At 34.7% G+C, this 144,179-nt stretch overlaps 3 protein-coding genes across 3 annotated transcripts; all 3 read left to right on the top strand.

Annotated features, from left to right (window-relative positions):
* Positions 1 to 16,441: 16,441 nt before the first annotated feature.
* LOC124364650 (ras-like protein family member 11B) lies at positions 16,442 to 34,360 on the top strand. The gene is made up of 6 exons (XM_046820279.1): positions 16,442 to 16,545; positions 21,689 to 21,772; positions 24,054 to 24,110; positions 29,808 to 29,884; positions 30,723 to 30,911; positions 32,338 to 34,360. Exons 2-6 carry the CDS (start codon positions 21,691 to 21,693, stop codon positions 32,662 to 32,664), a joined length of 732 nt encoding a protein of 243 aa, XP_046676235.1. The 5' UTR covers positions 16,442 to 16,545; positions 21,689 to 21,690; the 3' UTR covers positions 32,665 to 34,360.
* A 7,532-nt stretch (positions 34,361 to 41,892) lies between these two features.
* On the top strand, positions 41,893 to 64,642 carry LOC124364649. Its single transcript, XM_046820278.1, has 5 exons — positions 41,893 to 42,062; positions 51,291 to 51,450; positions 55,350 to 55,562; positions 57,286 to 57,489; positions 62,985 to 64,642. Exons 1-5 carry the CDS (start codon positions 42,051 to 42,053, stop codon positions 63,107 to 63,109), a joined length of 714 nt encoding a protein of 237 aa, XP_046676234.1. The 5' UTR covers positions 41,893 to 42,050; the 3' UTR covers positions 63,110 to 64,642.
* Positions 64,643 to 80,981: 16,339 nt separating this feature from the next.
* Positions 80,982 to 140,967, top strand: LOC124364648 (tyrosine-protein phosphatase non-receptor type 23). Its single transcript, XM_046820277.1, has 19 exons — positions 80,982 to 81,231; positions 97,280 to 97,482; positions 97,764 to 97,941; positions 101,065 to 101,209; positions 103,924 to 104,036; positions 105,836 to 106,012; positions 111,993 to 112,234; positions 115,500 to 115,632; positions 118,164 to 118,298; positions 125,134 to 125,368; positions 127,003 to 127,199; positions 127,858 to 130,230; positions 130,378 to 130,560; positions 131,039 to 131,182; positions 132,093 to 132,221; positions 133,695 to 133,873; positions 135,169 to 135,470; positions 138,495 to 138,632; positions 140,677 to 140,967. The coding sequence occupies exons 1-19, from the start codon at positions 81,142 to 81,144 to the stop codon at positions 140,763 to 140,765; spliced, it is 5,385 nt and encodes a 1,794-aa protein (XP_046676233.1). The 5' UTR covers positions 80,982 to 81,141; the 3' UTR covers positions 140,766 to 140,967.
* The last annotated feature ends 3,212 nt before the right edge of the window (positions 140,968 to 144,179 follow it).

Below are 144,179 nucleotides of genomic sequence, written 5' to 3'. Positions count from 1 at the left end.
ATTGTGGTGAAATTAGGACCGTATAGTCCTTTCTTTGAAACCAACACAGAGTCCGTCTGCTTTCATTGTCTGCAATAGGTGGCGAGTAGAACAGAACATTGCTCCATCCTATCTAAGGCCATGACCATCCAACCAGTTTTGTATATTGAGCACGTCTTCACTAAAACCATGCAGCTTTATTGACGTCTGGAGGAGAGCACATCCAAAGAAATTGAGTATCGTCTGCATCCGGGTACAGGGAACCCCATGACAATTCATTTTTAACATGAGCAGTATATAAAGTTGATATAATTGGACCCAAACATGAACCTTGTAGACACCCGTAACTTTTGGAAACACATTAGTGTAACTTTCTTTAGTGTATCTGTTATCTCAAATAAAAAAAACCGTTTGATCGATAAACTTTTCACTGAGCTTATAGAGTTGTTATTTAGCCAGCAACAATCTGAAATTTACTGCATCATAAGAGTCTAGTCCCGTCAGAAAACGCGTATCGCTCTTAACCCAGATCAATCGTAATGTTTAATAAGGCAGATGTAGTGCTGATGTAGTGCACTTTTAAAACCAAACTGATTTTGAGGAACAGTAATCTAAGCTTTAGTAAATGCCCTTTACTGTAAATGCCGTTAGTTGATTAAGCATCACCTTGGAAATTTCCGATAGGGTGGTAAAATCGATTTACCCCCAAATTGGAATACCGATTGAGAGGGTTTTAATTCAAATATGAGTGTAATGATAGTTTGCTTCTTGGGTAAATTGTTTTCACTATCTCAATGGAGATTCCATCAGTATCTGGTATTTACTATTCGTATCTGGTACTTATATTTCTCCAAACTAATCTGACCAACGTCCATACCGGCAAAATACATTTTCTGATATTTTTAATGTATTAAACTCAAAGTGTAATTTCGATAAAATATCATTTAAGATTCAGACTATTCTGAGGAAATAGTGGAGGCTCCATGATGCAATAATGATAAGATTCTACACCCTCACTATGTAAAATATTATCTAGTATTGGTTTACACATGCATGGAAATATAAAAAGGTTCCATTTATAATTGAATTCTAAGGCACGTTATAAGACTTTATAGACGAAATAAAATTCAGACAAGCTCAATCAAATTTAGGTCCTGGTGGCTCTTAGTCGATATTAGGAAATTTGCACTCTTCTCTTTTTGTGTGTGGGTTCACAGTTGCGACAGAACCCATGGGGACTGCCGTGTTACCAAATGGCTAGTATAAAAAGAGCTGTTCCGCGCGAACCTGTGTGCATTCGAACACCATTACCTCTCAGAACTGAGTTCCTGTGTTGGGTGAAAAAAGGACAACCAGTTATTAAGATTTATATCGAACTAGGTTTGGCGTTGACGGTACATCTGGCACTTATCGTCTTAGAACAGAATTTGGTTTCCCTTATCGGATGTTAGAGTTCTGCGTTACAGCCGAATTAAGTAGAAGGAAGAATATGGTCACCAGAGCTGCGGGTGCTGCGTGGTGTCAGGTAACCCCTCCATCCATTTGACGTATGCAAGGCTTTTGTAGATACTTGCGCACATACCATCATACTTTTTATCTCCTATTTCCATTCTCTCCGTCTGTGATCCTGGAACTGACAAAGGTTGCTAAAGGTCCTTTATAAAGTTCTACAAAAAATATTTCACTTTGCAAATAACTCTTGCTGTGAGATACGGTTTACATAAAAACTAAACCCACTTTTACACCTATTAGGCGTACCTGGCAATGGCTTGGAAGTTCATAAACAAGGACAAGCCGTGGTTACATTGCGAGGCTATTTAGTGTTTAATGTAATGTGTAAAGACAGGAATCCACAGGTCAGTTTCGCTGGTGTAAAGTAACTGGGACAAGTCGAGTTTAATCGATGTGGTTCCGGGAACGTCTAGATGAACAATATATATGTCAGGGTAGAGTGGTTGTCTCTCTCTCACACACACACTGTGGGTGTGGTCCCACGCTTCCATGAACTGGTGCTGTCGGAGACAGTTCCCTGAATGGAAGGTTTTCATTTTAGATTTGTCAAAAAATACACTTGTCATTCTTTAACACATTAGTGAAAATTATATAATATAGTCATTCACGTGTTTTACGACACTGTATTTTTTTACATTCAGTCATAGATAAATTAAAAATGAAATTCTAAATGAAGAAAATGTTTAATTTTTTACTGTAAATCATAACTTGCCATACAGATATTGTGTCACCAAAGATAGTATTGAAATAAAATTTCTCTTTAAGCTTTTTTGAGTCTTTGCGAACGAAAGAATTTTTTTAAAATTAGAAATAACTAGATAAAACGAGGACAAAATAAAATATTAAGAGGACAATTTTGAGATAGGCATATAAAACGTAGTTCAACTGGAAAATAGAGTAACTGCAGATTAATCAAATGAGAACAAATATTTTAACAACTTTATTAAATGTTAATGATTTTATTTCCAGAAAAATAGTAAATTAATTAAAGAGTAATGTTATTATTTAAATATTATCGATTGTTGATAAAAGAAATAGTAGTTTTCATCTCTAAGAGCAAAATTGTTTTCTGTGCCCAATCGTGATTTACAAGCCGAGGTCGGAAAAGCGATTAGTGCAAAAGACACTTTTATTATTCCGTGTGACGAACAACGGTTTTTATTATACGGGGAGCAAAATTAAGGCGCGTTTTATTTATGTTTTATTACATATTAACACGCCATAGTAATATTGTCAAATTTACATATCAACACAGCTGCGTTTTTTTTTTTTTGCATTTAGTTGTACTGAAACACCAAAGTTTGAGGTTAGTGCTGATGTTTCATATCTCAGTTATAAGGTAACAAAAAACGGTCATTGTATGGACCCACTCAAGAATCATTAACAGCTGTTATTTGTGCAGTACGGTAATCACGTAATTTTGTATTTCATTCTGTACTGTTATATTGAATACACTTGATCTTGATACTGTACCTGGTAAAACACATAATGCGGTTTGGTTATACTTCCAGGAATTAAGGTTTTTGAAGACAACAATAATATAACCAATGGAGGGGAACTCCTAAATATTAAACACTACCAGTTACCCGCGTCTTCGCACGCAATTTCGTAGGTTTTGCACCTGTATGGGCACTTCTAGTTCGAGTGAATATTTCCGACGCCTATGTTGAGTTCGCTTTCTGGCCACAATCAAGAATATCTGTTTAAAAATGCGTATATATATATATATATATATATATATATACATTCATTAAATTTGTATAAATAGCAATAGCCGAATTTAATTTATTTCAATAAACATTGAATCGCAAAAAGTACTTGCTCCGCCGGGACTCGAACCCGGATCACTATATGTTTATTGAAATATATATATATATATATATATATATATATATATATATATATATATATATAGGTCTGAGAAGCCTACTCTTGTCAAAAGACAATTAAGATAGGTTTAATAACAGTGTTTAAATTTATGGTAAAAGTTAGATCATAACTTTGTCTTTTATACCTAATACTTTAAATTAATATTGCTAAAAATTTATAATTAAAAGTACATTAACAATTACACTATTTATGTGTTTGTTTCTTTATAAACTGTTAAAAACTTTTTATATTTTAGAATTTTAGAGCTGAAATTTGTATATTAGTTCAAAATCACAGCCCAGAAAACGTTCAAGTTCCTGTCTACTGCTTCAAAGGGGTCTTCGTAGTTAAATTTTGACCATCTTAGGATATTGTCTAAGATAGATGAGTACTTGCCTAATCGCCGAAATCTAAAAGCGGCATGACAATTTATAATAGTTACTTCTTACAGAATTTACTCACTGTAAAAATAAACAAATTGAAAATAATAAAACAATGTTTACAAAGAACAGTTGATTACATTTGACAGGCTCCTTCAATTAATATTTCTCAATTATAGAGACCGATATTTGATTTTTGCAATTTTTAAAACCAATAAGGTGTAGCCCGGAGAAATTTAAAAACAAGAATATGCCTATATTCATTCCAGAACCCATAACATTTTAGTACAATCGGTTGAATAGTTTACGCGTCAAATAAAAACAAACCAAGGCACTTTCGTATTTAAAATGTCATTAGGATTAGTGTTATGACTGTTATAAAAACGTTTATGGATTGGTAACTAATGTTGAAATAACTCCGCTCGTGGCAGAGCTTCTGAGATATGTGGCGATTTCTTTTTTAACTTTTTAATGTTAAGAACTACAACTGAATTGATGACGATTGTCTGTTTCGCCAAGTCCACCCTGTAACGCCAAAATAACCAAGACACAATTTTTATTGTAATTACAAAATTAAGAACACAATAACAAGCAGATCAGTCGGTAGCCCTCACCCAGTTTCCAACACAAGAAGGTTGTACAATCTTTAAACTGACTTTGTTTCTTATTACAAGAATAACTTTGAATGGAAGAGTTACGCGGGGAGCAGTTACGATGGCACATCAATCAGTTCAGCGCCCTCTGATGAACTTCCAGCGCACTTTGAAGGGTCTCCATTTCAAGTCACATAACGACTTCCGAGTTTACACTAACAATAATTATGGAAGCTGATTCTGTAACAGATCAGAAGTGGTAGGATAAAAATAAATAATTCCTTTGGTGTTATTTTATATAGACAACATTTATTGCTTTCTTAAATTTGTAACATTCATATCGATTTAATTTGAAGGAAATAAGAAAGTTTAACAGCGATGAAGTTTAGTAAAGGAAACAAACCATTAGTTGCATTGTCAGAACATTTATTTGCTTGGACCAGTTCCTCTGTAAAGTCAATAATACTCCATAATAGAGGATGTATATTTGTCCAAATTACTTGGTAAACACACTGATCGAGGGTTGAAGTGGAATGGTAACGTCGAGTCGGTTTGCACAGAATTGGTCTCGGACATTTATGTTTTGAGGTTTTTAGCAAGTATTGCCCAAGTCAGGTATTGATGGCGGCATATGGTGGACTAATTTACCCACACTTCTCTTATGGATTGGTGTTATGGGGGGGGGGGGGCTTGTGCATATAATTGATTTCTGAGAGCTTTCAATCTTCAAAAATAGCAAACATGAATTTTAGAGAGTATTGCCGACCAGCTTTCAAAAAATGCAAGTATTTGACTCTTTAAAGTACATGCATTTTGGAAGCAATATTATTCTGTATGTCGAGATGTGCCCGATATGAAAGAAGAAGCAGAGACAACTACCGCACTGGGAGACACAGAACGGTAGTTTTTGAACACGTGCCCTCGCAGGCTGCTGTCCACTTTATCGATAGACTGTCAGATTTCATAAAAATTCTCTAACGCCCAAAGTGTTAAAAATTCGTCTAAAACGTTTTTGTCGTCAAGAGAATTTTATAATTTCGACGGAATTTCGCTGATAATTGGGAGACCGCCATTATAGAAAACTAACTCAGGTATACGAGGTGGAAATACTTGGCGAATGCACGGGTTGTACGAATGCAAAATTATGTTTCAATGTGTTATTGTGGCATGAGAGGCCAAATTTTTACCCTACAGGATGACTTTTGCTACATAATGTAAAATTATAGCGGTAATAAAAAGTTTGATTTTGACTTTGACGATGTGGAGTCGGAAGACCTGGTGATAATTCACAGCACAGCGCGTGCACCCCATCTCAGTTTAACCTCGCTAAGGTTGATAGATTTGGGAAATGAATCAATTAAATTAAACTCTCTAGGAGCATTAATTCTGAGTATTTAATTCAAACATTTGTTGACAAAGTGGGGGAAAAGATTTGATTTAACTACAGTTTGCAGTTAAATCAAATCAGTTTGTCTCTAGTTAACTTAGTAGTTACAAATTCAGTTTGTATTTAAGCGATAAATTTAATAATAAATTAATATTCATCCAACAGGTTTTCATTAGTTTAAGCCAACACGAATAAAATAAAAAGTCAATGATTTGTCCTAGCCCTTATTTAATACGTTTAAAAAAATAAAATATGTCGTTGTAAAATTAATAATTTAGCATACAAAATAATTTATTAGGATGCAAACAACAATGCGGTAATGTGCATTTGAACTTTCGTTTTGTTCTCAAATTTTATACGTACTATTTTCCAAATCGTACTTGTAAAAATAGTTACATTTTTATATATTATACGTACTATATTTTTTGACTGTCAGTTGTTACATTACTTGTCTCGAAGATTTGTAATGTAAAGTTTTGTGTTTTACACCTTTATACACTTTTATACTATGTTAATGGTTGTATATATAGGTTTATTATATTCTCAGAACTAAAATACATACCCAAAATGTATGTATTAATCTAAATTACTTAAGAAAAAGATATTTATTGGTTAGTGTGTTTATGAACAAGTTAAGTAGTTTTAGTTCGATATTTTTCGTTCTTCATCTTATTATCCGTGTGGATGCATTAGACTTGTTCCCACAGGCATTTATTTGGCCGTGTGGTAAACTAATAGTATGTTTAAATATGTATTTATTTTTATTTAAATAAATTGGTTTGAATTTGAAGTATTTTTATTACTTCGAAAGGTTAACTTGGCATAATGTAGCTATTGTGGGAAGGGTTGACTCAATGTAAATGTTGGGTTTATCTCCCTTCTACCTTCCGCTTAGTGAAGAGTCTGAAATCTGATTGTCACAGACTTGACTCCTGGAATCTGGAGCCCATATCTACCTGAAGAAATCCTTAAGAAGCCGACGACGGAGAAGTTCATAACGAACTCCTTGTATCATTTGGCATCAGAGACACAGAGAAAGCAAAAGAAGTATTTCTGGTTTCAGTCAGTCAACTCATTTATTGTTGGAAACGTAAGATGCATGGACAATCGTCAAGATAAATGTATATACAATGTGATAAGTAAATGTAATATGTCAAAACAGAATTAGCCATGGAACCCTTAATTGTGGAGGTCTACATTATCTTCTAAGTATTGTCGAGATTACTTAGATACTCTAGAAGAAGTATTCTCTTCTTCGAACACTAGAGATTCTTTTAAAATAAGAAGTTTATTCAGGAATTCCTTGATATCAGAAATACTTTTAAAGTAAAGAGGCAAGGACTTAAAAAGACGAAATCAGGCATAAGATCTCTGATTGTCAAATAATGTTGTTTTGTGGTGAGATAAGGTAAGCTCATTTCTATTTTAAGAAATAGAAATGAGCTTACCTTACGAGTAATTATGAATAGAATTGTTGGTAACAGTGAAATTTTGTGGATACTTCGTGTAAAATTAAATAAAAAAATGTAAATAGACGGGAAAGACAGAATATTGTTTTGGCGAAAGACGTGTTTACAGGACTGCGCTCGACTTGATTTTAAAATGATCCTTGTAGCTTTTTTGTTGTTGAAGGAATATGTATTGAGTTTTCGTATTCTCAGACCCCATATAGGCAATCCATAGTTAAGATATGTATAAAAGTATCCATAATAGGTGAGTAAATGAATTTTCTCGCTAGCAAAACGAGACAGTCTATACTCGGTACATTAAAAACAATCATCTGCTAAATTTTTGTAATTGTCATGTGATCGAAGAAGTTTAATTTTGGATCAAATAAAATTCCGAGATAATTCACGTTTTGCGAAGGAAAGATTTGCAGTTTTAAGAGACTTTTTTAACCAAACTCAAGAAGATTTGTTTCCTAGCAGCCATTCAGTGTAATACAGAAGGAGAGGTTTTCTCGTATACTTTAGATTGTGTTGCCAGGTATTTCACAACGAGGAAACATTTTAAGAATGAAATTCTATTGAATAGATCAGCAAGATGAGATAGGGACATCAGATACAATGTGAGATAACCAACACCGATTGATCGTATTCATAAAAGTCGGCCGAGGCCTTACGTCAGCGGCATGTGCTGCATTGTCTGATGTCTGGTCGTTGACCGTATTCGCGCTGGAACCTAAACTTCTTGGAGCCTAAACTTACAAGCCACGAGCCGACAGGGACATCAGATACAATGTGAGATAACCAACGCCGACCGATCGTATTCATAGAAGTCGGCCGTGGCCTTACGTCAGCGGCATGTGCTGCATTGTCTGACGTCTGGTCGTTGACCGTATTCGCGCTGGAACCTAAACTTCTTGGAGCCTAAACTTACAAGCCACGAGCCGACAGGGACATCAGATACAATGTGAGATAACGGACACCAACTGATCGTATTCATAGACGTCGGCCGAGACCTTACGTCAGCGGCATGTGCTGCATTGTCTGACGGTATTCGCGCTTGAACCTAAAATCTTGATGCCTAAACTCACGAGCAATTATATTTATTGGGTTTTAATAAAATAAAAGATTTAAAGTTTTTTTGAAGCATAGATTTTAGAAAAAAATATACTTGCGTGCACGATTTTGTAAAACCTTTTCATTAGATTATGTAGAAACTTTGCATTACATAACGTATAGAGACAATACTGAACTGTGTACGGTGTATGTTGTCTATTAAAATGTCGGTAGTTTCCATGATTTTTCAGGATAAAATTTTAGGGGAATGCTTTTGAAACCCGCAACTAAGAAGTTTTCCATCTTACAGTAACCACTTACCCAAGGTTTTTCAACCTTTTTCGAGTGCTGAACTTAGTAAAACACATATTCCATAGTTGATCGCAACTATTGAAGCTCTCAATGTTTTTACAATGTGCATATTTATATTTAAAAAAGAATTAACTCATCTTCAAACAAAAATATACAGCTTTTGAAGGGTTAGGCCTATTATTTATGTTATAAAGGTATTAATTTCAACTTAAAGAACGGAAACTGACCTTGGTTAGTTAACTGAATAAATTCAACGCTGTAATCACAATAAAAAATCTTGAACTATATTTTCTCTGAACTGATACGTCTTTCTAAGTATTAAGGTCCCGATAAAAACGTCTTTAAAACAGAAATCTAAGAAGGTGGTGTATCAGTTTTCTAAAATACTAGAATAGTTTTCTAAAATACTAAAAGTAAGAAATGGCACATGAATACGTGAAGGAACATGTTTTTGGTAGGTATAGGGCATTAATTGAAGTTTGAATTAAAGTGATGGATAACCAATGGGCCTACACGAGAAGTTAGAACGCTCATTAAAGTTACAATGATGAATCTGGAGACCTGCTGTCGATAAATCAAGGACTCAATGGTACAGTTTCTACCTGTAGTTGGCATTACATGTTGGATAACCAATACACGAAATGTTAGAACGCTTATTAAAGTTACAATGATGAATCATGAGACCTACTGTCGATAGATCAAGGGCTACGGTAGAGTCTCTATCTATAATTGGCATTACAATGTTGGATAACCAATACACGAAATGTTAGAACGCTTATTAAAGTTACAATGATGAATCATGAGACCTACTGTCGATAGATCAAGGGCTACGGTACAGTCTCTATCTATAATTGGCATTACAATGTTGGATAACCAATACACGAAATGTTAGAACGCTTATTAAAGTTACAATGATGAATCATGAGACCTACTGTCGATAGGTCAAGGGCTACGGTAGAGTCCTCTATCTATAATTGGGCTACGAAATGTTAGAACGCTTTATAAAGTACAATAATGAATCTCTGTCGAATATATCAATTGGAATCAATGTTGGATAACCAAGAACGCTTATTAAAGTTACAATGATGAATCATGAGACCTACTGTCGAATGGACTACGGTAGAGTACTTGTAATTGGCATTATTAAACCAATGTTTTAGAACGCAATACATGATGATCATGAGACCTACTGTCGATATCTAGAGTCCTACCTGTAGTTGCATTACATGTTGGATAACCAATACACGAGGTAGAACGCTTATTAAAGTTACAATGATCTGATACTGTCGATAGATCATGGCTCTATCTACATTACAATGTTGGATAACCAATACACGAAATGTAGAACGCTTATTAAAGTTACAATGATGAATCATGAGACCTACTGTCGATGGATCAAGGCTACGGTACAGTCTCTATCTATAATTGGCATTCAATGTTGGATAACCAATACACGAATGTTAGAACGCTTATTAAAGTTACAATGATGAATCATGAGACCTACTGTCGATAGATCAAGGGCTACGGTAGAGTCAAGGCATTACAATGTTGATAACCAATACACGAAATTTTAGAACGCTTATTAAGTCGATGAATCATGAGACTACTGTCTATAGATCAAGGGCTACGGTACAGTCTCTATCTATAATTGGCATTACAATGTTGGATAACCAATACACGAAATGTTAGAACGCTTATTAAAGTTACAATGATGAATCATGAGACCTACTGTCGATATATCAAGGACTACGGTAGAGTCTCTATCTATAGTTGGCATTACATGTTGGATAACCAATACACGAAATGTTAGAACGCTTATTAAAGTTACAATGATGAATCATGAGACCTACTGTCGATAGATCAAGGGCTACGGTAGAGTCTCTATCTATAATTGGCATTACAATGTTGGATAACCAATACACGAAATGTTAGAACGCTTATTAAAGTTACAATGATGAATCATGAGACCTACTGTCGATAGATCAAGGGCTACGGTACAGTCTCTTACCTGTAATTGGCATTACAATGTTGGATAACCAATACACGAAATGTTACAACGCTTATTAAAGTTACAATGATGAATCATGAGACCTACTGTCGATATATCAAGGACTACGGTAGAGTCTCTACCTGTAGTTGGCATTACATGTTGGATAACCAATACACGAAATTTTAGAACGCTTATTAAAGTTACAATGATGAATCATGAGACCTACTGTCGATAGATCCAAGTGCTACGGTACAGTCTCTATCTATAATTGGCATTACAATGTTGGATAACCAATACACGAAAATGTTAGAACGCTTATTAAAGTTACAATGATGAATCATGAGACCTACTGTCGATATATCAAGGACTACGGTAGAGTCTCTACCTGTAGTTGGGCATTACATGTTGGATAACCAATACACGAAATTTTAGAACGCTTATTAAAGTTACAATGATGAATCATGAGACCTACTGTCGATATATCAAGGACTACGGTAGAGTCTCTACCTGTAGTTGGCATTACATGTTGGATAACCAATACACGAAATGTTAGAACGCTTATTAAAGTTACAATGATGAATCATGAGACCTACTGTCGATAGATCAAGGACTACAGTAGAGTCTCTACTGTAGTTGGCATTACATGTTGGATAACCAATACACGAAATGTTAGAACGCTTATTAAAGTTACAATGATGAATCATGAGACCTACTGTCGATATATCAAGGACTACGGTAGAGTCTCTACTGTAGTTGGCATTACATGTTGGATAACCAATACACGAAATGTTAGAACGCTTATTAAAGTTACAATGATGAATCATGAGACCTACTGTCGATATATCAAGGACTACGGTAGAGTCTCTACCTGTATTTGGCATTACATGTTGGATAACCAATACACGGGAGGTTAGAACGCTTATTAATGTTACAATGATGAATATGGACTTCTGCCGTCGGTAGATCAAGGGCCTATAGTTGGCATTCAATGTTGAAAAACCACTTTTTCATTATGATTAATACGTTATTTAAATTTAGATTACAAAGTTTGAAAACAGATTTTGAAGCATCAGAATACTTGTATTGTAAATAACATGTAGAAAACAGGATTTCTAAACATCTAGACTCTTATCTAAAGTTTGAATGATTGAATGCCTCAAATGTATAAAGTTGGAAAGTATATAGTACCTAAGTGTAAATGAAAAGTCGGTTCCGCGATTGATATTGTTGTAGGCACACATGTAAAAAGCACCTGGCGCATTACACTAATTTCCTTGACAGATCTTCACTCACACTTTTAAGTGAGTTTTCCTCGCTCTGATTTCTATGGTCTGATCTGAAGGGATGGCCACTTGCTATATAACACAGCCTCTATCGATAGTCTGCATCCTCGGCCTCGTTATTGTTCCGAACGTTAGCTTCCGGTTGTAAAGCCACTTCTTCAACCTGTCTTCTGGCAAAACAGACCGTTATTTAACTTGTTAACTTGTCTGAAATGAACAAAACGCAAAAAATAGGCATGAGTTAAGACAGTTACACATGTTATAATTTAAATAATACTGTATAATAACTATTTTAATACGACTATTCGATTTTTTCAAGTATTAACAGTATGTTCAGAGGAGAGAAAATGAACTGCAGTGATTTTATAGTTGTATCTTGTACGTAATGTATAAAACGTAGTCATGTTGCAAGATTGTAACCTTTTTTGTAGTGCACCTGGAGTCGTAGTGAGGCGGGAGAAATTAAGGTTGGAGGCAGCGCGAAACAAGCGCTAAAGTTAAATTTAGCTCAAGTTTACCAACAATTCACTTCACAGGTGGTTGTAGAAGATACTACACAGGTGGTAATTTTCCGCTCCCCTACTGACTGGCTCACTGTAGACATCATAAGGTTCTGACGTCTTTATCTTAATGGACGAGCTGATTGCTAATCTCACAATGCCTTCAGTGCAATCTCGTGTCAGTTTCATTCGTCGATTTCTGGGAATTACGATTACGTTATTAATAGAACGATTCTATCACTTCCCGAGAGACTTATCGTGGTTCGTCGAATCTTAATAAATACGCAACTAAAGGTGTTTCTTTGCGTCGTTCCAATTCCCAGCAGCAATCATCCAGGTTACAGAAGTAATACTTGAGAGGAAGATGCATTACAAGATATAAGTTCGAGTATAAATAGTTTCACAACAATGGTAGACTTTGTGACAGAAGATGGGGCCTTACAATGAGCAAACGTCCTACTCACATCCTACTCCAAATAGTTTCAATGAAAAGATACGATTGAGATTATGTTATAACAGGTATAAATATAACGTAATATGTCGCCAATAACTTGTCTGTAGACACCTTCACAATATCTGTTTAAATTCCATGAAAGCTACAAATATATAAAACTGACAATTGCAATACAATTCTGTTCATTGTTAACGCAATAAAAGGTGTGTTTATTTTTATTTATTTGAATTGCTGTTAACTGTGTTTGCCAACACACCAGATTGTCTCATTTGTTTCCATGAATAATTCTTTTAGATTCGTAAATGGACTTTAATGTGACGATCTATATGTGTGTATTCTGTTTGGTTTCTATAACGACTTGGATTGTAGATATTAATATTCCAGAATATATTCAGTACAATTTTTTACTAAATTGTTAACTGTTAAATATTATCTGGTTTGTCTAAAATAAAAATCACAGTCCTAAATAAAAATAATGGATTTATTTTACACTGGCAAATTAATAAGTTCAAAGTTTCAGAATTTTCATCACTCTTTTTTCCACAAAGAATTGATAAACCGTTTTGTAATTTTAAAAGGTCCTTTGGCAAGAAATCAAAATATTAATCAAATATATCAAACTAAAAATCAGAGCTCCCTTCTGAAATAAAATAATAATAAAGTTTTCAAGTAAAAATCAAATACCACTTGGAAATAACTAAAATAAAAATGTTCACTTCTAAGTTCACTCAAAATTCAAAATAAAAATTTAAACTTCTCTTTCCACTAGTTGAACCTTAACTTTCAAGTCTTTGCAATTCAGATTACAACCTCTCAAACAATTATTAAAGTTCAATGAATTACCAATTAATAATTCACAATAAAACAGTTCCAATTAAATATTAATAAATTACTAAATTTCCAAATTTTAATTAAAGTTACTAACAAAGTTCAATTTTAATTCAATTTTCTTGCAAGTTTGAACTTGTGTGATTCTATTATGCTCTATTGTTAATCTAGAATTAATTATGCAGATTGCTCTGTCTGTAGTTTCTATGAATTTAATTTTTCCTCATAATCCCTCGCGGAAAAATTTAGAAACACGGCGCACTGTAATCAACTTAATTAACAAAAATTACCAAAAGAAGGGCGAAAATTATGAGCTGGCGCTTATATACTTCCCCTTCCCTCTAATTCTGATGGACATCCTCGGTGTTCTCTCATTGGCCCAGCCGTATCCAACTAGGAGTGTTCTCCTAGTTAAAAAAAGTTCTGCAGTTATGTTAGATCAGACAAGGCTATTGTTATACATAGCTGCAGAACAAGACAAGTTCTGATAAATTCAGAGAACCGCCTTCCTGATAATTTAAAACTACCAGTAGTAACTTGTCAAAGGATTACATATTCGTTTTTATCATAACTTCTCACAATCTAATTTAAAATTAAATCCCAATATTTCTTTCCAAAAATTTTCATTTAATTTAAGTTTTAATTTAAAAAAAATAGCCAATGTAGCTTTAAAAACGCTACAGTTTCATATCTCATACCTCACAACTACATTCCAGTCCATAAACAATATAGGAGTACGCCACACCAAGTGTTGTGTAACAGACTTCGCTGAAGTAGTTCGCAAAATTTCCTATCAAACAGACATGCACACATGAACGAACACTTTTACATCAACTCGGCAGACGAAGAAGAAATTGTTTCGCCTTCCTGAGTGATAGGCTTTAACCACGCTAAGCCAAATTCCACGGTTAAACATACACCGTCATAGAACCCATTCAGAAATCAAAGTTTTATAAAAAATTAAAAGTTTACAGATGAAATATTTCTCGAGATATCTTGCAATACGTTACATTCTGATTCTTGCTGTAGATGGAGCTTATATTGGTTACTGTTAACTTACATTAAAACATAAAACCAATATTTAATACTTTTATTTTTTTGTGTGGCCTTTCGATAGCGAGGCTATCTTCTTCAGACACATCACAAAAGTGTGTGTGTTTGTGATGTGTCTGAAGAAGATAGCCTCGCTATCGAAAGGCCTCACAAAAAAATATAAAGTATTAAATATTCGTTTTATGTTTTAATGTAGGCCTAAGTATTCTGATTCTTGTTCATTAAGTTAGGTTTAGTCATACCAGTGTCCATAAAAAAAGTTTCGGTGAGCTAGAGAGTGTACTACAACACCTGTTACCAACTTTTAACCTGGATTTCTCCTCTATTATATCTTTTTTTTACTGTATGAATAATCTACTCGTGATAATAGGTCACATATTAAAATCTCACATACTTGTACTCAGTTTATTTGTCAATTAATTTAGTCTGATATTTTCGTTGCCATCATGATTACCCTAATCTATGTGCAAATATTCGCTAACGCTCAGCCAAATCTCATTCCCATCATCGAACTCGGTATTGCTCATATAAAAATTAAGCTTAATACAAAGTTTAAAATCTGAAGGCGAGTTTGTTGAGATATCTTGCGGACAGACAGACAGAAATGAGTTTTCCAGCCTCTTGAGTGGTACTCTTCGGTTGGTCCCTCAGCCAATAAACTTACACAACAAATGTTTGACTCAGGGGAATCTAATGGCCGTGCTTATACATACGTTTACTAATTAAGCCATCCTTTAAATACATAGACATATTTGATATCAGAGTGAACATTAGATTGTCCATGGGAAGTCCTGAATTGAAGATCGACCTAAGGTTGTGAATGAAGTGAAATTGAACCATTAACAAGGAATCACATGAACATTAAAACGGCTTGGACAATATAATAAATAAATACAAGAGTATTTAGGAACCCGAGGAGAACACCTGCACAGGGGCTCTTTCAAAATAAATTAAACTAACTGTTCATCGACCACAGAAAAATAAAACAAAATAATCTAAATCAGATTGTAATGAAGGGCTCATCATAATGTGCAATACATAATACAATCAACAATTAAAAGAAATAGATTTGGATCGTAAATTAAACAATAGACCTGTACCAAAAGAGTCTGCAATTGCATAATATTAAAATTAAACATTCTCCTCTTGAATCGGCAGTAAAAGGTTTATGTCGTCTACACTCAATAACCAGCCTTGGCTACTTAAATACCAGCCTGTATTTTCGAAATAATAGGCCTAGGTATATTAATCCCAGGGACCCTAAGAATGTCCATGTAAAATTTCAGTACAATCGGTTGAATAATATATACGCGTGAACGCAAAGCAAACAAAGAGAGGCACTTTTGCTTGTGTGATATTATTAAGATTAGAACTTATTGATTTTCATGATTCCTAGTTACTATTAGGCTCAATTTTATTGTTAATTAGTTTTTATTTCTAAAAATCAAAACATTTAGTCACTGAAAACCTATACATTTTTATAGTGTATTAAATTCTGCTTTTGAGTTTTATAACTCTTTGTTATAGGATTGCAATACAGTTCTAAAATTGTTTCATGCAAAAAAAAAACGGACAAAATCTTCCACTGTACTTGATAAAACTTAAAGACGCCAGAAGTGAGGCGGTGGTTATTCAATGGGCAATAGAGAATAAAGCATTCTTTCATAACTAGCTGTTAGTCGTGGAGCATCGCGACGCTGTTGCCAGCCGGGCACGGGCGTCTCGACGCGGCGTATGTTTACATTCCAGAGGGTGGTAGCGGTGGGGTGGATCCGCGCAGACTCCGCGGCACAATCGAATGATAAAACTGTGCGGAGCCGCGAGCGTCACGTCAGTTCTGTAGTGAGTCAAGTGCAGTGTACTTAGTGCTCGGTTACTGGTTACGGTCCTCACACGAGTATACAGTGAGTCAACTTCTTTACTTATTAACATCATTTAGTTTAATTTTTTAATGTCTCGTCCTTGACAAATCTAATAAGTGCAGTACGGAAATGAACTTTTGAAACCAATAAATAAAAATATAACTTATTTACTTATTAACATCATTTAGTTTAATTTATAAAATATCTCGTCCTTGATAAATTTAATGAGTGCAGTACGGAAATGAACTTTTTAAACCAATAAATAAATATAACTTATTTACTTATATGATCATTTAGTTTAATCTATAAAATATCTCGTCCTTGATAAATCAAATGAGTACAGTACGGAAATGAACTTTTTAAACCAATAAATAAATATAACTTATTTACTTATTAACATCATTTGTTTAATTTATAAAATATCTCGTCCTTGACAAATCTAATGAGTGCAGTGCGGAAATGAACTTTTGAAACCGATAAATAAATATAACTTATTTACTTATTAAGATCATTTAGTTTAATCTATAAAATATGTCGTACTTGACAAACCTAATGAGTGCAGTATGGAAATGAACTTTTGAAACCAATAAATAAAATATGTAGCCTGAAAATATTTAATGCACAGTAATAATTTGTAGAATTCGTCTACTGTAGAACAATAATCATACTGAATTAAATATTTTGTATTCTATCAAACGCGAGGTTTAGCAGTACAAACAATCACTCGGAAAACTAACTCTGAATTATTTTATCTCTGTTAAAATCGTTTGGATTAAACGTTATTTCGAAAACCACTTTGACTAGTGTGTTGATAATGCCAGATCTAAAACAAAGAATATATTTTTACTTACAATAATTACTATAGACGTTTTTGTAATGATCAATCAGGGTTAAGACTTGGTTTTTTATTTAAATAACACATAATTAACGTCATAAAGATATAAATAATATGTACTTAATAAAATATTGGACCAATCCTATTTAAGCCCTTACGGAAAACTAATTTTCACCGTGATTAAGTTTAGTCTTGTTTAAAGATGATTTTTAATTTAATTCATTAACTCATAAGTACGCTCAGTAGAGATATATAAATACACCCGTCTTTTCTCCTAGGCGGCTGCACAGCGAGGGTTATAAATTTTGGGTAATAGATTTGCTAAACACAGCTGTTGTTAGGTCTTTACAATTTACTAACACTGTCCTTTACAATACTATATTCTTTCCTGGAAACTTTGTTCTTGGAACTGCCTCGTAACAATTTGTTTCAGTTGTTTAGCTTGAAAACGGGTAGTTTACGTTTAGAACTGAAGTTACGCTGCAGAATAGTAAAAAGTTATTATAAAATACAGATTTGGTAATTTCAAATGTATAATATAATGTAAATTGACAAAGTGATAATGATTGATAATGTGATTGCCTAAACGTTTTGAAGCTTTAGACAATCGATTCTGTTAATACTCGGTTTCGGGTATTTTCTAGAAACATACGTTGTACTTGCTTGATTAGTATTTAATTTACTCTCAATTGTAAATATATGTAAATCTCAGGAGAAGTAAATTTAGCTAATTATTATGATTTTTAGCAAAAATATTGGTTGTAAGATTTAAAATATTTGTTTAGTGCAAAAATAGGACCCGCCCCCTCCCCCACGAATAAGGCCTGTCGTGAATTAACATGTTTTGGTATTGAGAATACAGTAGAAATAAAACACTTAGCCTGTAGCCTGTAACATTTCCTGCATTTTTAGTACTGATATGAATGTATAGTGAATGTAAACTTTTATATAGGGTTCACCAAGGCAGTTGAGGACTAGTTAAGGTGAAAAAGTACACAACCATTAAAACATCTAGGACATTGTTACTTTAGTTTTAATATTAGAAATGTAATATACAAAATTATTGTAGCCGAATCATATATAGATTATTGATTATAGATAATCTTTTATACACTGTGTAAAAACACATTACACAAGTTTATCATAATATCACATGCAAACAATCATAGCTACATTAGTGATTCAAACCATTTGTGAGAATTGATAAAGTTGTAAAAATCTTTATTTTCCACAACTTGACAATAACGTAACTAACCTCAATTTGCATTCTATTATTACCCGATATACTAATTCGTTTGTGGTGTCTTACAACTTTAAATAAATACTGCCATAAAACTAGCTAAATGTAGCCTTGAATCTTCAAGTTAATTCAATATAAAAATGTGTGTCTTTAATTTCATATAAGGATGATTTCCTAAGGTTTTGATACGTAGTCTTCTATGATTGCATTAAACATGACATGTTTTAAGATTGTATTACTCGAAAAGAAAACATTGCAAATCACGTATAACATAGGGTACCTGAAAACTTAATAAAATTAAGCCTCTGTTCTATTTAATTTTCTATAAATTAAATTTTGAAATGTAAAACAACTTTCTTTTATAAAACTTAAAATGTAAAGATTTTATAAACTGTTATCAGAGTAATCGCATGTTCAAAATAATTGAATTATTGAACTGTGGTTATGACCTTAAATCGCTTGATATACATATATAACTTAATTACGCAAGTTTCAATTCTTACATCATAACAAATGTTATTAAGTTATGGGAGTGAGGTGATCATATTATTACCTTGTCTGAACCAGAGAGTTTTGCACATTTAACTATTTTTATTTAAAGTACTATTACTAAAAGGATTATAGGATTTCGGACATTTTCCATTACTATACGTAACAAGTAGAACACCTCCCTACTATATGTGTTCTACATTTGCAACATATAAGGATGGAAAATGTCCTAAATTCTATTTCAATTTCTAATTCAATACTTACTGTCTAAACCAAAAATACGATTATCAGTAGACTATTGCGATGCATGATAAAGATAATGAATAAACACATAGACAACATATTGTTTTCGTGCTCATAAAAAAAAAAACTGAACACACTCGCAGGTTTTTACATCTATTTCACGATAAGCAATTCAAAAGGTTCAACCTTCGTTTCACAATTGTAACAAACAGGAATAACACAATTTCCATTAAAGAGAGTTTTATGTATTTTCATCAAATCGATGGAGCGTAATTGGAACTGTAATTAACTTCTATGGCGTACACCATCTCATTGGGGTTGAGGAGAGCTTCGAAGCGCACGGCTCGAAGTGCACAATGAAGTCAAATCGAGTACTCTCAATGAACGGTAAATCGAGCATCTCATTATGAAGCACGGGAGGGAAGGTGTACTTGGATCGTTGCCCGCTTATTTGGCAAAGCAAAACGTGGGGTTTTCGTTTTCAGCGAAGGACGCCACCGCGCGAGTCGAGTCCACCTGTAGTGACGGCTCTCGGATATTTCTGACCAAGGATTCCCGGCTGCACGTCACGGGTAACCTGGTCGCGCAGACCGCTGGCGAAAACATTGGCCATTCTACCGTGCGCGAGAATCGGTCAGGCAACGAGTTTTCAGAAAACGGGTGTGTATTACTTATGTAAGAGATCGATAGTAAAGAGTCAAAGGCAATCAGGTTTGAGGCTATTTAAAATTTCTGAGAGTAAAATACCCTTTAGTGAAGGTTCACTATTGTGCAAGGATTAACAACAACATTTCTAGGAACACCTTGGTAATGTGATTTTTCAATTACAAATATAACTGACCTTAAGCATTTCCTGATGAAACCTCTTGAATCAGTAGCCACTCTGTACTACTGCAGTCTGTGAGTGAATATAATTGTAAACTCGAGGAAGCCACGGTTTGCTAATGGACTTATCTGACAGACAAATGCCTGATCTATGATATCGCAGTAATATGACGGTTTTTGAACGGTTTCAAGTTGTATAACAGGAATTGTGACGCCAAATTGGCTGCGATGATGCCGTAGTAGTGTTATAATAGTTACCTAGCTCAACAGTGTACTGGTTAGCCAGGCGCAAGGTGTCGTATTGGGTTACCGAAGCCACACGATGTTAGGCGCCTTACTTCCAGTTAAACGGCTATTATCCATTAAATCCTACATTGACGCTTGCCCTTGACATGTCGAAGTTGATGTCCGCAAGGCCGGCGCTGTCCACTGTCAAGTCAAGTTCAATGCCTTCCCTTCCCACCCCCCACCACCACCACCCCTCGATGTCCATCCCTCCGCCTCAGTCGAAATCGTAAACAAGAGCTGTGATTAACTAACGAACTGCGCCGTTATCAATGAGTTCACTGATCTCATCCTGACGTCACGGGAGAATCAAGTAGAACATTCTCTTATTTATTTGTCTTAAAAAAATTGTAGATTTGTAAATGCATTTGATACTTAACCTAAATTTGTCCCGTAATAAAGGTTTGTTGCTATTTATAAATAATAACTTAATACTTGCTTTTGAATCGTGAAGTACTATCAAAGAGAAATCTGTTATAATGTAACAGTACATTTCTTGTTTATCAAATACTATTGCTGGTAGGGTGATAACATATTTAGTCGCGTTAAATTCTGTATTATTTAAACTATATAATAAATTAGGAATAATTATTAACGATTGATTACAGTTTGCAGACATTAAGCGGAATTTAACAAATACATTACATTTCTTGTTGGATTTTCAAAGTTTTCATCACACTAATTTCGGAATGAGCTGTTATTGAACAAATTCACAACTTAAAAAAATGTTGTTTATAAATATATATATATATATATATATATATATATATATATATATATATATACTCTTTCTGCCTGTCAGGAGAATCAAAAACACTAAATTTCTTTATGATAATGGAGACCTAATTTCAGAACCGATTGCAGCCATTTATTGCAATGATTGCATCTGCAAGGCAAATCTAATGAGGCAGACCCACGTTTGCCTTTTATGCCGCGCGCGTGTTACGACCCACATTAACAGTGTAAGCAACATAAACTGCTGCTGTGTGTTAGTGGATACACTGGCGTGTAGCATGTCACACAATTGTAGAGTGATTGAAATCCAAACTAATATTTCTATTTCGAACATACCGAGGAACACCATGTATGTAGTCCAAATAGTTTGAGACCCTTTCTTCAGTGACGATTGAAAACCTATGAGAAACGTGGAAATACATGCCTAGTAGGTTATTTTAAGACTTGGAAATAAAGAAATCCTTTAGATGATTAATGTGTAATATTTGCCTGTAGGTACTGTATTAACAGGAAGTGTTGTGTACCTGTTGCAGGCATGAAGACTGAGGAGCGAAACTCCGCTAACCTCCCCAGAGTCCGTATCGCTGTACTCGGCATGATCAACGTCGGTAAATCAGGTCAGTATCAATGTCGTGAGGGATCGCTGTTAAACATAAGGATGTTACATGTTAACAATATGTACAGGAAATAATGACGTTTGTTGTACGTACAAAATATATTCTCTTTAAGTCATTTCTTTTAAAAACTTTCAGAAATCTTGTTACATAAAAAATAATTAATTTTATTAAACAATAATTAATTAATTAAACACCCTTACCATAATTCATATACATACTGTAAATATAATACATATACATATCTTCACCCGGTTTTAGTTGGACCTGGTTACAAAATTCTCCAAAATTACTCGTTTGAATGCATATTTTAATTTCTCAGGTAATTATTACAAATAATTCTATTCTTTGTGTCCTGAGGAAAATTATCATAAAGAGTTGTGAATATAATTGAGAACATAACTACCAAAAATAAATCGCACGTTAAAACCTTTATATTCCTAGTGCAGTGAATAAACTGATAATAAAGCCTCTCTGTAAATTTCCTGTAATAAACGGTTTGGTTCGGACAACCGACTCTAGTGATGGAAGCTCCAAGTAATGAGATTGGCATCGCTTCATCTGATATGCACAAGAAGCATGAACACGCCGAGTGTACTTCAGTTCCCGGACTTCCTGTCCTACCGTGAAAGTCCAGCTCAGCTGATGACCCTGCTGCATCCGCTCTCTTGCTCAGAGCCTTCCTAGAACTGTAATGCTGAATCGACAACTCAGCATGCTGGCGCCCCGGTCTTATTTTCTGCAACTCACGTTCACTCCCATTCAAGCTTCTCCTAGTACTACCCGGTCATACTACACGTTCTATAATCATTTCAAATTCAACTATTTTTATCGATAGAACATTTTAAATGTAACTTGGAGGTGCGAAAACGAGCATAAGCTCTCTTATGTGTTTGCCACAGTTTGTAACCATGACTGTACCCACTACTCAGGCGGGTCCTTATTTAGGAGACGGTAGATATTTTTAGAAATATATGGAAATCTAGACAGATGTATGGACAAATCTGCCACTATCGATGGATTGAAGCCGGTTATTACAAGCAAGGAATCGGTTATCTGTGCGTGTGCGTGTGTAAGTGTGTGAGGTTATGTGCGCTACACTGACACTGATTGCTGGATTTCATACTTTCCCATACCAGCAGGAATAAGGCAGAAATGAATTCTTAGAATGGTAAGGTAACGCCTACGAATAGTCTGAATGGAAATCTTGCTCCAGATTCACATTGAGGGCGGGAGTGTAGTACCATTACCAGGATTACGGGCAGACTGCAACTGGTTGAAAGGTTCGTCACCTCGGTCCTGAGGGGGGTTGTGTCCCGTGACCCCCCTCACCATCCTCACCCCCCACACCGCCCACTCGAGCAGTCTGGAGTGGTAAGCCGCACCTTTTAAAAGATTATGCTCCAGACGGCTATTTGTATCTTAACCTTACTGTTCGGATTTTTAAGGACGGTTTACTTGATTCATCTCTTTGACAATAAATGTCCTTCCCGACCAGCTAGATATTTTAAAATGAGTGTGGACGTCCTGCGTAGTGTTGTTCCTTGTTCACGTCATCGTTACTCAGTGCGAAGAAATCTACTGGTCCATATACAGAAGCAATAGTGATTATGTTGACTATTCAATAGTTCATCATTTGTCCTTCTCCAATTGCCTGGAGATTATAGTAAGAACAATTCACTGCAAGTCAGGTGACGGACCTTGTACGGTTATTGTAGGCTTGAATTACTCAACACTTACAGAGTTAGTACGTATCCATACAAAAATAAAACGCGTAATTACTTAAAATGCATATTGTGCTCTTAAAGCGAATTTTGAGTTCAGCTCCATTTCATATCCCGCTTAGTGCAGTAGCACCGTGCAATCTGGAGTCCACATCCGTCTGAAGAAACCCTTAAAAAGTCGGCGAACTCTGCATAGTTTCTTCTTCAGAGACACCTAGACTACAACTAAGCACAATCTGGTTTCCCATGTGTTCCCATTGTCTCGTCAGGTGCACAATTGAGAGCTCTGTTTTAAATACGATCTCTAAACACGGTGGAGCAACCGAATTTTCTACACTTAACGTAAAGTAGCACTGACTCAATCCTACCCACCATAATTACATTATTCTATTAAAGATTTAAAAAGGTTACTATTGTTTAATCCTCTTTATATTAAATATTTCACACTGTAAAGTAGTTATTTTCCAATTGTATGAATGGTTTGTGGAACGATATAAGGTGTTAATGAAAGTATTAGGTATTTGTGTGACAGCAATACATGAGTTCTTGTTCTGTTTCAGCCTTGACTGTGAGATATCTGACCAGACGCTACATCGGGGAATACCGATCCAACACAGGTAACACCCGTTCCTTACTACCTAGGTGTAAGCATAAACCGACACGTAGAGCCTAATAACGTTTGTGTCTTATTGCGTTGTTTACTGCCTCCGACCTTTCACACAAATAGCGTACTGTAAACCCACTAAAATAAGTGCCGAAATTAGTGGTTGATTAATTATAACTCAGGGTGTATACGCGACCGTGCCTAGGCCAATGTAAACCGTTCAAGTCGTATCCTGATATCACGTTGTCCTGTGTGGATAGGGCTCTCACCATCTGACCTCATTTAAATGCGACTTCGTGGAGAAGTTTTGGCTAAGACAAGTTAAAATTTGCACATACAGTAATTACGATAAAGAAAAAATATATATTTATTATTTCAGGTAAAAGAACAAAAGTGTGGTAAACATATTAGGCCATATACTGTATATTGCTAACGTCTGTTTGGTTCTATATATTGTGTGTATTGTTGAGTTGGTGGCTCGCACGATTTTTACGGTTAAAATATTTCTCCACTTTTAAGTATGTCACAAAAATTAAATAGTAGTTAAATAGTACCAAGGTTTAAAGAAAATCACAATAAACGATTAATTTGCCTAAGAGTATCATTTTATGTAATAATCGCTTCGGTTTTCATTCATATCTTCGTTAATGTTCATTTGTTAGCACTCTTTCTGAACGGAAACAAGTGGAAGCACCGCCCGATCTGGACTCACAGTCCACGCCTTGTATAGTCCAACGCGTTAATGAATGAATACCCGGGCTGTTGACGTCACACCTTACCGCGGCTGCCGCGTCGAGTAAACAACTCCTACCCCAACCGCATTCCCGATATCTAAACTCGCTCCGGTCGACACATGGCCGATAAAAATTCCACTGCGGTCGGTCAAACACGTTATCGTGTTTATAGAGCAAAGGATACGGAAACACCGCTTTTAAACAATACGAAAAACTAGAACTACCTTATTAGGTCAAATGTTCCAAGCCATTATATTTCGGGAGTTTAGGGAGCTGGCGTGTTAGCGAAATAGTTTTTGAATACATCAATACAAATCTATGGCATAAAGCGAATTTCTGTTTTATAAACGAAATCTTGCAAATCGCTATAGCAAATTAACAGTAGGAGAGTAGGAACACTAACAATGTTGTTGTGTACCGATATAAAACCAGAACTCCGTAAGCTGTTTAGTTCTAGTGTAAACTGTAACGTAACATTCAGCTCAACACGGTCTGCCAAGTGTGGACGTAAAGGTCAAAAGTGAGTTGATCGAAACACAGGGGACAAATCAGACCTTGCCTAATAGTTTTCACTGGAAGTGATGTTGATTCACCGCTGTTTCCAAACAGACAGGAAATATTTGTCAATTAAGTCAAGGAAATGAAAAATGTAGCGTTGGCGTTTCTTCGACGACCTTTACCGTGAGACTTGACCTTCTCGGTCGGTAACTGACTGCGCAGCTGAGTGTTAATTGAGTCAGTAGCCGCCGCGCCACGACGAGCAAGCTACGAGGAGCTGGACCACGGAATGTCGCCGGGCCTGCCAACATGTGTACTCGTTTATTTTCGGCAGACGCCACAGAGCTCGCTTCTTTTATACCGCTATTTCAGTTTGCGACAAATAGTTGGCACCGGATCGCCCATAAGCCGCGGTCGGTCGGTCACGGGGAACTTCGGTTCACTAACGGATCTTGTGGGGAAAACTGCAAAATGATTTGCCAATTACAACGCAGCCTAGGTGCTCATTTGCGCTGTAACACCTAGTGATGGGAGAGTCGAATACACAATCGAATAGTATTCAAATACAATCGGAGTATTCATATATTCGAATACTTTTGAAATTAATACAATTCCTCTTGAAGAATTGAATTAAAACCCGCAGTATTCAATCGTTCGTACTAATAGTAATCAAATAAAATATTCAAGAGCGCGTTATTCGTATCCAAAGTATTCATAGCAGGGTTTTTAATTAATATACATTTGGACTCTAAAAATTAGAATTAAGTGGAGGTACATAATTTGAAATAAAGAATTTAAAATGCTCAAATTTGACAAAAGGTATATAATTTTACAAGTATTCGATGAATAAATACATTTGTACACTATAAAGACAAAGATTAATATTTATTTCATGTTTATGTGCAAAAACAAAATATGATAGAGGTTTTTGGGTTCAGTCTATTCTATGATAATTGGTTACAAGACCTGCAGTACAAGTGTTTTCGAATACACCTTACTCGATTCTCCCATCACTAGTATCGTCTCGATTTCTTATTAGTCATATGTTAGTTAACAAGTTCAATATTTACAAAACAACAGCCGTAAGTTATTTTACTTAATAATTTGGAATGGTGCTTATTTAGTGACTCGCCAGAAGAAATCAATCGTCTTCACCGCGAAAATCTATCATGATCTACGTGTTATTTTGAGAAAGAAAGATAATCACCTCAAAGTCGGAATAGTGCTGACAGACATGGTTAGTTTTCTGCATCCCCAACTTGTTCCAACAAAACCTCTGTGTTCTCCCCAGGTTGTGCTATGAGGGTGTACAGAAGGTGGAACACGTGTTTGCCACCTGATGCAGCGTAGCGCGAGGTAAACAGCTGATCGATAGCAGCGTAACAGCTGAGTTTCTCTTGTCTAGGGGCAGGCACAGTGCACACGGACAGACAAAGACACGTGTTTACCACCTGATGCAGCGTAACGCGAGGTAAACAGCTGATCGATAGCAGCGTAACAGCTGCGTTTCTCTTGTCTAGGGGCAGGTACAGTGCACACAGACAGACAAACACACGTGTTTACCACCTGATGCAGCGTAGCGCGAGGTAAACAGCTGATCGATAGCAGCGTAACAGCTGCGTTTCTCTTTTCTAGGGGCAGGCACAGTGCACTCGGACAGACAAAGACACGTGTTTACCACCTAATGCAACGTAGCGCGAGGTAAACATCTGATCGATAGCAGCGTAACAGCTTCGTTTCTCTTGTCTAGGGGCAGGTACAGTGCACACAGACAGACAAACACACGTGGCACTGTGTGAAAGAAACTGCCTAGATCTGGGTTAAGGACGGCCGTCGATCAATCGCCTTGAGAGGTTTCAGGGATTGATTAAACGTTATAAAAAGAACTGTGTTGAGATTGAAACTACATTACAACGTACGATTTCGTTAACTCAAAGTTGAAAAAACTGTTACTGACTTCGGTTCGTCTTGTATTAAACGCCTATTTTATTCAAAATCTCGATTGATGTGTAAGCAAAAGTTTTGAATTATATTGAATAAAGGAAATAAACATTCCAGATCGTTAGAATACAATTCAATTTTTACACCTTAAATAAAAGATAAACTTTTGTCACTGCACTGTAGTTATGAAATGAGTATTGTACTCTATGTTGCCAAAAGATTCAAACTTGAACCCGCTTTTTTGCCCCTTTCAAACTTCTCCCTCCTTGTCTACTATATTTTATTGTAACTTATCTGCTGCTATATAAGTGATATGTCACACTATGGTAGTGCTAGTTTCGAATCATAATCAGGGCTGGATTTACATATGAGCTGAATGGACTATAGCGCAGGGTGGCAGAATTCAGGGGTCGGCAAATTTTGGTAAAAAAGTAAAAAATGAATTATTTCAAAAGTTAAAAGTATTTTTCAAAAATTAATTGTAATAAATAAAAATGTTCGAATTTCTTTTCATGATTTTTTATAGTTTGCCAGTTGATAAATGGTGTGACTTATCTTATGGTAAAAACAATAATATTGCAATTATAAGAAGCGTAACTTCAATGTTGACCATTCAACCTATTTTATTTGAGTTTTATTACAAGCTTAGCGTGGCCGCCTCGCTGCAACCGAGAGAGGGCGGAAAAGTGTAGATATCCCAGGGGCAGCAAATTGTGGATAGCCCAGGGGCGGCAAATCTTCAAATCCGCCTCTGATCATAATGTATTGTTTCTCCACAAAATATTATTTATCGCCCATACATATCTCAAGTTAACACTTACGGAGATTTGTATTTCTAACGAAATATTATTACGTCACAAGCAGTACAATATCCACCTGTTAAGAGCCGGTAGTCTGGCGGCACTCTTTACTTCCCCACAAAGACAATTTTGGCATTCACACACATGGTGAGCTATAGGAGAGACCTCATTTTAAATATATGATTGATATGCATCAAAACGCGTCTTGTTGTTTTCGATGTTTTCAATTGTTATGCAGAAAACAATATTTGCTTCGTGAGTTCGTATCGTGTTTTTAAAGTAAGAGCTGCTCTAATTCTACGACAAAAATAGGGAGTGTGTGTAGATAATTTTCACTAGTCGACAGAGCCACGTGTGTGGGCGGTGGGGTGGTTCTGCTCCCTGGGATACCACAGACCACGGCAATTAGATTATCAAGGCACACGCGCCTCCCTGTCGGTACAGGATAGCTGACCCTCTTCCACACAATTGCATATATTGCCAGTAAAGTCCATCAGAGACTAAAATATACCTCTATCTCCATACTCAATTTGAATTGTTTATTGTGTCCATCGAGCACGTATTGCATAGTATGTATGGACGCGGCATCTCTAAATATAAAACAATACAATTTGATTTTACCGATATACACATTCGGTTGTTTGGGTTCTATAAACTAATTACGCCGTGTCAGAAAAGCTTAAACAAACTATTGTCTTTTTATTTTGGAAGCTCTGTGAAGTAAAAATAAAAGCTACGGAAATTCATCTAAACTATACTCTAATAATATAACATCAGTACACAATACATGTATAGCATACTGTACATGTACATCAGGTAGTTCGCAAAGTCACTGTAGCCATTATCCAAACTGTGTGTTTATGCCAAAATCAGAACATAAAATATCCCTTTATAAATTTGTAACTCAGAGGATACGTCACACCATACAATATTGTAAAGTAGTTTATACATATAAAAGGTTACGGTTTAAAATGGATAATTACTTGATCTCACTGACACTAAACTAAAAATGCACAAGTGGTGACTTGCTGAGTGAATATTCTGATGTTTCGTGTACCAATAATCACTTTTTACACAACAGTTATTAGAAACCTTTGGAAAAGTAATTGCCAGAAGTTAAATGATTGCATAACATCACCGTAACGGTTATATCAGCGTTCTTCTCAGAATAAATGGTGAACAAGTAAGAAATCGTATTGTCTTTTGTTTTACCTCGAGTACTAGTTACAATAAATTTCATTAATTTTACTTTAACACTATCAACATGACTGATATAGCTACAAATAAGTGCCATGTAGCTTGTCACTGTTACTGAATACTAACGAGATCACGAGATCGCGGAATGTATACCGGATCTCTCCAAGACCCCCATCACTCCACCTAAGGATCAGACCATCTGAACACTAATCATGAGCCCTCTCGATCACGAGATCGTGTCTGTATACCTGAGCTCACGAAAACCCCATCACTCCATGGCTCAACTTATAGTTTATTACAGTCGTTACCCACTGTTCCTGTGCCGACGTCAAGAGTTAGTAAAGATAACTTGTTCATACGTAAGAAAATAAATGAAATAACCTCCCATTCGCGTTTGTAGTCTAAAAGAGGCAGCGCGTAGAGAACAACAACTAGTGATTCATGAGCTGTTTTTGCCTGTACCACTGTACCACGGTTGTCAAGTTGCCATCCGTGGTCGAAGTATGCGATGTTTACGTCATGGATCTGTTTCTGTTGCAGACTTACTATACCGCCAGACTGTCACCATCAACAGCACACCTGTGGAAGTGGAGATCATTGACGTCTCTGGAGATTCGGTAAGTAAAGAAACATTCTGATACGAACCGTCTAGTCTAGAACGTTTAGATGTCATACAGTGAATAGAAAAATTATCAATACATACTTTTATATACAATTGTAATAGATACAACACTTTTCATAATTTTGATTCTAGCACTTTTCAAAATTATGAACTTTTGATAAAATGCTATTTTCTTTATAATTTTAACTTGTGTTTGAATTTTATATTTAAATCTAATCCTTCTTTAGGAAAACAAATCAACTAACTTTACTTACCGTATAAATACGAGTATACTTGTTCTCAAGAACTCCTTACATAACTGCTCCTAATAATCCTCAAGAACTTTAGATAACCTTTCCTAATACTTCATATAATGAGTGAATTTCTGCTTCTCCGATCAACAAGCAAATTTTATTGAACAAAAATATATTTTATTTGCTTTTAATCATATCTAAACATTATGATCGATCTGCGGTTTAAATATTTGTCACAAGTTTTGCGTTAAACAATTGCACAGGCATTGTATTTTACACCAAAGCGTGGCCGAAAGAGAAAAAGTAAACATTACTTAAGTATGCTAATTATTCCCTAACAATTTATTTCATGGTATTCAAACTTTTAGATTTATGCATTTACTTTTACATAAGAAAAATTATTCTGCAGCAAGTAAGAAATATTCTTTGTAAGAAAAGCGAAAATTATCATGATGGACCACTAATATTTTTATCAAAAGTCTTATATACAAATAAAATGTCTTAGGTATCTGTTAACATGTCAATATGTTCTTAAGCAATTTCGAACAAAGAGGTTTTTGCAGGAACGAAATATACTTATAATTATTGTATTTTTCACAGCGAGACGCAAGTTTTCCCACTGAGCAGGTGCAATGGGCTGATGGCTGTCTGATCGTTTACGCCATCACGGACAGGAAGTCCTTTGACTACGCCATGGATACTCTGGACAACTTGCAGAAATTAAGGGCCAACAACAGTTTGCCCACCACCCTTCTGGCCAACAAGGCAGATCTGGAGCATCTCAGAGAGGTAGTTATCCATGACTTTCACCTGAATCCGATAATCTATCTAGAAATCATAATATTTGTCTTGTTACTTTCGCATTAGTTACAGCTGCGATAGAGCGGATTATTTCTAAGACAAGCACTGATGAATCTTATAATTCCTCTAAACTTTTATCCCATGTTGGTATCATAATGGTTACATAACCTTCTGGAGACTGGCGGCGGTAGAGTGAGCTGTAGAATACCAGGTGTCATTTACCACCCTGGTTCTGTAAAGCTTAAAATTTACCTACGAGAGATAACTATGCAAAAAAGTACTTTTCACATCATTAGAAAGTCTCATAACCCCTTAAAACCTTCAGGTGTTGTTTTGAGGTTATGGTCCACAAAAAGATTATGTTGTAGACTACAGTTTAAATGCAGAACTAATTTTGAGATTTTTCTACTTAAACCGAACTTAGGTTGCGGCAGTTAAAATTTATCGGTCCATCTGGGAAACAATGTTAACTTTAGTTGAACCTTGCAAAAGTGATGCAGTGTGTGTAAACCGTTTAAAGGTTTGTTAATTCAAGACGTGTGAGGTTAACGAGCATCTGGCATTCCTGTTAGACAGCTTACCTCCCTTTAAACAGAGGAGTTATTACTTGACCGCCTCCCAAAAGTAACAATGACCAGGCTTCCATCAGTCAGCGGAACGGGGTCAAGTGCTAAGTGCTATCACGGACTGAATTAGTAAATCTCAGAAATAAACACCAGCACCAGCGTCCAGACAATTTTATCTTGGACAGTTTATTAGTTGACTTTTTGTTGAGAAGATTTATTGATCGTTCTATTCTCCTCTGTTCACATTAAATTTGTGTCATGTTCGAGAGACTTCTCGAGCGATCTTCGGTTTCTACCTGTGTTAGTAATGATACACTTTTTGACATTTATTGTCTAAAGAAAAATATGTTATTCATTTTTCTAAGCACTAACGATTTTTCATAACTAAGGTTTTTTAAAGTTACTTTTGTTGTTGAATTAATATTTTTGTTAATAGTGAAGACTAAAAGCTATTAATATATGTATAACTCGTAACGTTAAAATGAGATAAATTCCATTACTCTATAACAAAAATTGATTAAAACTGTTTATAAATCGTTATAGGTTATAAATCGTTTATATGGGATAAAATCAATATGCATAACAGTAATGCCAGATTTATTGATTTATATTTATCAATTTCTTCAAAACTGTTAGTTTAGAATCGATCAGCTGCTATCGTTGGGTAAAGCTACGAAGATAATCTTTTGCGAAATGAATGAAAATCCTTTTTTTAACAATGCACATTTGTAGAAACGACTTATACTAGACTTATCTCTGTACTAATAAATAATACTGTACTAAATATTGTCTTTTATTGTGTTCATAATCAATTCGGTGTATTTTTTCATAATGGAATTTACTTTCAGGTGAAAGAGTGTGAAGGCCGAACTGCTGCCATCCAAAACGGCTGCCAATTCTTCGAGGTGTCGGTTGCCGAGAACAGCTCCGACCTCTACCAAGCATTCGAACTTCTTCTGAACGAGTCCCGGCAACAAGGAGCCAACAAGACGAGGAAGTTCTCCGTGTCGAAGATGATCGGCACTCTGATCGGCAGCGGGAACAGCAAAGAGCAGAAGTTGACGCAGGGAGGGACGGTGGTCGTGTGTCATAAGTCCGACCTGCACAAGTGCGACCTGCACAAGTCTCGTGTCCTCAAGCGACGACAGAACTTCACGGCCACAGCGTCTCTGTGACTGGCCGGATCTCTGGGCGGCGACACCACCGCTACGCCCTGACTGACCAATCGGAGAGCTGTCCGGAAGACACTTTCGTTCCCGTGATCACTGCCGACGCGCGCTAACTCTTCCTTTGGGAATGGAGTTCCGCTGTGAATCGGCCTATGGGAGAATTTCTTTTGGAGGATTGAAGATTCGCTCCATGAACATTCTCGGTGTGTTTGACCTTGAGGACGACTTCCTCAGCAAGAATGAAGATCCACTCCATAAACATTCTCGATGTGTTTATGTGTGAGTTTCATGTTGGAAATGTGCCATCTTCCTCAATGTTACGGAATCCACGGGATGACAATGTTGTTGGGTGCGAGAGAAGCTTCCTCTCTGAGCATCCATTTTTTCTAATAAAATGTAGATCTTATGCTTACCAACACGCTACTTAGGCTACTAATCTGTTTAACCAGTTACCACATTCCCACTTGTTTTCAGTGCTTACTAGTTCACTTATCAAATACGCATTAATAAGTGGAACACAATACCATTTAATGTAATATAAAATTATTGAATTGTCAAATGTCATCCTGTGGATTAAAAAAACCAGATCCTGGACTTAAGCAAGCTGTGAAAATGTGTTAAATAGATACTTAGCATATTGTTGTAGTATAAATGATAAAGCTATATTTTACTGAATAAAGTCATTTTTTATACTCTTGTTTACTATTTTTTAGTTTTTTTAGTAATTAATTAGAGATTTTTACGAAATTTATAATTTGACTGAGATTGTGACAATAGACTGTATTGTACAACTTTCTATTCAAAGACTGTCTTGAAAATTTAATAAAATAGTTTGAACGATTTTAAAAACGCTTTAAAAGTAAAATAACAAATTTAAATGTATTTTTTTAATTGCAAGAAAACGTGTTTTAGTCTGTTGGACAGATTTGGTGAATGATGGGTGGACATTAATGTGTTACCTGATCTCTTATTATTCAGTTTAATATTTAATAATTGTCTGTATTTTCGTTTTGTAAAAATGCATATTAGTTACCAAATAGTTTTATCAATTATAAAGAATATTATTATCTCAAATCCTTTGTTATTGAGTCTTTTATTAGTAGTTTAAGAGTTTTATAAGTGAGAAAGGCAAAAGTAAGGTTTTTACAAATAGAAGTATAAATTAATGCATGGTTTATTTCCCTCACATGAAATGAGACCAAAGCAATCATACTAATGAAAAGATCGATAATTCTTTGTCATCAGCGACAAATGCTGAAATAAATAAATACGATGATAAACTATTCTACTTATTTTACTTTACATCTACAAAACGTTCGTCTTGATTATTTTTATTGAATGCCTTTGGTACGAATTTCACTTGACCTTACTTTTGTCCTCCCTGTACATAACTTATTTTTGTAAATGGAGATAAACTGATGGGTGCTTTCCTTTTTACCAATTTCAAAAGAGACTCACAATAAAATTCAATTTTGAAACGTTTACTTATAAACGATTAGGTGTTCACATCAGCAACCGATAGAATCTCAACAAATAGTATGCACTTTATGCTGGAAAGACCCATAAATGATATCTTAATGGCTGTGATTAGTTTTTATTATGTACACTGTACAGAACCTATTGTTTAAGATTTGTAAATTTTTATAAATGTTTGACAAAGCAATTGTATGTTTTATAACAAAATAAAAGTATTTTATATGAATTGCGATATTAAATCTTTACTTTTTCCTCTCAAATCTGGTAATTTAGTTGTATAACAATATATCAGATAAATTTACATCATCTAGCAATGTTTTGAAAGTAAATAAAATACATTACGTGAATACAACATATTAAAGCGATTAACTTCAAAGGATCCAACGTGTTAAGAATCCCATTACGTGTTGTCCATTTAACAAGACAATTCAGGAGAATATTTTTTTATAGAACTACTAATTAAGATCAACAAAAATACTGTCACTTGATAAGAGACTTTAGCTGGACCATACTGGTTAGTAGGCTGTGGATCAATCTCCTGACCTTAAAAATGCAAAAGTTTAACCTTATGCTAAAATTGAAAAGAATGGATTGAATGTGTTAGTTAGACATAACATTTATCTGCTAACCACATTTAAAATGAAATAATACTGACATTCATAATTTAGTGAATAACACCAATGGATACCCATTAATTTAACGACAAGCCAAGCTTACAACTTAAACATGAAAAACTGAAGTAATTTTCTCTTCTGAGCAAGAAAGTAGCCAGGAAAAGATAATAATTCTTACTTCTGAAAGAACTTTTTATATTTAGAAGTTCCTGTTCTTGTATCCCCTCTGGGCTCGATATAAAGGCACCTAGGTACTTTTCATCGTTGCCCAAAGTTAATTAACAACAGATGGCATCCTCTGTGTTCCACAAACTTTCGTATCTCTCTACAGAGTCTGCTTGAACTATTTTTAATTTGATTTTGTTGAAGAGGGTGTAAACTGGGCCTTACTGAAACACTGCAGATGAATTGGGAGCCGAATTAAAGGCTCGGTATCTTTCGCAAATCAAAAACGCTTTGGGTATTTTCTAGATAGCCATCACGTAGTTCCATAAGCCAAAAACTAAAAGACGACATTTAATGGCAAACTGTGTTCTTTTATAAGGTGACTGCCGTGGATGCTACACCTTGTGGATGTAGCACCTTAACAGTGTATAAAACTAATTGTGTGTATGAAGCACCGACAGTATTAATTATATACAAGTAACCAGTATTTAAACCCCTCGAGTGGAGAATTAAGTTAAAGGAATTTGTTTTCATAACCTCAATATCTGATCATATCTTCTCTCTGAGTCCAAATACGGTACATAAATACTCCATATGTTCCCTTTATTTACAGATCTATGATTAAGCTCTTTCTCATAGATATTGAATTAGGATTTATTGTAATAATAAATAATGCAGTCAAGAAAATATTTTGTTCCGAGGTTATACCAGTAACTAATTTTATCCTTGGTTTAAAGTTTGTTTTTGGTGATGAAAGAACTTTGCCATCATTCACTGATACAAGAAATCTGTAACATTCACCAAGTACAATGTCCTAACAATCTTGTTATCTTCACTGCTATATTTACTCGGTTACCAGTACATTATTTATATAGGTACTGTATATCTTAATTGAAGTAAAATAGAGAATTGAAAGCGCAAGTTATACAACATCATACATTTTGGTGTTCATATAGGTTTCATATAACACATTAAAAAGGTGTTAAATAAATATATTTACAAGAATGCGTCAATTTTAAACTCTTATCTTGGGTACAAGGCGGAATTAGTTCAAGCTATAGATCACCAGATAAAGTGTATGATAGAACATTGACAATAACAATAATAATTTTTATAATATTTAACATAATGTAGAGTTTTGTAAAATATTGTACGTCATTTAACAATGCAAAATCACAACTGTTTCAAAAAGAACAGCCAATAAGAGTGATGAACGGTTATCAAGTTAATATGTAGACCAAACTAAAACTATTTGTTAGATTGCAAATGTGTTATTGTTGTATTCATTACATTATATTATGAGTTAAAGGTATAATTTCAATATTAAGAATTTGTTTTGGCTAAAGACCGTGCAACTTTATCTAAGGTTTGATCTTTTAAAATGTTAATCCCTCGTATTTGTTAACGATAAGCAGATCAGATACGAAGAATACTGGGTTTCATGTGCAAAACAGGGTGGAATATAAACATTCAGCATATCTGTCTAAATTATGAACTTCCTTCACAAATATGCGAGTCACATTTTATCCCTCTACCAGGTTTTAGTGGCCGTTTTAAAAGTATTAAATATTACCATATCAAAAACATTTTATATTGATTTAAACGAGCCCAATTGCAATATTACGATAATTATTTTGAATTTATTCCCAAAAGTGGTGACAGAAATAATTGGCACACATGCATACATACAAAATCGAAGCTAAGTACGCAAATTCGAACCGAAAGTCAAAGTGGGTATCAAGGTACAGTGATGGTCCAAGGAATCTGAGCGCGCGGCCGAGGCTCTACTAACCATCCACGAAACATTAACCTCACCTAGCGCTATCATTCTGTGATTGATTAAGAAGAACTGAACTATAGGGACACCTTTTATTTGAATATAACCACGAGAATAAATAAATCAATAAATATTCCAATTCTTGCCTCTTGGGTCACGAGAATACCAAAGGATGGGTTCTAAGAGAAAGTCTAATGTTCTTAGAAAAGACGCTCGCAGAACCTTAGTCCATCTTTACTTCATCCCAAGGTCTACTATATACGGCATTGAACGTGAAAATTAATATACGCTACTATTCTTATACAAAACATTATAAAACAAGTGAGTGTAGCAAACTAATCAAAGTTCGCGGTTCGGGTAGAGACATTTCTTACTGGTTTATTATGTAGTAGTTTAATCAGTATGTTTTTATAACTAAGATTGCTTTACCAAAAAGACCACATTCACAGGTTCTTATTGTTTTAACATTACGTAATCTATACAAATACTGCAACAAAATCTTAATCACACAATTTGGTAAATTTCGGTAACCATTTACAAACATAGTGTAACGAGGCATAGTGAACCATATATTGTAATTTTCTATAGATTTAATAAGCAATGTTAAATAACCAATATATTATTAAGTAAAACGAATAAATTCATACAAGTTTAGTGACGTTTACGTTATTACAGGATTGCCCCTCAACAGAGAAAGTAGAGCTTATAAAAAATACTATTTATTTTAACGCATTTATCATAAACAGACAAAGTTATGTACATTTTAAACTAATCGAAAGTTAAATCTTTTTGAGAGACCTTACTTTTATATATGTATAACATTTAAAAAAACAAATACACAAAAAAGGTGTAGATATTTTCCTACATAAAACTGATAATGTAAGTTAAAATGAGTCATTTTACTGTCTTAACAAACGTAAAATGCAACAATAGTTATTTCTTGCCACAAAAATGCTTGACGTTCAGACACTTCTTTGATAACACAGATGTCGCTATACACGCAATAAAAATCCTACACATATTATAATTTTCACCGTCTCCATATTAAATACGTTCTGGTACAAAGACACGTTCCCTTTTTCTACATATTAGCCGATTGTATGTTTCGCCCCAGTCTCTAGACAGACTAACACTCCCGTGTCAAGTGAATATGTGAAAGTCGCACGAACAGTCAGTATGTATGGGATAATTCTGTCTCAACTTGAATGCCAGCCAGTCTGGGTGTAATGTACATATTCATGGTCCTCTGACGTAAAACATACTACACAGACTGCATCCGGTCGTGAACAATAATATCCTCGTTTCTTTCTAAATATCTTAGTAAGTGATGCAAAACTCTGTCATTATTTAAATACCCACATAGCACCCAATGTATACAAGGGCAATTATTATTCCGCTGTGTACGTCGGGAGTCTACGAAATCCCATGTGACTTAGTCACAGACAAAATATTGTCCAAATTGCAGACAAACATTTAATATCGACACGATTGGGTGAATACATTAGACATATGAAACTTCTCAGATACGGGAAAAATGGTCATAGCAGAGCACAGTGTCAAAATCGAACATACAATATAATTTGACAAAAAAGTACTTATGAAAATCCCTTACTATCTTCCAATAATAATAAAAGAAACTTTAGAATATAATCAAGAACAAAAATAGCTAATACGAATAAGATAGTGTGAAATTGTCTAAAAGACAGCCAGTTATACAGACGTCATAATGATCGTAACTGGTCTGTGGTTAGTCAAGATTCATCCAATCGCGAGAAAACTCCGCCCATTCTGCTCGTCTATTGGCAGTTTCCCTCCTCTTCCGTAGACTAATGGATGTATAAATGAGAGATCACGGGTTAAAAACCCGAAAGGTCCAGTCATATACACTGGAGACATGGATACGGTGTACTTCGATGCCGGTGTAGCAGAACGCTGAGGCTCAAAAGAGAGTAAACGAAAACTGGCCGTTTCGGTTGACGTTTTGCTGTCTGGATATGGCTCTCAAAACCGAGGCCGAAACATTTTGACACGAGAAGATAATTGTGTAAACAGTGTTCCACGCGGTGTGATACTTCTATGTTAAAATTATTTAACTTTTAGTACAAATAATTACATAATACTCGCGCGTTGCAGTCGCGAAAATCACGTTATACGAAGAAAACAACACAACAAATGTTATGCCTGATTATCTGCATTAAGCAGGCGCCTGTATTGACTAGTAGGCTGGTAACGGAATTGGCCATGGGAGATAAAAGACCGAATAGAATCATCCATTATTCTGACCAGCCAGTGGAGAGAACTATAGTTTGTAGTGAGTGATACTGTCGCATTCTGAGGGCATCACAGCAGTCATTGTGAAATATACAGTTTAATCCTTATAGAGACAGCTGAATAATAGTGTACGTTTTATATTTGTTTGTAACAACTGAACGTGTTTCATCATAGTTGTGTACTTAGGGTCAAAGCTATTTAATTTATTAAATATAGAACTTTTGTTAGTAAAATGTTTTTATTAACTAAGGTTTTTTGAGCACCACCCAATAGGACTAGTAATTGCATTTATTTTAACTTATTAACCCTCAGTCAGACCGGCTAGAATTTTAATGTTAATTAATTTTATATTACAGTAAGAAAATAAAGTATGACGGGTCTCCATATAATCTACAAGTTGTCTAAGACAATAATAAAGTTTGATTTGATTTTAATTGTTTTTCAACACTATAAATCCGTCCTATCATTGATTCGTGCCGGAGAAATCTGTAGTAACTAATCTGCAGAAATTTTAGCTGAGGGCCTTTGGGAGATGGAAATAAATGTATACAGTGTATATATCGAACAAACCAGGGCATTTAACAAAAGCAAACTGCGCCTTGCTTTTAGCAAACTTACGTGGATATATAGTGATGAACACTCTGCTTTCTGGTGTGTAAGTTATCTACTGTGGCCGGTCCTCGTGTGTGAGGTTACCATATGCAATATTATTAGAGTTTAACCAAACATCTAATGTTTCCAAGTCTCTATCTCTGGTCCATAATTCATGAACACATCTATAAATGGCAGATACTAACTTGAAGTCAAATATTGTGTTCTTCGCTGACGATATCAAGATTTACAAAGAGGTATAATTCACTGATAACTGCACAACTTCAATCTGATCTTGAAGTTGTTTAGGATTTGTGCGGCCGGAACTTCATGATGCTCAATATGGAAAAGTGCTATGTCTTCAGGAAGGAACATTATCATGGCCAAATATCAACTTAGAAATTCCACTCTTCAAAAGGTTTCTACCACTAATGGTCCTGGTGTAATATTCAACCAGGATCTCAATTCTGATAGCCATACCAACTTCGTAAGCAGTAAGTCTAACAAGCTTCTGTGTATCACTAAGAGAACAACCAAAGGGTTGCGGAGTCATCTCGTACTTAAAACGCCTTTATGTTAATTGGTCCACGAGGTCCTTGAGTATGCAAGAGTTCGGCCACGGGAGGAGACTGGAAGCCATTCAGACAGATTGTCTGAAATCGTTGGCGTACGTCTGGGCATCCTGTATCAAGATATTCCTATGCAGTTTTTTCAAACTTTTTAGTATATGAGCGAGGCGCTGTACTTTAGAACTCTATCTGGAACGAGACATTGAGAACTTTTCTGCAGGCATCACAGTACAAGTCTGCATTACCTGCATTCTGTGTTCTTACCTCATTTGAAATTGAGTTTGTATATTCCTGCAATAAAGAGAGTTTTCTATTCTATTCTATTCTATTACAATACAAGTACTCAGCAAGATCACTTGCAAGAATGTCCAGCAAGCCGTGTTCTTTACTGGATTTCTTCCACGACAGTCTGCAGACTGTGAGAGTTCTAGCCCTGAACATATTCGAGTCCCGCTAAAAATATATTTTTGTGAGTTTTTAGTCGTTTATTTTATTTCAATAATCTAGTTTTTCTTGCTAGTCATATTGATTACTGTTATTTTTTGTTGTATGGTTACTTGGTACTTTGCATGAAACTTAGCTACGTCTAATTTAACATACTGATTTTGTTCTGCTTATTGATTAATGTTGTATTAACCACCATCTTGTTATGTATCATAAGTACAATACCTTACTCTTGATATGTATAGATAAAATAATGTACGAAAAACTGTTGTTTTCTTTTCTTAATAAAAGATGCGGCCAATCCGGAAATTGTAGTACTGACTGTTGTATCCTTGTAGACCGTAAACCTTTGACTTCATGTAATACTTTGAAGGTTCTTGGCGTCATTCTTGATTGCCAACTTTTCTTACCACGAAAAAGATTCTTCTAGCGAAGCTAAGTACAATTCTCCCAGACTGTTCTAAATTAGAAATAAGTTCAAAAAATTCCATTAATAACCTACGCTATTTCAACCTTTGCTTGTTGTTTAACACGGAAAAACGTGATGGTTCCGCCCGTTTTCAGAATACGGCATTATGATTCGATTACTGTTGGAGAAAGTTTTATTACATTATTGACTACCGATTAAGTGTTGGGTGTTATTGGTGAGGGATGCAGTCATATTCAATCCGTTAAGCTGATTCATAATGTTCTTCTGAATGCTGTAATATCTTATGAAAAAGCTACTTTTTAGGTATGAGGTGAGTCAGCGCTGTACTCGACAGAATGTTTGTTACACCTGCTAAGGACAAGTTTAGAGACAGGGGAAAAGGCATTTAAACACTTTGGACCAAAAGAAAGAATATAATGCTCTGCAATAAAAACCCTCAGCTATTTACAATTTAAGGAAATTGTTGCAGGATGTTTAACTGATTAATGTTACACGTAGCTTTATTTTTGTTTGGTCTATGTTAAATTAATTTTGTATGTTTTGAGAGGAGTTGTTACATAAAGCAGAGTTTGTACTTTTATTTATTTATTTACCACAAACTCAAACACATTTTAATATTATGTGTACAGTGGCAATTTTAAATATAATTATAATATATCTACACTTGTCTTATTTGCGAAATGCATTGGTAATACAAACATAAAATTTAATAAATACGCGATTTTATGAGATTTTTCTTTGTGGTACATAATCAAACATTATGAAAGAACAAATAAAATCATAACTGTTGTGCTTGTAACGTTAAAAGGTTATACGCTATTTGTAAAAGAATATGGGTTTCTCTATGAGAAATTGTTCTTTCTCTATGTTTCTTCTTCATTCGACTTGCCCAGTCGCCCGCCCGCCATAATGCATATTCGTAAATTCATAACAACAACAAACAGCTTAAATTTATTTGTTAGATTTGTCATAGCTAAGTTGTAGCCTAGTTCCGTGAAAGTTAGTTTTATTCTTCAAAAAATTTATCTAGTTTTACAGGAAGTATATTTCCCATCATGTGTGATGAGGTAAGCTTTAAAAGTGCAAACATATTAGTAAACAACACTTAAACAAAAGTTTTTACTTAAGAAAATTTACTGAACTAAAATTAAATGACAGGGAAATCAATGCCAGACCATTTAATTTCTATTCTAATTAGGATTAATAAATACTGTATAATAGCACAACAAGGCCTTTGAAATAATTACACTATTTTATATAGAGATAGCCTACTCAAAAGTTCATATTGGTCATTTAACACCTTAACATCTAGTATATGACAGTACTTAAAAAGAGCCTTTAAGTGTTGTTACAAAACATGATTTGTACACTACAGTAAATTGATGTTAATGGCTGCAGTATAATAAGCGTCCTACACTTGAGTGATCAATAATATCGAATCATTATTTAGAATGATTTAAGTGCTGTCAGACATGTTTGTTTAACCTGTTAAGTAATATTGTAACTGCCTAAACTTAGTATAAAAAAGTTTTATTGGTATCTATGAGGCTAAAGGCTGACCTAGCAAATCACGAGTTTCACGTTCTTAAAGTAGGCCTATTCTGCTAATCCTCCTGGACAAAAACATAGGCCTATATGGTTTTAAGGGGTATCACAAATAATTTTGTTTTTTAATAATTGAAGTGCAAATGTAAATTTGTGGTTATATTTCTGTACTGTGCACCTATGATTTGTGTGTTGTCTATGATTTTCAGAGTTATTTGCACCAATAACTTATCTGAGTGTTCTGTGGTCAGATTAGTTAAGTTATGCATCATTTACCGGTCCATTCAGTCTATTCAACAATGGGGTCTACTTGTATTCTCGCAGCTCGTTCACTCTAATACAGTTAATTAGTTTTGAAAGATCTTTATGTTTTTGATTATTGATTACGTGAGCAGTTAAAATATTAGTCTTTTCTGATTGAGATTATAAGTTCGTTGTATAGTCGTGTATTGTATTTAAATAAAGAAAAGCTATTTATGTAATCGGAAATTGTTTAGTTTTTTTAATAAGTCTATGTTTTAGAGTTAGTGAAGTTGACACACAACATGGTGGTTGTAATTCCTGACTTACGCGTGTCACAACGCTCTGGTATGATTTTTTTATTTAAACCTAGATTGTAATTATATGTTAGGTTAGTTATTTACCTGAAGAAGAGATCAGATTGCAGATTTAAAAATTTAGGGTTAACTGATTTTTTTATATCACTGAACTATAGTAAATGTCCGGGAAAATCCTGAATCCTTCCATCGTCAAAAACAAACTTCAACATTTTGTACTGCTTCTTTTAACCCTTCTTTATCTGAGCACAAGCTCTTGACTCTGTCAATCAAAGAATATGTGACTCCTTATTTGACAGATGTCTTATGATTCGATTGAAAATTTAGATTGTAGCCCTTGTGTATTTTCTTATGATGAACTGTTGTCATAAGGATGTCCCCACACATGCATCCAGGATTTGGACTTTATTTTTGACTTCAACTTGGTTAGGTAAATGGAGGGAGGAATGCAGTTTATGTGGGACAAAAATTCATTAAGTTTAGTATTATGAGGGAAGACGACAAAAGTATCATCCATGTATCTCTACCAGATCCTCGTTTTGAACTGAGTAGAAGTCAGAGCTTTTTGCTCAAATTCTTCCATAAAGATATTGGTGAAAATGTTTGATAGAGTATTTTTCATCGCCATTCCCTCATCTTAACAGAAATTTTTACCCTCTAGTTCAAAATAGTTAAACTTACTTAACTATATTCTTTATATTTATTAAGGGTTTTGGCTATTTTGCACTCAAATGTGTCTGTTGAATATTTATCTAGCATAGTATATTTGCCAGCTTTTAAAATTTCTGTAATTTTCTATTTGTACGTTACTGTGTCTAGTACAATAGTAGCGTTTCCCAAGAATCAATACAACCCAAAGTTTCCCTTTATTTAGGCTGGGTTTTGTAGGAAGAATTTTGTTTGGTAAGAGACTAGTGATATCAGTCACCCTGTTCCTCAGATAGGTAGGAAACAGACGATTCGATTCGGGTCACGAAATCCAGAACTTTCATTACGGGCCACGGAAAAGTTTAACCCCTTGAATAAAACAGTTTCTATCTGAGATAGTGTAAAACGTTGATATAATTACCTACTGTAATATTTTTATTTTGGGTGTATATAAATAATAGCATGTAATTTATAACAGCTTTCATATTTTTTTGGACTGCCAGTGTTAAAGGTTGAGAACGTTACTGAGTGAAGCTTTGTGTCCACCAGATAGTAGGACAGTTAGGCAGTGCAGCATAACTCTGGTTGGATGAGGCTAAGTGGCCAACCGTATAAGCCACGACCTCAACTGTCTTCATTGTTCCACTCTCGTACAGTCATGTACTGACTATAGGACAGAAGGGATAGTATAAGCTGCGTCTTCCACAGTCAATGTGTTAAATTACGGTCAATCTCAAGTTACAGAATATGTTGTACAGCCATTCTTTTCAAACATACACCTAAGGGTATAAAAATTAATTACTGAATTTCCTAATATAACCGTTAATAAAGCCTTTCAAAACATCTAATAAAAGTAGAACTGATAATATTTTGCATTAAAAAAAAATTATTTTGTCATTTTCTTTAGCTTTGAAGTTGTAGCCTTTCTTACTGGCTAGATGTAACCAAACATATGTTTTTTTTGGACAGCTGATACATTGTTAATAGTTTTCCCTCCAAACAAATTGAGGTTTATGTTCAAGAAGATTGAAGTTTTCTCTTCAACTGGGGAAATTTTCATTTTTTGATTTGGTAAGTTTTTGGCTGGTTTTTTTTAACTAATACAAAAAATCAATTCTTGATGTCACGTCCGTAACAAAAAACTACTAAAAGTTTAAATACCAATTGTAATAGTTGGTTAATCAACATGAAATTTTATAAAAGTTAGGAGTGTACCTTTTTTAATTAATTGGTAGTCTTTTTATGTGAATGAATAAAAATATTTTCGACAAAAAATAAGTGTTACAGACGTGACATCTCGTACTGTTAAACACGATACTAATCTTGTCTGATATGGAAAAGGCAGTGTTTAACAGCTTTGTGTGTGCTTTTAAAACCTATAGGCCTACTTGAAGTTTGTTTTTGTACCTTGCAGTGATTTCAGTAGCCTAGGCTTACATGGTGCCTTGTGTTTCCAACCTTAAAAAAATGTGTGCTAAACATTAAACTTCGTTTGAGTAAAATATGCCAATATAATTAAGGTTGTGGGTGAGTGGTGATATCAAACCTTAGATAGCCTACAGTATTTGTAATTTTAATGGATTCTAAACAACAGTAAAGGTTAAACCTTCACTTGTCTTCATTGGGCAATTCCTATTCGCCAGTTACTGAGTTACTGGACATACCCACACCGCAAACTGGATGAAGTGGGCAGATGTGATCACCGCTTAGGCCTACTGATTACAAAGAGGTTACATTTCTAGTTATGTTATAGTCTTAAACTTATAGTTTTTTGGAGTGGTTATTTAAAACTAATATAACCTGTTTTTATTTTTTCCAGAAAATGTCGAGTAGAGATCGTTTTGCCAAATGCAGAGCGAAGAAGAAGGAAAATCCAACTAAGTGGCAAGAGCATCTTGAGAAAGATAAGTTGCGTAAAGAGAGCCGTCAGAGCTAAGGAAAAAGAAGATTTACATGGTGATAATAAACTTTTACTCCTAAAAAAGGGAAAAAGATAGGGAAAGACAGCGTCGTTGCAGGTTGAGAAAGAAAAAATGTTAATGTTGAAGTCTCTGGGTCTGATCTTGGCTCTTACAAAAGTCCAAGAACCCTAGGAAAGGCTGTGAAGAAGGTAAAAGCTTTGTTGCCTAAGAGTCCGTCAAAAAAACGTGCAGTTTTTAAGCGTTTAATGTATGAAAACCTTGGTCCTGAGATAGTTAAAAATATTTTTAAAACAAGAAAATCTGGATCAAGACAACTATCAGAAGAGTGCAAAACAGAGCGTGATTGAATTTTTTAACAATGATGAGATTAGCCGTACAGGCTCCAGGAAAAAGGGATGTCAAATCTGTAAAGGACCCTCTTACTGGGAAACGGGGCCTGATCCAAATTCGCCATATGGTTATGGGAATTAGAGAGGCTTATGAACAGTTTAAAAGTTTCGCATCCAGACTAGAAGATTTCAAAATCTAAGTTTTTATAGCTTGCGGCCTAAACACATCCTGCCCTTAAGTGAGATGCCCCATACAGTATGTGTTTGCATTAAACACACGCCAACTTCTCGTTCTTGATTGAACCAATATCTAAATTTCATCCTGCATTCCCAAAAACTCATAATGAGCTTTTAGGGTCAGTTTGTTGTGATACAGAATCAGTGACCTGTTATGACAAATGAATGCGAGAACTGTATTCAAAAATTAGAGACTCTGCTGAGTTTCTGATGTTGATATGAATAAAAGGCTCAAGTGGAAGGAGTGGAAAACAAGTAAATAATAGACCTAAGTTGGTAGAAAATACTACAACGTTGAAGAGGATGTTTTTTAACCATTAAACAGTCAACTAGCTGCATTTAAGACGCACACATATATTAAAAGAGTACAGGCACAATACTTTGAGAAGTGAAAAAAATCTTTGACCAAGAACCCCAAAAGTGCTGTAATGCAAGTAGACTTTGCAGAAAATTATTCGATCATCCAACAGGATGAAATTCAAAGCGCTCACTGGGCTCATAAACCAAACTACAATATTTACCTGTTGTATTTGGCACAATGACAAAGTATACAGTTTTGCTGTCATAAGTGATGACTTGAAACACAGCAAAAACTCAGTGTTTGCTTTTATGAAGGCAATTATAGTTAAATTTAAGGAAGTAGTTTCCACAAGTAAATAAGTTGATTGTTTTTTCAGACAACTGTGCAGGCCAATTTTAAGAGCCGGTATAATGTCGCAATTGTCTGCTACGCTGAGAAAGATTTGGAGTTACGTTGGAGTGGAATTTTTTTGCTTCGGGCACGGCAAAGGGGCAGTTGATGGAGTGGGAGGTTCTGTCAAGAGAACTGTCTGGAGGGAAGTTCAAGGGAGGCAATGTTTTGTGAGCACGCCTTATGATTTTTATGAGACAGCCAAAGTAAAGTGCAAAGAGACTGTCATTTTATTTGTCCCACAGGCTGAAGTAGATTCATTTGCAACACTCCTCACTAAAAGATGGGACAACCCTGATTGAGATACCTAAAATACAATCTATGCATCACTTTCAGGGGTATGACGATAACTACATGCTCATTGGTAAGACATCGGTTGATTTGATGTTAAAAGTTCCAATTGTAGAAGAATCTTTAAGTGATGAACCTTCAAGTGAAGAAGAAGACAAACCCTTCTAGTTCAATGACTCTAACAAAAGATCATGACCGCTTCTATAGGTTTAAGGGATGTGTATACTGACTCTGAGGACAGCTCTAAAGAAGAAGAAGAAAATACAACGAAACTCTGCTCCATACACATTTGAATGAATTGAAGCTGGATGTGTACCTTGTCGTCTCATTTACCACGGGTAAAAAAGACTTTGAATTTTGTGGCAGTAACTCAAGGAGAAGTACAGCCTGATCGTGAAAAATTGAAGTTATGTTTATGGAACCTTATGGAGGCAAATCTACGTTTAAGCCTAATGAAAAATGACATAAGCTTTATATCTTGTGACCCAGATCGTTGGCATTTTGCCTAAACCTGATATAATTTACCAAGGGAGGTAGAATTCTTTACCAGTTTAAAAATGATGTTGCTCTGTAAAAGTTAGGACTTGGACTTTTTGTCAAGCTCTGTCACTAAGACAATTTAGTCATTATTTTATTTATTATTATTATTTTATTGTTACTGACTAGTCAGTATAATATTCTTCTTGTAATTTTTTTTACATTATTCAGGTTTTAGATCAGGTAAAGTTTTTCCACCACTCACGGTGATTTTTCTCTCGCCCATGGCGATTTTAGCCCTCACACACATATATTACATGATTATATTATTATTAATTATATTATTACATATAATATATGTTAAAGTGTGCATTGTCATTGTGTCAAATAAATGGTTTTAAATGAGAAATTTTACTTTATTGTCACGTCCGTAACAAACCCAGTCACGTCCGTAACAATGTTTACATTTTTTTATTTTTTATTTCCAATGTTTTCTGATTAGACATTAATGTTTCCCAGTAGGAAATTTTTCTAAAGGACTATCACAGATAATTTTAAATTGCATATTTTTCTCAAATAATTAACAGACTTTTTAAACAGTTGTCATACTATGTCAAACCTAGGTGCTTTTCACGTCACGTCCGTAACACCAACTCTATTAAGATATGGCATTAAAACAAATAATGTTATGTATTTTATATTCAGGATGAAAATTGTATACACATTTGTCTATCTGCTTGGTATTAAATATTTATAGAAAAAAAAAAAAAAACTTTAAATTTTTATTCTAATGAGAAGGTGTGTAACTGTCACGTCCGCAACAAAAGAATGGCTGTGTAACACTTTCTTTGTGACTAGATATATACTGGACTTAAAAACTTTTAAGTAAAATATGGGTTGTTGCATTAAGAACATTAACTTGAACCCTACACCACGTATATGCTGGTCTGGAAAAATGTTGCATTATAATATTTTAATACAGTACTAGAAAATATGTTATGCAGATTTCATGTAAAAAGTATTTTACTATAGATACTAATAAGAGAGCTATGACAATTTGAAAATGTTGACCAAATACAGTTTTTTGAGTGCAGCGAGGGAATTTACAACCAATAATTAACTTAATCACATTGATCAGTTAGTCTTATTATTACTAACAACTTTGTCCATTTAATCATTGATGTATCTCTTATACTTTCCAAGATCCAGTGTGCATAAAATTTGGAACATACTGTATACAAGTGAAATGAACATTTAAAAAAATTAAATGAAAAATGCCTTTACTTATGCATAGTTTTTGGGGGGATTGTCAAAGTGTAGGGTCCAGGTTATTTTTTAATCTATTATTATTGTTAGGAATGTGACTTTTGATTCCATTTCCAACAGCAGCTTTTCTCTCAAATACCAATTGGCTGGTTTTTAATAGATTGTTCACAAGGTCATTTCCAGAACAGTATTCATATGCTGTGCTGAGAGCAATGTACGAGCTCACTACAAGGCGATCTCTCATGCAGCAGGAAGGTAGCAGTATCATATGTATTCATGAAAGGAGTACAGAGACCTCTTTGATATTGGGACATATCATTTATAAAAAGAATAAATATAATTGGTCGTGGTACAGTCCCTTGTGGCTCACCTCATTTTATAGGTAAAAACTGTAGTTCATAATATTAGATTCTAATATTCATTGTTGCGGATACAAATTTGTAATAAAATAAAAATTTGATGTGTAAAATAAAGATTAAAAATGGAAAGGCAATTGGGGGACTGACCAACAGGAGTGACTACTTCTTATAACAGAGCTGTGAATATATATATATCTTGAAAAAGTATGTTTGCTAATTTTATTAAATGATTATTTTTATATTTTAAAATAATATCAGAAACTCAATTCTTTTAAGTTTTATTTTTTTTTTTTTGTTACTAATTTTATACATATTTATATATTTTCATTATTACCGTTTATATTAGTTTCTATAATTTGGTCAGTATCATTCTCACTAAAAAATACTAAGAACAATTCTAATTAGAGTTATATGTGTTGTCTAGAAAAATATTCTTGTCCTACAATTTCCAACCTTACTTCAGTAGTTTGACCTAGAGAAATTAAAATTTTAATAAAATTATTATAAATAAATTGTTATACCTTTGTGGTATACAAAGATTACTCAAACCATTAACAATAGTTATTCACACATACCACCATAACCCTTTCATTACTAGGCAATTTAGAATATTTGAGGTTATCCGAAGAATATAGTATTCTGCAACCCTGTATCTCAATAAATATTTATTTTTTCCAAAACACTAAAGAATAATTTTTGTTTAAAACACTAAAGAACAATTTGTGTTTAAAATAGTGAGTTTCATCTTTAAAAAATTGTTAAACATTTGAAGTAAATTTAATTTTAAAATCTACTGAAATAAATAATATGTCATAAATTTAATAATATAATTAATTTTGTTAAACCCAATATGCAAAACAACTTTATTTCAGTTGTATTTTGAGTATAAAATAAGATTAATCACACTTTGCTTTGGTAAATACATGTAGGCTATAGACACTAAAACTATGCATTTAATTTCTGAAGAAATACCTCAGTAATATGCATTTGTGTTGTCTAGAAAAATATTCTCGTCCTACAATTTGCAAACTTTTACTTACCTCAGCAGTTTGACCTAGAGAAATTAAAATTCTAATATTGGAAAAAGTTATTTAAAAGCCGATTTCTATACCTTTATGGTATACAATTAATTTGCCCAATGCATTAGCAATACTACCATAACCTTTTCATTTGGAATATGTAAGGTTATCCACACACTTAGATAGCTAATGAAAAGAGAAACGCAAACATAAAAATGGCCTCGATAATCTTGCCTCTAGCTGCTACAGAGTGAACATGCGTGTTATGATGTTTTGTGACACAAAATAAAAGATTTCCCCCGTGCAAAACATACATCTATTGCCCGCCAAAAGAAGTAGTCACTTCAAAGGTTATGCTTACTGTATATATTATAGTTAGATCTATTTATATTTGTAGATTATTATAATTTTTAATGAATAAAGAATATTTGAATTTGGCCACCTGAAGCCTCACCAACAGTTAGTATCTTTCTTACATAGTTCCATACTACGGAATGTGTGTGAGCTGGTCAAATCAATTCAAGACATGTCTCAAGTTTGTATCCATTTATTACAGTTTGTAAAACAACATTGAGGAAAAATTTCTGCTGCAGTTTTATTTGATCAGAATGTGATGAGCAAGATCATCTCCAGTTATATTGAGGATCTATGGACAGTTGCAATGATTCTGAGTTCTTACTCTGAACATCCATTTTAGATCTAGAATTCTAAAACCATTTATTTAGAGCAATATTGTGTTTTCTTGTGGTAATAGATTGTCATTATGGTAATAGCTTTATTTGTATATCAGTTTCAGAGCTCTCACGTAATCTCAATGATGCCTGAGTTGTTATTACGTTGTCATTATGGTAATAGCTTTATTTGTATATCAGTTTCAGAGCTCTCACGTAATCTCAATGATGCCTGAGTTGTTATTACGTTGTCATTATGGTAATAGCTTTATTTGTATATCAGTTTCAGAGCTCTCACGTAATCTCAATGATGCCTGAGTTGTTATTACGTGATCTTGATGAGAAATCAATGAGATTGTCCAGTGCAGAAAGATGTTCTGCAGTCGTGAACCTGTGCAGCAAGAGTGCCATGGAATTTTGTGAGCTGCATCAACAATGCTCGGGTAAGATACGTGCTAGTACACAAATTATTCAGAATGGGTAAGTTACTCAATGAAAACTCCTCACAAAAACCAGCTGACTTCCCACTACACGACCATCAACTCCCCACTGACCATGCCGCAATAACAGCCCCACCTGGGGCTGGATGCACACCAGACCAGCAGCCATTCTGCTTGTTGCAGAGATGCTGCATTAGCAAGGGACAAGAGTCCCAGCAAGTGTTACAGCATAAGCAAGACATAGGTGACTACTACTGCAAGCAAGACTGTATTGTTGGCTGTGGTGATGTCTCAATGTACACACCAGGATATTTTTGTTATTTTGTAAACTTTCCTACATAACATAGTTATATAATATTATGCTATTAAATTTGATTTTAATTACAATTGATTATATTCTAGTACTAACTGTCTTCTGACCTGATGTAAGGATAGATGTCCATCATCAAAACGCTGTGTTATACATTTTGCAACATATAACGATACCAAATGTCCGAAATCCTATTATGCTTTCAATACTAAAATTGTTAGATTCTGTTAGACCTTACAGCGGGATAAATATTCCAGTGTTTTGTTTAACTTATCCGTTTAACCATAAGATATTATATAGTATAATTAAGTAAGAACTTTTTACTCCAGGAATCATGTTAAGAACTTGTGTTTTTCACAGTTATATTATCTTTGAGCAAGCAGAATATTCCATTTGTCACTAATATCAGAACAAACTTAGAGCCCTAAGTGGAACAAAATGGGGAGCTGATTGGAATTTCATGCTCAGATTCTACATAGCCATTGTTCGTTCGTGTTTGGATTACGAGTGTCATGTATACACAGCTGGACCATAATTCATATTTAATGTTGGATCTGGAGCCTTTTGTTCTACCTCTGTGATCAGTCTTCTTGCAGGAACTGGAGAGCCGTCTCTTATACACAGATAATAGCAATTACTCCTTAACTATATTCACACTTTGTCTACAAAACCAGACAGTCACGCTTTGAACCCGTTCTTCCACAACCCTTTTCTCAATATGTTTAACGCAAAGCCCAATCACCCAGTGCCCTTAGGAGTTAGGACTAAAGCCTAGACAGACAAACTAAGCCCTGAAAAATACGAATGTAGAACTGTACATCAATACGATGTCCCACCCTGGTGTGTCTCGAAACCCATACTAAATCTAAAACCGTCTTAAAAAGTCTACTACCCTAGATATTATATATATAAACAGCAATTCTGTCAGATAATTTCACACCATGTGATATTGTTTATACACAGACGGATCCAAGGATAGTTCTAGGACTGGAAGCACTTTTGTCACTGCTGGCAGTCGTTACAGCTTCCGTTTTCCCAATGACTCATCTATGTATTCAGCTGAATTAACAGCAACAGAAAATGCCCTATTATTGTGTGGTCTAGAACTGGTAAGTTGGTCTGTACAGACTCCCTCAGCAGCTCAACAGGCTATCAGTGATATGTTTTCACCAGACATCCAATTTTTTATATATAGGAGTTGTGATACATCTCCTACAGAGTGAAGGGGCAGTTGTAAAATTTGTTTGGGTAACTGGTCAGTTGGGAATTTCAGGTATAAACTGGTGAATAGAGGCGCTACAGTGTCATTGGAACTTCAGTCCTTTACCACACGTATATCAGCAGATGTTATCTCAGGGGTGAAGGCTAAATTAAAAGCAACTCAGAACTTAGAATGGCAGGCAGTCATAAGTAACAAATTGTGAATAATAAAAGACTGTGTTGGTCCTTGGGAAACGGCTTACAGCAGGAATCGCTGTGAGGAGTTGGTGTTTGTTTTCTGTGCCTTGGCCACATGCTACAGACTAACAGCTTTCTTATGGCTCGAGTCAATCCTCCAGTCTGTGAAACATGTGACTGTTGTTACAGTGAAGCATGTGACTGTTTTTACAGTGAAGCTTGTGACTGTTTTTACAGTGAAACATGTGAATGTTGTTACAGTGAAACATGTGAATGTTGTTACAGTGAAACATGTGACTGTTGTTATAGTGAAGCATGTGACTGCTTTTACAGTGAAGCATGTGACTGTTGTTACAGTGAAACATGTGACTGTTGTTACAGTGAAGCATGTGACTGTTGTTACAGTGAAGCATGTGACTGTTGTTACAGTGAAGCATGTGACTGTTGTTACAGTGAAGCATGTGACTGTTTTTACAGTGAAGCTTGTGACTGTTTTTACAGTGAAACATGTGACTGTTGTTACAGTGAAACATGTGACTGTTTTTACAGTGAAGCATGTGTTTCTTGACTGCCCTCGCTATTCAAGATACAGACGCGACCTGAATCTGCAAGACTACAAAGTCAAAGTCAAAATATCTTTATTACATCATCGTCAAGATGAGAATGGTGTCACAGAGAATTTACAATACACAAGAACAATACAGGTTCAACCAGGTCAATACAATACAATAAGGGTTAATGATTGAAAACTTCATTTAAAGAGTAAAATGGGCGTTCTTGCAGCCACATCTTGAGATATTGGCCAAACAGCTGCTTATTTGATTTCTTCAGGTTTTCAGGCAGAGCATTCCACATCTTGGCCCCGATGTAGCTGGTCTTCTTCTCAGTTGAGCTGAGCCTGCGTATTGGTAGACAGTAGTTGGAGGCGTGCCTGGTGTTATATTAGTGTTGTTGTGTTCCCTTGTTTGCCAGGTCTGGCATCTTGATGTAAACATGAGTTGTTGCTTCTAAGATGTACAAGCCAATAACTGTGAGGACTTTGAGTTCTTGAAAGGCTTCCCTGCAGGTGTCTCTCGATCGTAAGTCTTTTAGGATTCTAATAGCTCGCTTTTGGAGTACAAGGACACGTAGATTTCCTGCGGTAGTACCACCCCATATAGCAATTCCGTATCTAAGATGTGACTCAAAGAGGGCATAGTAGACTACTTTTGCTTTTGCCAAGTCACATGTGTTCTTAATTCGCCTTAAGACAAAAAGTCCTGTACTTAATTTACTGCAGAGGGAGTCTATATGTGCTGTCCATGAGAGTCTATCGTCCAGTGTGACACCCAGATATTTAGTGTTTGTGATGTCTTCTAGTCCGGGCAGCCTTCCGGTATGTTCTCTTTGTCCTCCCAGCATTAGCTGTTTTGTTTTATTTTCGTTTACAGCAAGGTCATTGTTCTGGCAGTACTGAACTGCCATATTCAGTGCAATGAAGCTGTCAACCTCCAATAATTGTTCTACATTAGGTCTCCCAATAACCAACGTTTAACTAAACGTATGTAACTACTTAAGTATCTTAAACGACAACCATATAAATACTTTTTTTATATGTCTGATAAATTGAATTGAACACAGTAATTTATTAAATACTGGCCTGTTAGGTTATCTTTGTTATTTATGTGAGCTAATGTACTGTTTGTTATTTATTGTTATTAGGATGGACACCCCTTTACAGTCCCTCCTAGTTGTTAACTAATGTTGAAGCATTCTGCTATGCATGTGGTGTTTGTTTTGATCCCTTAATACTATTTTCTTCTTTATTATTAAGCGATCTTACAGAATTATCGATTACCTTGGTAGCTCTTACAAATATAACAACCTGATATATTGACACTACCATTCTAGGAGCAAGTGTCAATTCTCGCACACGGGTAATGATAACCCCTGTTTTTACCCTTTAAAAAAACTATGACAATATTTCTAGTACAGTTCATCTAGACCTAAAAATTATCAGTTTGTGTTTTGATTACGAGTATCATGTACTCGTATACAGATCAGCTAAGCCCAATGCACTTAGCAGGCAGTTGTAGATTTCTGATTTCATTATATCGTCTAGAAGAGAATAATATTTCTTTTAAGAAGCATTCTACAAATATTAGTATAGGTAATGTTTTCAAGCTTGTTGAACAATTGTATTTAATTTTTTTAGAAGTGAAGAAAACTCATCTTAATACATGTAAAAATCTTAAAGAAGAAATTGAAGAATTAAAGAAAGAGACTATTGCCCAGGAAAATGAGCGACAAAAATTGATGAATCTAATAGCAAACATCAAGGAGTCTATAACAGCAAATAAACAAGATGGGGTAACAAATGATGAGGAACTATCACTTCTCATGCAAAAACTGGCTATTTTAAGGCAGGGTAAGTGTTATTACCACTATTTTTAATACAATTAATTATTTGCTTAATGTAGAAAGCAAAAACATGTCTGTGTGTGTGTGTGTGTGTGTGTGTGTGTGTGTTGTGTGTGCATTAAATTCTATAAATGGCAATAGCCTTATTTAATTTAAATAAACATTGAATCACAAAAAGTACTTGCTCCGCCGGGAATCGAATCTGGATCTCTCACTTGCCGGGTGAATGTGCTACCATTACACCACAGAACCCTTACTTTTTCCGATTCAATTATTTTGTATTTGGCTGTATCTGTCACATATGCGTTTAAATAAGCAAACTAACATATGATCGGAAGACCAAATACCTGTCAAACGACTTTTATTTACATTAAATTGTATAAATGGCAATAGCCTTATACAGTAGGACCTTGATATATCGAACCTCAATATATCGAATTCCTCGATAAATCGAAGTTTTGTCATTCCCCTTGAATGTCCCATTTACTTCAATGCTAATTTTACCTCTACATATCGAAGATTTCAAGTAAATAACCTCAATATATCGAATTTTCGCCAATAATTTTGCCTATTTTTTACCTCTATATATCGAAGTTTTCTTATAATTACCTCAACATATCGAAGTTTCAGTTTATCAACGAAACGAACTTTAGTACTGTATTGTCGTGTTGTGCAAACGAACAACCATCAAAGTAGAGTAGGTACCGTATTTTCCATGTCGAGACTTGAAACCCCTACCACCGACACTCCTTTGTTTTCTGTAGACGCCAGTGGTGGATCACCACTCCACCCTCAGTTTAATTTGGACGTTACCACGATTAGTGCGAGTAGATTTTTTTTAACAACAGTAAATAAGTTTTGCAAACTCTTTATAACATGTACGTAAGCCTACATTACAGTAGCATTTTAAACATTTAAAATACAGTACAGTAGAACCGTATTTCAGACTTGTGTATTTATACTGTACAACATAACTTTTTAAGACGTTACAGTATTTCATATTCATATTTATGTAATAATATTACTTTATACGTTTAGTTAAAAAATAAATAAATTTAAATTGATGTATAATGTACTTGTTTAATTTCTTATTCACATTTCCCGATAAAGTAATGTACGATTCTTAATTGTACTGTATTATTGTAGTGGGTGTGGATCTCTATATATCGAAGTCTGTCAGAGTTAACCTTGATATAATGAATAATACAACAACAGTTGTAAACCTCTATATATCGAAGTCTGCCCCAAACAGCCTTGATATATCGAACCCCATTATATCGAAATTCTTGATATATCGAAGTTTTGTAAATCCCCTTGAGGTTCGATATATCAAGGTCCTACTGTATATATATATATATATATATAAAGTCCCGGCGGAGCAAGTATTTTTTATGATTCATATGTTTATTGGAAAAAATTAAATTCGGCTATTGCCACTTATACAAATTTAATTAATGTATATACATATATATTTAAACATAAATCATTGAATTTTGATTAATTTAATATAGTAAATCATATTAGTAATTTCTCAGCAATTGAGTAAATAAATCAGAGTTATGTACTTTTACACATAACCATGTACAAACACAAGATGTCAGAAGTCATATGTCATTACCAAGCAGGCCAGCTCCTGCCCATTTGTAGCCTATATATTCTTATTATGACAGTTTCAATAAGTCAGTTAAGTTGACTTTAAACATAGCATAATTTGCATATATCTGTTCCAGAAATTGAACACAAGATAGAAGATATATTACATGATGTAAAATCATTTAGATTGGGGATTTTGTACTACAATAAGTTTCTACAATGCAATGTTATTTCGGTGGGAAAGAATGAACTACTTTTCACTTTCAATACCTCAGCAAAGAGTGCCTCTGATGCTCATCATTTCATCAGGTTTACCACCCAAGATGGACTCACGTTTCAGTGTAAGTCGATTTTAAAAAATTAAAAGATTATTTTGAATAGGATGTTTAAATATTTTTTATTTTCAAATTTATCAAGTATTGATTGAAAAGGCATTACATAAGATTATATAATTTAAGTAAAAATATTTAAGTTTGTCAAGTTGCAAGTCTTCTTTCAATGAACTCATTGAGTGTCAGTGTGTAAAAAAATTGTTGACCAGCCCAACAGTAAGTGCAGTGCTTTGTGAGGCATCTCAGTTCTTTTGGCAGAAGGTTGTGCAGCTTCATGCCCATGGAGGATGGTATCCTTTTATATTGGGAGAGATGATGAGCTGGTAGGTGGTAACATGTGCTGAGTCTAGTATTGTAGTCATGGAAGTATCTATTCTACAGCAGCGGTTGTCCATTAGTATTCAAGATTACTTCTTTTATGTAGAGGTTTACTATTGTCATAATCTTCAGGGTCCTGAAAGCTTCCCTACAACTTTCTCTGAGTTCTAACTCAGCTTAGGCTCTTATGACCCCCTTTTGCAATATCAATACTCTCTGAATATTTCTGGCTGAGGTTTCTCCCCATACCACTAGACCATATCTGAGGTGTGCTTCAAATAAAGAATGATAAGCAATTTTCGGAGTAGACATGTCACTTACAGATTTGTTGTGTTTTATCACATAAAGAGAGGAATTTAGTTTAGAGAGGAGGTTTTATACATGCTGTGACCAGGAAAAACCCTCGTCAACGAGTTCTACATACTTGGCCTGAGCATTTCTTTCCACATCAGTATTGTTAGAACTTCTTCACATCTTCTCCCAAAAGTTATTTGACTTTTTTTGTCTGAATTTACAACCAAGCCATTTGAAAGGTAGTATTGATAAGCCATGTTCAGAGCTGTGAATGATTTGAGATCTAGATTATCTTTATGTATTATTATTATGTATGTATTCAGAAGCAAGATGGTGTAATCAGCATACATTGAACTGTGCCAAATTTGTCAAGATGTTCTGGTATGTAATGACACTGGTATGTAAGAACAGTATAATAAGTAGTACTAGTCCAAATACAGACCCCTGGAGTACTCTTTTATTTACAGGTAGAGGTCTTGATCTCGTTATTTCTGTATCTCTACTTTTAGCTGGCTTTTTTTCTACTATTTGGTCATCCAGTCTTGGATAATAGCTTTTTAACCACATCTGGGCTATGCCTTTAATGCCTAGTTTGCTCAACTATAATGTAATATGAGTTCATCACTCAAGCAATCAAATGCCTTGCTCAGGTCTAGGTAGAGACTTGTAACAAGTTTTTTTTTTCTAGATTATCAATGATCTAGTCTGCAAAGACAATTAAGACTTCTGTGATTGATTTTACCTTGGTGAAACCATGTTGTCTGTCATTTAATAAATTGAACTTCTCACGATGGTCTAAAAGTCTTCTCAAAACAATGTTTACCATGATTTTGAGAAAGTTGGCATTGTTGATAGTGGTCTATAATTACCAACTGCTGTTTTACTTTCTTTGTTATGTTTAGTGCAAAACCTTTGCAAGTTTTAAGACTGAGGAAAATTTACCTTGGCTCTATTATTTGTTAATAATACTTGTGGGAGGAATTGTGAGTAATTCATTGCAGTGTTTCAATATTTTGTCTGTTGCTGCAGAAGTTTTTTGTGTGATAATTTTAATACTGTTATGTATTTTTTATGCATTGAAAATAGTGTAAAATATTACCTGTGCTCGTGGTTGTGTGTAGGGGTTTATAGATGGTTTAGAGTTGTATGGTGTTCTTTCAGCAATATTAGTAAAGAAGTGATTCGTATAATTTGAAATTCTGCATGGATCATCTTTTATGTTTCATCAATTTCAACTAGCTGATGCTTCTTATCCTAATTTTCTAAACCTCATATCATATTCTTTTTTAGCCTTGGCTAGGTCACATTTAGTTCATTATTTGTTTTTACATATCTTAGAAGTATCTAGAGGAAATTTTCTTTTAACAGGTTTGCCTAATTGTCTACAAAAATGTCTAGTCCTTTAATGCCTAGTTTGCTCAACTATAATGTAATATGAGTTCATTACTCAAGCAATCAAATGCCTTGCTCAGGTCTAGGTAGAGACTTGTAACAAGTTTTTTTTTTTTTCTAGATTATCAATGATCTAGTCTGCAAAGACAATTAAGACTTCTGTGATTGATTTTACCTTGGTGAAACCATGTTGTCTGTCATTTAATAAATTGAACTTCTCACGATGGTCTAAAAGTCTTCTCAAAACAACGTTTACCATGATTTTGAGAAAGTTGGCATTGTTGATAGTGGTCTATAATTACCAACTGCTGTTTTACTTTCTTTGTTATGTTTAGTGCAAAACCTTTGCAAGTTTTAAGACTGAGGAAAATTTACCTTGGCTCTATTATTTGTTAATAATACTTGTGGGAGGAATTGTGAGTAATTCATTGCAGTGTTTCAATATTTTGTCTGTTGCTGCAGAAGTTTTTTGTGTGATAATTTTAATACTGTTATGTATTTTTTATGCATTGAAAATAGTGTAAAATATTACCTGTGCTCGTGGTTGTGTGTAGGGGTTTATAGATGGTTTAGAGTTGTATGGTGTTCTTTCAGCAATATTAGTAAAGAAGTGATTCGTATAATTTGAAATTCTGCATGGATCATCTTCTATGTTTCATCAATTTCAACTAGCTGATGCTTCTTATCCTAATTTTCTAAACCTCATATCATATTCTTTTTTAGCCTTGGCTAGGTCACATTTAGTTCATTATTTGTTTTACATATCTTAGAAGTATCTAGAGGAAATTTTCTTTTAACAGGCTTGCCTAATTGTCTACAAAAATGTTATTTTTGGCTTTCTTTTTTGTTCTAATTTTCTTTAAGGGACAAGCTTGATCAAGGACTATGGTAAGCATTGATGTAATAGACTTCTTCTGCAGTATTGGAATTATGTATTTCGTTCTAAGTTTCTTATAGTAGCAAGGCATTTAGAATAGTAAGTATGTTCTGGCAGTGATTTTGGTTTATTCCCTTCTTGTGAGTGATCTTCTGACGAATTTTTATTTGTCACGTACAAAGTTGTGCAGTGTAATCAGACAGGCCTCTATGAGTTACTTTGCTTTCCAATACAACATTTCTGATCAAAGTGTTGTTGTTTGTTTTCATTGTCAGTTTTTAAACAGTCAACATTTACGTTATCTAATAAAAGGATGGGGTGATTCTGTGCGTTTGTGTCTTATAGCATCTCTGAGATTAGACTCAGTGCTTGATGAAAGCTGCCAGATGAAGGTCTATAAATTTATGCAATGTGTAATTGTTTTTATTCAATGTTAGCTTAATCCTAATCATTTCACAGATTAATAAATTCTTGATAGCATTTTATAACAGGAATTAATAATAATAATAAATCTTTATTTGTCATACGGATATTTATAATCATTGACAATATCACAATACAGCCATAGGCAAAGTTAAAGAATAACATTAATTTACATAACTATCTTTCAATTGTAATCTTTAACCTAAAAATTTATCTCACAAACTAAAATTAGATGTTATTGCTGTTCTGCGTTTACATTTCTAGATAACAACATGATTTATCCAGTAATGTGTATATAATTAAAGGTTTATTTAAAATGAGCTAGTAGTAGATGAATTAATCTTTAAAATAATTAATTATAAAACAGTATTTATACGCACATTCATAAATATTAATAATCAATTTGATTTCTTATTTCAATTTTAACAAATAACTGCACTCAGCCAGGTTGCACGTCCTAATTTTTACTTAATACTGAGAGCAACAACTGAAGGAGAAAAACTTTTAAGTAATTAGAGACAAGAAAATAAATATTAAATAAAAGTTTATTTTCAGAAGTTAGTGTATTTAATTTTTTTAAATCTGTCCATGCTATAAAATCGGGTTTTTAAGAGCCAAGAATAAAACCTACTTTGAAATTTAGTAATTTCAGTGTACAAAGCAGTCATAGGTTTCAGCACATTAAATAGTTTGAGAGACAAAACAATGTGACTATTTAAGGTCATACTTAAGCAGTAATATCCTAACAGTATCACTTTTCTTGGTGTCATGTTTATAAATGGCAGTTGGAATTAAATTTTAGACTCTCTTGATGATAAAAGATATACATACTAAGATCAAATAAGTATAAATTAATTACAGATTCAATTTGCAACTTTACAAGAAAAGACTACAAGAAGTAGTCTTCAGTGGTACCTTGATCCTGACTTAGTCATGACTAATAACTTTCTATTGCAGAATCAAGATGTCCTAATTCTGTTACACCTCCTCGCAGATTATCTCCATCAAGTAGACTAAGTTTTATTGAACACATATTGCTACTCCTTCTTTGGTATGGTTAGTCGTACTAAAGTAAGAGACTAGTGTGTAGCCATAAATTTTGATATTTTGTTAATTTTCTTCCTCAAGTCCGTACTCTTATAGTAGAAACATCTTATACTGTACTTCTTCAAGAAGGTGAGATAGTCTGTTTATTCTTTTCCCTGAATCCTTGAATATGTTTTTCTAGAACAGTTATTTTAGGTTGGTCTGTTTGTGGGACAAGTTTGGTTAGCAAGTTTTTGTCTTGGTGGTGAATAATCATCTTGAAAATGTATTTGCGCTTCAACAACTATCTCATAACTATTGATATCTGGAGTGTTTAGTTTTTATAACAGAGTTTGTCTGACTCTCCCACTCTTCTTTAAAGCTGGTCAGTTATCAGGTAGAGACACTGTGTCACAAGATGAGCCTTTTGTGTCTTCCTTTGTTTTCTATTTTGTTCTGGTATTCTTGTCCTAGTTTATCTGTTCTTGTCTTCAAAATAGGCTTAAGAACGGTTGCACAGGTGCTATTCTTTGTAAGTTCTGTGGTGGATTGCTCCATCTAATCCAGTTTCTTTAAAATAAGAGCTAGCTGTGATAAGAGAGCGGGATTAATATTTATCAAGTGGGAGTTACTAAAATTGGTTTGCGTTTCTAAGTCATTAAAAGTTTTTTAATTATATCTAATACTTTGTTAATTTTGATATAATTTTTTCATGCGCATCTATTTTATGTATGTAACCGGTAAGCAATTCCGATTGCTTTATAGTTGTTCTTTAAAAATTATTTGTATGTAAGATTTAACTTGTTTACATTTAATAAGCTCCTGCTCATCATCATCTAAGCTGTTTAGCGGGGCTTCAATTTTCCACATGTATTTCACTTCCATAGCTGTGAGTTCTTCAACCTTAGCTTCCATACTATGTGAGTTAGCTTCAAGGTGGAGAAATATGACTATTTAGACTATGAATATTGTTTTTTTTTAATCTTTATTTTTATGTAGTAACATTTTTCTGCAGCTAGTGTCGAGAGACTTTTCCAAATCTTGATCTTCTAAATATTAGTGGTCCATCAATTTGTTGTAAACTTTTTCTGATTTTGAATATATTGGAGAGGGAATTATGCATTCAAATTTAGACCAGTGATTTAAAAGTGATGTGTTTTTTTTTTGTTTCCAGATGTTGAAATGTATCCAAAATTGAAGAAAGAGCAGAAATTGATTGAGAGATTTCACAAGACAGGAGACATCCAAGGACTCATTCTATCATTTTGGAAAGCTGTGAAGAATCTAAGAGAAATATAAGTAGTTTTTAAAAGAAAACATATTTTGTATTATAACAAGGTACAGGGTGTTTATAAATTAATATCGGAGTTTTAATGTTGTGTAGTATTCATTATATAAAACTTATAATTTTATTATACTTAATACATGAAATTAAAAAGCAACTCAAATTGTTATACCTACAAGCTTACAAGTGTTCAAAGTGTGCTCCATTCATCACATGGCACACATCAAGTTGGTAGCCTATTTTTTCCCAATTTTGATCAATGTGTCTGGAGTGATTGTTTCAACAAGTGACGGTTTCAATCCTGTTTCTCAAGTCGGATAGGTCAGCTGATAGTGGAGGCACACAATCTTTTATGAATCCCCAAAGGTAAAAAATTACATGGCGTCAGATTGGGTGAACATGGAGACCATGTGAAACAAGCTCTGTCATTATGCCCCTTGTAGCCGATCCAGTGGTCAGGCACAGTGAAGGTTAACCAATCGCATACTGAGTTAAGCCAGTGAGATGGTGCACGATCTTGCTGCCAAATTATGTTCTGTGGTTCATCTTCTTCCAATTGAGGAAACAGCCATAGTTCTAGAGAAATACTTGTTACTGTTCCTTCTCCAAAAAAGAAAGGTCCATAAATGTTCCGCCTAGATATCGCACATAAAATATTCAATTTAGGTCTCACTCCAATAATATAATCCCTTGAGGGTTTTCTGACCCCCAGATACGCACATTGTGTTTTCAAATGTCCACTGAGGTGAAATGTTGATTTGTCACTGAATACATGATCCAGAAAACTTCATTGTCATACAACATTTCGTTTGCAACATTGGCATGTAAACCATAGTCTGCAGACTTTAGAACCTGTAACAACTGGAAACAATAAGGATGTAGTTGTAAGCATTACCGTTGAAGTTTCCAAATTCTCATCACTGGAATTGCTGATTCATTACTAACTTTCTGAGCGGATTTCTGTGGGCTATGCATGAAAGTTCCTCTCACTCGTTTAACACTCTCTTCACAAACCGTACTCTTCCCTTTGCAAAGACAGCCAGTATCTTCAAACTTATGATATCATATATGGGACGTTACTATCACTTTTTTGCTACTAGCTCTCTGTAATGGATGGCGAAAGAAACATTGTGTCCAAGGTGCATGCGCACAAGTAACAACAAACGATTGTTTGAGTTGCTCTTTGATTTGATGTATGAATTATAATTTTAAGTTATATGTAGAAAAAACTTCAGTGTTAAAACCCCGATATTCATTTATAAACACCCAGTGTTGCAAAAAGGAATACACTATGTATTTAATTATATACTGCATCTCCTTCTTCTACAAAGACTTCATTCTGTATTTTTATAAAGCTGTAACTACACTAAAATCAAAATTAGTAACTTTCTGAAGAGAATTCTTCCTATCACATTAATTTTGTGTTTTTACTGTGTTACAAATTACTTCTTATCCTTCTTCTGTACAATATTTAATTAGGTATTGTATTATGTAAATATTTTTATCTACAATGTTATTTGCTTAAAATATATTTTATATTATTTCAAGCCTCATAAGACTTTATGTACCTAAACTTAAAATCATAAATGAATTCCTTCTTCCTTAAAACACAAACTATGTTTAATGGCATATGATAGCCTATATAAGAGACTGGTTTCAAAATGATTCTATGCACATTAGAAAGGTTTTACTTGAGAGCTAAGAAATATTTTTCACAGAGAAAGAAAATTATGGTTTTTCAAAGGTTCAAGGCTTAAAAAGTTTGTGGTGCTCAAAAGTTTCCTGTGTGACAGACAGGCCATTTTGGTCTTCATGGTTGACTAAATCCTAATAACATATTCATTATGTGGCCAAACTTTATCATATTATATATATATATATTGTAATCATTAATTAATTATCAGTGAAAATGCAGGGTGGCTACTCAACTGAGAATAAGCCACAAATTTAACGAACTGAGAATCTTCTGCAGAATTGGGAGAATCTTTAATTTTCTGTTGCTAAGACCTTCTGGAATCAAGTAATATTTTGACACCTTATTTAATTAGTCTCAGACAGTTTTATTCAGTCTCTGAATGAAGTTGTTCAACTCTTACACTTATCTATCTAACGAATATATTTTGAAAAGGTTTTCGTTAGATAGATTAGTAGGCCTAAAATATACAGTGTTCACGCTATAGACATGATTATACTTCGGTTCAGTGAATATTATTATCGGTTTGAAGGTTATACAAGAGATGCAACCCGGTTATTTTTATACACCATAATGTCAGTTGGATTTGTATATTGACTTCCTTCATTGTACTTAATGCAGCTGCTATTGTATATAAGAGCAAGTTTAGATTGTATTCCCACAAATAGCTCAGTTCATGACTATTTTACCAGATAGTAAATTTTATAGAATTGGGCAATGTAATTTTCAAACAACCATTAAATCAACTTTTGAATTGGGTAAGAATTATATAACTTGTTACCCGAAGAAATAAAATGTCTAGATGATAACAAATTTAAACGGAAGTTAAAATCCGTGCTAATAGAACTAAGTATATACGATACCAAGGAATTTATAATATATTGCAACTACAATCAAAATTCAGTATTATAGCCTAGTTGTGTAGCCTATGATGATGTGTTTAGTTTTAATCATGTGAACTTGACAATGCCATGCATGTAAATATGTATTACGGCAATAACACAAATTGATTGATTGATAGGACCTGATAATACACCTTTTTAAGAACATAATAGTGGTGTGCGATACGTAAAACTGAGAAGGGGGCGTTTGGGTCCAACATGATGCACAGCAATGGCAAAAGTGCTGAGGGCTGATGGCAGGAACAATTTTAATATCAGACGTGGCCAGCGTTCTTCGTATGTGTAATACAAACATTAAACTTTAAGTCGCAACTCAAACGCTCAATGCCCATTTCTCACCGCTCGTATCGCGGCCGAAGCGTCGATCCATCTATGAACGTTTGCTTCTCGCGCAAACTCGTTCCAATTCGTCGTCAGATTACATAGGTTAAAACAAAGAAGGTGATGTTATGTTTAGATATTACAGTCACATCCAAATCTCGACGGAATTACCTGCATTTAGATTGACAAAAAGTTGCGCAGGTTTTGTGCCCGATAGTAAAAAATCGATAATCTAAACGGGTGCAATAGTTGTTGCGACCGGTGTCCGACAGTTGTTTGCAAAATCTGGATAACAATGTCGGCCATTTAATGTTTAATAATAAACATTGCCGAGTTTAGTTATAAACATGGTCTGGCACGAGAGACTCATGTACAAGTTGGGAGAGTCACCAGTTCCTCATTCTATAGAACATCGCCGCTCCTATCTCAGAGGATAGACCTTCCGCATATGTGTGGATGGTAAGCTGTCGACGGAGTGAGGAATCGAGGCTGGCGTCCCCTAGGGCAGCGTGCTGTGACCAATGCGTTACCTCGTTTACACTAATGACATGTAACTGGTCCGTAAAGAAATGTTTTCTCTATACGCGGAAGATGCCATGTTTAATGCAGGACCTTTCAGTCGACGCGGGCCGCTGACGTTATGCAGCAAAAGATGGACTTACTCTCGCCTTGGCTTGAGAAGTGGCGCATCTCCATCACCACCGAAAAGCTGTATGTTACAGGAAACGCCGCAGAGACTCCCGCCACCCACGACTCAGACGATGAGCCGATTGCGTGGAAGCAGCATGCAAAATATCTTGGAGTAATCTTTTACTCCAAACTAAACTTGGGAGCTCGCGATAAGAAAAAGACGGAGCATGCGAAGATAATCAACGCATATATAGGGCCGTTGATAATTGTCGATCAACTCTGTCTACGACCGTCAAGGCCACAATTTTCTTTGCAGTTGCAGTTTTCTTTGCAATGTATATGCTTCCACAGCTTGGTAGGTCACCTGTAGCCGATCAAATCGTAAGACCCTTGAGGCCATCCAGAACAGGGCTCGCCGATCCATCAACAGACAGCCTTAGTTTGGGAATCGCATTTCTTAGCAGGTCCAAACCCTAGAAGAATTTTTGAGAAAAGCAGCAGGGAAGTTCTTTGTTAGGGCAACAGCTTTAGAACACCCTCTCATAGCGGCTGTTGCAGCGGTGTACGGAGGTCCGGATAACTTCTGGTGACGCCTAGCGACCATCTTCGACGACCTGCCTAGTTAAACAACAAATTGGAGAGCACAATGTCATAACTACCTTGGATACAGGTACTGTACGGCCACAAAAGGGCGAGCCAGCAACATTGTTTAGTGCGGTTAGAATATCACGTAACCGGGACGCCGGCACCTTTTGGTGGTTACCACTGCTTAAAAAACAGTGTATAGTTTATTAATGTGTCTAATAAAAACTATCTTTATGTTCTTATTACGAGTTTCATTCTTTATGTTAATCACATAACCTCAAAGTCCCTTGTTCAGAACATTTAAGCTTTCATTTTTAAGGTTTTATAAATTTCGCGATACTCATTAACATATTTTTCACTCAGACGTGATAGAAGAGTGTTGAACAGAGAAGGCTCTTAGGCCTAGAAGAAAAAGGTCACGACTGCCATGCAAACAAGCGCTTACATTAAAAATATAGAACAGACTGAGTACACTCATGTGACATTTTATCACGTCATATTTTGTGGATTAGTTGGTAAGACTTCAGTTACAGTCTATCGAGTTCTTCGATATTTCTATGGATCAGTTTAGTCCTAATAGAAAAAATATAATTCAATTATGATGCATATATACCTCCATGGGGTTTGGCTGCGCGTCAGCAAAGGCTATATTTCGAGAATGGATTGAGCCATAAACTTGAAATGTATATTCTGTTTAGCTATCAATAATGATTCTGGCAAATCACTTCAGTCTGGTATATCTATCTACCAACGTGTCTGTTTTCCACATGGTATTTGACAAACGATAGCCAGTTTGAGTTTGATCGAAAGAGCTTGAGACTTTGCATGTTAGGTCGTTTCTACTTAGACGACGTTTCGTCGTGTTTGATGATTGGTATGTCCTATGGAATTTTTCTTCGCTTTTAGGTGACCGAACTATATGCAGGATATCTCGAAAACTATTTCGTTTGTAGACTTTTACATTTTGCATGAAACTTCTTTTATACACAGGCAAGAATCGGTTAGATGAAAGTTGCATGTCTATCCATGGGATTTAACTAAGCCTCATTGAAGTTAATCACTCAGCAGGGTGGTAGATTTTCACTTTTCTCCGCCTAGGGGCTGTACAAATTGCGTTTCTTTCTAATTTTCTATTTGCTCGCAGGACATCTCGACAATAAAATGGATTTGAAATTCGGCATGTAACTTCTACGAGTATAAAATGTATTGATTCTATTAGAGATTAATATATCAATATCCAGTGGATGAATGTTATAAATTCATTATATATTTGATGGAGATTTTATATAATTATAATATAATAATATAATTATAATATATAATTATACATGGTGGATATTTTATTGCACGTAAAATATTATCTCATGTATATAGGTATGTATGAAAAATCTAATGGATGTACAGTATCTGGTGGACAATAAATACTTACATTATACATACAAATGTGCGTTGAATGTCCAAAATCTAATGGCCATAGTGTAAGTTTAATGGATTTATCGAATGTACTATATACAGAATATGCACTGAAACGCCATGAGATTACATTGGTGGATACACAGAATCGGACATTTGGATATCCTGTGCTTATCCTTTGGGTGTCACTGTATCCATAGGATATTCTGGACATCCGTAGTGGACTAACATTGGATAAGCTCATGCTGTATGGGATACTTACATATCCCAGTTCTGAATTTTCGCAAATCAGTTGGCCAGTACGTAGGTTCATCCGTAGAAATACGATTGCAATGGTTATCATTTAGAGCCTTTAGTAGTTGTTCTCTAGGAGTGGCCAGTGGAGAACCCCATTTTTGGTGTTTCGCGTTGTAATTATTCCCCAATGTTGTAAAAATGGTTCAAATTATTGTTTGGGTATATCATATCTGGGCATGGACAATAAAGACTGAAAATGAAATAGAGCCTAAACAAATTTCAAGAACAATCTTCTCTCTAAAGCTGGGTACTTCATAATGTTCGTGTCTTTAACTAAAATGGTACTACCCCTATGGGCCGTGTTGTCAGGATGATTAGTACAGTACAGTGTGTGGTTAGGAATTTTGAAATAACTTCTGTCTGTGAAATGAGTTTCTGAAATAAGTAACACGTCTTGAAGTTATGTTGGTATATGAACAACTGGACTTCTTGACTATGCCAAGTCAACGTGTTAGCATTCTATAAAGTGATTTTTGAGAAGAATATTCATTTTAGACACAATAGTAGTAAACAGATTAAGTAACGTACTAGTATGTTCTGCTTGTGTATATCAAATATTTTCAATCCGTTTAAAAGCCTTTTACATTGTGTTTGACAAACCTTTATATTCATCTATTTGTCCGTTAGATCATTGTTCCCTTGAAGGAAAACTGTCATACATGTAATTATTTTGTACAGTTAGAACGAAGGTTAGTCCTTCAGCGTCTAAACTGTTTCGATGGGATTGGTTTTGGTTAACATTAGTTAAGTTGCTTCGTTCAGAATAATCCTGGTAGATTTCAAAGGTCGTCTTTCTAAGGAGATGGAAATGTTTGTTTTGTATTTCTCTATGCACGGGACAGCCTTTTTAGCTATCCGGATGCTCCATAGCAAAAGACGCTAGAAGTGGATACTGTTGTAGATTTATTGCAAGTCTTTGTATCATAATCCTGGGAACACTTAATACGATTTACTGTATTTTGACAGCATGATTTAGTATGTCCATATCAGAAATCTTTATTGTCGTTGACATTTTACAAAATGCATGACAGTTGTCAATTTGAAACTTAAATGTAAACTTAAGGAAATATTGCAGCTATTTCACCATAAAAATCTGTAATATTATACAGTGGTTTATTCAATAGCATTTCCTTAAGTGCTATCTTAAAACTATGAAGTGTCAGAGTTTTTAATTATTGTTCAGGTAATGTATTGTACATTTGAATCCCCTGATACAAAAAGCTTTGTTGAGTCGCTGAAAATATGCAACTTTTTTGTGCTATATTATGTCTATTTCTTGTAATATAGTTATGTATGTCACTAACTTTAGTTGTGATTTACAAGTTCTCCCTTACATACATAAGAACTGAAAAACATTAATAGACGGTAGAGTTACGATACCTAACCTAACAAAAAAATGGTTTGCAGTGATCCTGCCAGTCTGCACCACAGATAAGACGGACAGTTTTTTTTAACACAAATAATTTGTGAGCATATGAACAATTCGCCCAAAGTGAAGTTCCATAGGACAAGTGGCTATGAACATGATCATAGTAGATGCAAAGGAGAACATCAGGAGACACATTCCCTGTCAATGATCTAATCATAAATACCCCCTTTAGAATTTTTGCGGCCAGATTGTCAATGTGGGAGTGCTATTTGAATTTGGACTGAAGATGGAAGCCCAAGAAATTTAAAGATGCCAATCACTCTAAACCAGAACGAAGGCAAAGTTTTATGTCCTGAACCTTCTCCCTATTTAAGTTCAGCTTATTAGCATTACACCAGTCATGTATTACATCTGATTTAGAGTTAACAATATAATTAGCTTTCTGAGGATTAATACCCTGAACACACACTGCCAGATCATCTGCAAATATAAAACACTCTACACGTTGCTCCATGATGTTACTTGGAAGATCATTTATATAAATTATGAACTAGGTCGGACCAAGTATAGACCCTTGTGGTACACCTTGTACAATCTGCAAAGAATTGGAAAAAGAGCCATTTAAATATACAGACTGCCATCTATTTTCCAAGTAAGATCTAAAAAAAGAAATGGCAACACTGTCAAACGAGTAAAAATACAGCTTATCTAGCAGCACATCATGTGTTACAGTGTCGAAGGCCTTGGACATATCATACGATCTAAAGAGAACACTCCTTTTAGCCTCCAGACCTTTAAAGCAGTTTGGAATAATAATTATTAGAGCTTGAGTGGCTGCAACAGTGCTACGCTTAGGCCTAAAACCATGCTGACATTCTGATAAGAGATTATTTCGTTCTAGGAAGATTATCATCTGACTATTTATGAGACGTTCCAAGACCTTCGACACTGTGGGCACAATGGATATAGGTCTATAATTTGAACATAAATCTTTCTGACCTTTCTTATGTATTGGTATCACTTTAGTTTGTTTAAGTTTCTCACGATAAAAGCACTGTGTGATGCATACGTTAAGTAAGTATGCTAAGACCTCACTTATGTGCTTAGAAGCTATTTTTAAGTGTAAAGCATTTATTCCATAAATATGTAGACAAGAGCTATTTCTTAGTTTATTTATGGCTAAGAAAACTTCTTCAACAGTGAATTCTTTGATGGTAAAAGTTTCACCTAAAGTCATTTTACTTTTTATATTTCTACTTAAGAAAAAATTGTGGTAATTTTGGCAAGTTAGTACATTTTTAGTGATATCCTCAATACTATTAATACAATAAGAATTAAAAATATCTGCAGACAGACAATCTGGTATATACAAGGGCTTACTCTTTACATTTCTACCTTCATTAATAACTGCCCATGAAGCCTTTGACTTATTCACTGATCCGGCAATAAAATTGTTGTTATAGTTTAGTTATCCTAATTTCACATTTATATTTTGCTTTCAGTGCTTTGTATTTTTCCCTAATTACATTGTTATTTTGAGGTATTACAAAATAAAAAGTTAAGTCTATCCAACTCTTTTTTTAAATTAACCAATCCTTTGTGGTACCATTTGTTATTTGGTTTTTTGTTATCCATACGTTTAGTTTTTATTAGTTCAGAAGTATTTAAAGCCCATAGAAACAGATAAAAAAATTATGGTTGCCTGTAAAGTCGGTTTTACGGGCGAAGATTTTACGTGACAACGTCTTTTTCTCGGTAGAATATTTATTGATATGAATATTATTAAATTGCACAATAGGAACAAGGAATTGAATGAAAATAAGAATTGCACAAATTTTAACTATAGAAATATATTTTGTTTACTAAAAACATTGTACATAATTTGAAATTAATTAAAATTTGTTATTGTAAATGGTAAAGTTGAATAAAACATTTACTAAAATTGGAATTTGAAATTCTTGCTAAACACAGTTAAATTCTAACTCCGCGCGTGGTGATTGGTCGGTTTAGTTCGTTTGTTTGGTCGCACTGTTATGACAGGTTAGAGGTTATAATTTGTTATTTTAAATGTTTGACTAGCAATACGCGCTGTTTCTTCTCAATCGACTGAATTACGATTGATTGCAGAGTGATTTAAACTAATAATTTACTTAACACTATCAACATTTGTCAATAGTATGACATAACCTATAAACTCAGTTTCTCAACTTTTGTGTCAATCTAACAATTAATCAATCAATCATAGTTTACGATAATGAAATATCAGTGTACAATTATTTACCTTTATTGTTGTAGTTGTTGTAAATGACGAATCTAAGCACTCCACATTTTCACGAATAAACATAGTTATCTGCTTTATCCCGTGCGGATCCCGTGCGGCGGACCCACTGGACGGGCATCGTAACGTTACCGGGCGTTACACTTTTTCATGAGTGACTCCGAGCCGCAACCTAATTTAAGACGTTGTCACGTCAAAACACATTAAACTTATCATTAATATCTATGTTACTATTACCTATATACAACAAACCCGTCTACTTTGCTAATATTATACAAAATTCTAGCAGAGTTTTCATCGCTTATAGGCCTTGTTATATGTCTATATTTTATTCTATCTGGGTTTGCAGACCCCAAACTAACACAGAAAAGGATAGCATTGTGATCGGAGACTGGTGTATGTAACACAGAAGCAGTCCATCTGTCCGGATGCAATGTAGACACGATATTATCAATGCAAGTCCCTTTTGAAGCGTTGTGCGTTAAAAAGTTTGGGCGGGTTATTTCTTTTACTGCCGTATATAAACCGAATGATTTTGTTAGGCTATTTGATTCTTGTGTTTCAATGTTATTTTCCAAAAAGTCTACATTAAAATCGCCCATGCATATAAAGTCAAACTTCACACCATGCACACTCGAAAAGATGTCATGCAGTTTATCTATAAAAGCGTGAAAGTTACCTGTAGGTGACCTGCAGAAATTCACCAACAGAGTATTAAAAGTTTTCAGATGTACCGCGAACATAACGTTGGCAACGTTTAGATTGGACAACTTCCTTCTTTTTATTAGGTGGTTAAAATATAGCTTTTAGTAAATACTTAATTTCATATGTTTCTTTATTGCGATCGCAAAGGCTCCTAATCAATAAAAAACAGAGGCATTGATGGTTTCTTTGTGACTATTTCTTACATTGATTAGATTTCTAACCTTGTGGTCGTTTTCTTCGATCGCTATTTTAGGACTTCAATAGAAATAGAATAATGTATGTTCTTTAGCACAACCTTATATGCACGTTCTTGCTTTAACTGGTAAGTATGGAAACTGAGGTTGAAGTATGAAATGAAATGAAAATTCTCTTTATTTTTTCAGACGAAGTTAGGACTACATAGTCCTTTCTTACACATAACCTGATTATTAATATATGTAAGTACAAGCCGTTTGTAATCTTCAAAATAAAAATCAAATCAACAGTGTTTCAAAAATAAAATGAATATTTGCTATGTATTCTAAAACTAACAACAAATCTTTTAACAAAAACAAAATTGCACTCTTAAATTTATACTGTGTATAAAATTAATATTTGATTACAAAATAATATTGATGATAAATTTTAAACAAAACTTTAGTCAAAATATACAACATTACAATATTAAAACATTATATTTTTATTAAAATTATTTACTTACACTCACACATTTATTCATTCTGTCTGCAACAAATTATGACTAGCGATCCTCGGGCACCACGGCCGCGGACATCCGCTGCAAAAAATACAACTTAACAGCCGAAGCAAACCGATTCCGGCTCTCCAAAGATTTTAAAGGATCTGGAAGAGAATTCCACAAACAGCAAGCAGACACTACAAATGATTTGTTAAAGACAGTCGTTCTGTGGTGGGGGATTCGCAACGTCGACGAGCCAGTGCGGGTGTTCCTTACGCCTTCTTCAATAGCAATGAACTCAAAATCGTTTGTAAAGTATTTTGGAAACCCGGTTTTAAGGAAAGAAAAAAGTAAAATTAGGATTCGGAAAGCTCTTAGATCTTGCAATTTTAACGTTGACATTAGTACATAATAAGGTGAGATATGCTCACCTCGCTTTAAATTAAACAAAAATCGTAAACAATAATTTTGGATTTTCTGCAATCTATTATTCAAAACCACAGTCATGTCATTAACCACGGCACAACAGTAGAGGAAGTGGGGAAATACGAGTGATTTAATCAGTAAAAGCTTTATGTGGTGTGGTAGAAATCGTTGCATTCTTTTCAGCGTATGCACTGCTGCAAATACCTTTTTACAGGTATCTACAACGTAGTCGGTCCAGTCCAGCGTTTTCGTAATTGTCAATCCTAAACTTCTGACACTACTACAGTATGCTACAGCCTCTCCGTTTACCAATATTTCACGTACATTATTAAAGTCAACTGTGTTCAAAAGTCTAAAATGCCCAATTATTATGGGTTTAGTTTTGTCCGAGTTGAGTTTCAGTCCGTGCTTTTCAGTCCAAAGTACAATCTGTTGAATGTCCAAGTTAATGTTTTCAATAGTTTGGTTAATGTTACTAACACTGCAGTGAGCATATATCTGTAAGTCATCAGCATAAGAGTGAAACTTCGTATGTGTCAGTGCCTTGCTTATATCGTTAACATATAGTGAAAAAGTAAAGGGCCAAGAATGGATCCTTGTGGAACACCACACGTAACAGGCTTCCAGTCAGATCTAATGTCATCAACCATAACACACTGCTGTCTTCCACCTAGATAAGATCCCATCCATGTAAGAACCTCGGTGGAAAATCCTATATGTCTCAATTTTTCTACTAATAAAGTGTGATTAACAGTATCGAAAGCTGTAGAATAGTCAAACTGTACTAATACAGTGCACTGCCTTTGATCCATGGCAAACCGGATGTCATCTGTAATTCTCAATAACGCAGTTTCAGTACTGTGATACTGTCGAAATCCAGACTGATAAATGTTAAGAATATTTTGCGATTGTAGAAATTGAGTAATTTGACAATGCACTATTCGTTCAAGACCTTTAGATAAAGCAGGCAAGATGCTGATAGGCCTGTAGTCTTGCGGAAAAGCAGGTGATGGGATCTTGTTTAGTGGATTTGGGCAATCTTCCATATATCAGGAAAAATACCAGTTCGCAAAGATTCATTAAAAATTAAAGTACGAGATGGAAGTATAGCGAACAAGACACGTTTCACCAGTCGAATTGATATGTCATCAGCACCAGTTGCATTGGTACTGATTCTGTTGATTACATGCAGGACATCCAACTGCATCACTGGCTTAAATTTGAATAGAGGATATGCATGCTCCGTGGGGGGCAGACTTTGTAGTTGGTTGATGTAATTTTGCAGAGCAACATTATTATTTGGTCGAAAAATTAAGAGAAAGTAATCATTTAAATCATTCAAGGGAACTTGGTCTGGGACTGAAGAGGGCTGCTTGCCAAGGCCCAGTTTTTTCACATTACGCCACATGATCGTTGAAGTCTGTTTCTTATTAGCAACTTATGTACATCTTCTAGGAAGACATCCTCATTCAAACGCCTAAAATCCCTATATTTCAAGAATCTTTCAAAAGGCTTAGGCGTTTTATAGGAAAGCACACAGAAAATAAGATCGTGTTTTGAAACTGCAGGGATTGGAAGTTGCCCTTTGTGAACAATATCATTAAGATCGCTAACTGCTATAATATCTAATAGGGTGTGGGATTCAGCAGTGTGGTGTGTAGCGTCCAGTGGTACAATAGTCATGTTGCAACAATTAAACATAGTAGTCAGTTGTTTGTAATCATTGTTCTGTGTTTTCATGAGTAAATCAGTGTTCATGTCACCCATGATTAGGACACGACTGTAGCACGGCATCAGGCGCAATAGAACATCCTCAAAGTCAGTCAGATGTCCAATCTTAGGAGGGCGGTAACAAACTCCCAGAAGTAGGGCATCTGAACCAGACAATCCAATTTCTAAGAACAGATATTCAGGTCTAGCCGAGTACTCCTGAGGTGAAGCATCCAGTAATTTAACCCTTAAAGTTTGTTTGGTGTATACCGCAAAAAGTTTGCTGCCGAAATATAGCACTGATATCATCCACGTGCCCCCTCAATGACTGAGCATTAATATGGGCAGCTTTTAGTTGTTTAGAATAAGGGGACAGTTCATGTAGCAGTTCATTTTTCAATACCTACAAAAGAGTTTCGTTCAATAATGATACAAATAAATACGTCAAAACCGATGTTTTCTTTATTACCATAATCTACTAGGGTGGCTATGAATTTTCAAAAGTCATTCCCTTTTTCCACTCATTGAGATGTGTTTTTTATTTTTTTGCTTGAGAAATGCTTCTTGTATTTTATTAGAAATTAATATTTTGTAATAAAGACATAAAGGGTTAATAAACTGATACAAAGCATTGTTTTACATTAGGAATTTATTAAAATTAGTTTGTTTTACATGAAACAAATCATACTAATTTGTTATATATATTGGTTTATTCAGTGACATTTTCATCTTCCTCTTGCCCACTTTTAGTTTTCCAAGATAAAATATTGACATAGAACAGCATATGTTCTTGAGGTATATGTTTAAAAATTGTTTGTACATCATTAAGCTTTTTCTTGTCGATAGCCACTGAGCCATTATATGCTTTATTGGTAGAATGATAAAACTCCATTAGCTTGACTTTTAAAAGCTTAAACACATCTTCTTGTAATCCACCTACGAACTCTGATGCAGTGATGTATCCTTTAGATTCTGAGCTATATTTAAGTTCTCTGTATTTACTAATAAAAAACTTTATTTTATTATTTTGAAGAGAAGTACTTGATTTTTTGAACAATAATGGCCACCATTCTTTAAAATTTAATACGTCGTCATTTGAAACCTCATACACAGTAAAAGGAAGGCCAGACTTTCTGGCACAGGCTATCATTTCATTATACTGAGAAGGCAAGTATATTCGGTCATATTTTCTTATGACCCGTTTTACACATGAAAAGTTCCGGTCACAGGGCAAAACACTGTGGCCTCGTATTGGATAATATTGGAACACATTTTTAAATCTCTCTGTTATTGTAAAACCCATTAGTAATCTTGTTAACGTATGATGTCTATTTTGCCCTCCGCAAGCATCGCTAAATAAGTGAAGCTCTGTAACAGATTCAGGCAAAAAAGTGGTTATATAGTGACTCAGAAAACTACATACCTCATCAGGCCCTTTGTTGCCTATTCCCTCATGATAAGTGTAGAAGACAGAAGTATTATCTGATATATTATGAATACAAAATACATACATCCAAAGCTTTCTTAAATAGAACATCTCTTGCACTGGAAGAAATGGTAGAGGCAAGTTCTACATATAGTCGAACACTAACCCTGTCATGCTTTTATCTTCTTTACACATATTCGTAATTTCTTGCAATTTATTGTAGAATTTGTTTGTTCTTCTTTTATGGATTAGCATTTCAGCTACAGCTACCCTTTTTGCGTTATCATTAAGGAAAGGCGACTTTATCTTACTATTTAACTCCTCACATGTGCCGCATACATCCACTTGAGGTCGACCAAAACGGTATCCATAGTTTTGTCGGAAATGTTTCAAATAGTAGGTCATATTTGATAATATTTTTCAAATCAGGATATTTCTCCAGGAAAAGTTCGTACATCTTTTGGACGGTTAGAGTACTGTCAAGATATGTAACTGGAACTGCTTTGTAGTGCGATATTTTCCTTGGGAAGTCTTGTATGTGGGAGTCTATTTTGACAACAACCTGAGGGTCTATAATATTTCCCCGATTTGCATGTTTGCCTCGTTTATCAATAGGAGGATTGTTCTCAGCAACTAAGGTTGACAACCTAAAAACAGCCTTGTTTGAAACGCCATGCAGGCTGAGAAATGCCTTCCTACATATTTTAACTCTCTCGGTGTTTTTCATTGCGAAATACCTGAATGTAGAAGTCTGTTTCTTTACACTATCTTCTTTAGCTGATTTACATTTTATATTGGAACGTTCAATTAACCCCATTAAATATGTATCCTGCTCATTGTTGGATTCTCTGGAATATATATTTAATATGATGTTATCTTTCTCTTCAGTAGTAAATTTGGAAGTACAAAGATCTCTACATTCACAGTCTGGTCCTGTAGCTTTAGCTGATATCAAAACCCCTTTGGCGTTGAAATATTCCCTACCTGCCAGTTTAGCTATCTTTATTTTCCCTTTCTTATGATTATGTTTATTTACAACACCCTTTTTCCTCTTAGGTTGAGGTGCTTCATCATCGAATGAACTCATTTTGTAAATATTAATGAAACTGTATTTGTTTTAATTAAATCAGTTCAGTTTCTATCCTAACCTAACAAACTGTTCAGTTTAAGTTCATTTATGACACTAATTGTGCACCATTTACGACACTACATTATGCAGCCAATAAAAGTTACGATACTTACATTAAATAACACTATCACGTAACCAAACGTTAAGTAGCTTCTAACGTAACCAAAACACGTTGCGCCGCTGTAAAAGTTAAAAACACTGTATTTGGTTTAAATTTTTAAATCAGTTCAGTTTCTAGCCTAACCTAAAAACACTGTTCTGTACAAGTTCATTTAAACACCACTTAGGACACTAAATTATTATACAGTCACTAAAAGTTACGATATTTACATTAATTAAAAGTATACGTAACTTAACTATCATAGCTTCTGATTAAAACTTTTAAAACGTTTACTTTATGAAACAACTAAAACATGTTGTACACATCTGAGGCGCAAACAACAACAAAGTAAAGCTGGCTGAGGGAATGTTGGTAGCTACCACTAGCGCTGCGTTGAGTGGAAAAAGGAAACAACTTCACGAGTTATTCCCTTTTTCCACTCATCGCGGAACAAACATAACAAATATACGGATATAGAAGCATAGTTACATTTCCTTTTTCCACTCAGTAAATAAAGCTATCTTTAAGGAACAAAATGGCTATCTCACATTATTTTCCTAAAAAAATCGAGTTATTCCCTTTTTCCACTCACCGGTTCATTTCTTTTCGTGTTTCCCGACTTAAATGTTAGCCAATTATCTGATTCGTTATGTATCAGAAATGTATCCATCCAATGTTTTATACTGATTTTATTATAATGTGTTAGGATTCTTCCTAAATGAGGAAATGTAGTCATGATCATGTTCTGTTCCATACTGGAAGAAAGATAAATAAACAAACAACTTCTTAAAGCACAAACATATATATTTATTTATTTATATCAAACCAAGGAATGTTTACAACTGAAAATAAACTAACGCATGAATTTACATGACCAATTCATCACGCTTTAACAAATAAAAAAAACCACAAATTTATACAACATAAATGAAATCAAACAAGTAAATTAAACGATTTTCCCAGAGAAAAAAATTACGTCTATGTCTTAACTGATACTCTCACAACAATTCCTCTAGGTTGTCGTCTGCAGCCACGTGTATGTCATTTAGATACAACATACAATCTAATTCTTGTAACGAATCAATTTTCGCTATTGTCACAGAAGACTCCTTTCACTAATCTTAGAAGTTTGTCCATTATCCTATATAGATTGAAATAATCATCAACGATCAAGACATGGTAAAATATGTTAAACATTACATTGATGAGAACCATATACAGTACCCATATACACCACTTTTTTAAACTTTTAGAGCTTTAAATTTATCATCAATGTTATACACTTTTATAACATTGTTATTATCATATTTTTTTACACTTTTAGCGAAACGTTTATCTGAAAAAATCTAGTATTAATTAGTAATTAATAGAACACTAATTTTGTAATTTCATTATGCACTCACCACACAAGTCGTTCTTGCTGTCCATCGCACTAATTTTTTGTTTGATATAATATTTGTTATGTAAACAGAAAACCGAATGGTTTTTAATACGCATTTCATTGCAAAATCAGGTTATCCCCCAGCTTGGTCCTTTCCTCTGCCAGGATAAAAAATAATACTTAACTCTGTGCAAATTTTAGCTCCGAACTATATCATTTTTCTCAAATCCAGAGCTCCCAATGCCAGTTGGATTATCTGTTAAATCGCTATTATCTTAGACTCAGGAAGCCAATTCTTAATCTTCAGGATTTTTCCTTACTCATTTAATTATATTTGATCCTGAACTCGAGTCAATACCGAGCTCGTGAAGTAAATTTCTATAGTTAGAATTAACAACTGTTTTATAACCTGATTAAGCGATTAAACCTGGGTTCGTGAACCGCTTCTTGTTGTTGAGCGCGTTCTTCCCGTATTTTGATAGTGAAAACTGGCCTCTAAAACTTCTTAAAAATAATGTTTGTTAAAAATTAAAAGTATGTATATAGTTCATTCAACAAAATAATGAAATTAGAGCGTTAGTCAACTGTTTCGATCTTCGCCATTTATTTGTATTGTAGAACTGTTTACGTATTAATTACAATAATTATAATTAATATTCTCCATCGCATTCACGCATCGTTAATCTACGTCTAGTTGTTTTTATAATAATATATTTATAGTCAAAAGTCCCTAATTAAAAATGTTTTTATATAGTATACGATGGAAGTGAATGCATATTAGAGAGAATGTAACTAAAATCACATAACTCTAAATTCTTGTGCTGTCATTTCTCTACGCAGAAAAAATGTAATAAAAAAAATGCAAAGTATAAGTGTATTACGTGAGAATTAGAAGGTTTATGTGATTATGATACTTCGTTAGTATATTTGTTTAAACTATTTTGCAATAAATTTATTTGTAGAGGGTTTCTACAATTACATTAGTGATCTTTTACGAGGTGAACAATGGAAGCAGTGCCGCGACTTCCTATGATATGTTTTGATTTGAAAATAAGTCCAGATCGGCAACCCACCGACTTTGGAAAATTAAAACAGGTTAGACAAATATTCAGTTGTAGTTGTGATTCTTGTTTAATTTAAACATTATATTCAAATTTGAAGTTACCTTCGATGAATACTCTCTTAGTATAATTATAGGTCGAACCCATTAAAATGCCATTAAATTAGTCCAGTAATTTCTTGTGCAACAGGCGATCATATGATACATAGGCTTTTAGCTTTTACCAACCATTGAAATCTAGCTGCTCAGGGCCAGACTCCAATTGGCAGTGTTAAGAACTGTTAAATGGAAGGTAGATTTTGTTATTTTTGGGATAGAGTATGATAAGCGGACTCGAGTTTTTATATTGAAGTGATCGAACGATATTCAAATATTATACCAATAGATATTATCAACCAATTTGAACAATAACAAAATCATCTGCACCAACTGTACACACATTTTGAAATTCGAAACATAATTTGTTCTATAAGTGACTTCTTTTAAATAAAAAAATATAGGCGTAGGTTAACTTTAGAAAACTATATAAAATAACACTAAAAGATAATTTATTGTGTTCTTTCTCGGTTTCAAGATGGTTTTGTAGTTTTCTTCATTAGGCTATTTCAATTTCAATAAAATTGTGTCTGACAACTTGTGACACAAGTAACACATGTACTTGCGGCCAGCCATTACTCAAATACCTTACATATGATTTTGCTTTCTTTGAGTTAATTTGGAATAATAAAGTCGTATCAAATTATGCTATAGGCTTTTAACCCTAGTATACATGCTAACCCATACGGTGGTACTTTTTGACCAAGGGCCTACCTTGGTCAAACTCATTTTGAGTAGGCCTATGTAGTGAAAACTCATGTTCACTAACATTATCATGCTCAATATCTATAAGTACAGGTACAGATAGCCGCTTGGTGAATGGCGTGCGGCTGACGCATGCGCAGAGAAGCCTATCCCCCTCTTCGCCCGGCCACGTGGTGCAGTACAGTCACAGGTCGCATTCGTTTCGTTCAGTCTGTCTTCTGCTGCTTCGTTCTGTTTAGTAGTGTCTGTCAATTGTGATTGTTTTGTTTATGTGCGACAGTACGTTGTATTATTTTAGCAATTAGTGAAGGCTGATCAAGGCAACGAATTATTTAGTTCAAAATTAGTGAATAAAGTTAAAAAGAGCCAAACTTGAGAAATAGTATCTAATGTAGCAAAAGTTATGAAAGCCGAAGCCGATTCTGAAAGGTTTTTGATTGACGTTAAGAAAGTTAATGCGAGAGTAAGTGCTGCCACTGAAGTTTCAGAAAGGACAGTGACAAGGATTAAAAGCGAGAGGAAAAAAGTAGAAGAATCTGGCACATCTTTCGAAACGCCAAATAAAAATAGAATCTTACCTAAAAGAGTGACGGGGTTAGACGACTTTAATTTGGGTGTTGTCAGGCGTATTGTGGATAATTTTTACCTCATTGAAAAACAACTTCCTACTCTAAAAGGTATACAAGAAAAAATGCGATCAGACATTAATTTTACAGAATATAAAAGCAGTGTAAGCCGCATCTTGCGACTAATGGGCTGCAAGTAGAGGAAAACTGTAAATAACTGTAAATGTAAGCGATTAAGTAAAACGCTTAATTTACACTTTTATAAGTTTTTGTTTCATGTTTTTAAATATCAAATTTAATTAGCAAGAATGTGCTGTAAAATACATGATTAAAAGTTTAAATCATTACAAGGGTTTGCTAATGAAAACCGGTAGGCTAAAAAGAATTATGGCTGTAAAAACCCGTATCTAATAGTATGTGGAATAAACAAAAGTATACATCAAATTATATTAAATTATCGCTGTTATCAGAATTCATGCGTAAGCTTGACTATAAGGAGTTTGGAACGGGCAAAGAACAGAGTGGACTGTACGTCTTACTGCGATGGCACGGGAGGGGAAATGTAGGGGGAGAAGTCTGAGTCTCTCGCTCGCTTCCCTCCCTACGCGCCAAGCACGGTGCTACGGTCTGTACTTACCTGTAGGCCTAGGTGAAAAGCAGCCAAGAATGTCTGGAATCTTCACCACTTTCCTCACAATTTGGTGTTCCTTGCAACTGAGCATAGTCAATATCAACACTAACACTATCATCAGAATCATAGCCCACCCAGCGGTCAATTTCACTATCCCGTGCCGTCATTTTTACAACTAATTACACTACTAAAATCACATATTACAATCACAAACACTTTTCTATCAAATAACTAAAGCAGCCAACGTAAAACACAAGCAAAAACGTCCCGGTAAATAAGTCACGCCGTTTTGTTAATCACAACGCCATTACTGTAGTCAGCTGACGACAACAGCCTGTTGAAGGTAGTAAATAATCAGAGAGATAAAATAACAAGAAGAAAAAGAACAACAACATAATGTTCTTTGTTATATCCACAACGTTCTCACATTATTACTTGGTCGAAATAGTTCGGAATTTGACCGTAAGATGGAACCACATGATAGACTGATCACTTGCGTCATATGGACGTCAAACCACAGAGTGACGTCGTGAGGCGCTGCGTCCATACAATGTCAAACCACGTCAAAGGGTTAAGATTGTATTAACACATTCATGACGACGAGTACACCATCAGGTACACTGGATCTTCCACAACTTCTGTTGTGTACCCGATCGGATACACGCTGGGATTTCATAGAGCACTGTGCACCTGATGGGGTACAGGTTGCTATGCATTTCATTATTGCGTTTTTATTGTTTGCTTGTCTTCGTGGTTTGTTAAATGTGAAAAATTACAAAGCTTACATACATTTCTCATACTTAGGCGTTTGATCTAAAAAAAATGATTACGATTTTATTTTCATTGTTATTGAAAAATTCGACAACACATAAAAAAGTTTAGAAATAAGCACTGGTTATGAACGTGTTAAATAATATGGATACTCTGTAAAATAAAAACAGCTGGTAAGTTAATTATTAATTATGAATATATGTCAAATGTTTTTATATTCAGTAGTTTAGATATTTCTAATCGATGGTTGATTCGATTGTCGTGGTGGCCACTTATTATTATCCAGCCAATAAAATTCCTTTTATTATTAAGCGTTTTCAGATACATACCATGTTTTACAGAATAACTCTCATAATCTAGGGCATTTATATACTGTACAAGTAGGCCTAACTAATAATACTAATATTAAGCGAGCACACACACTGGTGGAAAATTGCAGCATCTTCACAATATTACATGCAGAACTTAACCCTAGAAAAGTCAATCAAGCCATTTTGTGTCGTTTGGGTAACCCTGATAGTGTGATTGACACCAAAAGTGTTGATTCTTATTTTACTGATAAAAGCATTATTATTACAGAGACATATATTATGCATCGAGCTAGCCTAAAGCCTGTGTTGTTTTTAATGTTGTGTTCTTTGATTTTTATAAATCTTGTTTCTACCTAGTTGCCAATCCTGTGTGATTTTCTCAGAAATGATTTGTTCTTAACTTCTGTTAACAGCTGTTTATTTTATTGCTAACTTATGGAATAACAATAACAATCTTAACTTTTTTTTTTCTTCTTCAAGATGGCTAACTGTTGGATTATAACTTGTGTTCACTCTTCATAAAACTTATATTTCTAGTCTGCATACTACCTGTTAATTGTGCTTTTGTTATCGCGTGATCTGTTCTTGTCCGTGAGTAGTTTTGTCTATGTGTTTTGTGTCTCCGCTTCGCACTAAATTGTCATCCACACAAATAACTAGCCTGGCCTGCTAAACTTCCGTCTCGTCCTGATTATATGTATTCCAATTTAACTGTTTCTCTCATTCCACCTGTCGTCTGTGTCAACTCACCTATGTTTATCGTCTGCTAGAGATTACATAGAGGAACCCCTGTTCGTTCAAAATCCACAGCCTTCTAGATCTACAAACTGATACTATAACAAGTGTCTATTGCTTCATCTCACTGTGGGTGGATCGAGTAGCTTACAGTGACTGGAGCTTGGATACTTTCCAGCCTTGTACCAGCAATACCTCAAATAACATCAATCTTAAATAATCTACCCCGCTACATATTACATTACCATAACCAAGAAACAATGAATACCTGTCCTGTCTGTGTCAAATCTGTCTTGGATACAGAGGAAGGAGTCTCTTGTGACGGCCCTTGTAAATGTTGGTTTCACAGAGAATGCGCTAAAATGACCAAGGCCGAATATCAACGAATTAGCGGCAACACTAATATTAAATGGTACTGCAATAGAAATGATTGTAAAAATCTCTCGAACCAACCACTCAATCAGCTATCAACTCAAATGAATTCGGTCCTCTCTAAGTTGGATGATTTATTAGAGAAAGTTAACAAAATTGATTCAATATCTAGAGACGTTGTTTCCATTAAATCAGAAATTGTAGCCATTAACACAAGTCTCTCGTCCCTTGAACCCCGTGTTTCTACCGTTGAACAGCAGGTCATGGATATAGGAGACAGAGTAGACAGCATTGAATCTGGAATTGCTTCTAGCGTAGAAAGCGCAAAGTCTCTGGCAGACAGCAGTCAAGTTGACGTAAGTCTTGTGGTCGAGGAGGTGAATGAGAGGTTGTTACGCTCGAAAAATATAATGATATTTGGCCTACCTGAAAGCCTTATGACAAATCCAAATGAAAAACGTGAGAGTGACAAGCGTAATATTGAGGCTATTTTGTCACCAGCTGTCCCAAACAGCAATTCGAGCAGCTTGAGATTTTTTCGTGTGGGTAAAGGATCAGCTTCAAAGCCCAGACCTCTTAAGGTTATTATTGGTTGCGCAGAAAGAGTTAACAAGATTTTGAAAGCTTGCACTAAAGATGTCATTCGAGGACTAGGTCCAGACTTCTCAAACATAAGTTTGGCCAGAGACAAGACTAAGCAGGAGTTGGCCCATCTGGATCACTTGAGGAAGGAACTATCACGCCGTTTGAAGGAAGGTGAAGTCAACTTGACCATAAGATACTTAAATGGTATTCCTAAGATTACGCAGTCAAAAAACGAGTAGCTTCCCACGGTAAACCCTATACACTTACAGGACTGTATCAGAACGTAAATGGCATTCGCTCGAAGACTCACACTTTATCTGAAAATTTGCTTCAATGCGTCTATGACATAATTATATTTACGGAGAGAAACCTAAATCAACACGTTGCTTCTTCTGAGCTGGGCTTCACTCATCACACTATATATCGCAAGGACAGATCGGAGCTTACCAGCCGCAAGGGGGATGGTGGTGGGGTTTTAGTAGCAGTTTGCAATAAATTTCAGTCCAATGAAATATCATATGCTAATTCAGTTTGTGAAGCTCTATTTGTGGAACTGAAGTTTGACAATTCTACTAGGCTCCTTGTTTGTGGCGTCTACATACCTCCTCACTCATCCTCTCAAGATTATATTAATTTCTCTGCTATGCTTGATGAGATCATTGCAGCCTCTAGAGAATTTCAATTTATCCTTATAATTGGGGACTTCAATCTTCCTGATTTCAATTGGATGTCGGACACTCCACACTGCTTCTGCCTCACACAGAACCGTCTTGGATATGGCCTCGTCGCTTGGCATTAGGCAGATGAGTGGAGTTCTGAATGGAAGAGGAGTTCAGTTAGACCTAGTGTTTGCCACTCGGCAAGATTTCTCTGTCACTTTCGCTAGTGATCCTCTTCTGCCATTCGAAGACTATCATCCTCCCCTTTGTTTCACAGGCACCATGGGCAGTATCAATCCCCTTATTCAACGCCCACAATATGTTCACGATACGAGGACATGTAACCTCGAGAATGTCAAGAATGAAATCTTGGGCTGCGCAATTGTTATTGACTACGACTGCAAAGATGTGAACTGTGTCTTTTCCAGTTTCTGCTCTCAACTCGGTAACTGTATAAAATTGAATTCCCCCTTGAAGAGAGTTGGGAGCTCCCCGCTTCCAAAATGGTTTACCAAGGAATTAAAAGACATGGTTGTCCTCAAGAAAATATTGCATGCACAATATAAGAAAACCCTCACGGACTTCGACTACTGTGCATTTAGCAGTGTGCGTGATCAATGTAAGATCCTTTCTAGGGCTTCTAAGGCTAACTACGTCCACTTTGTTGACTCAGCTATCTCATCTAATGTAAAAGTCTTGTGGAGCTTTGTCAACGATTTAAGACGAAAATCTTCTGTTCTGAGTGAAATGAACTTCGGTGACTCAGTGTCTTCCCATCCAGGAACGATGTGTAATATGTTCAGCACATTCTTCTCTTCGGTGTATGCGCCTGCTGACAACAGTTCACCACCAACAAAGACATATGAGACTCCTTTTACCTGTTCCGAGGTCTTAGTTACTGCTGAAGCAATCAATAAAAGGCTGAAAGCTCTCAACGCTTCTAAGGGATGCGGCCCAGATAACATTACTCCTGGAGTCCTGAGGCATTGCCGCGCCGAATTAGCCCCCATCCTTCTCTTTTTGTTTAACCTGAGCCTGGCCAAGGGAGTTTTTCCTGAAATCCTGAAGGAGGGTTACGTCGTATCCATTTTCAAATCTGGTGACAGACAGAACATAACTAATTACCGGCCGATTGTGATCCTCTCAGTGTTGGGCAAGGTATTCGAGGGTTTGGTACTGGACATCCTTCAGCCGCACTTTAAGAACATCATCATTGAAGAACAGCATGGCTTCATGGCGGGGAGATCCACAGTGACTAATCTTCTCGTATTCCAGGGTTATGTTCTTGAGGCTTTCAGTCGTGGACGCCAAATTGATGCTGTTTACATTGATTTTAGCAAGGCGTTCGACAGGATCAGCCACAATCACCTACTTAATAAACTTGAGGGCTATGGTGTCTTGGGAACTATGCAGGCATGGTTCCGTAGCTATCTTACCGACCGCAAGCTGGTGGTTCGCTTTGCAAATCAGACTTCTGACGCCTTTGTCCCATCTTCTGGTGTGCCTCAGGGCTCCCACCTTGGCCCGCTTTTATTTTCCATATTTATTAATGACATCAAAGAGGTCACCAAAGTTCCTTTCTTACTGTTTGCTGACGACATAAAACTTTTTCTTGAAGTGTCCTCCAGCGCAGACTGCGAACATCTTCAGCAAGCTCTTAACTGTATATCGAAATGGTGTCAGCGCAACGGGATGTCCATTAATGCCAGCAAGACCAAGCTTATAACATTCAAGAGAACCACCTCCTCAATTGATTTCAACTACTCCCTTGATGACAAGCTTCTTGATTATAGTACATCCATCAAAGATCTTGGAATAGTTCTCGACTCCTCTTTTGGCTACAGTCTCCATATTGACCAATTATGCTGCCGAGCGTCTGGTATGATGGGGCTGATTATGAGAACTGCTAGGCATGGCCTCGGCTCTAATGCTCTTGTACTCCTCTACAAGTCCCTTGTCCTCCAGCTGCTCGAGTACGCTTCAGTTGTTTGGTCTCCTTACCAGGTGGGCCTCATTGGCAGACTGCAGTCCGTGCAAAATAAATTCCTTAGGTATTTGCACTGGAGAGAGCCTGATAGGCCTCTGAACTTGCTTCGGCTACATCCACTGGTCGTTAGAAGGGAGGTTGCAGATGTGGTCTTTCTTTATAAGATTCTCAACTTTGTGGTAGTCTGCCTCCCTCTTTTGGAGCGAATTGCTTTTCGTCTCCCTTCTGGCACAAGGTCGCGCCGCCTCTTCGAGCTGAGCCACTTAAACCGCAACTATCTCCAGTTCAGCTCTGTCCCAAGAATACTTCGGCTTGGCAACGAGGTGTGCAGTGAAGTAGACTTTTTCTGCAATCGACTGGGAGCTTTGAGACGTGCTGTGTTGACAGTGAGGCTGGAGAAATTTGAGTCAGAGTGAGCTTGCCGAGTCCTGCACAGTGTTACAGTATTGCAATAGTTACTCCATTGTTATCTTTGATGTTTTAGTATATTACTGTTATCATTATTGTTATTGTTGTATTATTACTTTTTATTACTTGTTATATCACTACTTGTTATTGTTATTGCACTATTGTTATTGGTACCACTTTCGTTATGTTTCTCATTGTTTAGTTTTGTCTTGTTATATCTGTCTATTTCACTATGTCGTAGGCATGGTCAATTGCTGAACTTGATTTTTTATACTATACTTTTTTTATGAGAATTTATTACTGTTCTAGTCATCCGTAAGTATTGTAATTTTGCAAAATGGTTATACTGTGGGAATGTAAATAAATAAAAACAAAGTTATTGTCAGTAAAATGTAAATGGCATGTTGTACTGTGATGAATAGTCATCCAGGTCATGAAATCCATGTTCTCAGAATGTTATGAAGTTTTTTGTATGTGTTCTACTTGCCATTCTCATCATTCATAAAAAATACAAGACACTACAGAAACCAAAGTGTTTCTTTGTATTTATGTATCTAAAGACATAAACATTATATTCTGCAAGAAAAACTCTTGCTTTTTACTGTCATACATTAAGTAAATTAGGAAACAAAAGAAACATAGTTTTCATTAATGTAGTAGAATTCAAGACTGTATGAATACTACTATTAATAAATTTATGGACATTTACAAAAACATAAATTACCCAGCCAACTTATTATTAATTCATATTTCTATAGGATATACAAGTTTACAAGTTTGTTTAAAAAGTCCTTTTTTGAAATAATGTGGATTGAAATCATATTGATAAAAACTAAAGATACCTTATAATGATGAATTGTTCATTGAATGGAAAGATATTGTACCAAGGTCTTTTTGTGTTTAAATCTCAGTGAAGTTTATTTACTATTTATACTAGTTAGGTTCAACAATCTCTTACTTTTATGCTTGTGTTTGTGTTAACACCTTGCCGGACTGAAGGTGGATTGAATCAATTTCTTTTGGCAGAAAATAATACATGCGTCCAGATGCTTTTGTGGCTGGAGGGTTTACACAAAAAATTGTTTTAAATTTGGAAAAGGTTAAACCAACAAAAATTTTAACCCCAACTCTCAAATGTTTTTAATTTGATTAACTTATGTAATATTCTTTTGTAGTTAAGAATTAATAATCTTGTCTAGCTCATTCATTCCAGTTCCCTCCATGCTGAACATTCTAATACCAATAATTTTGGTTCACTTCTAGCTGAATTATTAATAATAATACAATTATTTTTCACAATAATTGTACATAATGAACACAAATCTTCCCAATACAAACAAAGTTCATAGGCAGGGGTGTAGGAATGTCACGATACATCTATACACATGCTGCATTATACAATGAATTATACATGCACAATAAAAATATGACACAAGTTTTATAACAGTAGGCTACTTTAGAAATATGTATAAAAAAAGATGTAACATAAATACCTAAAAAACTGTTGAGAAAAAAATATAAGCAGAATGAAAAGTAAATTAGTTCCACATTGTGTGAGAATTATTATGTAATTAGAAGAACATATAGTCGTACAGGTATGCAAATGAAATAAAATGTAATACAAATGGAAAGAAAATATAATAAGTTATAAATTACAGCTAAAAGTGACCATTACCACATTAGTCAATAAATATTTTAACAGATTAAATAACATAGCCATATAAATATCATAACAGTATACATGAGACAAATTTAAATATTTTCAACACTAATCATGTTGACTATAGGATGTATGTGCATATACATCAAGAGTCTTATGGATAGTATATATGCACACATAAACACACAAAATATATTCACACACCACACACATATATATAAAAAAATAAATTACAGTTGCCAACTGACACAAATGCAAGAATCACTTTGGTGGTCTCAGTTGCCGGGGCCGAATGTCCAGCCCGTCAACCTCCTTCCATAGGTGTACAACAAGATGCCCAGGGCCCTCTTGATAGCACCGGGCAAGAGGTTATAGACAAACGCATGCCCTAGAGGAGACGTGTGTTACTCAGCGACAGATCAGTTCACCTGATCTGATCTTACTGGGCTTAGCAAGTCTCTATGTTTGTATAAGTTAAGTACCAAATTCACAATTTATAGTTGGTCCATGCACATCACATGTAGTTCAGAGTAAAGTGTTTTTACATGCATGTCATGCCAGCCAATACCAAGCATAATACAGAGTATCGTGTTCTGTCACTATCACCTAGTCTGGTTCTGGTCTAGTAGTGATGTCTTACCATGACACATTAATACATGACAAGTAACAAGACATGAAACGCCATGACAAGACACGACATAACACGATCGTAAAAGTATATATTTACTGTACTTTATTAGCGTAAAGTGATTTTTACATGCATGTCACGCCAGCCAGTACCAAGCATAATATAAAGTATCACGTTCTGTCACTATCACATAGTCTGGTTCTGGTGTAGTAGTGATGTCTTACCATGACACGACATGACACATCAATACATGACAAGTCATAACAAGACATGACACGCCATGACAAGACATGACACGCCATGACAAGACATGACACGCCATGACAAGACATGACATAACACAATCGTAAAAATATATATATTTTTTACTTTACTTTATTAGCGTAAAGTGATTTTACATGCATGTCACGCCAGCCAGTAGCAAGCATAATATAAAGTATCACGTTCTGTCACTATCACATAGCCTGGTTCTGGTGTAATAGTGATGTCTTACCATGACACGACATGACACATCAATACATGACAAGACATGACATAACACGACCGTAAAAGTATATATATTTTTTACTTTATTAGAGTAAAGTGTTTTTACATGCATGTCATGTGAGCTAATAACAAGCGTAATACGGAATATCACGTTCTGTACTACACTGACCCAGTTGCACCACCCCGTACTATGGTACTGACTGTACAAGGGCAAAATAAACAGCCGTAAAGCTTGACTTGCCCAGTACAGATCTTTAAGCATAATGAAAATCAGTCATCACAAACATACATTAAGGTTAAAATGTGTTTGGTCCTGCTATCTCAGTCTTCACCCAAGTATTTCACAGTGTTATTTCATGTCAAAGTTGTGCTGTTCCAACCCATACTCATGCCTGTATTAGTACCAACCAGTATTAGGTTAACCTGTAATCTGGTATACCATCAAGCCGTGTTGTAAATGGTACCGGTACAGATTTTGCTTATTCAAGGAAAGGATATTGTAGTGAAGCCAGTTTCGAACATAGGTCAGTTATCTACTTGCTTTAGTATATACATCTTGCCAAGAGGACTCCTCAAACACCAGGGCCGTGTTATCTGCAAAAACAAATATTCTACCTATTGCTATATTACACAGGTCATTAACATAGATATTGAAAAGACACAGAGAAAGGGTCATTCCCTGGCAAACACCGTAGTTAATGGCCATGCCGTCACTGCATACACTTCCAGGCCCCTCACCCAGGTAACTCTGGAACAGCCACCAAGTTAATTGGTGACGTATTAATTAATCTATTAATAAATTACTGCCTTGTTGCCTTGATTTATTCCATTTTATCCAGGAGTCTCGGCCTGCTGATAGTGTTGAAAGCCTTAGCAAGATCAGGAACACACCTAAAACCTTCCTTTCTTTTTCTAAACATGAGTGGATGTGTAAAGGTTTTTGGTTTTCTCTAAACTAAATTCATTCTGAATGGAATTCAGCTTTTGGCATTCCAGATTATGTTATTGGAATAATTTTAGCAATTTTGAAAGCTGAAGGATAAATCCAGCTGCCAACCTTAAATTTATTAGGTGGCAAGCATGAACAACCAGAAAGTGGCTGTCCTTCAGAATTAGGGCATAAATTCCATCTACACAAGGGGCTGAGCCTCTTTTGAGTGAAATAATAACAAATATTTCCTTCTCACCTGCGATATGGAAAAACATGGAGATTGGACTCTGTGGCACGTCAGTATTCCACAAAACAAGGTCAGGGGCACACATTCTTTCAATACAAACAACCATATACTTTTCTGCAGTATATAAATTCTCTTGACGAGAAGAATTAATTTTCACACAGATCAAGTTAATACTTTTTTTCCCAATACATGATATAATTTTGTGCCAAAAATAAACATCTGCACTAAAATATTTTTTGGAAAACTAAAAATTAATTGGGGTGATACAATAATATATACTTAAAATAGGGGAAAAGTAATTATTTTTTAAACATTCTTTAAATTACAAGACAGAAAAAATATTTCAAAAATAAGTATTTTCAAAATTATGAAAACTAGTATGTTACAATAAAATAGGCAATCTAGGGGACCACTCCTACTATTGCAAATTTTCTAAAATAATTAAAAGAAGGGCACATAGGCCTATGTGCCCTTTTTTCCGGAAATCGTCTTAAACGATCCGCCATATTGTGTTGTAGATGGTCTGAAAATTTCATTTTGTTATATCAATATTTGGCAACCTGACAGTTATTTTTGTAAGCCTCTGCACAGCTGGTTTGGCACAGCTGACCTGGTGGATATTCAGATATTCAGTGGTGCTTCAGAAGTTAACCTATAAACGTGAGTTAGTGTTATATGTTTAAAATGCAGTCTGAAAGTGAACCTGTATATAAAAAACGGCGTGTAGTTTACAGTAACAAGAATTTAAAACGTGAAGAATCTAAAATCAAAAAGATTCGTGGTGAAAAGTATGTAAATTCTTGTAAGAACGAAGTGCCGGCCAAAGTGTTTTCCTTGGTTACTCATTGTTGTAAAGATAAGTGTTATGAGAAATTTTCTCTTCAAACTCAATGTAGTCTGTATGATTCCTTTTATAGTGGTCAGGAAAAGTCTCTTCAAGATTCTTACTTAGCTTCATGTATGACAAAATCAGAAAACACAAAATGCGATCTCAACCAAGTGAAACCACGAATACACACATGGAAGTACTCTGTTAAGGATGGGGGAATAGCTAATGCAGTGTGCCAAAAATTTATCCTTGGTCTATTTAATATTTCAATGAAACGTGTACGAGTAATTCAACAGAAAATGTTAGACGGAGCTGATTTTCAAGAAAAACGAGGTAAGCACAGTAATCGTCCACAAAAAACAGGAGAAGATGTTTTGGAACTGATGGCTAGTCATCTTCGGATGTTTCCAAGTGATTACAGCCATTATTGTGGACATAAATCAAAACTTAGATATTTTGAAAATCCTAATCTTGGCGTTACGAAACTATACTCAATGTTTCAAGAGTACTATAAGGAGCAAACCAAAAAATCTTTGAAACTTTCCTATCCAAAATACTTCAAAGTATTTAAGGAACATTTTTCATATGGGTTTGTTAGACCCAAAACCGACACGTGTGACTTTTGTGCAGAGTGTGAAGAAAAGCTGTCGCGAGATCCTAATGATCCATGTAAAATATTGCATCAAGTTCATAAAAGAAAAGTTAACAGACGCAATACTTTGAAGGATGATTTTATTTTAAAATCAAAATCAACTGAGAATGAAAATAATCTTGGCGCGTCTCATCTTGTTTTAGAGTTTGACTACGGTCAGAACTATCCCATCCCTAGATTAAATTTTAATAGCCAATTTTATAAAAGAATGCTTTGGTTATATGTATTTAATGTACACGTTCATAACAATGACTCAGCATATTTCTATTATCATATGGAGACTCATTGCAGTAAAAATGGAAACTCAGTTTCTTCCTTTTTATATGACTGTTTAAAAAAGAACTTAAGCAAATTTCCAAGTGTAAAGCATTTAGTGTTACTGTCCGATGCTACAGGCGGTCAAAATCGTAATACGACCATAAAATTCTGTTCTTGGTTCGCCAAAGTTTACCAAGTGGAAATAACTTTTTTGTATCCTGTGCGTGGACATTCGTTCAGCCAGTGCGACCGCAACTTTGGTCTGGTGCGTAACAAAATAAAAAACATGGAGAGAATTGGATCTGCAAAGCCATGGTTAGAAGCCATCGTTACTTCTCGACAGAATCCATCGCCCTTTGAAATGATCATAGATAAGGATTTGGTTAAGGATTGGGACACAGCTTTGGCCCCTTTCTTTTCATCCAGCCCAACATCAAACATTTCAAAGTATACCATAATGAAATACACTTCAGCTGGTGGTTTACTATGTTCTCCTACGTACATGCCTTCATATATCCCTTTTTCGTATTTACTAAGGTGTAATAATGATCATTTAAAGAACATTGACCCCAAGCCCGTCCCTTTTGTTGGAGTGAGTGATGCGAAGGAGAAAGATGTTCCATCTCTTTTGAAGTTTCTATCTGCCGAAGACAGCGACTGGATAGAATTCATTCTAAGTTAATGCAAATGAGACTCATTTACTCAAAAGCTCATTTACTATCATATTTTATCATGTACTATTAATTTTTCCTGTAATTAGAACAAAAAGTTTGAATGTAAGAAGAAAGTGTTTTTCATTCTACCAACAAACATTTCCGTAAAAAGGGCACATAACGTTTTTCACAAATATTTGTATATAAAGTATGAAACATTTTTATGTTTATAAAATGAACTATTTTAAATTTTATATATGTCTATAAAATATCTAAAAGCCATTCAATGTATATTTACAACAATAATTATGTTGTGATAAAATCTTCACAAGCAATTTTCTCAAATCAATACAATAGCCTATGTGCCCTTCTTCCGGAATAGGCCTCAATTTCAACTAGGCTTCTTATTTGTTATCAATCAACAAATTCACCTATTGACAATTCACAAACATTGACAACATCAGAGAATTAGAATGTCAAAAATTAAGTTATAGAATAGAATAGAATAGAATAATGTTTATTGTCATTTTACAAAATGCATTGACAAAGTCATAAATACACCTAAGTGTCATAGTCAAAAGAGATATTACTCTAATATATAAAAATATAAAAATACTGTACATATATTTTAGATTTGATGTTAAATAAAACATAATTCCAGTATACAGATGGAAGCTTTAAACCAATAGATTAACAAATTGGAAATGCAATTGGACAATCTAGAAATATATACCATTAATACTAAAAAACTCTGAAAGTTCATAAAATGGGTTCTGTAATTACCAGTTATATAGCTTAGTTTTAAAAATATTTACAGAATACTTATTAACTAGACCTATTAATTTGTTGTAAATCTTTTGGGAAATTAAAATATGACTTTGTTGGGTTTTGCTTAGCCTACAATGTTGCGTTACAATATTATTTTTATTTCTGGTATTATGGCTATGTAGATCTCCGCTAAAAGTTTGAGATTGAATATATTTCATAATGTATAATACTGAGTCAAATATATATAGGTTAATAACAGTTTGCAATTCTAGTTTTATGAAAAATGGTTTGCAATGGTCCAGTGGTTGTGCTTGTGCCATTACCCTAACTGCCTTTTTTTGTAAGATAAGAATTTCATTGATTTTAGTGCTATTACCCCATATTACTAAACCGTACCTTATTATAGATTGAAAAAATGCATAGTAAGCACATTTTACATAGCTTTCAGGCACATATTTCATTATTCGTCTTAGTAAAAAAATTACACGGGATAATCTCTTGGAAATATATTCAAAATGAGGATTATATATGTCATTTGTCTCACAACTATATCAACCTGTAGAAGGAAACACTATAAAACATACCCAGCATACTGTTGGATTATGGTAAAACTCCCAGAGAGAGAAACGATTTTAAAACGTGGTTTAAGAGTTATTTGTTAGAGTGAAGTTAAATTATTTAAATAAATCGCACACGTAAAAGAAAAATAGAAAAAATCAGGGAAGAACCCGAACAATTTTATGAGTTTTTCCTCAAGGATCTATACTGGGACCTTTTAATTCACAAGTGATTTTCTCATCTACATTTAAAACCACAGTAAATGACTCATGTTTACTGAAGTAAAGTGATAACTAGAGCTTCATCTGGATTGTGCAGGTTCAGGGAATCGATTCACCTAGGGTGGGAGATGGGTGAATGAAAAAAGATCAGTATATGAATCCCAGTGCCATTCTTATTATTTCTTTCCTTTCCTTTTCGAATGCTTTTTTTGTTATTACATATTTATTGAGTTGTTAAGTGTGGTCGTAATATCAGTAAAAAGATTTTAATTTTTGGCCTAATGTCATCTTCAGGTGGAATGTTTTCTAATTCTAAGCTTTTTCATCGGTTTCTATTTATATTTCTATTCTTGTTCTTGTTAACAGTATATCCGTGACTTTTACCATGAGGACCCAGAAAGCTACTCGGCGGAGATACACAAGCTGGAAGCGTTGCGAGCCACCGCCATGCGTCCTGCCTCTGATGTTACCGGCTGTTCTGTTCTCAAAAAGTATTACTGTCAGCTCCACTCTCTGCAGAGCCGCTTCCCCATGGGCAAAGATGGGGCAGCTGCCGTCAATTTTACCTGGTACGTGATGTTTTGTTCTGTGCTACAAGTAGCTTAACAGTGTTTTACATCATCACTGTATTGGTTAGTAATATCTGAGGACCAAATACCTTGTTTCTCTCTTGAGCCTAAAAATAGAATAAAATACACTATATTTTTCACATAATGTAGCACCACTTGTACGTATTAGTCAATCCATGGTGCTACTCTATATATATGTTGCTTTCCAATACTGGCAGTGTGGTGTTTTTATAGCCATGCCGCTTGAGAGTTGACCTGTCTAACTATTAGGTTTGTTGTAGGAGAGACACGTACGCGAACATGGTGTGTACTCTGGCAGATATACGGTTCGAGATAGTGTCAGTACTATATAACATCGGAGCCCTCCACTCCCAGTTGGGTGCCAGTGACGGACGGTCCACCAGTGAGGGCCTCAAACTGGCCTGTACTCACTTCCAGTGTGCTGCCTGGGCATTTCAGGTCAGTTACAACAACTTCATGTAAGATTTCATTATGTTCATAGAAACATTTTTCTCCGCTATCGAATGATCAACAAAACTACAACGAATGACTGTAAAATAAAATCAATTAACCCTTTGCACTCCGACGTCCGAAATATCGGACAACGTTGTTTTGGCCAAAACCTCGGACGTCCGACATTTCGGACGTTTGCTGTTTAGGCCAAAACCTCGGACGTCCGAAATGTCGGACGTTTGGTAAATCCTTTATACTGGCTTTATAAATTATCCAAATGCGGTAATTTGTGATATACGCAATCGATAGTTGTTGGATGTAAAAACGTAGTAAACCTTTAAACTCTATAGCGGTGATTTTGCAGTTTTACATTGTGTTTTAGAGGTTTGTCAACTTCACCATTTTCGTCAGCTGATTTGATCCTAGCTTCAACAGCTGATCTCTTCATTGTTTGGTTTAGTCTGATAAGTTATTTCAGTCAATAAGGTTATGTTGACGATCTGAGTGATACCTTTGTCAGTAACATATCAGATTCGGAATCATCTGACGATGCCAAAAGTGAAAGTGAGGGAGGTATTACGGTACTTTGGGATTATACCGACAACACCCAGACATGAATCGTTATTTGACATTTTGCTTCTACTGATTACTGATTACTAGATTAGCGTAGAACAATATTTCTTCAATATAAAACAGGAATTGTCTTATCGCAAACCCCTCCCCTACCTCAGACAGAGGTCAAAGTCGAGCGGTCTAGTAGATAACGTGATTGCAGAGTCCCGCCGCGTGGCCTGCCGTAATCGGGATTCTCGAGAAAGATAAGATAACAGCGACAAAAATACCGATCACAATACCTGGAAATGCTTGTTGATTGATGGAATGTTAGTTCTGTTACTCAACTACATCGTTTTATAGCGTTCTAAGTTCATTGAAAAAGGTTTAAGCGTTGGGGCATATAACGGAATCTGACCCCATTGACAATCGTTGCAAGTTTGTAATTTTGTAATTAAAGAGTTGTTTTTTCGTTCTATCATGTTTGTTTCTATAAATTTATATTTTTGTGTTCTTCATACTGATGCGGTCGGTATAATCCCAAAGTACCGGTATTACGGGCATAAAAAGGTGTAAAAAAGTAAATATTCAATCATTTGACAAATAACTCACTATTTGGGGAAATTGTCGGAAATTACAAAACTGCCTACAACATTTTTGTTTATAGAGGTAAGTTTATGAAATTTTATGTGAATGTTTAAAATTATGTAAGGAACCTAGAAATAATAGTAGTTTATATAATGTCAATGCAATTTTTTTCAGTTATAACAGCTAAAAGTTAATTTTAGTAAAAGATTTTGCAAAAGAATTTTTTTTTATAAGTGAAAAAAGGTATTAAAAATATTGTAATTACAAATACATATTTTTTTACAATATAGAATTTTATGACAAATAAAACAAAACCAAAATTATAACTCTAACTGCTAAAATAAAAAAGTTACAACTTTTTAAACAAAACCTTTACAAAATTGATAAAAAGGGCTCCGAGGTTTTCGCCAGTACTTGTTCAATAGAGGCCCGAGTTTTTGGTAGTGACCAAAAATTTTACTCTCGAGTGCAAAGGGTTAAAAATATCAAACCAAATTCAATTTTTACATCCATAAGATTAAATGTTTTGCTGTAGTATTCAAATTTCTAAATCTAATCTAATAACGTGTTTGACAGAAGACGCACAAACTAACTTACAGTTCTTATTCTTTCTACATTTCTCGTCACAGATCGTGTCGACTAACAGTTATATGTTATAACCCTCAACAAGTAGTTATAAGGCCAGACCGGTAACATCTCATACAGTCTTTATCAACTAATTTTTAGAGTATTAAATTATCAATAATATATTTTATTTTCATTCAATGTAACATTTCATTAATTGCTTTGTTGTATTTATACAGTATAACTATAATGTAACTGGTCACATTAAGTCAAGTAATGCAGGAGGAGAAGATATATAATTTCTTATAATAATATATGATATCCAGGTTGAAACATGTAGAAAAATGTTAAAACTGTTTCAAATTTAATTCTTAGAAACCTTTCCCAAACCATGGTATTGCCTGTGTTATTTTCTTTGACTAGTAAAACTCGATAGTTGCTTAGTGGTTTGGGTCCATATTCAAGAGTATTGAGGTAAATGCTTACTGTCATCCAATTACAACATTGGCTGTGAATTGATAGCCTAGCAAGGTTGATATAATATTGCACATAATTATTTGTTTGGGTTGCAAGTGAGTTCAAAAAAGTAAATGAGAAAAATAAACCAAAACAATGAATGGGGGTGGAGGAGAATTTCGTATGGGGTAATGTTTTGGCCCGGTTAATGAATGCACTGTAAGTAAAGTTGTAAAAATATCCAGGATAATTATTTTCTACGATGTACACCTGTTTGCCACTGTCTTTGTCACTTTTTTCAATATCAGGTCGTCACTAGAAATTGGGTCAGAGAGAGGGTCTGATATAGTAGGCACCTTTATAACATTGTAAATTTTTTGTCTTCTACAACTAGAAAATATAAAACAGTTAAAAAAATAAAACCTACAGTTGAAAATTAGTAAATTAGTAGTAATATTTCTTTTGAAACAGCTTTATAATGTCAAATTTACATGATGAATTTAGACTAAAACTCTTCTAAAATGTTTTTTAGTTACAATTTTTTTATATAAATTAATTATTGTCATACAACTGGGAGACCAATCTATCAGAAGTTGGACACTAAAGGTGAGAAAATTGGTGAACATTGAAGGTGGAGTGAATGCTATTATATTTTTGATTTTGATTCCAATATGATGTGAGTGAAAAATTTAATTCTAATTAATGGTGTTTGCTATTATGTAAATAATTTCTTTGTAATAAGAAACTTGTTTAAATAATTGATTGGTCTCACTTTTTTCTGTTATTTTTGCATACTCGTTTAAATAGATCATCAAATGTAAAATATTTAGTAACTAATCTTGTGCTAATCATATTATCATCTGCATCAGGAGTATGTGATGAAGAGTATGTATAATCCAATCTCAAACATGATGACTAGGTGTAACAAGTTAAACAGTATTTAGTCACTGTGTACTGTGTACATTACAGCACCTGAAGGATACGTACCCACAGCCAGCAGGGGTGGATCTGGCTCCAGACCTCATGCAGTTCATGTACCAGGTGTGTCTGGCTCAAGCACAGGAGTGTATCCTGGAGAAGAGTATGACCGACAACCGCAAGGCTACCATCATCGGTAAGTATTCAGTAATAAGCTTTTAGTTAACATGAGAAGTGTTCCTAAGACAATGTGTAAGTATTAGATTTCAAATAATAATTTATAATAAAACTATTTAGAAGGCCATGGTGGGAAGAGTTGATTCAATGTGAATGTAGAGTGTAGCTCCAGTCATCGTCCTCCTAGTGCAGTGTCTAAAACATCTTAGTGCTCTCTATTCTGCACCTGAGGAAACGATGGGAATACTTCTTCACCTACATTACACAATATTTTGTAGTCTACATGTCTCTAAGATCAAAACAATATAGAGTTCATTTTGAGCTTCTTCGTTGCTGAATTTATTTTTAATCCCTTCAGACGAACATGACTCCAGATTCCAGGAGTCAAGTCTGTGACAGTATCATACTCCAGACTCTGCATTAGGAGGAAGTTGACTGGAGTTAAACTCATCATTCACATTTAGAAGGCTAGAAGAAACTGAACATACCTTAGTTTTGGTTGGGTGGTGATATACGGTATATTTCTTAACCAGAAATGATCATGAAGATACTTTATAAATACAATTCTTTGTATGATTTTTGAAAGTTAGAAAATCATTTAATTCAAAAATAAAAATATGGAACTCACGTAAACATAAATAATTTTTTAAAGATATTTCAGTCTTATGTATTTATAAACTAGAAATGAACTTCCTACCTTAAATAGAACACTAAAAAATTACTGTTTATCTAAAGATTATAAGTAATTCTACAATTAATTACTTAGGTCTTTATAATTCGTAAGTACAAATACAGAATTCACAAAAATGTCTAAAATATTTTTGTAAGATAATTCAGCTTTGGGTGTTTATAAATGTGATTATTAAACTTACAGCACACTAAAAAAGTAAGTATAGTTAATTTAAAATATTTATATTTTCACAAATTACAATAAAAAAAAACTTTTAGCAGGAGTGATATGTGTAGCACACTAAGTGTAAACTCCCTTTCTGTATTTGCAGTCTCATACTATGTGTATTTCTTTCTATATATCTCCATATATAATGTTTGATTCTAAATACGATGGTCACTTTAAATACCCTTCGTGCGACTTTACAATTAATTTTGCAAATGTCTGGAAAACCAGATGCTAGCAGTTATGTGTAAATTGCTGAAGTTGAAATTCAAATTTTTTTTATTTGCACATAACACTTATATACAGATACTTCAAGTTTTTTTTAGTATTTAACCCTTCCCACGCGGAATTTATCTTTCAATTTTGACTCATAACGCGTAATTAACTTTAAAATTTTTTGTACATTTTACCAACTCTAATTTTATTTTTAGTTAGTAGTGGCTATTAGGAATAAAAAATAATACAGTATCACAAAATAATCAGACCCCTATATTTTTTAACAAATTTTCAAATTTTACAAAAAATCGTCAAGATTTGCCATTGCATAGGACAGTATAGGCCTATAACGACACAACAAATAAAGTAATAACAAAATAAAAAGATAATATAATGCTAAATACAACAGGAACACGAACAGTAAATAAGGAAATATGGCAAAACAGCGTTAAACACTAAAATATGCCGTGCCGGGATATATCCGTTTACCGCGTAATGGTTCGCCGCAGACTGAGGCTAAATCACGCCACAAGGGACAAAGCCACACCCTCCCACCACTGCGACCCGCCAATGAGGTTTAAACTGTAACATCTGCTTTTCGGAACAAGTATTCAACACTCCCTTGAACTCTAGCGGATTCCACGGTAACTAAAATTTATTAAATAACACAAAATATACTTTGGAGGATATATCCGTTTACCGCGTTTCGGTCAAAATTAGGCGTAACGGATATATTATCCGTTTGCCGCGTGGGAAGGGTTAAACTTTAGTAGTTACTATGCTTTTTATAAACAGATTTTAAAATTTCATATATATATATATATATATATATATACATATATTTATATATATATATGAACTTTCAATTCAAGTTATCATCGATGTTTAGTTATTGCATCTATTCGTACCTAAGTTCGGAAAACTATCTGGATGGTGGCTGTGAGAGAGTTACAACAAGGTAAGAAGTTCAATTCTGTTAAAACAGCTGTTAAACAGTGGGGAATGTGACCACCCCAGGAAATATAATGACAGGGTCAGAGAGCCAATGGACTTACAGAGGTGCCTGCATCACCTTGATTGTCCTCCTCATCCAGCCGGTCTGTCAAAGGACAGGCCTGCCACAGTGAGAGCTTTCAATAGTATGAAGTCCTAAAATCACTAATAGTAGCAAGCCATACTCCAAGCCCACTAGTATCTCCAATTAAAATGAACTCAGTAGAGTTGGCCAAACTAATGAAGAAGGATAGATTTTGTCAACTTTGGATGACTAGAAAGCTACCTATCACAGCTTTAGCACATGTTTACTGTATCCAGTTCTTGTCTCTGACACTATACAGGATGTCACTAGAAAAATGAAAGGTTAGTTCTCTTCTTGCCTCAGAAAGGATTAAATGTCATGTTGCTAATGTAACTTTTACCTTTGTGTGTACATTTTAGAAGTTGAAAATCACTACTGTTTTTTCCTGTTGATGAGAAAGTGCTTAGTAAGGAAGAAATATTGCATCTGTATTCTATTTTAGCCTTTCTGTGCCAAAAAGAAGAGAACTAAAATTATAATTGGTAAAGATTTGCTACCTTATCTGAAATTAATCTCTTATTGGTGAATGTTATTCTTTGTTTAGCCAAAGTAGCAGCGCAGATCGTTGACTACTACAATATGGCTCTCAATGCTCTATCCCACGGCGGGTCTGACGATGGGTCAGTTCTGGAAACTGTAGGCAGCAAACTTTTCAAGGTCAGTTGGTACTGCTAGATTTATTCCAAGATTGATAAAAGATTTTTATCAATATATATATATATATATATATATATATATATATATATATATATATATATATATATATATGTATATATATAAATTTGTTAAATGATTTAAATCAGAGTTATTGAACTAAAGTCAGAAAATACAAGTGTCCTGCTTGATAATAATGGTGATAGAAGAAGGGATAAATGGAACAGGAAAGAAAGGACAGTTGTGAAGAAGAAGCACTAGATTCCTGTCTTATTGAATTATGGTTTATACTCTGTTCAGTGAAAGTTGTTAGTTTGTGCAACCATACCTTCTCAAGGACTCTCGGGTATAAACTGTAAAAAATTATTTAAAGGTAAGTTAGAAGAAGAGATCATCATTACCTCTTGTTCAGTTGAGTACAGAGCAAAGAGGGCAGGTACATTTGTATCTATTCTTTGCCAAGTACAGGTAAGTATGTAATTATCATTTAATACATCATCTTCTTCAACAGAAACATCTTTATATTCTTTGTGTACTGCCTCTGACTCTTGGGGAATGTAGTCGGAGTCGCATCCATGTCATTGCTGAAGACTTATAGGACTGTTGAGGAAGGTGCGTTCAGCGCTTCTTCAGTGATAACCAAAATGACAAAGCAGAATTTATAGAACAGTAAAGCAGTGCGGTAAACAATGTTGTTGTAGACATGAAGTGTACTGTAGCTTCTACTTACGCGCGAACACAAGGGTAGTGCTGCACACGGTGAATAAAGTTCTTCTTGTTTGTGACAAGAGTTGACCCTTGATTTGTGCATTATGTTATTTTTACAAATAGAATGAAGCTCGTATTATAATTACATTACTTTTGTATGTGAATCTATTGCAAAGTTATTTAAGTCGTGGATGCTGTGTGCACTGAAGCCCTGAATATACCAGTCACCTTACTATGAAGGTCTAAATGAGTTACCAGGTGACTTGTGATGCAGCTAACATGTTAAAGGGTTGGCAATAATGATAGAAATACCATGATATTGTTATTGACATTCTTTTGTACAAGAACAAGAGTCAGGAATGTACAGGGTGTCACAAATGTCTGTGGCCTGATAGTATTTATTGTTCCAAACAAAAGGTTCCTATAAACATAGGTTGTGAAATGTGTTGTTTAGCTGCTAGTTGCCATTTTACATTTTTTATAAAAAAAATTATATTTCTAGAACTATAAAGCTTCAGATACTACTGTTGGAATTTCAATATAGTTAGCATCTAATAAATGTATATTAGTGATACAAAACAGCTGATACCTTTCAACTGACAAAATGTTTTTTGTTCCCGACTTGTGTAAGCATACCTCTAAAGTTATTGTGCTCATTTATTTGTCGATGGATTTTGTTAAGGAAAGTACCGTTGGAGTCGTTATAAAAATTACTAAATAGTTTGTATCTAGTAAATTAGTTATAAGTATACTGTTGTGTGTGTGTGTTTTTTTTTTTTTACTTTAACAATTTTCAACTGATGCTATTTTGTCAACAACCGCCATTTTGTAAATACCACTTATATGGTTTCATTTTTTCAGACATTGCATGAAACTGTACTAATATGGCTTAAAGTACTAGTAAAAGTTGTTCCTTTTCATAAAATTATTATATTTGTTTTTTCTCATTTATAAAATGTTTTATCATATTTTTAAATTTCGTATTAACTGACTTCATTTAAAAACTACTTGTCACATTTTAATCAATAAATGACATTTTACATAGAAGTACACGTTTTGAAAATACAATGACTTAATGTACAAATTTGTTGCAGAGCTGGAAACGTTACGTAAGGTTCAAGCTGACGTACTACGGTTGTATATCCCTGCTGTATCAAGGTCAGCAGTCAGAGGAGCAGCAGAAGATGGGGGAGAGAATGGCTTACTACCAGGCAGCTTTTGACAAACTGGTGGAGGCTACTAAGCTGACCAAGGGTCTGGATCACCCTGAGGTAACAAGGCTTACATCTGTACTACTATGTGCCCTCACTGTATATCTGAGTCGAGGGGTGGTTACTGATCAGATTCTGCTAATAACAAGTTTTGCATGAAAGTGAGCTAATCACTCAAAGAAGATAATACTGATGTAGCCAGACTGAACCACGTTAAGTCCAATATACAAAATATCAGGGAAAATGTGAAATTATGAAATGTATGCTTGTTTAAAAATTGTTTAAATATGCAAACAGCAATGAGATTTGGATGCATGTAAATATAAACTGACACCCCTTCTGACAGCTGCAAGATATCAAATTACAACAGGCTGAGAAACAATCACAGTTCCTATATACAAGGCTAAACTGCCTGCTATGCTAATGGTGGAGGCTTTGACCTGGTTTTTGAAGTCAACTCCATCATCTGTATTCGCGATATTAGTATTTATCATTATCAGAAACATGCAACATAGCTAAATAAATATCTATACCAACTAGAGAGAATCGAAAGCAATACAATTGATTAACCCTTTAACTGCCGCGTTCCTGGATACATAGTGTCACCCGAGCACCGGGCTTAGTTACATACTAAACTCCCCCCTCCCCCAGCACCAAGTATGTTTCCCATTTTTAGGAATTTTTGACATAATACTTAAATATGTTATTTAAAGTTTAATAAATAGAATAAACAACTAACAATGTTTACAAACATTTAAATAATGTAAATTTGTCAAGTAACTACAATATATTACCACTATCACACAACTATCTACGAATAAACATTGGAAAACATCTTGTAAAATATCAATGTAACCATTCCCGAACTTATGTATGCTTCAAAGCATTTGGCATCCAATTAGTTTAAGTAATGTCAACAAGATTGCACCACCATCTTACAGCTGTGTAGACATTTCTAACATAATAAAATACCAATTGACTCAAAATAATAGCTGATACAACAAAAATAAAACAGCTGATAATATGAAAACGAGTATACTCGGGTGTGGTGGTTGTTCATAAAACTACAGTTGCACGCTGTATCTCGGGTTTAGCGGTTAAAGGGTTAAGGAGCCTACAAGAGAAGCCATTTGTCATACCACATTATTGTAGCCTTGTCAGTTGAGGTCGAGAGTAATGGCTTTATCAATGCATGTAGTATTAGAGACTGTAGAGGAGTGAAGATTACAGACCAGAAGTTTATATACTCCCACATAGTGTATAAAAAGATTTTAAAAAGCCAAACATAGTTACATACAGAGACTATAAATATTTTAACGCTGCTGTCACAGAAATAAGTCACTTTGATTGGAACCAAGTTCTAAATATGAGTAATATCAGTGATATTGAGAGGTACATTACATCAAATAATATAGCAAATGTAGGAGTCAAACAAGCACTAATTGTTTGTAACAAAGTTACAAGAACAATAGCTCCATGGAAAACTCAGTTGATTGATGAAAAGGTAACAATGAAAAATAAGCTTCAAAGTAAATACTAGAAGACAAGAGGCAGTGCAGATTGGGAAAAATATAAGAAATTAAAAAAATTGAGTATAATAATGGTGAAGAAATGATATTTTACAAAAAATTTGAAGAGAAATAAAAATTCTAGTGATCTGTGGAAATGTCTGAGGCAATGTGATGTATTTGGGAGCAAGAAGAATAAACAAATTCTTGATAAAATCGGAACAAATTAAATCAACAAATATTTTGTTAACTTGGGGAATGAATCTTATGCAAATAATGAGGTAATTAATTATGTCAAACAAAGGTAAAGACCTATCCCAAAGCACATTTAGTTTTACGTTTGTCTCAGAAAGTGATGTAAACAGGCAATGAATAAAATAAAATCTTTAGTGATTGGAAATAATATCCTCTCTATACAAATGGTAAAAAGCTGTGAGTCCATATGCATTGACAGCCATTTCTTATATCATTAATAAATCCTAGAAAATGAAGGGTTTTCTCAACTCTGGAAAATGAGTATAATCTATCCTGTACTGAAGACAAATGTTCCTAAAAGTGTCCACCATTTGAGAATTGTCTGAATACTTTCTGCCATTCCCAAGATTCTTGAGAAGATAGTTATCTACCAAATTGTAGACTTCATGCAGCTAGGAATATATAGCCTTTGACGCAATCAGATGTAAGAAAGGGATACATCACATGCACTGCCTTGGTAAACCTTTGTGGAGATTTATCTGAAGCTAAAGACAAAGTAAAACTGAGTACGTTAGGGATGCTTGATTATTCTTAGACCTGTGATTGTACTAGCCATGATGACATATTGTTGGCAAAAACGTATCATTATGGATTTGGTGAAAAGGAAATTGAGAGGATGAAATCATAACTGGAGGACAGACACCAAGTCATAAACTATGGATTGATGCGTGGGGTGCCTCAAGGTACCTGCCTTGGACCTATTTTGTTAAATTTGTAAACATCTGACTTCCCTAGATCTGTTCAGCATTGCAAACCTCTTATTTATGCAGATGATTGCGAGTTGCACTTGTCTTATGAGCCAAAGCTAGCAGTGGATGCCATATTTAAAATCAATGTTGACCTTAATAATATTTCAAAATGCTCAACTGATAATGGATTGAGCTTAATATAGGCAAGTACACTGTCTTTCATCCAGCACCCCAAAACCTGATGTTACCGCGAGTAATGTTGAGGTTATGCTTGGTAATGAGAGCTTGTTCCAAAGTAAAGACACTCAGTGTCATCTTAGATAATGATTTGTCTTTCTCTGATTATGTTACTCATATTATGCAGCGTACTATAGGAAGACTGAGGGGTCTGTGTAGGTTCACAAATTTGTTACCAGAGTCAACAAAATTGTAGCTAGTTCAGTCATTGGTCGTAGAAGTAATTTATTATTACCATCCTGCCTGAGGGAATAGCTTTTTGAGGGAGGCTATTCAAGGTCTACAAAATACAATCCCCACTTTGTTTTTTTATTGCAACAATATGATTACTTGTTCCCCTATAGAGATGCAATCGAAATATTCTGACTAGCTACATGACTTATAAAGTACTGATATACCGGGAATCACAGCACCTGTAATGGCCATCAGCTTCACTTTCTGTGCGTAAGACTTAAATGAGGCAGGAAGGACTTCTCCTATTTGGACTGATCATGTGCAATTGCCTCTCTAGGTGACTCAAAATGTAATCTCAAGAAATGTAGGTTTTGGAACTTGTGTAGGCTTATATTTTTTAGCATAGCAATTAGCGGTAATATTATATTTAAGTGACTAGATTTACAGAAGAGAATAAAAATATTAGATACACAATTTAAAGGTTTACAAGCTGACACAAAACAAATAATTACACAATAATGCTCATAGCAGTCTAACATTGTCTTTGGTTTGATTGTCCTGTGTTCTTAACAAACAAATTGTCAAAGAATTTATTAAGAGTGTAGTGAGCATTGAGAAATATTAGAATCTTAATGTTTTACAACTTTATTTTACTTGGAATCTGTTATTATTGTTTAGTTATCAAATACTTAGTTATATCATGGGAATGCTGGGTTTAGCTCCAGTTTACTTTCTGCTTAGTGCAGCATCTGTAGTCTGACACTGATACAGACTGACTCCTAAAATCTGGAGTGCATGTCTGTTTGAAGAGATCCATAAAAAGTTGCCAATGAAGATGATCAAAAGTTGAAGCAAGCAGCAGACCTGTGTGCCTCTCGTATCTCTGACTAGTTTCGTGTGACTTTTAGTCAATATAAGATTGAACACAAGGAAGGTTGACTAGTTTATTTTATCATTTGTTTACTATATCTTTAGTCATTGCTGTTGTTTACTTTTGTTTGGCCTGAATCGATAACAGTAGCTCCACTCATACTATATATTTATTATTACTAGTTGATAGGAAAATCAGCAGACTACCTTGAAAACTGTCTTCTAGGGTCCACTGATGGAAAGAACACATAGAAGTACACATATTTTACACATAATTAGACATTTTTCATTGTACTGCAATCTTTCTCAAACAGTAGAGAAAACATTCTAGTTGTCTGTTCACTTTGGGTAATGTGGTATGTGAGTCAATGTGGCAAGCAGTGTTGCCAATTCACTTTGTTTAGACATTGTTATCACTGTATAACTGTTGACAAATTATTATTATATTAAATATCTATGGACACTGTTAGTCTGCTAAAGGGAGTGGAGGGAGGGATTTAGCTTAGGTTTAGGTTTGGAGGATTTCTTGATTTTGTTACCCATTGGTATGCCAGTTTCCGTCTTCTTAACTGTGAAGGATTGCAGTCTTTTGGTAATAATTTTATTAATGTGAATTTGAAACAGTTATTGAAGTCTGCGATGTTGTGATAAAAGTGATAACAGTGTCTATAAAAAGTGAATTGGCAGGACTGCTTCACACATTGACTCTGCAACTCAAAGAGAACAGACAACTAGAATGCTCTCTACCGGTTGCAGTGCAATCGAAAATTTCTAATTATGTGTAAAATATGTGTACTTTTATATTTTCTTTCAATCAGTGGGTCCTAGAAGTTTTCAAGGTAAGTCTGCTGATTCTCTTATCAACTAGCAACGAACCCTAACTTTCATCTCTATTAATTCTAACATGTATTTTTATTGTATTGGTTATTCCACGTAATTTTAACAAATTTTAGGAATTCAAACATTTATTAAAAAAAGTTTATTTACACCAGAGATATTCAGTAAGAAATAATAAACCTTAATGTATAGAGAATTCAAATGTAAAATAAAAACATTTACATTATATTAATCCTTGTAGAGCAATAATTTGGTTTCTATTGATAGCTAGGGCTTTATATATAGGTGTGTATGAACTGTATGGTAATATTTTGGGAATTTTTTTGTGTCAAGAAAAACAACAAATTTAAAATAAAAAAAACATGGGTCAAAAATGTTTAGTTTATTGACTGTCTGTATGTCTCTCTGTGTGTGTGTGTGTGTGTGTGTGTGTGTGTGTGTGTGTGTGTGTGTGCGCGTGCGCGTGCGTGTGCGTGTGTTTTAGATTTTATTGTTTATTTCAGAAACCAATAAAGATTGTTATTGTCTACAGCATCATTAACCGTGGATTACAAAAGTTAAAATTCTGGCCAACTTTTATGATGTAGGTGTCAGGAACAATGTAAGTTGATAAATTTTAATGCAAACATTTTGACGCCTATATCATAAAAGTTTGCCAGTCACAATGTAAATTTATGCCTTTAGGTTTTGTAATGCAAGGTTAATGATTCACAGACAATAACAATTTTGCTGTACATTACAACAGTTAAAAGCTTACTTCCACTTTATTTCCTGACAGATTTTTATGTTTAAGGGGTCAAAATATTTGTAATTAAATTCATCAACTTAATCTTGTTCTTGTTATAAATCCATAGTCTTATTAGTTTTTGGGTTAGTCTCATGTTATTTAGCTTTACAATTTCAACCGCCCGCCAAATTGAAACGTGATATGATATTGGTAAACTAAGCGTTTCTGACCCATGTCTATATTATATGGTTGATTATCTTGGTTGACCTTAAAATCATATATACATTATTTAGACAAATGTTTTATTTATTTGTAGAAGACTATCAAACAATATCCCTGTTCTCAATTTTGATTAGAAAAAATAGCTCTAAGATTCTAAATGTTTTGTTGTCTTCTAGAACATGTGATAATTGAAGAGATGGCTAAAAATTCATAATTCACAATTGCCCAAAAATAGGCAACTAATAATGCAATATGAATAATCCTCTCTCAGATTTAAGTTTATTATCGTGGATAGATCATTTGAACTTGGTATAGAGAAATTTATCTTCTTTTTTTTAACTTTCCTAACTTAATTTCTATGTAATATGGACGTAGTGTAGAGATTGTCTGTAAATATTAAAATGTCTTCTTCATAAAATTGAAAACTTTCATAATGTACAACACAAAAAATATTAATTTTTAAATTTTTTGTATGAGTATTTATTAGTTTAAAAACTACATTATAACTCTTTACCTGACAGGTGATTGAAGAGGCATTAACTTTCACTATGGATGTGGTGGAGGGCAAACGAAAGGCAGCCAAGAATGAGAATGAGTTTATCTACCACGAAGAAGTGCCAGATAAAGATGCTTTGCCTGAAATCAAGGGTGCAGCCCTCGTGAAGGGCATCCCTTTCGTTGTCACTGACCCGGACATCGCTGGACCCGATATCTTCGGCAGGCTTGTCCCTATGAAGGCTCATGAGGCTTCCTCGTTGTACAGGTCAGTGCTGTCATTTTGTATACAACATTTTGTGTGTGAGTTCACAGATATCATAACATTGATATTTTAACAATTAGCTAATCTGAGATATATTATAATAACATCCAGAGTGTTTAAATGAAAATTAGTTTCGATTTTAAAACTATTCAGGCAAATTGTTATAATGCTGGCAGATGTTAGATCTGCATTCAGTTGTTGGTAGTATTGAGATGTGGGTGTTTCTGAGACTCGTGCAACATCAGCTCCAATAGAGGTTCAATACAAATACATAGAAAAGAATATATCACTTAAAAAAAGTCTTATATTTGAAGATCAATACTATTTATTAACGCTTAAAGCGTGACACAGGAATATCCATATTGTCTTAGTTTATTGTGTTCATTATAATTCATGAAAATACTACGAATGTGTAGGAATATTGATTTTGACCATCAAGAAGCAAATTGGTGAAGAATTTGTGAAAAATTGATAAAAAATCAGTGCTATTCTTTTATTATGTTTCATCTTACGGTGCAAGGCACAGCATGCGGATACAACAATACAATGCACCCATGTGTATGGTGCAACTACGGATAAACTACAAGAGCTTTTTAAAAAAAAATGTTTCTTTGTTATTTCTTCCAAGAGACAGAAAATGAATTTGACTTTAGAAAAAACAAATTTTGTTAAATCTTATAAAAGCACGCTAATTAAATTGAGGCAAAATTTTCAGCGCTTTAAGAGTTTAAAACATTGCACACAGCATTTCTATATATATAAAAATGAATGTTTGTATGTTTGTCCTTTATGGAATCGTGAACTATTGGACCGATCATGATGAAAATTTGTACGTATATGTATTTTTCCACGGAGAAGGTTTATAAGCTATGCCCATCCCTTTCCCGATTCAGGATTCCGCCCCACTGGTTACAGAAATACCCATAAGAAATGCATTGCAGCAAACATATGTTAACGTCTTTTTCAAATTTTTAATCAGCTGTTCTTTGTAAACATATATTACACTTATAGTTTTAAAGCATAGAGTAAGCTTAAGAGAAACGACAAATTTTGTTTAAACTGTTTTTGCAATCACTGTTAAACATAGACTTTACTATCCAGATAATACAATTCAAATTTGACGTAAAAAAATTCACCTTTAACTGCAATATTTATTTAATATAAACCATGCTCATGCTTGATCAGAAGAGTAATGCAGATATCATAATTACTATCTTACGTTGGCTACAAATATAAAGAATGTTATAAAATCAACCTTAGTTGTTTTTTTTGACAGAAGTATGGTTCTCAAAACTCCGTGTGTACATATTCTCTCGATCGAGACAACAAAGCAAGCTCAATCGTGGCATCGGAGATATAACTAATTTAATCTAAAATTTATTATAGTAAAAAAAAAAATTTACTAAGTAATATAAGGACTTCGGTTCTTAAGATTTGCGTGCGAAGCCTTGGGTAACAGCTAGATAGAGGCAGGAATATGGTACATACCTTCATAATACGCCCAAGATGCTCACGATGGAACGACTATCAATTATCTCAGCAATGTTTAGAATGTGATAGAAAAAGAATAAGTGAATATAGTGTACTGTTTTCAACGGGAAATTGCGTGCGAAGCCGCGGGCAACTTTTGCAAAAAATTATTGAAATGCGCAGCAAAGCGCGCCGGGCCCGCTAGTTGTTTCATAAAATTGAAACACGATAATATTGCTAACTTCAGAAATGATACAGAGTCATACATATATAGACCATTAGGAGACTAATGCGCACATAAGTAAATATCATCACCTCAGTATCTGGGTGCTTTCCATAGAATATGGTTGCATAGTATAATTATACAGATCTTCTCAGCTGACATGTCATTGTCTTGGTTTAAAAATGTGTAGATCAGAAAAAATTGTAATAGGTTTAGTATATGAAAATATATTGATACTTTTAACACATTGGAGTCTGGCTCGCTATTTGCTGTTTTTATAGCCTGGTCTGCATAAATTAATGGGTTTTCAGATTTTTTTTTAGAAAACTGTTAAATATCATGTATATGATATTATATTTTCTTGAAAGTTCTATCTTTCCTCTTTAAATTGATATGTAAAACTTTATTCCTATAAAATCTAATTAATTTTTAAAAAAAATTTCAAAACTCACCTTTTTTGAAGAAAAATAAAAACTCCCGTATGTCTTGTGTTACTTGAATACTAACTTTTGAATAAATAAAACAAGTAATTATAATTTTTTTAAGGCATTTACTATATACATATTTACAAATAATTTTAATTGCCAAAAAAATTCAAATGCTAAAAAAATCACACAAAATCCTTTTTAGTGTGATACTCTTTGAAACAGTCAGGTACGCAGAGTGCCACATTACAGTCCATGCAGTAGAACCTGCTGAAATCCGGATCATCATCGGTGTCATCAACAATATCAGAGTCCGTATCTAACTCTAATTCAGCTAATATACTGCCCTCTTCCATTGTTTTTTGAAATGCGCGCCTCTCCATGATTGTTGTCGTAGACAGACTCACGACGCACCAGGCCACGTCAGTCGATAAACAAAAGCCTCAAGCGGTTATGACGTAGTAGCGCCTAGCGGAATTTTTCTGAACTAACCAACAAAGCTGGCTATCTAATGCAGCAGACGGCACTCGAATATCACTCGGGCAACTCCATATATCAATCGGCAAAGCTGTGTGTTCGAGTCACGCTCGAGCGCCGGCCCAGTGATTAAACAACGGCGCTCGAGTCTGGCTCGAGCGTAGACTCGAATGTGTTAACCTTTGTTATTTAACTCTAACTGCTGTAGATGTTTTAACTCATGTGATAGCAACCAGTCTACAGCATCTCCAGCACAGGCTAATGTAGATCAAATATATATGATTTCATCTCTGTTTCAAGAAATGTTTTAATCCCACAATATTAAACAGTAGTTGAAAGTATTATTACACTGTAAAAATGTATCCCTGTAAATAAAATTGGTAAATTTGAGTACAAATTGTAACAAAAGATAGTAGTGAGTAAGCTTTATTATTTCTTTTAAAACTAAATGGTGACATTTACAATTATTACCACCAATTTTAATAGTTTGTCACTAGTTTTTGAGTTCATAAATGGTGCTAAAAATTGCCGAAGTTCAGATACCGGCAACTGGTTTGATGTGATAACACAAGTGTGTACCGGGCTGAAACACATCAGACTAATCAATAGTCTAGATTGAAGCACTAAGGGTTGATTAAAAGTGACATAATAGCTCACTTAACTGTTTGTACAGTGAGGAGAAAGCCAAACTACTGCGGAAGATGGGCGCCTTGATGGATGAGAAGGATCAGGAGTTGGTAGCCTTCATGTCCTCTCTGCACCTGGATTGTGTCAACGCTCACCTGGAACCTGACAGGCTACCTCAGGTTAGTGAATCTATAAGTTTGGTGGTGAAGGTTGAAATGAGAAGGTATGAAGGGTTAACCTGGGACAGCAGTTTGAACATCTGATATTAATAACACGGGTTAGAAAGTTTTATAGCTTTACGTAAATGTAATTACTAGTGCCACTGTAACTTTTTATTAAAATATTTTAAACTGCCCTCCAAACAAGCCCATTTTGGGGAAATGGTTCTCTTTTGTTTCTTAGAGGGGTGTCCTGAGTTTCATTTAAGTTAATTAATTTCAATGGGCTGCCATTGTATACTGGGTTGAGATAGAAATCCTTAGTTTCCACTGTTCTTCTTCTTTTATCAAGACCTTTCAAATGATGTGTCTCATAATGGGTCTTTCCATTTAAAAATATTGAGCCACCCCCCAATAATCCCATTTTGGGGAAATGGCCAATAGAAAATAGACAAACTTCTTTATTTAAATATTCTTTAAGAACAATAATTACAGTTTTATAGAAAACAAAAAGTTTGGTTAAAAAATGTTTACATATAATTTGTCTTGATTAAAATGTATGTAAAGTTAAAACCTTACATACATAAGTTAAAACCTTCAAGTGAGATTAGCCTGGTTGTTCCTCCAGTTGACAAATGACCTTCCAAGGTGTAGAAGGTGTGTTCCAACAACCACTCCATGAGATGCTTGTTCAAGGTTTTGTCTTCACAGATTCTTTTTAACTGTCCAGGTAGGAGGTTGAAAAGCTAGGCTCCTGCGTAGCACGGTTTCTCGTAGAGGGACATGTGGTGAATCGGTATTGAAAAGTTTGTGTTGTTCCAAGTGCTGTATTGGTGAGCTTCTCCTAGTCTCTGGTGATTCCTGTCTACTGCATGTTTGACCACTTCAAGAATGTAAAGTGATGAGGCAGTCAGGATTTTAACCCTTCCCACGCGGAATTTATCTTTAAATTTTGACTCATAACGCGTAATTAACTTTAAACATTTTTTTTACATTTGACCAACTCTAATTTTTGTTTTAGTTAGTGGTGGCTATTAGGAATAAAGAATAATACAGTATCACAAAATAATCAGACCCCTATATTTTTTAAAAATTTTCAAATTTTACAAAAAATCGTCAGGATTCGCCATTGCATGGAACAATATAACGACACAACAAATAAAGTAATAACAAAATAAAAAGATAATATAATGCTAAATACAACAGGAACACGAACAGTAAATAAGGAAATATGGCAAAACAGCGTAAAACACTAAAATATACCGTGCCGGGATATATCCGCTTACCGCGTAATGGTTCGCCGCAGACTGAGGCTAAATCACGCCACAAGGGACAAAGCCACGCCCTCCCACCACTGCGACGCGCCAATGAGGTTCAAACTGAAACATCTGCTTTTCGGAACAAGTATTCAACACTCCCTTGAACTCTAGCGGATTCCACAGCAACTACAATTTATTAAATAACACAAAATAGACTTTAAAGGATACATCCGTTTACCGCGTTTCGGTCAAAATTAGGCGTAACGGATATATCCGTTTGCCGCGTGGGAAGGGTTAAGTATTCATTTATTTGCTTTATTATGAAAAAAACCCATATCATGGTATTAAGGGCATCAGAACATCACAATCTCCCATACAGATTGTCATGGCTTGTTCTGTTCCTAACGAACATTGTTTGGGACTCTCCATGCGAGAACATTATACTTAGTACATTGTTTTAAAGCTTATAAAATGGCTTCATTGCTGATATATTCATATTTATTTATATTTAATTTTTACAAAGGAATTTTAACTCTTTTATAGATTGCATGAATTCTAAATAATTATTTAGAATGAAAATTATTTTTAACTTATATACATAAAATACATTTTTTAAATAATACTGTATTTATTATCAAGATAAATATGTGCATATGAATTATGATAGTCCAATATGAAGGGTTTTCACAAAATATGCCGAGATTTGAACGCCTATTACTTAAAAAGTATTCAAGATAATTAAACGATTTAAATATCAAATTAAATTTAAAATAAGTATGTTTTGTTTTCGGTTGATGGGAGGAAATGTTGACTGGCATGTGCAAAACAGTTCGCTATTGTGACTGACCCGCCTGGTGCCAGTCGTGAGTACGATATTTACAGCACAACAGAAGGCAAAGTGTGTTCTGTGGTATGCAGAAATGAAATTATTGTTATTACATTGTGTTCAGCTCTCGGTGCAAAGTCATTGTTGGATTATCATCAGTATGTGTATTTTGTAGGACATTGTGGATCGCTGTACAGCTCTCAGCGCAAAGCCATTGTTGGATTATCATCAGTATTTTTATTTTTTAGGACATTGTGGATTGCTGTGCAGCTCTCAGTGCAAAGCCATTATTGGATTATCATCAGTATTTTTATTTTTTAAGACATTGTGGTTCGCTGTACAGCTCTCAGTGCAAAGCCATTGTTGGATTATCATCAGTATTTTTGTGTTTTAGGATATTGTGGATCGCTGTGCAGCTCTCAGTGCAAAGCCATTATTGGATTATCATCAGAATGTGTATTTTGTAGGACATTGTGGATCGCTGTGCAGCTCTCAGTGCAAAGCCAGACGCCATCCAGAACTTGATTGAATCCATGGACAAGCTCTCCGATATTTACCATGATGTAGAAGCCATGCTGAAGGAGATTATGGAACTTATTCATGTAAGTATAAGGCATCTGCCTACTTACCACGAAAACATTTGTTTTATTTATACAAGAGGTGTCCAAACATTTTGTTTGAGGGCCAAACTGAAAGATTGTGGGAGGCAGGAGGGTCAAGTACTTGCACATATACTTTACTCAAGAGCAATATGATTAGACATGTAATTACTGACAATTGAAAGTTCGAAAGTAACTAATCTAATAAATACATTAATTTATGTACTAAAATTGTTATTATTAGTCCCTAAGTAAATAAAATCATATTTTTCTGTTTAGCCATTTCCTTGTGTACAGTTGTTTTTGGCCAACAATGTCAGTTAAACTTTGGCCTAGAACTTTGACACCTCTATCTCTAACTTGGATGTCAGGTGTTCATCAGAAAGATTCACTCTATAATAGGATTTCACAAAAGTAATTAGAAAACTGAAAACATTCTACTTGCAAAGTATTTTATTCTCTTGAAGTCATTAATGAAGTGTGTGGATTGATTTAAGAAGCATAATAAAATGCTTCACTGTATAATAAAATGAGTATCACGTATATAATTAGTAGTACATATTTTGTTCATCACACACAACTATATTTTCGAGACAAGGTGCGTGAATACCACCATTTAGTTTGGGGGATGTAATTATTTTCTGATCTGCAAGTTTTATTAATTTGCCATAGTTAATGTGTAACATATTTTGAAACTTACTCTAACAGGAGATGTTTACTCAAAAAATGAGGGTTGTGTAATCTTTTACATTTCAAATTCTTAAGATTAGGTGAAAAATGTTACTCATACCTTGATGAAAAAGTCTGACTGTACTGAAATACTTAAGGTCTTAACTTAATTTCTCAAAATCTTTCCTATTTCTTATCACTGCAATATTTTTGTCAACCCCCTTTTCCTAACCGACACTCAGCCACCCTGACACCAAACAAATGCAAAATTGTAATTAGGACTCAATAGAATGGGCACAAATTCTCATTTTCAACCAAGTATCTCTACCTACACTTGAGAAGAACTGGACCAACAGCATAGGAGACTTACTGTCCCTTCTTGCCTGCAGACGTGATGCACAATGTTTTATATTTTAATCATTTCATCAACTCTTTTCTCTGTCACATCCATCTCCAAATTAAATTGTCGTCCCTACTGGTGATCTATTTCTAGCTTCATAATATCCTGGTCATGATCAGATGATTTCTTCTTTAGTGTCTCGACTTCTTTCCTTAAAGACAAATTTTCCTCTCTAAGTCCCATCGTTGGAGTTATATTTCAACCACGAGCACATAATTTTGGAAGACAGTAAAGATAGATTTTACTATGGTGTCATCCAACCTGGTTAGAGTACTTGGTGGCTATTCAACTTTTCTTGAATTCCTCTTGATATCCTTAGACTACTAATCTCATTTGGCATTTCGGTATCATCATTTGAGGTTTGACTGATTTGTATTTGCATTGGAGGCTATTGATTCATTTCTATTTTTGGACTTTCTGCAAGATTGACAATTCCAACTTTCTCTCATAACTTTATTAATAGATTTTCAAGTCTGTATTTTGAAAGAACAGTCACTGAAATCGTAACGCAAGTTTTGCAAATGGCATGGTCCCCTTCTTTTGCTAAAGTCTGAATCAGAAAAATTCGCACTAACAGTAGACATTTTGTTTAAAAGTATTTATTTCACGCTTTTTAGTATCTAATCACTCAAAGTAAAGAACAAAAATTATTCTATTGAATTTTAAAGAGAGTGGTTGAGGTTGGTCAAACGGTTCGGCCACCACAATCCTATGGTTGTACAAATCCTAGAAATGGCTGAAAGCCCAATTTCTCACCATATTACGGTGAATAAATTGCTTCTCAAAAACAGGCAATAAGTCTAATGTTTGTAAGGTTAAGGGCATATACTGCGACCAATATTTAAGTAAAATATACTTTAATAGAATATTTTGGGACATTTCAAACTAAGGATTTGCTTTCTTGTAGATGGGGACCATGCGTGCAATCTTCAAGGCATCTTTAAAAATACCTTGACTAAGACTGTTTATTACTACTGATAGAAGATTTGCTACTTCATGGATCACCGCTTTCAAAACAAAGCACAGAACACCATAGATATCTGTACTTCTAGAGTTCTTTAGGCTTTTTACTATTTTTCTAATATCTAGTGGCCACACCTCTAACCAGTAGTCTAATATAGGTTCGCAATATACAGAGGGTATATTCCATCTCCAGGTTTGTCACTATCTCTTCAACAGCCTTTATGAAGAAATTTTTAAATATTTTCAGGACTGTCTGAGCAAGAAGGATATGGCTTCTTAAGCCTGTGTGAGTATATAATGTCCCAGGCCGCTTTACACATGCTGGATGGTGTGCACGTTGAAGGCCGAGTGTGCACGATTCTTAGCTTCTGTTACTTTCAGTCTTACCGTTTATTTGTTTTACAATACAATGTATAGTACTCGTCACACTCTTTTGGTGAGACTGCTGATTTGTAATGATCATTTAGAAGAACTACTAAGTTTTTGAGTCTGGATAAGTCTGCCATGTACCAAGATTTATCCTTAAACTGTTGTTTAGTTCCATTTTCTTGATTTTTCTTAGAAGGTTTTAGTGGAAAAAGTATGTCAAAATTATAATTGAAGGTTTGAAGAAATCTATCAAAGGAGTACCCAGGTAAGTAGTGGCGACTCACTTCAATTGGCCAGTTTAATTGTTTTAGAGCCCTCCTTAGTAAAGGCAGCTGTTCCTCCTTGATGGCGCACTTTGAAAAACTATACTTATCAGGCCATGAGACTTTTTTGAGTTTATTGTTTCCCAAGCCCGACTTTATTGTCATAACAACTGCACTATGTTCAAAATCATAGGTTCAGTGACCTCCATCTTGTAATCCCAAGAATCAAAACTTGTAGCCATGAAATCCAGACACGCTGTGCCTCTTGTGGACAGGCTATGTGAGATGTATAGGCCATGACTAATGAGCATGTTTGTAAAAATGTTCTCTTCTTGTGATTGTTCTTCCAGGTTCAGAAGTTGGATAAACTCATAAAAATCACTGTCAGGGGAGTGGTAAATCGACATGATTATCATTAAAGAGTCCAAGAGCTCAATAGTGTCAATTTCTAAAGTTAGTTCTTTACAGCAATTTTCAAGATTAACATTTTTATATCTAAGATAATTTTTTACATAAACTGCTGTACCTCCATTTGTATGTTCCTGTATGCAATTTGCATCTGCCAAAATTAAATCTTCGATTTGGGTGTATACATAAATTTCATCTTTAACTGGCCAATGCTCCGAGATGCACAGTATTTTTGGTCTAGTTTCCAATATAAAAGAAAAATAGAACCTCCACTCTGTCCTTAGACATTGAACATTTATTGAGGCTATTACCTTGTCTGGGCTATAATTTGTCATAGGTTTATTTAACTTATATTGCTTGGTAGTTGTTTGGGAGTTTAGGCTAGGAGGAAAAACATCACTAGGCTGAACGTTAGACAAATGAGGAACTAAGTTACACTGAGCGTTTGTGTGTTTCTGAATAAAAAATGCTTTAGTGTTACATTTTTGGGCCAGCTGGTACAATCTATAACCTTGTCTTTATGTAAAAACTCCTTTCCTAGCTTGAAACTCATTTACTCCCTTGTTATCAAGTTTTTCAGCAATAAAGCTAATGTTAGGAAAGGCTTTACTTTCACAGCTTCAAACATCCCCTTTACTCGTTCCCATGGTGATGTTGTCCAAATAAAACCAAGCCTTCTTAGCACTGAGAAGGTTCGATGAGCCACATCACCTGTACCGATCGGAATAGAGTGTTTCTTTTTGTATTTGGATGACTCTGGGAATAGGCCTACCCTATTTTTGCTTAGGCGTAGATTAACCTTGCCAAGCCTATACATCAGCTTACTGTCCAGATTTCCTATTTTATTTCTCACATTTTTTCATCTAGGCCCAACAGCTAGCCAATATTCGTTGAACTTATTTTGTGTCTTCAAAGGAGAAACATCGTCACTTGCAACTAATGATTAGGTTTTAGCCCCAGTAATGTCCTTTACACTAATAGAGCCTAGGTTTACTTCAACATTTTGGTTATTTACATTGTGGCATATTCTGTTCCTAAGACTTTTTGGAAGTTCGGTTTTTAACGATATCTACATAAGATGGGGTTTTAATTTTGTTATCCGTGTTTTCATATACACATTCACTAAGGTTAGGTTTCCTTCCTATTTCAGGATTTATTTGGCCGTACGAAGTATAGGAACAACTTTCTCTCTGAGAACGATTCGGTTCTTTGGATTATTATGTGGATTTTTCAATTTTTGAGTTGGCATGAAAATGTCGCTTAGTTCCATTTAGTTATATCTAAACTCTTTATTTTCGTTTCCAAGTTCACAACCTTTCAGGCATACTTAGGTCATTACTTTGCTTATTTAATCTGATTCTGTCATGACAATTTTGAGGATCACAGAGCAGTCAGATTTGTTCGACGGATGCAGATCAGTTACAGACGCAGAGTCGGTACTTTGTTTGATAACGCATTTGGAAGGCAAGAAACACGGTTCCATTTTATTCCTGGCATATTTGAAATGTTTTAAAACAATCGTATTGAGACTTTGAAATACTTGCACAAGTAATGTGCCACCACTTTTTGTAGATTCCATAACACATTATCGCATTATGCCTATCTACTATCTAACACTACTTTTAGCACAAGCCACCATACAACACTTCACCTGCGACCATCTTGCATCAAAAGGAAGATCAAAATCTACCACCACAATACTTAATCGTTATACCAAAGAAAATGTTGTATTATAAGAAAATTGTCCATATCTTTACTTGGTTACTTTTAAGCTGCAAATACCCAAAAAATGTATATGTACTAAAGCTAAATAAAGAGTCAGATCGCTTTTATCAAATAAAAATTGTATTGTCTATTTTGATATAAAAGATCTAATTTGAGAGCTTAGCATATTGAATTTCACAGGCTATGAAGGTTGTATTGTTCTGTTTACATTGTTGTAGACAATGATGTTAAGTTTATGCTCAATTTGTTTAATTTTATGGCCATGAGCTGTTCAATTTGCTGGAGAGATAACATTCAATGCTTGTCATATTACTGCTCTTGCTATTGTTATAAATTCATTGCTTTTTTTTTTTGACTGTCGTTTATTAGAAACAAAATTAATAAAAGACGACTCGCAATGATTTATTTTGTATTGTGAAATATTACAGTGAACATTTTTATGACAAGAACTAGTGCAGTGTTATTTATTGGAACTTGGGTAACAGTAGAAGTTTTGGATAAAAGGTTACTTCAAAAATTATTAGATTTACTTTATAGCTTATCTTATTTATTGGATTATCAAGAAAATTATTGTACTATATATTTCCTAGTAATTTTAGGGAATTATACATACAGTTACTGTTGTTGGTATAATCTCACTAACCCTCCAACAGGTCATACAGTAACATCTATACCGGCAGGCCCATTTTGCCCAAATGCAAAAGGCTTATGCAAATGTACAGTTATTAAATGTTATATATTATAGAGCTATTCTTAGCATTCAACAAATCTGAAGTGCTTGCCTCTAGTTCTTAGCATATTAAAAAAAATATAGAAAGGTATTTTTAAAATAGTTATCTTAGCATAATTTAAGTATAATGACAAATTTAATTTATTTATAACTCAAAGAATGAGTCTACAGCTACCACTGTAGACCTCAAGAAGGATTTAATATCATAAAATGAATTAGGAGTGAAAAAACAGAAATGAAATCCCCTTTGAAATTACATTCTAAAATAAGAAAATGTAATCCTCACTATTGGTAAACTTGTTAGTGGCTCGAGAAACACAAATAATGGAATATAAATCTTCCAAACTAAATCCCTTGTCAACTATCCCTTGTTGGAAATATAATCACCTGAACCAGAAGTGTTGATATATGTGGAAAGCTTAAGAAATTGTGTATGAAGCTGTGGTTAACTGCTAGTATAGATATAAAAGGAGAAAAACATTACAGTATTTATGAAATGATATGAAATGAAAACTGCCTTTATTAAAGAGGTGGAGTTACGGCTATCAAGTCCTCTCCACTCAACCTCATATTGTATACAGTAAATTACAATAGTTTAATACAATTAATTGTGGTGAAGTATTATTAACTTATTCTTTAAATAAAAAAAAACAAAAATGCTTAACCTATCAAAATTAAATTATCTTAATGTAAAAATTGATATATTTAATTAAATTAATTCAATACTTAAAATACAAAAGAAAAACTTTATACATATGACAAATATAAGACATATGACAAATATAAGAAAATTCAAAATGAAGAGCTAGAAGTAAGAAACATTCAATCCATTCTAACAATATTCTAGTTATATTATATATTTATATTTATATAACTTATAATTTCTATAACATTTATGAGTTATTTTAAATTCTTATTACTTATTTACTGTATTTTTAAGAGCCCTTGTTTAATGAAGAATTCACTGTACTTCTGTTGATTTTTGGTTACAATACTAAGCAGTAAATGACTCTGGTATAATGTGTTATTTTTGAAACACTGCAAGAATGTGGTGCCAGGTGGTTAGTTAAATGTTGGTTTTCAGAAAGACCAGAGATACTGTACAATGTGTCAGTCCATCTAAAGTCTGTTATTACAGTGTTTGGTTAAATATACATTTAATTGCTTTTTTTGAGACAGAAAAATTGCAAATGGATTTGGGGTTAAACTTTTCATTTTCAGATATAAAATAATTAAGATTATTTTTATACATAATAAATGTATACGTGATGTTAATTAACATTGTGAAATGATTCCCAATATTGTGCCCAGAACGAGGAGGTAGAAGAGAAGGAGTATCAGGAGGTGATGGGCAGTCGTCCACCATCCATCGTGGCCACAGACCTGACAAGAGAGGCCAACAAGTACGAGGAGGCCCACAACAAGGCTGCAGAGAGCAATAAAACACTGCACAAGGCGATGACTCAGCACATAGCCAACCTGCGCCTGCTAGAGCTGCCTCTCGCACAGCTAGCACAGCAGATACCCACAGTAACTGCACTCAACCGTCAGTATATATCATATCAGTCTAGACTTAACCCATTCCGGATCACTGATGAGCTGTGCTCGTCATGCAGCGGCCGGGCCTAACGGCACGATGACGAGCTCAGGTCGCAAAAGCGGTCTGCTTTTAAGTTTCCCTCCAAATAGTTTTATTAATGTCTGATAGATTGGGCGATCGTCTTCACTTGTCAACTAAGAGTGTTTAACAATGGTCTTTGTTCAGAGTTTTCAAAAGTTTTCTAAATATCCTACAGATTGCAGTTGTATGTCGAAATGGAAAAATCATTCATATGAGTTTACTCTCTGATTTTTAGCGCTTCTGATTGGTTGTTTTCCTCAGGTATTATTATAATAGTAACTAGCATCAAATTTTATGGTATCATTTGCGTGTCATAATATGAGCTGATCGAAATGGAAAACTTACAAGCGTCTGAACTTGATCAATATTTATTAGAGATATTTATTACAATAGTTCATAAACAATATATTGTATTTAATTATTTTGTTTTTAAGAATATAGATGGATATATTTTTACAAACCGGAATCCAGTTCAATGTAGATATGAAGTGAGTATACAATAGCGAGCGATACGATGTGGCACACCATTGCTGTTCGTTCGGCCGCTGACCGTAAATTAATTCATGCCCGCATGCCAAAACAATATGATCCGCAATGGGTTAATAGAACTTGATACACTAAATAATAATTTTAATGTGTCAAAGATTATAGCACACAGCCTAATAACATAACATCTTAATAATTTACATTATAACTAAGACCAACAGCTGAAAAATTATTATATTTCACATCTTTTAAATTTGAGGATTTGGTGTCATGAAAAGAAAATACTTAATTTAGACAAGGTTATATTTAAAAAAAAAGATAATAGACAATAACTCTTTATTCATAAGCATAGAGTTTAAAATTTTTGTCAAAATAATGAAAAGTAACACATTAACTATTATGGTGAGTTCATTCTCCAGTCAAAGGACTCTTGAAAGGTCGTTGAAGGAGCCAGTTTGTGAGAGGTATTTTTCAGGTGTTGTGCTGGAATTTTCTTCAGGAAGTCTGGAATCTTGTTGAAGTAAACTGTATCCCTGTATGATGGCTTATTTTCGTAAAAGCTGAGGTGATGTGTTGCAAGTGCAAAGTTATGACCATTCCTTGTGTTGTAGGAATGGAGTTCTCCATTTCTTGTTTCATCAGTTTTTACAGAGTGAAGAACCGATTCAAGGATATAGAGAACTATCACAGTTAATATTTTGAGCTCTCAAAAAGCTTCTCTTCAGGTATCTTGTGGTCTAAGTCCTGTAAGCGCTCTGATGGCTCTTTTTGTACTATTAAAATTGTTTGCATGTTTGTTGATGACGTGGAAATGAGGTGACAACGGATGATTTTAGAAACTTATTGTTAATCTGTGTTCAGCAGATCAGCAACCAATAGTGAACAAGATGCAGCACTTGGCAGGCAAGGTGGAGGAGATGAGACACCAACAGGTGATTTTGAAAACTTATTGTTAATCTGTGTTCAGTGGATCAGCAACCGATAGAGAACGAGATGCAGCACTTGGTGGGCAAGGTGGAGGAGATGAGGCACCAACAGGTGATTTTGAAAACTTATTGTTAATTTGTGTTCAGTGGATCAGCAACCGATAGTGAACGAGATGCAGCACTTGGTGGGCAAGGTGGAGGAGATGAGGCGACAACGGGCGATGTTGGCCACTCAATTGAGAGAATCTGTCTGCGGAGACGATATCACAGCCCAGCTGGTCACCAGACAACATGACAACTTGGACACCATATTCCAGGAGGAGCTGCAGAAACATTCCAAATATGTGAGTTACGATTTTTCCTCAGAAGCTGAAGTAAAACAGGTCTACAAACTCTGAATTAGTACATGTCTACAAATTTAGGAAAAGTAAGATTCAATACTTTAAGAACCAGCTGCCTCAAAGATGTTACACCCTTATTTATAGGACTAATGTAGATGTTTAACTTTAACCTTGGAACTGGCAATCAACATTGTAATGTTAATCGTTAATTTGATGAGCATCCGTTTTGACAGTTTGTATAGTACATAAGTACTCACAGTTCAATAGTACCACTATTTATATACCATTTGAAACTAAAAGAATTTCTGATTAGAGATTCTGAGGCATATGAAGCAGGTGTCTTTGTCTGTGCAGATCAAAACTACACATTGAAACTAAAGAGTTCTTCTTCAAATACCTTTTTAAAGATATTTTGGACTTTTTATCTCACTAAACAATAATCGTATTTGTTAAAAGCTTACATAAATAAGCTAATAGTTGTAACTGAACTCAATTTTATGATTAATTTTTAAACATTTATGTTGAGCTAAAAATATAAAGATAAGAGTGCAATAAAGACTAAATGAACTGATAGTTGAATTGGATGAGGTAAATAATATTAATACATTTGTATAAAACTTCTTTTATGTATTAAAATAATGTGAGCATGGTTTTGTTTTAGGTAACATTCATCGAACAAAATTTAGCAGCCCAAGAAAATATCATCAAGGCTCTGACAGATGCTTATGCCCAGTATGCTCCTGTACGCAAAGCTACAATGGAAGTAATCAGGCAACGGAATATGACACTTTCTGCTCTCATGTCTTCTTATGATGCCTATGAAGATCTGATAGCAAAGTCAAACAAGGGGCAAGAGTTTTACAGGAAGCTAGAAACGAATGTTACCAAACTCTTGCAGAGGGTGAAGGGGACGTGCAAGGTTCAACAGGAGGAGAGAGATACGATTCTGGCGAAGAACTGTAAGACTTTACCTTCGAAAGTTAAACCAATAACTGATGAACCGATTTCTCAAAGTATAACTTCTTCAGGGACAGGTGGTCCAAAGTTGAAAGATTACTTGGATAACTATAAAAGAGACAAGGCCGGAGGATATTCTACTCAAAGTCCTGCAGCACATGTACAAGATGCCTACTACAGTGCAGGAAGCTTACCGTCGTCCAACCCTGTAGGATATCACGAGAGTATACCACAGTACGACACGACTCAGTCTTGGATTCCAAGTGTGAGACCAGCACCGGTCGGACAAGAAGGAACATGTCCTAGTACAACCTCACAAGATTTGAAACCAGAACCCACTTACTCCGGTTATACTTCTTATCCTGGCAGTAAGCCATATGGTGCTGATAATGCTCAGTTATCCCAACATTATGCTGACCAGTACTCCTCGTATATGAGCCAGTATCAGCAATACCCTACAACATCTTCACCTTACCACATGCCTTCGAACTATCCTAAGTCGAATGAACCCGCGGGATACTCCAAAGTTTCACCTAATTATCCTCCGAGTACCCCGAGTCCTCAGCTGCAAGGAGGTGCTCCCAGCACTGCAGCTACATATCCTGTTCCTGCTCCTTCACCCTCTTCAGTCGGTCATAACTACCTTCAACCTTCTTACGATCCTTATAAGGTACCGACAACTGTTGGACAAGGATATACACCACCAACAACACTGCCACAAGCTTATGGCACTTACAGTGGTTCTCAGTATAGCCAGAACTACACGAATACTCTACCACAAAATGTGAACTATCCTTCACAAGTTGGGCAAATCCAACCTGAAAACTATCCATCCAATCTTCAACATATGAATGCCCAATATCCAAACAGTGGTTCTCAAACTTATCAAACTCAGAACATTCCTCAAATACAGAACTATTCTTCAAACTCTACAATTCCCCAACACAGTTATCCCTCATCAAATCCAGTTCCTCAAGGAACAAATTACCAAATACAAGCAACAAACGTACATCCAAGTTCCTCACAACCCTCCATTCAAGCATATCAGAATCCAACATCTACATACCCTCAGACATCAGTGAGTCATAGGAGTTCTCTAACTTCGATTGATCAGACCATTTCCAATAATTTTAGTGCATTGCAAGGTAACCTAACTGCCGCAACGACTACAACATATTCCACTCAAGGTCCACTATCTAACGCTCCAAGTGTTCCTGTTCAGGAAAAACAAGAAGCGCAAGGTTATCCTCAGCAACAGAATATTTCAGAAAACTACAACTATCCTACTCCATCCATCAGTCAAGGAGTATCTCAGAATACCACAGTAACTCCACAGTATTCAAGTTACATTCCTCAGAATTACACTTCCTACTTGAACAATGAACAGTATTCACTGCCAGCTAACTACTCCGGAGCACAGCCATGGCAAAGTTCGTATGACGTAAAAAATACCCATTCGACTTACCAAAATTACTACGCAACGAGTCAATATCAGAACTACTCCGAGGCCAGTACCGAGCTACAGTACACTCCAGCTACAGCTGCTTCCCATTATACTCGTGCCGGTGTCCCCATCGGCCCTCAGACTAGCTCTTCAATACCTACACAGTCCAACCAGATGGCCCAGCCCAACTACACTCAAGGCAACTACTATCACCATCCTTACGGCTACCAGTACACATCAGGAACTTTGCAGAGCAATACGGTTTGTGAGTCTCCCTCTTCACCCAGAGTGTATCCCGGGCAGACCCAAGGACAGGTCACACCTCAAAGCCCGATGACGTACATGCAAGCGTCCAACTCCAACTTGAAGCTCACTTTCAGTCAGGATTCATCCAAGGACGCTGCTGAAGAAAAGTCCAATATTGACCTGCTGGCAGGCCTGGACTTTTCCCTCAGTCAAGACCCTCTGGTGCCTCAACAGAAGGTTGTAGAATCTCCCGCCAAAGTATTGCCTAAACCTGCAGCTCCGACTGTGTCCTCTACTGGTATCGAGGAGAAAATTGCTGCAGTGACTCTTGCTGAGACAACAGCTGTGGTACCAGATTGCAGAACCATTCCCTTAACACCAAAAAAGGTAAGTTGATTTGCTTTGCAAGTACATATCACAAAGCTGTGTTGAAACATTAATAATTTTTAGGGTTTGTTAGAAAGTGTACAAGATGTAAGTATACAAATGTAACTTGAAGTATATTTTTCATGTTGTCCACCTATTTTGTTAAAGAGTGTAGAAGAAAGAAGTAAAGGGAAGTTCCAGTTGAAGGATCCTTTCAACGACACAGAAGTGCTGAATCAGTTTGTGCAAGAAGTAGAAAAATTTGAAAAGTTTGTTGAAAGCCTTACAATGAAAACCCTTAATGGCCCAACGCTGCTGGACATCAAGTGGAAGGAGTTATTGGAATTGCAGGTGATGTTTCATTTGCTTTATTTCTTTAATATAAATAACTGAAGTGATTTCTCTTAAACACTAAAGGAATAAATATTGTTCTACTGGATTATTCTTACTTGATGATTGTATTCAGCCTCGTAATGTTGCTTATCATAAAACATACTTGCTTTAAGGTTTTGTTTCCTTGCTTGTTTTTGCAATATAAGAAAGACTAGTATACCTTGGATGTGAACTCAATGACTTTGTGCAATATCGAGGACAAAACCACCAAAAGGAGAAGAATTTTTTATTTGTAATGATGTTAATGAGTCTATAGAATGTGCCTCCTCAGTTAACTGTAACAAGCACTGGGTGGAAATTCATTTGATTGTTCAACAAGGTCAAACAAACTTTTGAACTACTGTGTTTTTTAACATCATCTCAAGTTTATAACTTACTTCCTTTTCCTACAAATCAACTAATTGTAACTGAACTCTGTAATACATGCATGTTTCAGGAGAGGGATAGTGTGAAGCATAGCATCTCTGTAGCCCGTTGTTATCCTGTCAAGAACAGATTCCCTGACATCTTGCCTTATGATAACTCGAGAGTAGAGCTGCCCTCTACCAAGGATGACTACATCAACGCTTCTTATGTTAAGGTAACTTGTCTCACGCTTTCAGTACATATATATAATAAACTGTACATTCCCAGTCAATTACAGATATAGCTTGGAACTTGATACCTGTTACTACGTCTCTTGCACATATAGTTTTCAGCTTACAATGTCTGTGTTACGTTTCATAAAGAAATAAGTTTTTATTGCAATAAAGTCATGGATTTAAATTTTTCCACTTGTATAGTTCATATATCAGTATATTTTATGTTTAAAATGTTTTTTAAACTGATTTCGAGCATTTTAGTTAAGAACACTTGAAAGCAAGGATGGTGGTGCAGCATCAGTGAACCACCACTGTGGCAGCTGAGCACTCAGTGTCCTGTTTCCTAATGTAGTAGATGAGATACAAAAAAATATATAAACATACATGTATTCTATAGAGGAAACATTAATACAAATTGCTAGGTAAAAATAATTACTGATCCGTGCAAAAACAGTAGTGTATCTAGTGGATGAAGGACAAACTTCTAGTAAAATATTATTTTAAAAACATGTCAAATATTATTGTGATACAGCATAAGTCAGGACTCGCAACATGATGTATGTGCATTGCTAATTTGGTTTTGGTGCAGAGGTGGTGGGATGGTTGATATTATACAGGTAGTCAGATTGGAATAGTTGCCACTAATGGCATACTAAACCGGTAATTACAGATCTGCCAAATATTTCCTGTATTATAATATTTAGTGTTAGATGCTTCTCTAGGTTGGCAGTGGTAACTTAAAGTAGCATGTTTCCTACATTCAATCAACTTAACAATTAGTCATTATTATAATAGTGTAGCCCAGCACACCAGGGTAGAGCTTAACTTTTTCACCAACATCAGCTGTCTGGCTTCGACTCATTACTGTAACATCGGGAAACATTTCTAATAATGTAATAAATGTTTCAGGATATCACACCCAATTTCCCAGATTTTATTGTAACTCAGCTGCCTCTCTCAGCAACATTTGGAGACTTCTGGACCATGATTCTGGAACAGCAAGTGGAACTGATTGTCTGTCTCCTTAATGACTCTGAGGTAATGTATCCTGTTAAGTGGAAGCCTATATCTTGCACTTATAGCATGTTCATCGCTCAGGATTGTATTCTCTACATCAAAATAAGAGATATTTTTCATTTAAGAATGAATCATTCATTAAAGCCAGATTTTTAAAAATAACTAAAGTTCAGTGTGTTCTTTTATATTTTACAGTTTACTACTTTGAACGCTGTCAGAATTATAAAACAAATTTATAAAGGTCTGGATTAGATTTTTTAGTCTAAAAATGCATTCTAAAACTAAACTATTCAGAACTATGGCCTTGGAAAAATAAATTCTTTCTATTGAAGCTATGTCATAAAAAAGCAGATTTCTAACATTGTAACATTTTTTTAGAGGTGCCTTCTTAAAATAGAGAATGTGTTTTGTTGCTAAATAAATGTACACTGAATTATAATATTTGGTATCATCATTTTAGATTGTGATGGAAATTGAAGCAATCTGATGTCTTACACCTCTCAACAAGAAGTCACATTTGAGAGTTTGAAGGTTGGATAATCCTGCGGATCATCCATTCATTGAATGAGCCTTTAGATGCATTTTCCAATTGCCATAACTTCTGTATGGAATACCGTGGCATGTTTTTCTAAGGGCATCACAGTCCGGCTCTTGGCTCATGTACAGCAAACCCTGTCCTTGAGTCCAGGCATGACCCTTCAGTATAAAATTTCTGATGATCTTTAATAAGGAAAGGCTCCTTTGTATTCCATTTATCTCTAATTTCTTTGGAGATATAGTGTGGTTTATTAAATGAATATTTCTTTACCATTCACTCAGTCATGTTAGTTATCACATCGCCATCAGGGTATTCCTTTATTATTGCCATGTATCCTTTCCATTTTCACCGTCTGTCCCAGAGAAATGTGTCCAATGTCATAATAACAACTCTTATTAATAAAATCTTTATCATCATGCTGAAGCAATTTGTTTTAAAGTTCGTAGGAAAACCATAGGCTGTATACCTCATGACAATAGAAAATAATAAGGATGTAGTTGTAAGCTTCTCTTTAAAACTCTCCACACAGTTACACTGGAATTGTTATTCACAATTAGCTTTTGGAATAATTTATTTATTTTTGGGGGGACGGGGTGTATAAGAAACTAGTTATTCCCTCATTACCATCAGTAGATACTATAGCATTTAAACAATTATAAAATGGAACTTAGTGTGAAAGGCATATTGAACTGTAACTGCAGATTCAGTTTATGCAAACTAAATAAAGCAAGGTTTTCTGTTTATATATTAATACCAGTACTTAAAAAAAAATGTAGAAAGTGTGAATGCGAATAGATGTACCCAACTTTGTTTGAGTTTTCACAAAGCGTAGAAAACCTGATATTCATTTGAAACACCTTGTATTTATCTAAGATACAATACTTAATGTAATAAGTTTAAAAAAACTAAACCAAGGGTGAGGAGGATAAGTTGTGATTATGAGTAATGTGTTGCAGTTGGAAGGTGTCCAGTACTGGCCCAGTGACAGAGGGGTGGAGATGACAGTAGGCAGGGTGAAGCTGACTCTTCAGAGTTCCAACGTCTGCAAGCATTGGGTGGAGAGGATTATCTACGTGACAGACACTAAGGTGTCTAGGGTCGTGGTGCACCTGCAGTTCTCCGAGTGGCCTGGCAGGTGAGTATCATACAAGGAAGTATCAAACTTAAATGAACTAAATTAGATTTAGTAACGTCATTGGTTTCATAAGAGAAAGGTTTGTTAGGTCTCTGGTATTTTTTTCGTTAAGCAGTTCTGCAAGCTTTGTAGGTAAATTCCATATACCAATCATGCCATGAGGATTTCAAAAAGATTTTTTGCATTTTTTTCTGATCATGACCCTTATCACTATTATTAGGAAAAGTGTGTGTGTGTGTGTGTGTGTGTGTGTGTGTGTGTGTGTGTGTGTGTGTGCGTGCGTGCGTGCGTGTGTGTCTCCACAGTGCAAATACATTATTTTTTAGCAATTTGTTACATTATATGTGCTCCAATGTATCAATAAATATCATAAAATATATAAAACTCTTCAACTGGAAAGCCATAATCAGGAATTACATCACAGAGCATTTCATTATATTATCATTTTGCAAATATACTGTTTTGCTTTCATCTTAAATTTTGGTTTACTTTCAAACAACAACTCACCACCTTGTATAGTGAAATTATTAAATATTTAATTCCTGCATAAGCAAACTGTTTTTTTAGCCATGTCCTTGTGCAGGTTTTCAGTTTTAATTGTGAATTTAGAAGACAAGCATTTTTTCTGAAATACTCATATGAATTTAATATCTGTACAGATTTTTATGAATATACAATAAGCAGCATAGTACATATAGTTGATTAAAAGTAAATATATTAGGTTCCTCAAAAATTTGTATTTCCCTGTAAAGTTTTCTTAGATGATGAATATTTCTAATTGCAAATTATTGAGTCATAATAACATTTTGCAGGATAGTACTGTATGTACCTCCATAGTGGATAATACCATACTTCATAGTTCCCTCAAACCATGAAAAATAAAGTTGCTTAATATGCTCCAGTCTGAGACATTCATTCATATAATACAAGGCATAGTTTATTTTGCTCAACCTTGCAGCTAAATTCATTTGCATAATCCACGTCATCATGGCTAGTTTTGGCGCTCGACACTGAAATTGACCATTCTGTGTGGAAGAAACACCATCTTTTTTGTAATTTTATTGTTAATGTTATGTATAAAAGCATTCGACCGTGAAATTAGTATTTTTTACTGGAAAAAACCGTGAAGTTAATAATTAGGACTGAATAAGAACCCTAGTCTCATTCTTATGGGATTAAAATCAAGATTCAAATGTTAAGATGGCAGAAAAAGCATTTTCTTTTGTATTAAGTTCTAGATTAAAATAAATCTATAGCACTAGTAATATAATTGTTGACTGTGTTGTGGTGGCCAGCCTGTTCCCATCGTCGCCGGGCCCGTTCCTGTCACTGGTGTGTGAAGCGCTGAGTGTTCGAGCCCAGCAGCGAGGAGAGGGTCCTGTGGTAGTCCACTGTCTCAGCGGTGTGGGTCGTGCAGGTTTGTACCTGCTGGCTACTGCTGCCGTGTGTCACATCCACCACACGCGCGCACTGCCTGACCTCTCCACCCTGGCCGCCAAGATCTCCGGTTGGAGGAAGAATGCTCTGCGCGACCGAGAACACTTCAAGTTTGCCCAGCAAGCATTGCTCTATTACAGCCAGGACTTGTTGATGAAACGTAAGTTAGTATTCAGTAGTTTCTGAGATATACCTGACAACTGAGTTAATATGATTCAAAACTCTACCTTCGGTGTGCTAAAACAGTTTATATTGGCAAGACAATTTTGTAAGAAACATGTGTAATATTTATGTTTTGGGGATTTTAAAATGAGATGTTAGTAGTTTAGTAGAAGCATCTCAACACTGAACAAATTTTAATTAGAATCCTACGTTAGGTTACTTTAAAGCATTTACAATTAGTAATATGACATAAAAGAATTCGAATTTTGTTTTGATTTTACCATGAGTTATATATTTGTATAGGCTTTAAAAAGAAATGTCACAAGACATATTGATTTTTGTTTAATAATGTTGAGATAAAAACAGACTTAGAATATCAGATTGGTTTGTTTCTAGAATGTAGATTAATTTTTAAATCTATAAAACAATTTAATTCCTTTTTTTTAAGTATTATATATATATATACACATACATTTTTTAAAGTATATATATATATATATATACACGATATATATATATATACACGAGGTGTGTCCAAAAAGTATCCGACCTTGATGTCTGGCATGAACTGACGTTACTCGGCGGCAACGGCAGTCTGGTCTCCTTCAAAGTACTCCCCTCCACAAGCCACTACCTTATTCCAACGCTGCTCCCACTTCTGGAAACACTCCTTAAATTCATTTTTCGGAATGGCTAACAGGTCTTTCGTCGCATTTTGTTTTATTTGTTCAACATTGTCAATCTTTTTCCTTTCAAAGAAATTTTAAATTTCGGAAATAGCCAGACGTCACAAGGAGCTATGTCAGGACTGTAGGGAGGCTGTCGTAGTTGGTTGATGTCGTGTTTGACCAAAAAACGCTGAATAAGATTTGAGGAATGAGCTGACGCGTTGTCGTGGTGCAGGATCCAGTCACGGCTTGTCCACAGTTCAGGTTGTTTCCTTTGCACTGCATCTCGTAGCCGCCTTAGGACCTCAAGATAATACTCCTTATTCACTGTCTGGCCTCTTGGAGCATATTCGTGATGAACAACGCCGTCCTGGTAAAAAAAAAACTGTCAGCATTGTCTTGACATTCCTTCGACTTTGTCTTGCTTTTTTCAGCCGTTGCTCTTCACGAGTTTTCCACTGTGAAGATTGAGCCTTTGTTTCAGGGTCGTAGCCATAAACCCATGACTCATCACCAGTAATAACTTTTTTAAATAGCCCTGGGTCACTTTTTATCACTTCCAGATTGTCCTGTGCGATTTCAAGTCGACAGTTCTTTTGGTCTTCTGTCAGCAGCCGAGGAACAGATTTTGCCGAAACACGGTTAATTTTTAAATCTTCGTGTAATTGGGCAGGGCGGACCACAGGGAATGCTAGTGGTAGTTTTAGAAAGGTCCTCCATCCCAATAACTGATCTGACACAGCCATTCACATAATAATCAGCTAGTAAACAAACGAACTGCCACGATTAGGTATTTTGTTAACTTGGAAAAATCTGGAAAACTCAAGAAATTTTAAAAATACCTCTAGAATTTCTTAAATTTTGTTGTCACCGAATTCCTTTTCTTGAAAAAAATGTCAAGTTTAAAAGCACAAGGATCTATTAACGTAAGATTAACCCTGGAACTGGCAATTGACATTACAATGTTGATCCAACATGTACTTGTTTAGGCAGTTTTTATTGCACATAAATCAACAATAACATCATTATTTATATACCATTTCAAAGAGAAAGAATTGCTGATTCCAATGGTAAAATTTCTCTTGCTTTTTTGGCAACAGTGTCGTCATAAAACTTGCCAGAACGATTGTCTTCATCTAGGCATTTTGAAGCAGGTGTCTGTGTATCTTTAGATTTAGATTTAGATTTAGTCACCAAAGATGTTTATTTCACCAGATTGTGTTAATTACTTATAAACTATTTTATTATGGATCTTTTGAAATCAATATGTACTGTTTTTGTTTGTAATTTCATAGTTTTAATTGTATGATATGTTGTAATTGTAAGCCCATGCCAATCTAGGCTATTGTTGAGGCTCTAATTTCAATAATGTCCCAAAACTTTGCTAATGGGCCATTAGACATACATGACATTAGAGAACTTGTTGACCTGCCAAACCCAGACAACCTAAGCTTTCACAGTGACACCTAGGTTTCCCTTTATGCTTTCTGGAACACCAAACTAAGCCAATATTTCAGCAAAAGGTTTAAATTAGTATTTATGTTTTGCAAAATTAATGTAATCAATGAAATATTTACATAAGAAGAAACTTGATTTTTTTAGCATGTCGCTCTCACCACTTTAACCCTATGCACCTTCGAGCTTACATTAGCAAATATATTTTGGTGTAGAAGTTATTTTTTTTGCAAATTTTGAAAATGATGATACACACATTAACAAATTTAACTTTTCGTGAACTACTTGTAGTTTTTACAATATTTATTTTTTCTTCAAGAGAACCTGAATACCATTCTATATTTCCCGAAACTAGATAAAATAAAGAATACATTGGCCATCTTAGATTCAAATATTTATTAGTTTTAGTTTAATTGTTTATGCATAATGTTTTATACCATGATGTGTGGAGATCCACATTCCATTGAAAACAATAATTTATTACACAGTAGGTTTATTATATATAATTTTATATAAATATTTTTATTTATATTTTTTTTACAAAATGTTTGCAAAATAATCAAAAAAGGGCCTGCCAACTGAGGAAAAATTTACTGCCAGTTCCATGGCTAAAAGTACTGATATGTTGAAGTGGAATCGCGAATCCATCCAATCTTTAACAAAAATTCGAATTCAAGAATGGATTGACTAATCGAGAATATTAGAATCTGTGGAGATTCTCTGTGTAATTACGTATCGGCTGAGCATATAGAAAGGTCTTGGAAACTTGGTACGTAGGTTTGTTTGTCTGTCCATCTGTGGATTAACTCTACTGTTATGTTCAGTAGGGTCCTTAGATACACTATTATTAGATGTGGATGTCACGCTTACTATTATCTCAAGTTGCTAATAATTTTCAGGAGGCATTCTTGCCAGCAGAGCTAGTTTTGAGGACAAAAGGACTAAGTCCCACACCCGTCACCCGTCAGAGGACTTCCTCCTGGGACCTCCGAAAGATGTCACTCAACCCCAAACCAACACAGAAAAGAAAGCAGCAGGTCTGTGGTTTCTTATTCTCCTGTGTGGTAGATTAGAAGTCCATTAGCATATTATGATTACTCGCGTACTTGAATAAATCAATTTTTAATTAACAAGAGACATTTTCTCACATTATTCAAAAGCAAAATGTAGAGTATTATTATTCAACAACAATATTTTAACCCTTTGCACCCTTTAAGTTCAAAGCTAATTTTTACTATAGCTAAATTATAAAAGGTAAAAGCATAAAACAGGGCATTTTACTCAAAATTAGCGTTTTGTATTGATAAAATTAGCGTTTTTATGGATAAAAATTAAAAAGAAGTATTTGCCAAACTATTTATTTTGAATAAATTTAAATTAAATTAAATACACCTTTGTTGCACTATACAACAAAATAAATATTTCAAACCAATCACAAAATTACCACATGATAAAGAATAATAACAAGACACGTAGTAGATGCGCACTTGTTACAACTGAGAAAGCAGTAATACATGCACGGATATGCCTGGTTATGGCTCTGTAGGAGACGCAGAACTGACAAGCAGGGTGAAGGTCGTTTAGAAATACTTTCTTGGCAACCTTGAGAAGCACAGAGCGTGCACCAGGCATTTCGAAGTCCTTGTGAACTAAAAATCTCTCCAATAGACATAATCTATAATAACAAATATAACTGTATTTGGCATTTTGGTCAAAATCAACCATTCTAATTATCCGTGTACGGCGTGGGAAGGGTTAATACATAGGTGATGGACATAAAACTGTGTTATTGAGGGTTAATTTTTACTGTCACGTTTCAATATAATTGGTGTTGTGTAACAGCATTGTATAGAAAACCATCTCAAACTGTAATTTTTGTTGAAGTTCTAACAAAATCGTGTGCAAAGCTGACGTACAAACTTAGCTGATATTTGTAAGATAAATTCTTGCACCGATTTTCAACTTGTTTGGGTTCGGTTGGGAAGTTGCAGTTTCCACACGTCGTGATATATAGCATAGGTAGATATTTATAACTTTTGAATGGGTGTGTGGTGTTGGGCTGTAAAAGTTGTGTTCGGTGAAGTTATGCAGAAATCCACCTAAAATATTTTTTATATGGTTCATTACTTGACTAAGCTAACGAATTAGACTAGTAAACATTATTTTTAAGATGACCTGTTGCACACATCCAACATGGTTAATTAATTAATTGTGAGGTTTTTTGTGGTTAAACCAACAAAAAGCCGACCATTACTATACTAGTAAAGAGCAAGTCTGATTCACTTGTAAGACTTCTGATGAAACACAATGATAATTGTTCACAGTATGTTCAGTTTATCACAGGAAAACTTACAGCCATCAAAAGAAGGATGCATATTTTTTTATGGAAAAATACATACAAAATATTATAGAAACATTTAAACATTTTCTTTACAGAAACCATGGATATATTAAATTCTAGGGTTGCGTCCTAGCTGCAGCAGGCATTTAAAGTTTGATCAGTTTAGGTACTGTTGAGGAAGTTGTTAAAATGTTAAATGTAAGCGTAGATCCAACTAAACCTCATTTTAAAGGTCTTTTTTACGAGAATACATTGCCACAAATTAGATGATGTAAGTAAGAAGTCAGCCTGTAACATGACGAGATTGAAACTGTGCTCTGGTGGTGAGAATTGATGGCTTATCCGCAAGAGGAAAAGCGTAATTTTGGAGATCAAACTAGAAGACAAGACAACAGACGTGTTGAGTACTCAATCAGAAATAATTGTATCCATCTCATATGTTGCATGACTACACTTTACTAATGCATATAACTACTATACTTTTCTTCTATATTGGAGCAAGACTGTTCAATATACTTCCACAAGACTTTTAACATTGTGACTCCAAGACTTTTTGTTGACGACTTGCTCGGAAATAATTCTAGACTGAAACCAAAACTTTTCTACAAAATAAAAAAATTTTGTGTTTTAATCAATGCCATTCTTGTTATCATTATGAATATTATGTAAATGTCATATCATAACTACATAGTAATTTTCTGACATCTGTTCTTACTTGATGAATGATTTCTGATTTGCAGACGACACTTCGAGTGATGCGGCTGCAAATGGAGCTGTAGATCCTCTCAGCCAGCTTGATCCTTTGTGGTCCATGAAGAGACTGAAGTAGTTTTACATACATAATTCTGTCATTACATAACACAGTACTTTATATTTGTATAATAAATCGTTATCATCATGACTACATACTTGTATTATCTCTTATTTATTTAGGTTTCTTTAAAACCATATTTTAATTTTACTAACTTATTACTGTTTGTAGTCAATCAATAAACTACTATTTCTATTAAAATTACTCTTTTAACTCCCTGCATTGATGTTATTAATTTTTCCATATATTTTTACTCATATATATTGCTGTTTTGGATTAATTTACTGCTTAAAGGTCATTTCACTTGTGGGTAATTCAGACTCAAGTTGAATATTTGTTAGCTGACTCTGAATTAAGTGAAGGAAGGTTGGAATTATCATACACACAAGACTCTGTAATTATCTATTTTAAATTTGTTTTACATTCGTCTGTATTGAAGCAGCTTGATGTAAAAATATAAGGTAGTAAAGATGAATTCAACCTAAGTGAAGAGTTCATACTCATCATAATATGAATGTAATGTATGAGTATTTGTGTCAGTGTTACTTTTGAAGATGGTTGTCAAAAAATTTTAATTCAGAATTGTATCTGTTGCAGATATTGTAGCTTTTCCGGGTCCGTTTCAAAAAATCGTGTCATTACGTCATGATTTATTTTGGTTTAAAATGAAGTAAAAGTGTTTCCAAAACCTCCAGTTTTATATCGTAAAGTTGTCATTTGAAGCAAATTAAAGATCTAGCTATTTTAAAACAAAATTCTAAAACATTAGTATGATCTGTTCAATTTTCGATGATTATTTCTCTCCTATCCGAATTAGAATTTACCCAAACTTCTTATTTACGAGATGTTTGAGATTACTTATAACTAGGACCTGTTTGAAAACGTAAATTACAGTGAACCTTAACACAGGCTGCATTACATCGTGCATATTGTAGACACTTATTAAACTGTTGCAGCACTCCGTGAGAATGTTAGTTATTGTTTTTTGACAAGTTTTAAGTGACATGAACATAACTAATTTAAGTACCAAAATTATGTTTTATCCCGCCTAAATAGTTTTCTGAATGTAATACTAAAATATTAATTTGAATAAAAATGTATAGCCTATATTGAGATGATATTAGTACAAATATCAGTCAGTGTTCATAACAGTTTATCGTATTAATTCTATTTTTAAACGAAATTTAAATTTTTATAAATAAAAAATATGTCACTCACTGAAGTTGTGACTCATATATATCGTAGCTAATATTATAAATGCAAAAGTGAGTTTGTATATTCCTTATTCAATCATGTAAAAACTACTGCATTGATTGTATTTAAATATTACATGGACATTCTTAGGGTCCCTGGTTAACATAAAGGTCTATTCCTATTTCAAAAATAGGAAATGTAATTAATTCGAACCAGAAGTCCTCATACATGTCCAAAACCTAAAATAAAAGCTTTATTGCTTACGGAATTTTGCTTAGCATCTGAAGCTCTAAACCATGAAAATTGTAATAATATGCACCTAAAATACGGTTGCTCCCTTTTCAAAACTACATAAGAGTCCAACCATTTATTACACCACAAGTGCATTAACTGAAAAGCTAAGGACTTCAACTTGAGGATTGCTTCACATTGTGCTAATATAGTTAAATTGTTACAGATATTGTTGAATCTAGGCAATAGAAAGACAATATTGAAGAGAAGTTCATCTTATTTTACACATACTTTTAAAAACATTTTTACTCTCTAACTTCAGAGTCCTAAAAAACTGCTCTTTAAACTTAAATCTAAAAATTAATCAGGAGGTTAGAATATCTTTCAGTGACTATCACTGGTTTGGAATGCAATTTAAAAAGGATATGCTTATGGTTCTCCTGTTTTTCAAAATGAAATTGCGTGGGTAGCTGCTGGTAACTGCTAGTACTATAACATTTTTACTTCTTCAGATGTTCGTATTTGGGATTGTTTACAAAATTGCCTAAACTTCCTACTTTAAATTCCTGTGATTTTATGTGGAATGATCAAAACATTATTTTATAAATTCAAAAAAATTATGTTAAAGGGCTATGAATTTAAAATTTAAAACATTTTACTAATCCAAAATCGATTGCACAACATTAAAGAGCAGTTACAAAGCCTGAAGTTGAATAATAATACATATTTTATATGCACCAACAAAATAACTCTATTTCTATACCAAATTTTAATATATAATATATTATATTATTATAATAATATAAAATTATTGGATAGCTCTGAGCCACAGTGGGGGTGGCAAAACATGATTCTTTAATGCATAAAACTGAAAAGATTTTTGACCCCTTCAAACTATTCTTAGAAAGTAACATTTAAATGTTTGTTACATTTAAATCTATTATCAGTATTCCAGTAGGAGCCACATGACGGTGGTAAGTTTAATGTTGGATGTGATGGAGTCATTCAATGTAACATTTGTTACATTTAAATCCATTATCAGTATTCCAATAGGAGCCACATGTCTGTGGTAGTGTAATGTTGCATGTGCAGACATTTTATGATTTGGAGTGCTGCCTCTCTATGCTTGGGTAAGAAATGCTTTTAACAGAGAAAAATGTATTGCCATCACAGAAAGTTTTCACCAATGAGGAAGTGTACTCGTATATCTAAAGATTTCAGTGATATTCCAAGCATACTAATGGGACAGGTAAGTGCAGACATTTTACGATTTTTTGATTGAACTCAATACTAAAAACTTCATATACACAAAAGGCAAGCTTTCAATGAAAGGGAAAGAGCAGAAACCATGGGCTCATGCCTTCAGACTCGTTTAAGTATTATGTTAACCCTCCAGCTGGTATGAAACAAATTATCGTCGCCAAAGGCCCGTCCGATTTGGCAAGGACGAATATTCGTCGCCAAAGTAGACATGTACAGTTATTGAAATTTTAGGCAATTAAGGTCATATAAAAGATTTTTATTTTATATATTCTTGAAGAGAATTAACTATAGTACTGATTTACTGTTATTACTTCGATTATTGTCTTGTTTACTGTAAAATATCGTTTTCTAATGGACAGCTGACGTGAACGTAGTACGGGTCAACCACATTGTTGTGAAACTGTAAACAAGTGCCGGGTTTTGTGTTTGAGGTTACGAATCCAATAGTATTTGTAGAAATTGTATTTTATAGTGTTTTAGTGTTGTTATTATTGTTTTTTAGCTTTCTTAGTTTATAGTTTTAGTTGTTCAGTTTGGGTGAAAACTTTGAGATCTAGTGACGCTGAGTGAAAAATGAAACTTTGTATATATTGTACATATAAGGTAAGATTAAAATTTATTTTTTTATTTGATTTGTGTTTTATCCGTCATACTTATATAAGTATAAATATAGTCATGAGATTGTGTTTACCCACGAAACAACAATACAATATTTTCATACAAAGCCCTGTAACACATACGTTT

The sequence above is a fragment of the Homalodisca vitripennis genome, chromosome 6, assembly GCF_021130785.1.
Source record: "Homalodisca vitripennis isolate AUS2020 chromosome 6, UT_GWSS_2.1, whole genome shotgun sequence".
NCBI lineage: Eukaryota > Metazoa > Arthropoda > Insecta > Hemiptera > Cicadellidae > Homalodisca > Homalodisca vitripennis.
The sequence above is the reverse complement of the archived record's forward strand: the minus strand, read 5'-3'. Positions and strand labels throughout refer to the sequence as shown.

Excerpts from the sequence above, each read along its gene's own strand:
- LOC124364650 (XM_046820279.1), top strand. The coding sequence starts at position 21,691 with ATGAAGACTGAGGAGCGAAACTCCGCTAACCTCCCCAGAGTCCGTATC. Across the intron at positions 21,773-24,053 it reads GATCAACGTCGGTAAATCAG|CCTTGACTGTGAGATATCTG; the intron begins GTCAGTATCAAT and ends GTTCTGTTTCAG. Across the intron at positions 29,885-30,722 it reads TTGACGTCTCTGGAGATTCG|CGAGACGCAAGTTTTCCCAC; the intron begins GTAAGTAAAGAA and ends TATTTTTCACAG.
- LOC124364649 (XM_046820278.1), top strand. Across the intron at positions 55,563-57,285 it reads ACTGGCTATTTTAAGGCAGG|AAATTGAACACAAGATAGAA; the intron begins GTAAGTGTTATT and ends TATCTGTTCCAG. Across the intron at positions 57,490-62,984 it reads AGATGGACTCACGTTTCAGT|ATGTTGAAATGTATCCAAAA; the intron begins GTAAGTCGATTT and ends TTTTGTTTCCAG.
- LOC124364648 (XM_046820277.1), top strand. The coding sequence starts at position 81,142 with ATGGAAGCAGTGCCGCGACTTCCTATGATATGTTTTGATTTGAAAATA. Across the intron at positions 81,232-97,279 it reads ACTTTGGAAAATTAAAACAG|TATATCCGTGACTTTTACCA; the intron begins GTTAGACAAATA and ends TCTTGTTAACAG. Across the intron at positions 132,222-133,694 it reads GTCTCCTTAATGACTCTGAG|TTGGAAGGTGTCCAGTACTG; the intron begins GTAATGTATCCT and ends AATGTGTTGCAG.